The 144,179-nt window shown below is 34.2% G+C and overlaps 4 protein-coding genes and 1 non-coding gene across 6 annotated transcripts; 4 read left to right on the forward strand and 1 right to left on the reverse strand.

Moving 5' to 3' along the window:
• The first annotated feature begins 29,473 nt into the window (after nucleotides 1-29,473).
• LOC117792265 (extracellular serine/threonine protein CG31145) lies at nucleotides 29,474-77,898 on the forward strand. Of its 2 annotated transcripts, XM_034632326.1 has the most exons (12): nucleotides 29,474-29,545; nucleotides 39,441-40,262; nucleotides 55,424-55,678; nucleotides 64,811-64,935; nucleotides 66,171-66,249; nucleotides 66,908-67,000; nucleotides 69,220-69,463; nucleotides 72,502-72,510; nucleotides 73,652-73,732; nucleotides 74,084-74,196; nucleotides 74,698-74,838; nucleotides 76,545-77,898. In XM_034632326.1, the coding sequence occupies exons 2-12, from the start codon at nucleotides 39,991-39,993 to the stop codon at nucleotides 76,741-76,743; spliced, it is 1,611 nt and encodes a 536-aa protein (XP_034488217.1). In that variant the 5' UTR covers nucleotides 29,474-29,545; nucleotides 39,441-39,990; the 3' UTR covers nucleotides 76,744-77,898. The 2 variants fall into 2 exon arrangements, with proteins under 2 accessions (XP_034488217.1, XP_034488218.1); XM_034632327.1 differs by lacking the exon at nucleotides 72,502-72,510 and having other exon boundaries at nucleotides 29,476-29,545.
• Nucleotides 77,899-78,951: 1,053 nt separating this feature from the next.
• LOC117792266 (probable low-specificity L-threonine aldolase 2) lies at nucleotides 78,952-83,177 on the forward strand. Its single transcript, XM_034632328.1, has 6 exons — nucleotides 78,952-79,028; nucleotides 79,582-79,799; nucleotides 80,906-80,980; nucleotides 81,058-81,463; nucleotides 82,632-82,768; nucleotides 82,820-83,177. The coding sequence occupies exons 2-6, from the start codon at nucleotides 79,592-79,594 to the stop codon at nucleotides 83,131-83,133; spliced, it is 1,140 nt and encodes a 379-aa protein (XP_034488219.1). The 5' UTR covers nucleotides 78,952-79,028; nucleotides 79,582-79,591; the 3' UTR covers nucleotides 83,134-83,177.
• A 1,802-nt stretch (nucleotides 83,178-84,979) lies between these two features.
• Nucleotides 84,980-85,102, forward strand: Trnal-caa. Its single transcript has 2 exons — nucleotides 84,980-85,017; nucleotides 85,058-85,102. It is a non-coding gene; the product is annotated as a tRNA-Leu (tRNA).
• A 13,541-nt stretch (nucleotides 85,103-98,643) lies between these two features.
• Nucleotides 98,644-116,080, reverse strand: LOC117791030. The gene is made up of 6 exons (XM_034630657.1): nucleotides 115,936-116,080; nucleotides 106,886-107,598; nucleotides 106,135-106,270; nucleotides 103,329-103,462; nucleotides 100,196-100,424; nucleotides 98,644-99,567 (listed from the first exon to the last, which is right to left on the reverse strand). Exons 1-6 carry the CDS (start codon nucleotides 115,988-115,990, stop codon nucleotides 99,461-99,463), a joined length of 1,374 nt encoding a protein of 457 aa, XP_034486548.1. The 5' UTR covers nucleotides 115,991-116,080; the 3' UTR covers nucleotides 98,644-99,460.
• Nucleotides 116,081-130,429: 14,349 nt separating this feature from the next.
• On the forward strand, nucleotides 130,430-133,604 carry LOC117790436. Its single transcript, XM_034629889.1, has 2 exons — nucleotides 130,430-131,209; nucleotides 132,240-133,604. Exon 2 carries the CDS (start codon nucleotides 132,248-132,250, stop codon nucleotides 133,463-133,465), a length of 1,218 nt encoding a protein of 405 aa, XP_034485780.1. The 5' UTR covers nucleotides 130,430-131,209; nucleotides 132,240-132,247; the 3' UTR covers nucleotides 133,466-133,604.
• The last annotated feature ends 10,575 nt before the right edge of the window (nucleotides 133,605-144,179 follow it).

Raw genomic sequence — 144,179 nt, forward strand, 5'->3', positions numbered from 1 at the left:
CTTTACAGACAAACGTCAGCTCGTGGATAAGAAGGTGGAGTGGAAGTGGAAGTACAAGTGAAGTGGGTAAGTAAAAGCCAGGAAAACAGTTTACACAGACAATTTTGCAATGCTTATCAAGTGGGCGCCAGAGAAAGAGACAGAGACAGCGACAGAGAAATACAGATAGAAACAGAAAGTTGACGTCAGTTATTTGTTGTCAGACTTATCATACAAATACGAGTAGTAGCTAAAAGTACTCATACTCATACTCGTACTCGTACTCGTATTTGTAAGTCGCAGTTTGGTTTGTTTCCCACATTTGTTGTGTTATCTAGTAACTTGTATCTGATTCTACGATACAAAAGGCTCAAAATGTGGCAAGTGTGGTGTTGTGCGGTAGTTCTCTGAATTTTGTGGCCTTATCTAACTACTCAAGTGCCGGCTTTTGTTGTCACTACCACGAGTATTTGCCCCCTGGTTCACACTCTTTATTAAATAAGCAGCCAGCTGATAATTATCATTAGATAGCAGACACAACAATGCGACTATCAAAATAGAATTGCATTGTACTATTAGTCATGTGCTACTTTTGATTTGCATGTCAGCTAGAAAAGCTTTTGAATACCCTTACAAAGGGTATGATAGTTTTTTTTATGAAATTTGTAGCTTGGTAAGGTAAACATATATATACATTCTATAAATGATTCTATTACCTGTGTTTACTCCCCAAATCCATCTTATTCACCTATATACGTCATTATACATCCATATTTGCAATATCTACCTTCGCGAATCGATATAGCTATGCCTATCTGTCTCTATTTTCTTATTTCCGTCTATTTATATGAAATCTAATCTATTCATTTTCACATTATCTTCATAAAAGTTGGCGTAGGTACGTCTTGTTGCTGCATAGAGTACATATGTCGGAACCGATCGGATCGGATCACTTTATCATATAGCTGCCATAGGAAAAATAGATCGGAAATTAACACCTAGTATGAAATACTTTTTTTGTTTTTAAAGATATGACAACCAAACTCACAAAATAATCATTGAAGTTGCTATTATACATCCAGACAAAATTTGCTTTAAATCGGTTTACTATATCATATAGCTGCCATAGGAAAGATCGTTCGAAAATAAATCTCTAGCATGAAATACTTTTTTGTTCTTCAAGATATCTCAACCAATCTCACAGAATATGTGTTATATGATGTCTTATACATTCTAACCAAAATTGGTTCAAATCGGTCTACTATAACATATAGCTGCCATATGGACGGTCAGTCAAAAATCAAGTTTAAGTACGAATAACTTTTTTGTATTTTGAGATATCTTAATCAATCTGCCAGCATCTGCATCTGGGTTGATCTTATACATGCTGACCGAATTTGGTTTAAATTGGACTACTATATCATACAGCTGTCATAGGAACGATCGGTTGAAAATCAACTCTTAGTATAAAAACTTTTTTGTTTCTTTAGATAATTCAACGAAACTCGCAGATTATATATTCAGTATTCCCCTGAACATCCTGTGTAAATTTTGTCCAAATCGGAGTACTATATCATAGGAATGATTATATATAGGGCACTTGCAAGAGCATAAAATGTTCGGCGTGCCAAAAATCAACTTTCTTTCTGGTTTTTATCATCTGCTTGTATTTGTCCCGGCTTGAAGTCTGGGTCCGAGGTTCAGTAATCGCTAGGTCTTTGCTGCGTATCAACTGAGGCATTAGCATGTCAGGGACAGATAAAAAATGGCGCATGGACAGTGGATGGAATAGGAAAAAACATACACAGAATACAAATACATTTTTGGCTGCATTTGTGTACATCTGTGTATGCCAAATAAATACTATACATGTACAAATACCTTGCCTCAATATTTGTTCGCCTTAAATTTGTTTGTCTGAGTCAACAAATTAGATTGTTATTCCCAATAGCCTCGAAAACTGCGACCCTGTAGAAAGTTTGTAGGAAATGTTATTCACAATGCAAAATATTCTACATTCCAATTGTGTAAATAAACAAGAATTGTAGGTATCAATATGTTAAGTATTGCTAAACGACATAAGTTAAACACACTATGTAATTATTTATTTGCCATACGATACAGATGTTTTTAGCTAACTGATCCTAATGCAAATACGTTTGGATTGCAATATTTACTTTGATAAATTCCAAATAGGGTGGCCAATCTAATAATGTTTCCATCAATGGATTAGTTTGATAAATATTTTGCTTCTTATCTTTGGCAACTTTGCTTATCATATTTAGCGAAAATTATATTTATTTTCTTAAAAATTAATTTATAATTAGTTTCCTGTAGATAAGTAACTTTAATAGTTCGATAGTTTTGAATGTCATCGATTTGAAAACACATTTGCCAGGCTTAATTCAAAAAGCCACGATAAATGCTGTTAGCTTTAACATGCAATAATTAAATGGTACATTTAATACCTTTAATTAGCCAAAATGCATTAGCATTGAGTAAAACTTATTTTAATTTTATTTAAATGCATTACAATCAATTGCGTCATTGAAATTGCATAGTAATGGAAATCAATGGCACACAACAACAAATTGTCTGTTTGTCTATGCATCCGTCAGTCTCTCAGTTTGTCACTTTGTCAGCTTATCAGTTTTTCTCACTTTTGTCAGTTTGTCAACTTTGTCAGCTTTGTGAGTTTGTCGTTTGGCGGCAGCTTGGGTAAATATGTAAATATTTGCACATATTTGCACAGACACAACCAAATATTGCACATACGCAACGTGGGCCCAACTAATCGGATATTCATGAGTCCACTGTGTATTGTAAGTGAAATTTGTGTCTTACTTGTGTAATTGCAAATACTTTCAGCAAGCTCTCTTTGTTACTAATATGCACATTAAATAAATTAAATGTCAATTGAAAATTGTGTATTTTTGTTTAGAGTTACACAGTTTATATATATTTAAATTTAAATTGTGTTTGCTTTCAATGGGTAATTGACCCACTTTTTGTGCTGTCTGCTTCAATCCACTCAAGTTATAATAGCAGTCGGCTTCTGGCCTATTTTCCAGCTCAACTTGTTGCCAACAAAGTTTTGCAGTGCCGAAAAATTGAAAACGTGTGCGAGAAAACTAATTTGATGCTCAAATATCGCCGTAAAAACTTCTCACAAATTTGTTTTTGCTCATCTCTTGACATGTTGTTGTTGTTGTTGTTCGGTTGTTGTAATACAACTAATATTTGTTTTAATGTTGCCAAAAGTTTCGCTGATTTCGTGCACTTTGTGTGGAATATGTTATTTTGGAAATAATGCTGATTTTTGTTGATGAAATTTTCTTTATGTAAATGTTACGTGAAAATTGGCACGGAAAATGTAGAAAAATTAAAACGACGCGAATTATGCAAATGAAATTGAAACACGCCTCGTCAAAAGGTCAACTCCAAACACAACAACAAAAACATTGTAATTAAGCCGTTGCAATTAGCAGCGTCTATTTTATTTGTTGTTTTTTTGCTGTTTTTGTTTTTTTTTGCCTCCCCTGAAAAAAAAGGTGTCAACGTATTTGCCATGTCGAATATTTGAAAACATGAAAAGCAGCAAGAAGTGTGGAAAAATATGCTAATTTTATAGGGTTGGCATTGAGACGGTGCCACAATTAAGCCAAGAGCTCAAGATTGAGGTTTGAGCTGCGTCTTCTTAACATTGGGATAGAAAGAAGTCATTAGGTTCTTGTTTTTTTTTCAACTTCTTTGTTAGCGCATAATTAGCGTGAGAATTTGCTGGAATTTTCGTCATTATTAATACTATTCATGTTTTCAAAACAAGATAATTCACTCAAGATTGTGAACTGTAATGGAAATAAAGTTAGCTTCAATCAAATTTAATTTCTGACCATGTTTCAATAAGCTGCACTTGAAATCTAAATAAATTGTTTATCCCTTGGAGACAATTTACATTCTTGTATCTACACATGTATCGCATATGACAACTCTCTTTGTGTTCTTATCCTTTTCGAACCCTCATAAAGCAGCAATAATAATCCTTGAGCCAATGTCGACAGAGGCTTACTGAATTTTTATTGACTTGCCTGGGCCACTTGGCCAACAGGACAATGCCTGTCCGTCTCATAAAAGTCCTCATCATAATTTTGTTTGACTTGACACATTAGAGAAAGAGATAGGACGGAGAAATGTTGTAAGTAGACAGAAAAGAGAAGAAATTTAGGGGGATGAAATGGTTCGTAAATGCCCATTGTCCATGCACATTATTCGCACATTTTGGCACGGCTAATGGGCGTGGCACTGCCCATTATCTCTCTCTCTCTCTCTCTCTCTCTCTCTCTCTTGGCTATCAGTCGAGCGTATGCCTAATCATTATTTGGCCAGAGGCTTTAAGCCGCCAACTGACAACAGACAACAGACAACACACAACTGCCAACTGTCGGCACTATTCAAGCCTCGCCAAGTGTTGATTTTTATTGTTAGCGGGAATAATTTTTTAATTAAATTTTTACGACACGCGCGCCCACAAAAAAAGTGAAGGAAACAAAACAAAAACAATTGAAAAAAGGTACCGACAGTAGGAATACCCGTTACATATTTTTAGGAGCTTCAATTCGTAATGTAAAAAACGAAAATGAAAAGAATCGAGTTATCGATAAATTCGCATATTGGCATCGATTTACAAATATCGTGCTTACCCACAACATATTTATTTGAATAGTAAAACAAGGGGAAAGGGAAAATTTTAATGCAGAACTCAATAAGAAGCCAAATAATTAACAAATTGACATTCCGCAAGAAAATCGGTTAAGATTTGAAAAAGTTATGGCAGTTTGAAGTTATTGAAAAAATGCACTCTGATCGAAAAAAAAATTGATTTGATGATGTGGATCATAAATAATAATATATTCCTTATAGGGTCGGAGATGCCTCCTTTTCCCTGTAACATACATTTCGACGAATACAATATACCCAATTAATTATTTTTTAAGCAACGGGTATAACAAACCAGAAACACTCAATGGTCGATGGTCGTTGGTTGAAAGTGAAGCTTGTGACTTGCCTTTTTGCGGCGAGGACAAACTTATTTGTGATTGGGTAGGGCCAACAGGGACAACTGGACAACAGGGACAACAAGGACAACAGGACAACAAGGACAACATCGTTGCCTTACCCACAAGACTGGCGACTGCTTTGCGTGTTTTCTACATTTCTCAAGAAAAAATAAAAAAAGCTGCGCCAAAAAAAAAACCAACGACAAAGAGAACTGTAAATACATTTTACCCTTTTTCTTTTTGAAAGGACATGGCACGTGGGCGTGTAAAATGCACAAAAAGAACACGCATATTCTCAACTAAATCGTGAATCAAAAAGGGTATGCACGACACTACAAATAAATGTACAACTTGCTTTATAAAGCTAATAAATTTACAAAAATAGTTATAACAGGGTATTTTTTCAATAAAAGTATCTGAATTAATAAATAGTTGTTACGGGGTATTTTGCATTTTCAACATTAGTTTTTCACAAACAAAAAAGGAAACGAAGCATTGCGAGAATTTCATTGCCAGGCTTTTTATTGCTTTTCCTGCCATGCCACAACATTCCCTCTTTGCCTTCTTCGTCCTCTCCCTGAGTTCCCAGTCCCGCTGCATTCGAGAAGAATTCACATTTTGTTAGCATTTTATTCGTTTTTGAGTCAAACCCAATGCTTTTGGGGTCACTTCGTCCCTGGCCCACATAAAATACATACACTGAAAAAAAAAAACATTTTTCTCAAACACTTTGTTACTTAGAATCAGGGAATCCGAAATAAATTCTCTGTCAAGAACCGAATACCGAACCGAACCGAATTTACCGGTACGGTTGTGGTAAAGTTGCAAGGTCAAAGTGTTGTCCAACTTCCAACTTTCATAGCTCTATCAAAACTAAACCGATTTTCAAGTGGAATGTCATCTTGATCATGATTTGGCCTCTAAATTAATTCTGCATTTAAATTTGTTTCATCTAGAAAATTTGATATTTTTTCGGTTCTAAGCCATCTTACATCCAATTTTTCATACCTACCCCTTGACATTTTTTCAAAAATTTTGATCTCTCATAACTTCATAAAAAATTAACCGATTTTTAAGCGGAATGTCATTTTGATCATGATTTGACCTCTAAATTAATGCTGCATTTCAATTTTTATGATCTAGAAAATTTGATATTTTTTCGATTCTAAGTTATCTTACATCCAATTTTCCATACCTACCCCTTGACATTTTTTCAAAAATTTTGATCTCTCATAACTTTATAAAAAATTAACCGATTTTTAAGCGGAATGCCATTTTGATCATGATTTGGACTCTAAATTTACTCTGCATTTACATTTTTATCATCTAGAAAATTTGATATTTTTTCGATTCTAAGCCATCTTACATCCAATTTTCCATACCTACCCCTTGGCATTTTTTCAAAAATTTTGATCTCTCATAACTTTATAAAAAATTAACCGATTTTCAAGCGGAATGTCATTTTGATCATGATTTGGCCTCTAAATTAACTCTGCATTTAAATTTTTATCATCTAGAAAATTTTATATTTTTTCGATTCTAAGCCATCTTACATCCAATTTTCCATACCTACCCCTTGACATTTTTTCAAAAACTTTGTTCTCTCATAACTTCATCAAAAATTAACCGATTTGCAAGCGGAATGTCATTTTGATCATGATTTGGCCTCTTAATGAACTCTGCATTTAAATTTTATCATCTAGAAAATTTGATATTTTTTCGATTCTAAGCCATCTACATCCAATTTTCCATACCTAACCCTTGACATTTTTTCAAAACTTTGATCTCTCATAACTTCATCAAAAATTAACGATTTTCAAGCGGAATGTCATTTTGATCATGATTTGGCCTCTAAATTAATTCTGCATTTAAATTTTATCATCTAGAAAATTTGATATTTTTTCGATTCTAAGCCATCTACATCCAATTTTCCATACCTACCTTGACATTTTTTTCAAAACTTTGATCCTCATAACTTCATAAAATTAACCGATTTTCAAGCGGAATGTCATTTTGATCATGATTTAGCCTCTAAATTAATTCTGCATTTAAATTTTATCATCTAGAAAATTTATTTTTTTCGATTCTAAGCCATCTACATCCAATTTTCCATACCTACCCTTGACATTTTTTCAAAACTTTGATCTCTCATAACTTCATCAAAAATTAACCGATTTGCAAGCGGAATGTCATTTTGATCATGATTTGGCCTCTTAATGAACTCTGCATTTAAATTTTTATCATCTAGAAAATTTGATATTTTTTCGATTCTAAGCCATCTTACATCCAATTTTCCATACCTACCCCTTGACATTTTTTCAAAAACTTTGATCTCTCATAACTTCATCAAAAATTAACCGATTTGCAAGCGGAATGTCATTTTGATCATGATTTGGCCTCTAAATTAACTCTGCATTTACATTTTTATCATCTAGAAAATTTGATATTTTTTCGATTCTAAGCCATCTTACATCCAATTTTCCATACCTACCCCTCGGCATTTTTTCAAAAATTTTGATCTCTCATAACTTTATAAAAAATTAACCGATTTTCAAGCGGAATGTCATTTTGATCATGATTTGGCCTCTAAATTAACTCTGCATTTAAATTTTTATCATCTAGAAAATTTTATATTTTTTCGATTCTAAGCCATCTTACATCCAATTTTCCATACCTACCCCTTGACATTTTTTCAAAAACTTTGTTCTCTCATAACTTCATCAAAAATTAACCGATTTGCAAGCGGAATGTCATTTTGATCATGATTTGGCCTCTTAATGAACTCTGCATTTAAATTTTTATCATCTAGAAAATTTGATATTTTTTCGATTCTAAGCCATCTTACATCCAATTTTCCATACCTAACCCTTGACATTTTTTCAAAAACTTTGATCTCTCATAACTTCATCAAAAATTAACCGATTTTCAAGCGGAATGTCATTTTGATCATGATTTGGCCTCTAAATTAACTCTGCATTTACATTTTTATCATCTAGAAAATTTGATATTTTTTCGATTCTAAGCCATCTTACATCCAATTTTCCATACCTACCCCTTGACATTTTTTCAAAAACTTTGATCCCTCATAACTTCATAAAAAATTAACCGATTTTCAAGTGGAATGTCATTTTGATCATGTTTTGGCCTCTTTATTAACTCTGCATTTAAATTTTTAATATTTAGAAAATTTGATATTTTTTCGATTCTAAGCCATCTTACATCCAATTTTCCATACCTACCCCTTGACATTTTTTCAAAAACTTTGATCCCTCATAACTTCATAAAAAATTAACCGATTTTCAAGCAGAATGTCATTTTGATCATGATTTGGCCTCTAAATTAACTCTGCATTTAAATTTTTATCATCTAGAAAATTAGATATATTATTTTTATAATAAGAAATTGCTCTGATTTGAAATGTTCTCAAAAAGATTTTATGTTATCGATGAATTTTTACACCAAAATTCTTAGTTGTGAGATCAAAATCTTGATATCAGAACATTTTTTTTTTCAGTGTATAAAAACACAAACATATAATAGTGAAAAAATGTTGGTTCTGTGTATGACACACCCAATGTTAACCCTTGTGCCATGTGTGTGTGTGTGTTTGTGTGTGTGTGTATAAAACTGTAGCTGAATGATTTGTCCTTTGTCCACTTGTGAGTCCACTTTCAATGTCTCCAGCTCAGTTCAATGGAAAATAATCGAATTTCATACATATGCACATTACGTTGACATTCTGCAAATTATGCAAATTGAAGTTCAATTGATTGGAAAATACTAGAACCCACCCACAGTTATGCCCTTGCTATAACTAACTTTGCTTTTGTTGTGCATTCAATATGCCTTTCATAATACACTTACCCTTTTCCCTTCCCTCGATTTTCTCCCGCATGACAAACCATATGAATTTGAACTCGATTTCGACTGTGATTCTCATTTTGTATAGCATTTAATTCCCTGTAAGTATACGCTAAAATCTGTGTGTTGCCGCCTGGATTTATTCATTATTCATTATTATGCGGGCCATAAATGTAATGACCACGTTAAGTTCGCTCTTTGGGCCAGGCCAACACGGCAATACCAATTTCATTTGATGCCACAGTCTATTTGCTTTTTACACCCAAAGAGCTTAGCGTTTTCCCCATTTGTTGAAGAGCTCAGCTTTTGCCTTATTCAATCATTTAAATGAGTCAAATATTTGACTACTCAAAATCCCTGATTACTGTTGTCTTCCCTTCTTCCCTTTTCTCCCTTTTACCAACATAAAACCATTCTGTGGGAATGTATGTAATTCATTAATTTTTCAGCGTCTAAATGTGACACTCGTTATGTCTGAAAGGTCCTGAAAAGGCGCATGTCCTCTCAAGGACAAAATAGTTTGTTTATGCGTAGACTCGTTTTAATTAATTATATCAAAGACTGCATAAAGTAATAAAGTACAGTTGTCTTGGAGAATAATAGCATTGAGTTGCCTAACAATTTCTAAAAATAAAATAATTTTTAAGAAACAATTTTTTTTCAATTTTGTTTCTTTTGTTAAATTAAAATTATACATAATTGTATTTAGTTTTTAATTTTACTTTAATGTTAAGTAGTGTTTAATAGATGACTGCTTTTAATCGCCGTTAAACATTTTAATAATAACAAAAACAAATAAATAAATTCAATTTTTTTCGGATACTTTTATTGGGATCATTTATTCATGAACATCTGAAATTTAAATGTTTTAAATATTAATTGCCATAATGTGCACTTTATTTATTTAGGTTTTTGGATATTTCTTTTTTTTCCTTACTTATTTATTTATTTCTGTGAATTTAACTTTAAAAACCGCATAAGATAACTATTTTTTATTTTAATATAAATCAAATTCATTCAACTCTCATTCTAGCAATATAAACCTTTAAAAGCTTTCGTTGTATGTTTACTTCTTATAAGTGTAATTTACAGAGGCTTTCAAGGGATTACCGTTAGAGTAAGCCAAAATATTTAGTAGACCAAAAAGGCTACGCCACAGGATATGCCAGAAATGATTCTTTTTGGCCATAATGGAGTGGAGGTGTCCATCGTACCTAATCCTTGTACAATGGTTAATACACGCACTTCAAACACTTTTGTGTTTTTGGCCTTAAGTACTCGCAATTACGTAAACGCCGTTTGAAAGGCAACACTTGAACAGTGAGTGCTAGCCGTAGACGCACAAAAGGTACATCATCAATTTCAATTAATTTGATTAATGGCCAAGTGTGAACGCAGTTTGATAAATATTCAGATTGTTTGTTTTTTTTTATTTTGTTGCTTGATTTTCGAGTGCTTTATTAATCGTTGGCATTTTGGGAATATTAAATCGGTAGTTAACTTGACTGGCAGATGTCAATCCGAGCTTTGTCCCAGGAGTTTTGTTTGTTAACTAATTGCGGCAAGTGAGCCACATTTTGTATTCTAATTAGGCTAAAACCGGGATTGCAACTCGGCCCTTGCATAATAAAAGAGCAAATGACAAGTCGATAAATTGTTTGTTCGCACAAAATCCACATAAATGGCAAATGTCAAGCAAAAGAGTTAATCTACTCAAAGGGCATACTGAGCTGTGGTATACCCTGTTAAGAGTTGAAAAGTTTACTTAATTATAAATTGGCTATAGTTGAGCAAACTCTAAAATTCCTGTACTTATTCTGTAAATAAAGCAAATATAAATATTATTTAACATATAACATATTGAGTTTTTCTAATTTATAGCTATACAAAAATTAGTTAGTAACAGTAAAAGGAATCCAAATTAAAAGTGAGAGATCTTAGCTTAAATTTGAAACAAACTCCAACGAATTTGAAGTCTGTAGATGAAAGTTTGGTATCTCTATCCCTTATAGTCTCTGAGATCTAGACATTCACACAGACAGACGGACGGACAGACAGACAGACGGACAGACGGATATGGCTATATCGACTCGGCTGTTGATATATACACCTTATAGGTTTTTAAGTAACGGGTAAAATTATAATAAAATGGCAAATGTATCACATAAATATTTCAAGATAAATTTGAAGTTACTAGTAGGAAGTTGGAAGCACTAAGTTGTGCCCTATAAATATTTAATGAGTTTACATAAAGAGTTAAATAACATAATTATAATAAAATCGGAAAACAATCTTCTAATTATTTTTAGAGAAAGCTATAATTATTGTGTTCATTTTAATGAAAGAGTGAATATACCCTTTAGGTACTTGTTTAATGGGTATGGCAAATGTCGAATTGAGTGAATGTGTTGACTCTGGAGTTGACCAGCTCGCGTGGCCAATTACGTGGCAGGGAAAGCAGCTTAAACAAATAATTTGTTTACACAAGCGACAACGAACTTTTGAACTTTTGCGCGACTTGAGACGGCAACTGTCATGCAGTCAGTCAGTCAGTTTGTCAGTCCATCAGTCTGTCAGTTTGTCCCTCTGGGAGTCTGTCAGTTTGTCAGTTCGTCAGTCTGTTTGTTGGGCTACTGCCTCCATTTTGTTGCCTTGTCTCTCAATTCTTGCATTGCAATTTCGTTGCAAGTTGCGCGTCAAATTAAAAGTGTTTTGTGTTTTGGCATGTTTACCTTTGCAACTGCCACCCACTCACCCCCACCCCCCAGCCACAAGCCCCTCCCTTGACAGCTGTCGTGTTGCAGCCAGACAACAAACAAATTGACAGATGACCTGACAATTGATTTCGTTTGCTTTTACTTTTGGGAGAGGGCAACCTGACAGCTAAACGACTCCAACTTGTGGACAATCAACTCAACTTGGCTTGGATTCAGTGCAGATACAGATACAAATACAAATACTCAGATACAGATACAAATATAGCTTGTAAAATGAAGACAATTAAAATGCAGCTGCTGGAAATACTATCAGCATGCAAATTGCATTGGCCAAAGTCAATTACTGCCAGTGTAAAAACAACAACAACAACAAAATGAAATGTGCCCTAAAATATATATTGGAAGACAAAAATTTGTATATTGCATATCCAAAGATTGCTTGTAGGAATTTTAAAGCTGCCTCAGGCAACAAAAAACCACAAACTTTTTAATACCCTTGCAGAGAGTATTATAATTATATAGCTAAATGTGTCACTGAGCCCTGCAAGTATATATATTCTTGATCAGAGCGATAAGATAAGTCATTATATTCATATTATTATAACCTCTCTTTCTGTCTAGTTTTAAAACCATCTTAATAAAACTTGGTATAGATTTGTCCTTTTGCTGCAGATAAAACATAAATCAAATCGGCCAAATCGGATCACTATATCATATAGCTGATATACAAAATATCGCTGGAAATTCAGCCTTTACTATAAAAAACTTTTTTTTTTTAAGATATCTTAAGCAATCTCATAGAAAATCTATCATTTAGCTGCCATAGGAACGATCAGTCAAAAATCAACTTTAAGTAAGTAAAACTTTGTTTTTTATAGAGATATTTAAACCAAACTAACAGATAATTAATTTGATATTAAATTATACATGCTGTCAAAATTTGGTTCAAATCGGAACTCTATTTCATATAGCTGCCATAGAAACAGTCTTTCAAAAATCTTTAAAAATCTTTTATTATAATGAACAGCTTTGTTGTTTTTTGAGATATTGCAACAAATCTGACAGTTTGTGTATTTGTTATGGTCTATTGCATTGTGAGCAAATTTAGTTAAAATCGGAGCACTATATCATATAGCTGTCATATAAACTATAAGTTGAAAGTCGAAATTTGATTTGATAATTTGTGTTTTTTATTCAAATATCTTAAGCAAAACTTACAAATTGTGCAGTTCTTATTGCTCTTTATATTCTAAGCCAATTTGACTAAAATAAGTCTACTATATCAGCTGAAATTTCAGCACAAGGGTATCACATCTTCAGTTTGTCGAATATCAACTTTTTTTTCTTGTTTTATATTTTATACCCGGTTGTTATTTGGCCCTGCTGCTTGCCTCAACAAATAACAATTTCAATTTCGCGAATCGAGCATCGCGTAAATTCAAATTTTGTACTCGTAACTGGCAGCCCTGAGGGGCCCTGGCCAGGGGTGGATACTATTTTCACACGTGCCGCGTTTGCGTTGAATTGAGTTGAGTTTGGGAGTTTTTTGTTGTGTGCCTCTAGGCGGAGCAACTCGTGGCGCTCGTAAAGGAAAACTGCTGTCCCCTCCTGCCCCTTCCTATCACTTCCCTCATCGTCCAACGCCTTGCCACAAAAACTAACAATAATGACAGCAAATCAATATCATCGCCAAGGCCCAAGGGTGTTGCAAAGTAAAAGTACCGATTGTAATTCAACGCGGCGCATAGAAACAGATAAAGAGGGATATAGAGTGGTAGAAAGAGAGAGAGAGGAAGAGCTCTGTGATTTGCATTCGTCGCCTGTCAGTCTGACAGCCATTGGAGATTGTATGCTGCGGTTGTTGTTGTCATTTGTTCGGTCAGTTGTAGTTTTTATGGCTTGAATCCTTTACTTGTGGTGCTGGCAACACTCACAGCAGCACACGCATTCATTCACTCATTCACTCACCAGCCACCATTCACTCACTCATGCAATGCATTTGAAACTCTTTTTTTGCAGCTATTTATTACCCTTAGGGTCAGGGAAAGAGTCAGGGAAAGGGTCAGGCAAAGAGTCAGGGAAAGAGTCAGGGAAAGAGTCAGGGAAAGAGTTAGGGAAAAAGTCAGGGAAAGAGTCAGGGGTTGTGCCTCTACTCACATACGAGATGGGAACACGCAATGTGCTGTTATTCAGTCAAGCATTCATGTGGCACAAGATGCAATTGATTGCAGTTGTTGTTTGTTTGTTTGTTTGCTTGTTGTTGCTGCCCTCAAAGTGTGATAAGGCAGAAAGAAAAAAAAAAAAAAAGAGAGAGTGAGAGTAGAATGGCAATTAAATTTGATATCATTCGATATAAACAACTTTAGTTCAAATAGTGCTTTAATATATTTTTTCATTGGTCAGAGCGTAATTCGAACCCGCAATTGTTTTTCATAAAAAACATAAAAGCTTGTAGCTTTCAGCAACTTTAAGCCTTTATTTAATTAGTAACAAGTTTGCATTTAATTGTTTACCAATTAGCTGTTTTATTTCCTCATACTTTTGCCTTTGACATTTCTTATTTCTCATTTCGCAATTAAGCTCATCTTCAATACGTTGCGAGTTGCACGTTGCACGTTGCAAGTTGCGCGTTGCACGTTTGTGTCGTAGTTTTTATCGTTGTTGTTGGAACAATAAGTTGTCGTTGCTGTTGTTGTTGTTGCCATTGTTGCAGTTTTGACAAACTTTGTTGCAACATTAAGTGGACAGACTGTGTCGCATGCACTTCTCTCTCAACTCTTTCTTTCTTAATAACCAAGAGTTTTACGAGGTTGGACTGATAAGTCATTGGACTAAGTTTGATAGTACTATCCTGTGAAAGTGCTACTGTAACTTATCAACTGTACAACAAATCACTTTTGTAATATTCTAAATTGATAAAGTGTTATTAATAGTTGGCAAGCACTTATTGCCGATGTTCTGTGTGCTGAAGATTTGAAGAACATTTTTTTTTTACGAAATTTATCATATTTAAATGCAGAATATTTAAAGAGAGCAAACCTTGTTTAAAATGACATTACGCTGGAAAATCGATTCAGATTTGACAATGTTATGTATATTTAAAGTTTGTCAGACCTTGGATTTAGCAATTTTACAAGTCAAAAGTTTTGTACAATTTTCCATGATTTTTTACAAAAAATTGAAAGGACTCAGAATCAAGTTTAAAGTGTTGTTTTATGCTAATAACGATATAAGGAGTTGATTAAAAGTGAAAACGAGAGATTTAAAATTTTCAATTTTCAAAATTTTAAAGGGGGGACCCTTAGCATTGAATTCAGAGATTCAGAGAGCAATTAGACCGAAACATGATCAAAATGACATTCCGTTTAAAAATCGTTTTAGTTTAAACAAAGTTATGACAGTTTGAAGTTGGTCAAATTTTTGACTTTGCAGCTTTACTAGTCAGAATTATTAGCAGGGACACAAGATCCAGACGTCAATTAACTTGATTAATTAATTAAATTTTAGAATTCTTAGTTAACATAATTTTTATTGTTACTACACTGATAAAAAAAATGTTCTAAAATCAAGATTTTGGTGTCAGAATTAAGGTGTTTGTGCTAAAAAAATGCGTTGAGAACATAAAATTCTTAAATTAAGAGAACGCATCTTGATTTTAAGAACATTTTAAATAAGACCAAGTTGTTATTTTAGGAATAAATGTTCTTAAAATTAAAATAAAAAAACAAAATATGTAAAAATAATTTTTTTTTATTTTAATTTTTTGTTTTGAAATTTTGCTTTATTTAAATTTTATTCTGTCTTGTTAGTTTTCTAAATGTGATTTTAATTTGTTACGAGTGGGTTTCGAACCGCCGCCTACTGCTTCACAACTGAAGCGATTTCTCTAACCAGAGCGCCACGGTGCCAACATTTGTTTGATACGAAATAGTACCAGTTTATAATTTCCTAACAATTTAAGATTTTAATTCTTATATTAAGACTTTAAGATTTTTTAGATTAATAATATTTGTTTTAGTAATTTGGTCTTAAAATAATCTTATTTTGAATGTTCTTCATTTTAAAAGTTGCTTTTTTTTTTAGTGTATTTATTTACTTATTTATTTCTTAATGACTTTATTTATTGCTTTGCCTAAATACTTGATGTCTGCTTAAGCCAATGACTTGTTGGCCTACCCTCGCATGACAGCATCCTCGTCGTCGCTGTCACATAATAGCTGTACTCTTACTCATACCCCTGCTCCAACCCTGGCTCAACTCAACTCATATGGAGTTAAGACTATGCTGCATGGTAACATGAGATTTGTTGTCTTTGCTGTTGCTGCCCCCGCGTTGCATTGTGGATACAACACTCATTGTTGTCGTTGTCGTTGTCGCTGTTGCTGTCGTTGTTGTTGTTGTTGTTGCTGTTGTTGTATCTAACTATGTCGCGCGTTGTTGTCCAACTTGTAGATAAAGTCAAGAGTTGAAAGTGAAATTTTCGCATGCGTTGTCGTCGTCGTTGCTTCCGGCTCGACAATGTTGAGCAGCTGCATCTTTTGAGTTGGAGATTTACGTTTAATGTTTACCTTTGCAATGATGCCACGATGCCACCAGGCGACTGTCATTTGTCATTCAGTCAGTCAGTCATTCAGTCATTCAGTCAGTCATTCAGTCAGTCATTCGGTCTGTCGTCCATCTTTGCCACTCGTGTTGCCACTCGTCGCCGCTAGTTGCTGTTGTTGCTGTTGTTGCCGTTGTTGCCACTGCAGTGAAAAGTGAAATTGCTGTCAGCAACGAGAAAAGTAGCAATTGCTTCTAATTGTTATGGCTTTGGGCTTCTCCAACTGCCATTTTGTGGCAGCATTTAAATTAAACTTTGTGCAGCACTTGAGTGCAATGCAATTATGCGATAAGCCTTAAATGGAGACTGAAAGAGGGGGAATGAAAATGGAAATGGGAAAATGCTTGACAAGCGCACACATTGAATATGACAAATATATTTCGAGGCACTGTTGTGCCATAAAAATAATGTAAATGTAAATTGGCATATTAACAGGGCGAGAGAAATGATCGCGATAAATGCAAATAAAGCATTGACAACGCACAACAGCGCACCCTGTACATTAGGGTGCATCGTTTTTTTTTTTAACAAAAAATTGTTACTACAAATTTTTAATTATTAGTCAATTTTAAGATGTTTTCAACCAGAAATCATAGTTCTAAAATCAATTTATAGTTTCCGCTTTTCAAGTTGAAAATTTTTGTGATGTTAGGTTGTGCTTGAAAAAAAATTATGTTTTAAAAACAATTTGTCCTTTGATTCTGCGAAATTTTGAAAGTGCTGGTCCTAACAAAAGTTTTTATAACAATTTTATTTGAAACGGACTAAAAATATTTTAGATATGCTAGTAAAAAAATGAAAAAAATTCAAAAAATTAATACATTTTTCAACTTAAAAGGAGCGGACCAGGAATTGATTTTAGAACAATGATTTTTGGGTGTAAACAGCCTAGAATTGAACGTACTTTGGCTTACCATTTTTTCAATTTTTTTGGGCCCAGACAAATCGATGCACCCTACTACACACACACACCCTGTACACACACAAACACAATCACACACTTGAGTAGGATAACAGTTTGAGTCGGCTAAGCTCTCTATGGAGAACAATTACGCTTAACGGCAAGGACGAACGGAATGTGTCCTTTTTGTGGCCCATGTTCACATCTCTCTCTCTCTCTCTCACACACACACCCTCCCTTTCTCGCTCACACTCTCGCTCTCTCTCTCGCGCTCACTATCTGTCCCTTTATTTTTGCTTTATTTTCATTTAATGCTGCATTTCCGTATCCGCTTTGCGTCGTTTCATCGCATTGCGTATACGCAACGTGTGTTTTAATAACTGCCGCTGGTTGGGCTGCCCGTCAGTTGCTGCTGTCAGTTGGCCTGTCAATTACATTTTAAATTTCTTGTCGTTAATTTTGATGCCTCGTTTCGCTCGCTGGGCTTTTAAACAGATTAAGAACGCTTTTTCAGCCTCGTCAACGCAACGTCCTCTGGCTTGGTCATTTAATTCACCTGGTTTCATGCTTTCTCACACATTTTTTTGTTGTTTGTTTGTTTGTTTTTTTCGTCTGTTATCTGTGGGTTTTTCGCCGCTTGGCAGTGTCATTAAATTTTGCTGCTGTAAATGTCCTTTCGGTCATTGTTAAATTGGGTTTTTATGTAGCGAACGCGACACACGCTTCCACTCAGTCAGTCAGTCAGGGAGTCAGTGAGTCCACTACAGTCCAGTCAGCATTTTGGCCTTATTTCACAGTCATTTCTCAGCAGCCGAATTCATTTTGCTCGCAATCAGCGACAACAACAAATGTTTGCATATACATAAATATAAATTGGTTCTCTACAAGCGACAAGCTAGAGAGACTTGTAGCATCCTGCCCCACTCCTGACCCTCTTCCTGCCTCTTCCTGCTGCTTCAGGTGTAGCTGCATCATCAGAAACCTTCTCTTTTCATTTTTATCAGATGACTCGCTCTGGCGCAGTTTTATTTACTTGTGCAAACTTTTTCTCCCTTTTTTTTTTTTATTATTTTTTTTTCGTTTGTTAATTTGATTTTTATCTGCTTTTTATTTTTTTTACTGGCGCCAGTTGGCGTTCTCGTTTGCACATCGCGTATACGCCCCGCTGTCGACGCTGCTGATTTTATTAGCGGCTATTTTCTGTATTTAAAGTTGCTGCCTTGTCGCTGACTTATAGCCAAGCAGCTTCCCGCTGCTTTTCACTCACTTGAGGCAATTAACGTTACCTGTTTTGCCAACAGCTAACTGGCTAAATCGCAGCTCCCTTTCATGGCCATCAAGGAGTTTAACGGTCTTCGCAAATAATTTACCAATTATGTGCACTGCTCTAATTACTTCCTGGCCCCAGAGAGCGTCCGCTCTCTCTCGCTCTCGCTCTCCCTCTCTCTCTTTGTGTGTATTTTTCGTGTTCCTTTAGCACTGGCACATTCTTATAATAATGATTCCGGATATTTGAGTAGTTTCGAGCATAAGCTGCCAACAGCCAACAACAACTAGCAACAACAATAACAATAATGCCTCTAGTGGCACAAGTTGCCTTTTCTCCTTTGTGCGAGGAGCAAACGAAAATATCTGGACGGAACAAAGAACATCGTAGAGCAGAAATGCACAGTGGAAAGAAATGTTTTATATTATGACATATATATTTAAATAATAAAACATTGATACTTATTTTATGTTATGCGTTTTGTTAGCAATAAATATCTAAATTACACTTATCACAATTTCTTCAATATCCAGTTAAGTTTTTAGTAAAAAAGAAAATGATTTTAAGCGTATGTATTAAATGATATTTATTTATTAACTATTAAATAAATTATACGTTCAGGTAAATTTTGATATTCAAGCCTTATCTAAAAATACTAGCATTTCAATATTAAAATTAAAATAATATTTGATAATTATTTATATTTAATAAGTTCTTATAAAGATTAACTATATTATTTATTATTTAAATTTTTTTAAAAATGTCATCAATATTTATACTTTTAAATATATGAATATGAACACATATAAATTACCAGAGTGTGCAACAAATCCTCCTCAAAATATACATTTCAAAATGTTAACAAATGAATATCTAAATCATATAAAATTATAAACATTTGATGTTCAAATTTGACATCATAATTAGTGTCATTATTCCATTTTTTCCCATGGTACACAAATGTGCTCAAGGCAACAACAGTAAAAGCAGAAGCACTTCGAGTCATTTGTGCAGGGTCTAATGATTTCCGTTAGTTTCCGGCCGGCATCGTCGTCATCTCCATCTCCATTTTTATATCCGCCGTACTCAGCGTTGACAACATGGCGTATACTCAATGCGACGTGCCAAAAAAAAGTTTATTTGCCCTGTGAACTTCAAGTCGTTATACTGTTGAATATTGTTACTGTGCTATTGTTGTTGCTCCATATGTATGATACAGAAAAAAAAACTGCAAAATATAAATATAAATGCAATGCATTTGCAAAAGAGTCAGAGAAGTTGTTAATGAAATTGTTTGGCCGACGGAATATACTATGTTAACTTATTACTTAACCAGCGGCAATTGTTGCTAATGAAATTGTCTGACAAAATGCGTGTCTGCGGTTGACGTGTGACTTTATCTGGCTTTGAAATTATATAATTGCTTTTAATTTACCAATTTACAGTTATAATAATAACAAAAAAAAAAAAATACACGAGTGAATCCGCAACAAAGCTCAATGTAAACAAATTCAATTAGTTCCTGTACAAAACGAACAGCTGCTGATGAGCAAAGAAAAACGACTAACAAATGCCCTACAAATAGTTTCATAATTATATTTATTTGTTAGAGCCAGAAGGAGACGCTAGTATATTTAATTTGAGTATAACCTACATATTTATTATATTTATTTAAAAGCTGTCTTATTATTTATTTTATTTAGTTATTTTATGCCAAAATTGCAGCTTCCTTGGTCTTACAGTTTGGATTGCACAAATATCAGTCAGTCAGTCAGGACAAACAGCTTAATATGTATAGATATATAAGTACGATGAAAATTTTAAAATATATTTATTTTTTAGTAAAATAATTATTTATTATTTAAAAAAATTTTTTTGTACTTAATATATTTCTTATTTGTTTCTCATATAAATATATTTATTTTTTGTCAAAATTGCAGCTTTCTTGGTCTTACAGTTTGGGTTGCACAAATATCAGTCAGTCAGTCAGTCAGGACAAACAGCTTAATATGTATAGATATATAAGTATTATGGAAATTTTAATTTTTTAATAAAATAATTATTAATTGTATATTTTCTGCACTTAACATATTTCTTAATTTTTTCTCATTTAAATATATTTATTTTGTGTCAAAATTGAAGCTTCCTTGGTCTTACAGTTTAGGTTGCACAAATATCAGTCAGTCAGTCAGTCAGGACAAACAGCTTAACATGTATAGATATATAAGTGCTGTGAAAATTTTAAAGTTTATTTATTTTTTAATAAAATAATTATTTATTATATAAATCAATTTGCTGCACTTAACATATTTCTTATTTTTTTATCATTAAAATATATTTATTTTGTGTCAAAATTGCAGCTTCCTTACTCATACAGTATGGGTTGCACAAACATCAGTCAGTCAGTCAGACAGGACAAACAATTTTATATGTATAGATATATAAGTATTTTGAAAATTTTTAAATATATTTATTTTTTAAAAAAATAATTAATAATAATTTTCTGCACTTAACATATTTGTAATCTCTTTCTCATTTAAATATATTTATTTTAATACATTATCAGTTTTTGTTTTTAATTTTAATTTGTATTATTTGTGTAATATAATTTATCTATTATTTTTTCTTAGGAGTGCCTTTAATCTTTCATTTAATTTGTGTACTTTATGATTGTATATTCAGCATATATGCAAACGAATAGTTCAAACAATGCAGCTCACTTGCAACAGACAAATTACGACAACGGCAACAACAACTACAATAATAACAATCAAACTCGTTTTGAGTGGTTCCTATAATCAAGAAAAAAAAAAAACAATAACAACAAAAACAACAAAAACAACAACTACGGCGACATCGTGTGAATTTTGTGGGAAAACGATCTGCCTCAACTTTTGGAAAGATTTCTTGTTGCCGCAATTGCAGTGCACTTAAAACTGAGAGTACGAGTAGGAGTAGGAGTAGGAGATGTTGTTGTTGTTGCTGTTGCTGTTGTCGAGTGTTGACTGTAGCTACTGTTGGAGTGCGAGTATTTTCACAATATTTCACGGATACGTGCCCATCGCTTTTGTTGCTTTTCCTTGGTTCGGTTCGGTTTGGTTTGGTGTGGCAAAACGCGCTCTGCCGTTAAATTGTGCACAATTTTGCCTTTTGGCTTAACAAACTGAACGCTCAATTGTCGACAATGTTGTTCTCGTTGTTGCTGTTGTTGTTGTTTGCATTTGCAGTAAGCTGATGGCAAGTGCAACACAGCAGAAAATTATGAGTTAATGGATTTTTGTATTATTCTCAACATACTCAACACACTTGCCATGCCGTCAATTAAAACCATTTGGCAAAAGTGTTAATTTTCGTTGACAACAACAACAACAATGTGAGTAATTCACGAGCTTGCCACCAATTGACAGAGCATGAAACTGTTGCCACTTGCCACTTGCCACCACCCACCACAGACAAAATGGCAAATAATTGTAGCAATTTGCAACTGTTTCAAGTTCAATGCGGCATAAAAGGATAGATTCTGATGTGATAGTGTGGCATGTCCTAATGGCATCTAAATCCTTGTCCATAATTAACGTAATTAAATGCGGAAATTGTTTGCTGCATTGCAAAACTCATTTGTCAAGCTGAACAATAAAACTGTACAATACACACAGAGAAAAATAATTAGAATACTTAAAATTTACACTTTGATTTAACTACAAAATTTTAGTCTATGATTTAGCGTGAAATAAAAAAATAAATATAAGCTTTAAATATAAATTAAATGTATATATATATATATAAATGTGCCTAATTTATAAAGATTTATTACGAGTATATTATTCTAATATTTCTAATTTACATTATTTATTCAAATAAAATATGTTCAATGTTTATCTAAATAAACTGTTAAAATATCGAATTTTAATACGTATAAAATAAATAAAATCAGATAAAATATAAAGTATTTGCTTGCAGAAACTTTTGCGCAATTTAAAATAAATATTACTTAACTAATTAATAAAAATCCAAAAAAAATTTTTTGTTTGGTTTACTTTAATAATATTTACTTTGATCTAATTATATAATAGTACCAAATATGACTGCATTTATTTGTACTATAAGTATGTAAAAATAACTTAAGAATATATACATTAATAAAAGTCTTTTAAAACCATAAAAAAATACATTTTATTTGCTTACAATTATGTATTATTTACACTGTGTATAACCTATAGACCAAATGTCTGGGTTAGTTAATCGCAGACACTGTTGAGGTACTCTTCTGTACTTTAAATTGGCAACACACACATTCACACACACACACACACACTCGCAATTATTTGCTATAATTGCTTTCAATATGCGAGCTGGAAAATGAGGCAACCGCATGCGTAATTTGAAAATTGCTAAATAAATGCATTCCACAAATTGCTGTGCAACTCGAGAGATAGAAAATTGTGGGAGATGAAATTTCCATTTAAATTGTGAGTGATACCGCGATCCTCTGACTTTCTATAAATACAGAATTTGTGGTCCTAAAAAGAAATGCAATCTAATGCAATTTGAATTCAAAGTAAATCCTTTTTAATCTATAATAATCATAATCGAATTAGTGCACAATGAGCGGAAAATGTATGAAAAATGCATGAATATCCGTGCATTCAATTAATCATAATTTATGCATAAATTAATTTCATTATATTTCTAATATTTACTGCATCATTTGCTGTCGATTCGATGCGATTTAAATATGGCTCTGATGCTGGCATTTTGTCATTTTAAATATTTGTGCGTTGTGTTTGCATTTCTAATGAGGTGTAATTACCACAATACCCTGTTCAATTATATATTTAAATCAAATGTCATGTTGTGGTGTAAATTGTGGCACAGACTGAATGATACCTCTATTTTAGATGTTAATAAATAATGCGATTTTGACACACTATATAATTATTTTAAATTGAAAACATTGCTTACCCATTTCAAATAATTATTAAGAGTCAAAATCAGATTAATGTGAGTTAAATGCAATATATTAAGACTGACTCTATAAGAGGATTGTAAACATTAAAAGCATAATACACAAGTATGACAACTGCAGTTTTTTATAAGCTGATTAAGTGCTCTGTTTCACTGTCTCTTTCTCTGATTGAGTTTCACTTTGAGTTCAGTTTGAATGCCATTAAGATACGAGTGCTGTCACATTAACACTCGGTCTATAATCAAATGCCTATTTGACACGTCGTTTCGTTTATCCTCTCACCTTTTGTCAAGTTGTCTATTTTTAAGCTCCTAGTTCAAACGAGTTTCTGCAGTTTGCTTCCTCTTTGTATTTGTGTTTTTTTTTTCTTTTAGAAAAAAAGTGAAATTGCATATTTGCTTTTATTATAATAAATGCCAATTTAGCTGCCTGCAATTCAATTACGTGAGCACTGCGAAAATTTCCCTTTTTTCGCTTTTTTTCCACTGTGCACAAAACGTGCAATTCCCGAGACTTCAGACTCATAATCATCTGAGAGCCGTGATCACGTCGAGGCAAAAACGTGAGTATCGTGAATCAATACCTGCATCTTAAACTGTATCTTATGCCTTAGCAGACTCACAATCTATTACCACAGTAAAGCATAATTAGGCGCAGCCATTGGGCATTTGTGTTTATAGAAAAATGCCGAGGAATATGACAGACCGATCAACGTTGACGACAATTGGATAATTGAACATACTTTCAATTGCCTGGCCAAGACATACTAACATATAGTTAAAGCCCTGGTCTGCAGTTTCCTGCATTGTTGTTGTTGCTGATATCTTACGTGATATTGCTTTTAAAAGGCAATGTTAATGTCTGTGCCATTAAATTGGCATCTCCACATCTCGTATCTGCCATATATTCTTGCCAAACAACTGTTGTGCATTAAGGGGTAAAAGGGAATAACTGTCTCTTACCTGTGTTAACAGAACTCCACAAATCTGTAGAAAGTGGAGAACCGGAGTAACTGAAAACTGATTCTACTGCAATGTTAGTCAGGTCAAGACATAGACAATTACAATTCATTTCAAATGATAGCTGACAACTTATTGACATTTGTTAAACTAATTTGCGTATTTATTAAATTAGCTAGTTGAGTTGAATTACAACTGGAATATTGATTTTAATAAAATTAAAATTATTAAAACAATATATGACTTTATATGTATTATCCAATTAGGATTACGGCTGCTTGGTTTACAACTTGATTATATTGAAAATAAAGCTGAAATTTAAAATTATTATGATTTTTTTTTAAATTTTGATTTAGATTTTGAGTTCAATCGAACTTAAATTCATAAAAATATTAATAAATTTTGAATAAGAGAGCAAAATTCTATATCTGATTAATAATTGAGTTTAAGACTGCAAAGCTTTAAAATACTTGACTTTCTTTTTGTTAAACATGGTTTTATTGAATTGAAAATTTGGTATATATTTTTTTTTTGTAATCAGATTTGAATTTTTTATTATTTTTTATGACAAGTAGTTTTCCATGTCTTATCGTAATTTGATTTAAAAACCAATTTCAGCATAATTTCGACTTAGAATTAAACCTAAATTATTTAAAAATTTATTTATGTTGAATGCGGGAACAAGAGATTATTCTCAATGGCCAATTATGATAAAGAGTGAATAGCTCTTAAATTGTTGAGCCTGACTAAATTGTTAACTTTAACTTTAACTTGTAATTTAATTTACGAAACATTTTTATTTTCTTAACTGATTACAATTTTCCAAAAAAATTTATGATATTTGCAATTTTTAAATAGAAATACAATATTATTATATTTTTATTTATTAAAGTCGTCAGCTAGAAATTATTTACCATTTATTTACAATTTTTTGTAGAATTGTTTGATAAAAAAATGTAATTATTTATTTACTTATTTGAAATTACTTAAAATACAATAATTAGCAAATATGCATTTTCAATTTAGAACTGTATTTAAATATTAGCTGATAATTCCTTTGCATTCATTGGCATTATTGTAAAGTTGAGTTAATTAAATATTGATTTCAATCAAATGAGTATTATTCAATCACATTATGTTGAATTGAATACACATACAGTGGAGATTATTACTTAATAATTATGATAGACTTAACCTACTCAGCTTTGGTTAATTGAAATGCTAATTGAAAATATCCTTGCACTATTTACAGTTGATGACTTGGCCTATTTGTGCAACGGGAACCGTGTGGCATCAACAAATTGACAGCTTTTGTGGCTGAATTGGTAAGTGCTTGTTGCCAGTTTGTGTTGATGTTTACCATATTCTTTTTTCTTTTTTTTTTGTGTTTCGTTATTCCGCTTGTTATCGCAAACTGTTTAAAGCGCAAGCCCTGGAAAATACACGTATCATAGTTGTACATGGATTAGGAATTGTTATTTTGGGTAGGGGAGGCATGTGGCAAGAGGGTGTCTGTTCATTTGTCCGCTTCAAGCTGTCAGCGGCATGCAACATTTACAGGGTTGCCATTTTGCATGTGACACCCGCAATGAAGTGCGGTGTGGAGTTGGGAAAGAGGGAGAGGAGGGAGAGAGAGAGAGGTGAATGTTGAATGCTGAATGCGAATGTTGAATGCGTCATGCAAAGTGTTGCATGTTGCATTTTAAATGAATATTTTATGGTCGACATCAGCAGCAATGCTGCAAACTGGCAACTGGCAACTCCAAATAACGCTGCCAGCCTCGACTTGTTCCCTGATTGTTTCAGTTGACTGCGTGCGCGAACGCCTTAAATTATGCAACGCGTCGCATGCGTGTTGCATTTTAATGGCCGTCCACGCCCACTCACACCCGCTCAACGCCCACACACATACCCACAAAAAATACACACACACACACAAACACACACCCTTACTCGTCGCTTTTTTATGGCACATTCAATGAAGTGCACAATAAAATATTTATAGACCTCGCACAGTTCAATAGCTCGACATCTTAAAGCCCAACACACAATCGCACATATATATTCCAATCAAAGTGCCAATAATGGTATTTCGTATATAACTCTATGATTTACAAAAATAATTTTTTAAATATAACAAATTCTTGTACACTTCTTGTAATACGTATACATATTTTTGTTAATTTTGTATTTCTTAATCACAAGTTTTCTAGTATTGTGATCTTTATTTTATTTAATTTAAATAGTTCGCTGGGCATCTTATGGCCTAACATACATACATATATTCCAATCAAAGTGCCAGAAATAGTATGCCAAATATTTCTGTATGATTATAAAAAAAAATCGATTTAAACAAAATTATATTTTAATAAAAATGTAGAATTAATAGCAAATTCAAGAAAATAAATTTTTTTTATTAAAGTCCGAATAATTGGTAAAGTCAAGTCAAAGTATCCTGACAGTAAAGTCAGAAAAATAATATTCTATGCATTTTTCGTCAAAATACGTTTCAAAAAAAAAAAAAAAAAAAAAAAATTCCTTAAGGTACAAAATTCTGTTGTTTTTTGCTCTAATTTAGAAGTTTCTTAGATTTTGGCTTCCCATATTTGTGTTACATTACATTTAAAATGTAATTACATTTTATCAAATTTTTATTTTCTTGCTTTTCCTGGTATTAAGTTTCATATTTACAAACTCTGTATTTTTTTTTTTTGCTTAATTTTTGTTAAACTTATTTGTATAGTGAATAATTTTTATCCGTCGCACTGTTTTATAGCTATACATCTTAAAGCCGAAAATTTCAATCGAAGTGCCAGAAATGTTTATCCTGGAGCCTGGCTCAATGCAGAATAGACAGCTAGATAGACAGCGAGCAGGCAAATCTACTCGAACTCTATTCACATTGCAATCTATACGGAAGAGATGAATGCTCCACAGGGGAGATAGAGAGAGCGAGAGAGAGAGAGAGAAGCTCTAGAGAAACTGTCAGACATTCATCTCAATTTATCGTTCTTAGCCGCATATCCGAGCAGATCGAAGTGTCGTCTGCGTATATCACAGTCACATCCCAGGCTCAGCTGTCTGTGTGTGTGTGTGTGTGTGTGTGTGTGTGTGTGTGTGTGTGTGTGTGTGTATCTGTGTGTGGCGTAGGTGTATGTGCATGTGTAGTTTAAGCTGCTGCATCCTTTAGTTACCCCCCCCATCATCCCTTAACCATTTGTTGCCACAGCAAACGAGTAATTTCACTTGACATGCAGTTTTTTGTCTGCCCTTCTCTCTTTCTCTCCCTCTGCTACTCTCTCTCTCTCTCTCGCTAACAAACAAACAGATGTAACGTTGCATCAGATAGAGCATGTTCCATCCCATTTCGAATTTTATCTCCCAGTGCGTGTGTGTGTGTTTTTTAGTATGTGTCCCACTTTTGATTATTTTGCTGGCGAACCCAAAAAAAAAAAAAAAAAAAAAAAAAAAAAAATCGAAAGTACTCGTATTTCACAACAGAAGCATGTGAAAAATACCAAAACTAGAAATGGAATAAGTGAGAACATGTCAGGGATAAATAAACAATCATTGGCACACTGAAACTTAAGATAAACTTTCCCACAGATTGAACATAAAAATTGCAAGGGAATCAGTGAGAAATTCGTTGGAAATAAAGCACTTCTGTAACTGAAAGATTAACCGACAATCGGTACATAACTCATATACAAATTGAATATTGATTTGCTGAACAACTTAAGACGCATTTTATAGTATAAAAAAATACGAAAAAAATTCGAGCAGCTATTCTAAATGTGAAGCTTAATAAAAGATGGTTTATTTTAGTTCAGTTTATTATAAATTTTGACTAATTTTGAGTGGTTGAGTGTTACTTTTATACTCGCATAACATCTCTTAATAAATTGTTAATTCGGACTCGAATTTCAGCTCGAAAATTAATTTGATGCATGCTGTATTTGTAAGTTGACTATAATGATTGATTGTTCGGCTTTTGGGATATAGCTTCATACTTTTGTGGTGCAAAACAAATACGTTTATTTCTTTTAGTAGATTTGCAGCAAAACAGGAAAATTGTTAGCCCTGTACCTAAAGGTTACAGAGGCTTATGAATTTGTGACAATGTCTCTGCGTCCATATGCAAATTTTAGATCCTAGAAACTATAGGTACATGTATATAATTTAGAGCAACAGAAAATTGGTTTTCAAATAATAAGATGGTTAGTCCCAATTATTAAACTACAGCCTTGAAATTGGGTACACGAAATTTGTAATTTTTATCGGAATTTTTCTTTAAAATTTATTTTTATCGATAAGCAAAGAAACCTGTTGAGATATTAGTATGTCTAGTTTAATTTTCGAACTAGCCGAGTTCGAATATTTATATTTAAAAGGGTTCTTTTCATAACTTTCTAAGCTAACATTAGTTTTATTTAACTTTTATTCAATTTATGGGTACTGGGCAATTTGACAGTCGAGCATTTAACTGTTGCAAAACTATTCAGTTATTTTCTTGAAAGTTGTTGTTATTATGCGCTTTGCAACTCAAGTAGTTTAAGTAGAAAGAGAATTGGAATTCAAGAATCCGCACAGCTGCTTGGCAAGAAGAAGAATCCATCCAATTGTGGCATTGTCTTTTCTATCTATCTATCTTCTAATTTTTTTTTTTTTTTTTTTTTTTGGCTGTAGTCGCCTTTTAGCCTTTCTCTTTCAGCTGTGCTTTCTGCAGCTTTGTTTGTTATGCATTTGAGAATTACTTTGCAACAGCACTTGAATGTTTCACACATGACACACATTTGGTCTGTCCACTCAAATGCCGAGTACAGTGTATACCGAGTACAGAGAACATTTCAAATTGTGTTGATGTTGCTGTTCTGTTGTTACCATTTCATTGCTGCTGCTGCGAGAATTATCCGCTTATGCTAATCTGTCTTACGTTTCGCATTTTCTCTCTCTCTTATTTTTCATCTATCTAATTCTGTTTTTTTGGTCCTTTACTGATATTTCTCCTTGTGTGTGTGTGTGTGTGTTTCACGGATGAACAGATTGAGCCGGCTTTGAGAGTACACACTCACACACACACTCACACACACACTCACACACTCACACACACTCAAAGAGGTCTGCTTCCATTCTCAAGAATCCATCTATTGTAGGAGTTCGAGTACTTGATGACCCTCTGAATTGTTGTCAGCTCCTTCGATGTCACTTGCTTCAAGGATATCGCTGGCAAGCACTGTAAGTACTTCCGCTTCCGCATCCGTTTCGTTCCGTTTCGTTCCGTTTCGTTTCTTAAACTGTTCCACAAATAACTCATCCGATTATGTCTGCCCATTGAGTTGACCAAAGTTGGCTTATCTTTATCACGTGTCCTCTCTTCCTTCCTTCTTGCTTTCTTTTTAGCTGTCAGCTTGTTTATAACAATTGTTATCGTTATCGTTATCGTTCTCCTCATACACAGAAATAAACTATTAGTTCTAAAATTCAATTGTAATATATTAAATATTTATTAAGCAAAATATACACTGATAAAAAATCTCGGTTCTTAAAACCAACAAAATATTCGTAACATTTATTTTAATTGACATTTTTATGAGAGAATAAAAAGATCATAATCTTTCAATTGTCTTAAGTAATTAATATGTTAATTACAAAATTAAAAATTTTTTAGCATCACATATTTTTTTCAGTGTAATAATTAAATTATATCATTTTATTAGGCAGATAAGAGCAGAAATTATTTATTTAGGTACATAATTGCTATGAGAATCCCAATGGTTAAAAATATTTGTTGAGAGCGATATGAAAAACCGTATTAAAAAATAGTCTTTCGTTCTGGGCTTTAAAAATTTGAGATAACCAAACTTTTGATACCATTTGGACATTTTTTGTATGGCTAAAAGTGGAAATTTTTTTCTGTGTAAAGCTGCGTTTTTTCTACTAACCCCAACAAATTGTTGCTGTTCCTCTTGTTGCTGTTGTTGCTGCTGTTGCGACTGCTGAACTTTCTTAAAGCATGAATTTGCCTTGAGCGTCATGGTGTTTTTTCCTAGACCCAATCCAATTAACAATGTTAAACGGCCAAGAACAAAAGCCGCTTCCAGCTAAAACAAAAAAACAGAAAAAGCAGCTATGAAAACCCCAATTGCAAACATTTCAAAATTATTCAGGTTAAGCAGAGCAGCGACGCTGGCAGAGGCAGCGGCAGAGGCAGCGGCAGAGGCAGCGGCAGTTGCAGCGAAATTAATGTGAGTCAACGCAATGAAAACATACGGAATCTGTTTGCTCCGTCGCCGGCAACACTGGCAAAGCGGAAAGCAGAGAGACAACGAAGTCAGAGTAGCGTCTGCCTGGAGCGGAAACCGTTCAAGTCGGAGCAGGAGCAGGAGCTGGAGCAGGAACAGGAGCAGGAGCAGATTCAAAAACATGGCCAAATGTTGCGACGCTCCATGGAACAAATTGGCAGCTACAATGGGAATAAAATGACAGGGAACAATGTGGATTACCACAGGGAGAGGGAGAGGGAGAGCATACGCCTGAAGAGCGACAGAGCAAGCATAAATCAATTGACAATGACTAGGAATCAATCAGCAGCAATGAAACAATACAATGGCGTTAACAGCAATTCAATGGATCGGAACAACAACAATGAGTTGGATTTTACCAACAATGGCTGGCATCAAAGCCCAATTCAATTGGCTACTGGGCAGCTGCAGCAGAGCAGCGTCAATGCCACGCCTCCACGCCCATCGGGGAATTGGCAAGGAGCAAGCAGTCAGCTGGAAAATTCTATTAGCAGCATGGAGAAACGGCAGCAGCTTAAGTTGCCTGGATTCTGGCACAGCAACAACAACTACAACAACAACAACTACACTGCTGACTATGGTAATGAAATGACCTGGAGCAATGCAACAGAGAAATCTCAGACACTGAATCACCTGGAAATTCTCCGCGATTCGCAGTCATTGCAGCCAGGCAAAGTCAAAGCAGACAAAAAGCAAGGAATTTATTCTTCAGCTCCAGCTCCAGCTTACAATTACTACGAGCAGGAGGATGAGGAGGAAGAACAGCTGCAGGAGCAGGCTAATGGGCAAGCGGAAGCGGCTGAGGTTGATAAGTTGCAGCTACAACAACAGCAACAGCAGAAACAACAACAATTGCAAAGCGCAAGGTAAATTGACAAAGCTCAAAGGCAAATGCAAAATCAAAAGCAAAAGCAAAAGCAAATGCCAAGTCAAAGGCAAAGCACCAAATGCTACAAAATGTATCTATGTTTTACAAAAAAAAACTTTCAATTAAATTCCTTCAATGAATAACATGTTATGTAGAACAAGAAGCTTTTATTTATTTGGCTAATTCAAATGTAGTGACCAATAAACTAACTAGACAAAAATAAAACGAAAACTTTGAGGAATTTGATTCCCCAGAATAAATCTGATTCAACTCAGTATCGATAAAAATCTTTAATCTTTTTAGAATGCCAAGGCATTAATTTTGAGCCACATGCATCTCTACATAAATATAATAAGCAAAGCTGTTGGACTTTAAGGTTTTGAAAAAGTTTCCACTCCAGAGTTCGATTAAATACATTAATAAAAGATCTCAGAATCATATTTAAAATTACAATAAAAGGAGTTTAATTAAAGTAAAAACTTGAGATTAAAATTTTACAATATTCAAAATTCCCTTAGCATCAAAATCGAATACAAGATCCAGGAGACAAAATTTTTTTAAACGATATTAATAAATTTTGAATACAGAATGAATTAAGAGGGCAAACCATGACTAAAATGACAGCCCGCTTGAAAATCGGTTCATTTTTGATGAAGTTATGAAAGATCAAAGTTTTTGAAAAAATGTCAAGGGGTAGGTATGGAAAATTGGATGTAAGATGGCTTAGAAACGAAAAAATATCAAATTTTTTAGATAATAAAAATTTAAATGCAGAGTTAATTTAGAGGCCAAATCATGATCAAAATGACATTTCGCTTGAAAATCGGTTAATTTTTGATGAAGTTATGAGAGATCAAAGTTTTTGAAAAAATGTAAAGGGGTAGGTATGGAAAATTGGATGTAAGATGGCATAGAATCGAAAAAATATCAAATTTTCTAAATAATAAAAATTTAAATGCAGAGTTAATTTAGAGGCCAAATCATGATCAAAATGACATTTTGCTTGAAAATCGGTTCATTTTTGATGAAGTTATGAGAGATCAAAGTTTTTGAAAAAATGTCAAGGGGTAGGTATGGAAAATTGGATGTAAGATGGCATAGAATCGAAAAAATATCAAATTTTCTAAATAATAAAAATTTAAATGCAGAGTTAATTTAGAGGCCAAATCATGATCAAAATGACAGTCCGCTTGAAAATCGGTTAATTTTTGATGAAGTTATGAGAGATCAAAGTTTTTGAAAAAATGTCAAGGGGTAGGTATGGAAAATTGGATGTAAGATGGCTTAGAATCGAAAAAAATCAAATTTTGTAGATGATAAAAATTTAAATGCAGAGTTAATTTAGAGGCCAAATCATGATCATAATGACATTCCGTTTGAAAATTGGTTTAGTTTTGACAAAGTTATGGAAGTTTGAATTTGGTCAAACCTTTGTCTTAGCAACTTTACAAGTCAAAATTTTTGTTGAATTTGACATGATTTTTTACAGAAAAATGAAAGGTCTCAGAATCAAGTTTAAAGTGTTGTTTTATACTAATTATGATATAAGGAGTTAAATAAAAGTGAAAATACGAGATTAAAAATTTTCAATTTTCAAAATTCCAAAGGGGGGACCCTTAGCATGGAAATCGAAACCGAGGATTAGAGGTCAAAATATTTTTTTTAACAAAATTGTTATTATTTAAATGCAGAATAAATAATGAGGTCAGACTATGTTCAAAATGGTATTTAGTTTGAAAATCGGTTGGGTTTTTATAAAGTTATGTCAGTTTGAAGTTGGTCAGTCTCTTGATATAGCCGCTTTACAAGTCAAAATACTAATTGATTAAAAGTGAATACTTGTGATTTAAAATTTAAAATTTTTAAAATTCCAAAGGGGGACCCTTATCATCGAGATCGGATGATCCAAAGGCAAAAATATTTTTTATAAGTTAATAATATTTGAATATAGACTTAATTAAGAGGGCATACCATGTTTAAGACATTTCACTTGAAAATTGTTTGAGTTTCACTGAAGTTATGACAGTTTAAAGTTGATCAGACTTTGGATATAGCAACTTAACAAGTAATAAATATTTTCACCTCATTTATTAAATATTAACGACAAATTAAAACTTAGAAATAGTCCAGGCTTAAACGCAAAGTGAAAGTTTTTAACTAGAAATTGTCAAGAACTTTCAACTTTATGCAAGCAAAAGTTTAAAGAGTAACCCATAATTTGATTGTTGTTTTCAAATAAAAGAATTATAAAAGCGAAATGTAACCTTGACCCTGTTGGCTATTCAAATTGCAACTGCAACAGTTTGTCTGACATTTGCATATCGGATTGCAATGGGTTTGATTTGTTCGCTCGATTGGTTGTTGACGGTAAGGCAAATTTGCAGTTGTTGTTGTGTGACTTGTTGTTGTTGTTGTTGTTGTTGTAAGCAGCTCAAGTGCAACTGCTGACAACAATCGCAATAAAATCGATAAGTCTCTCTCGATATGTTTAGCATATCGACAACAGCACAATTGAACGACATTCTTCAATCGCATTGATGCGTGGCAATCAACAACAACAACAGCAACAATAGAAACAAATGGGGGCAAGTGACTAGAAGAAGGGGGCGTGTCACTGAATGCATTAAGCGTGTCATTTTAAGCAGTAGCTGTTGCAGTTGCAGTTGCACAATCGCCAATGATTTGATTTGAGTCTCCTTTTTTTTTTCATCCATTTTTTGCTGATTTGCGAGTGTGCGGGTTACGCGTTCACTTAAACACAGCAACTTTTATATACAGTGGGTGCCAGTTAATTTCACTCACTTCTCTAATATAAAACAGATTTTAAATTCATAGAATTTAAGCGCAGATTTGTTAAATAATTTTAAAACTTGAGCAGAATAGTTGTATTTTCTTTAACATATATATTTTATATTATTTGTATATATTTTTTTGTATATATTTTTTTTTCTCAGCTATGTTGTGTGAAAATTTCAGCCTTCTACGTCTTATGGTTTGGTCAGTGAGTAAGTCAGAAGGAAGAGTTTTATATTATAGATTTATATTAATCAATAAAAATTATAAATTTGAAAATGTAGTGGGTCAAATAAGTTGTGAGTCACTGTATATAGAGCATGTGCTTTGAGGATGAGGACGGAAGATGATAAGAGGGATAGTAACCAAAAAAATCAATCATGCGTAGCTGTGTGCAGAGGGAACTGGAACAAGGAAGGGGAATTAACAGCGCAGATTCATTCAAGTGAGAGAGAGAGAGAGGGAGTGAGTAAGGGAGATGGCAAATGCATAATCTTGTTGTCGACGCTGGCAAGTTCAGTGACTGCGGCTAATTGAGCAGGAGAAAGGTAGCGGAAAGCAATTTGTCATTTGATTGAAAGTGAGTTTGATTTACACTGTAAGCTCAATAACGATTCCAAGTCAAAGTCAAGCAAATTGAATGAGAATCGAATGAAATTGTCTTAAATATCGAGTATTTGTGAGAGAAACAATTCTACAATTAGCTTGGTTATTTGACTCAAATTATTGACTGAGATTGAGACTGAAGGTTGCTTTTAATTGATCCCTCTGCAATCGCATCTTATATTTGGTCTAATTGGGATAATTTCTTAAATAATCTTTGTCAGATTATTCCGTAATTATCTAAATTTTATTTGGAATATTTAACTTTTGATTCTAAATTTTTATTCCTATTTTAATTTTAGGCTTTTGATTTATAAAAATATTTTATTATTTACCTAAGTATTTATGAAGTTTAATTCTAAAATGTGGCGTCATAAGTAAAACATCAAACAAATATATACATAAACAAATCTTAATTTAAAGTAATAATTTTATGTTCATTATTTTTTTATTCACATTTTATTTATATAATTATTTCTACTTATGAAATTTCAATTTCAGAGTAAGTAAATTTTTAGCAAAATCAATAAATAAGTAAACAAGCAAATAAATTAACATATGAATCGATCAAATTATTTTAAATACTTTTTTTAATTCTCTCATTTTACAATCATAATAAATATTTAAGTATATGATTAACATAAATTTAATTATTATTTGCACCTCTTTTTGTATAATTTTTATTTGAATTCTTCTGTCAACAGTTCATAGTTGGCCATAAATTATTAAAAAAATAAATAAATACATAAACAAGCAAATAAATCAATGAATTAATTTCGAATTAAACAAGCATTTAATAAAATAATAAATAATCAAAAAATAGTAAATAATAATGAAAAAAAAGATATTGAACTCTGTTGCCCTTAACTCTATTTTCGTTGTTGTCCTTTTTTTTTTGAGCTGTTGTTTTCTCTTTTCTTTTTTTCTGAAGTGCGAGTAATAAAAGCAGATCGCAAATTGGAAGGGAAATTGCTGTCACTCACTTAAGTTGCTCTTGTTGTTGTTGTTGTTGTTGCTGTTGTTGTTGTTGCTGCGTTGTCGGCAATTGTATTAAAGCGTAGCCATCACTTGTTGTTGTTGACGTTCCCTGGGCTGCAATGTTCCATCATTAATACACCGCATCAGTTTAATTTAATGCAACGCAGCAATTTTATCAAACAGCAGCAACAACAACGGCAACAGCAACAGCAACAACAACAACATGCAGCGATAGCAATTGCTATTAACACTGCCCCCTATCAAACATCGCACAGCAATCAATGGCAGTGCCATTGTTGTTGCTGTTGCTGTTGCTGTCGCTTATCACACGTCGTCTTCGTCAACCGATAAATATATATACATATATGTCTGCGATATATACTCCTACTTGCCCTTACCTAACGTTGTTTGCAATTTCTGACTGACGTTGCAGTTGCAGTCGAAGTTGCTGTTGCAATGTTGTCGATGTCTGCAATTGATTTGATTGTTGCAGCCAGATATTTGCGCCAGCCCTGGCAGTTGCTTCCTGTCTGAATGTGCCTGTCAATTTCTCATCGCGCTTCATGATATGCAACTTTGATAGGCTGCATCGGCAATTGCCAATTGCCAATTGGCACAATGTTTGATTTGTTGTCTGACATGACTTCTTATTCCCTGTCTCCTCTCTTCTCTCCACTCCTCGGCTCAGTTCACTTGCTTCTGCTGTGGATTTAACTGACGGCTCCTTTGTCCTGTTATCTGTCATCCATCGCCTCTAATCGGCAATTTTTGATGGCAATGAACAGCCGTCAAATTTGCATGACGATTACAATTGGAACTACAACTTGAAAGCGTCTATCTCTCAGTCTCCCCCTCTCTCTCTCTCTCTCTCTCTCTCTCTCTTTCGCTATCAGCTCATGTCTGAGCCAGGCCAAGTTATGTCTTGTCAGCAATATATATATACACATGCGGGCTTTACGTAAGTTTCCCCCAAGCAACAAGAAACTGAGCATGCTTAAAATTGTGCATTGTCTGCAATTTGCACTCACTGTGAAAGCTGTACCTTTATACACTGGAAAAAAATATATACATGATTCTGGCTTAAAATCAATTCCAAACATTGTCTAGAATTTTGAGATCTTGGAATTTCTGAAGCCGACTTGAAAAATCTACATATATTTAAATACGGTTTTTTATTTAAATTATTTTTTTTATTTTTATTCCAAGTTTTGGGATCACTGAAGTTCTCAAAATAACTTTGTCTTTAATTAAATATTCCACATGTTTTCTCAATTAACTATTATAAATTGATATTTACTTTACAAAAAAAAGTTAATTAAAACTTAAATTATAAACTAGAATTCAAAATTATTTATTTTTGGATATGCACTTCCAGCCTGTTTATATATTTTAAATTTTAACGATTCTTCTGGTTAACGATCTACAAGGGAATTTAATCTTCGAATTCACTAAGCAAAATTAACAAAAATTTTTTTTAGTTACGATTTTTCAAGACTTCAAGTATTTTTTTCTCTATAATATTTAGTGCTTATAATAACATAATTGTTAATTTACAGTTTTTGCTTATATTTTAATTTTACTACCTATTTTTATTTTTTTTTTTGATTAATTTTAGACGTTGTGTGTTAAAATATTAAATAGCAATTTTGAAAAAGGCAAACTCTTATCTAAAGTAACAGTTACAAAGAGTATTAAGTTCTTGGCTTCACTCAGCCAACATGTTGTTTCAATTAAACGTTAAAACAGAGTTACAACCCTGACAACAGTGTTGCTATCAAAGCGACTTCTAAAACAACAAATGTTGGCTTCTAATATGGACGAGAAACAAGCTTCGTTAACTTTGCCCTGGCTATCACTAGCAACAGCAACATGAGTAACAACTGCAACAACAGCAACAACAACAACAGCAGCAATTACAACAACAAATAAAGCCCCGAGACGAGCCTGTTGAACTCATCGTAGTTATAGTTCAAAATCCGACTATCTGGCTACCATAAAGACAAATGAAAAAATATGCTTGATGTAAGGAAACAAAAAAAAAATGAAAATTGTGGGCCAGACAATGGAAAACAACGACGACTGCAAAGTTGCTGGCACAAAAAATGGACTCTGGCGCATTTCCGGCAGCAGTCAACATGGCGTATGGTCGTGACGCCGTTATATGCGCAGCAAAAAATACAAAATCCAAATATAAAAGGACAAAACCAAAGCCCACTCTTAGCCTGTTCATATTTTGACTCTTGTTGCAGTTGTTGTTGTTGTTGTTGTATTGCCCAACAAAAGGGAGTTTAGCAACTTTGTCAAGGTGTTTATGGAGCATATATGTTGTTTTGATGGGATTATGACAGAGAAAATTGCCCTTATTCTATTTAATCGCATTGCTGGCAAACTTCTATTGTAATTCTCTATTTTGTTGTTGCCATAGAGTGACTTTTGGAATGGGTATCGGCTTAAAAATATTGTTACTAATAGGAGGGGAAATACTGCAAAATATCATATTCGCAAAGGTTAAACAATTTCGATATTTTAGACATAAAATCGAAATGTAAATTAGACTAATATAATTTCAAATTATTTTATTTTTTTTGCTTAGATGACTCCTTAATTCGATTGTTTCTATGGCAGCTATATGATTAAGTAATTAAGTAATTTTGACCAAAATTGGTTAGGATGTAACTTATGGTAAAAAAGACACAATCTGTGAGTTTGGTTGAGACAGATCAAAAAAACAAAAAAAGTTTTTAATTTTAAGCAATTCGTTCCAAGTGTGTACTTTGAAACCAAATTTGACCGACTTGCAGGTCGAATTTTGCAAAAAACCGTCATATTGCGCGATCAAATTGCTTCAACTATGTTGTGTAAAAATTTAAGTTTCTAGGTCTTACAGTTTCGTCTTTACAATGATTAGTCAGTGAGTCAGTGAGGACAAATAGCTATACATTTATATAGATAGATTGATAAAAAAAAGGGTATTCGAGAGTCGATTGATTTGGATGTGCCTTGAACTGTTGCTAATGTTATTAGCGAGACATTGAATATCATATTGAACTATTGAACACTCTATATTCTCATATTTATTCGCTATGGGAGTTATGTGTTCACAGTTTGATTTTATAGACCGAGTTTGATAGCAGTCTGATATTGACTGAACATTTAGATATGCTTTGTTAATAAAATTGTCCCCTCTCTCTCTCTCTGTCTTTTTCTCTCCCAACTATGTTGTGTAAAATGTTTAGCTTTGTAGATCTTACGGTTTGGTCTTTACAATGATTAGTCAGTGAGTCAGTGAGGACAAAGAGTTATACATATATATATAGATAGATTGATAAAAAAAAGAGTAACCGAGAGTCGATTGATTTGGATGTGCCTTGAACTGTTGCTAATGTTATTAGCGAGACATTGAATATCATATTGAACTATTGAACACTCTATATTCTCATATTTATTCGTTATGGGAGTTATGTGTTCACAGTTTGATTTTATAGACCGAGTTTGATAGCAGTCTGATATGGACTGAACATTTAGATATGCTTTTTTAATGAAACTCTCCCCTCTCTCTCTCTGTCTTTTGCTCTCCCTTTTGCAGCTGTGCGCAGTCAGCGCCGCTAGCGGAGCGCCTGCAGCGATTCCGGGAGCGACAGCAGCGTTACAACAGCAGCGTTGATATCAACGACAACGACAACGACTTGTTATCAGCTGAACAAATAGACGTAACCGTTGCCAATTTGCATGGGCAGAGCAGCAATTACAATTGCCAAGCCGCAGTTGCTGCCGTTGATGTTGCAGTTGCAGTTGATGCCATCACACGTGGTTCGAGCGACGTTTTAGAGCAATCCCAGGTCCAGTCACAGTTTGGTGACCCAGACGAGAAGCAGGAGGCTGGCGTTGCCACACGACGACGTGTGCTCATCAAGCGTCGCATTGTCCGCTCCAAACGCCTACGTTCACCAGCTCCTGAACCCGTCAGCAGAAAGTTGGTCAGCCCAGAGCAGAAAACTCAGCTTGGTTGGCTGTCAAGACTGCGGAATTTCAGTAGCAACACACAAAGTCCAATAGAGACGCTCATTGCGAGCAATAGGAAAGTCAATTCCCAGCCCAATTCCCTGCCCAATTCGGATTCCAGTCGTAATCCCATTATGGCCGTCCTGCGTACTATGAAGCTTAAGGAGCGCCTGGCTATTAGCCTCGGTGCAACTCTCGTCCTGCTCACCCTGCTGCTCATTGTCGATGTGCAAATGGATTTCGGTGTTGCCAATCGACATCTGTTGCAGCAACAGCAACAGCAGCAGCAACATCAAAAGCTGCGATTCGCTGGCAACAGCAACAACGATTACAACGATGTTGGCACAGCAGGTGGAAATGGAGGTGGATTGTTGCACGAATTCAAGCGCAAGTTCCTACAGAAGAGGTGAGTACCCAACGTGGCTTTCAAGCAAGTGTAAATTGTATTTAATTGCCAAAGTTTGATACCCTGTAATCACTATTAAACTTTTAAAGTAATTTTTAAGCGACTGAGAAATACTTAACTGACAGATATTGACTAAGCAATATAATGCTGATAAGAAAATTAACTCATATTGATTGACTGACCTAAAAATACCCTGTAATCAAGTTTAAAGCTAGCTTAAAGCGACTACACATTATTTGATTGTCAGAGATTGAGTAGCTTGATAAGGGAATAAACATATTTGAATTGATTGACTACAAAATACCCTGTAATCAATTATAAAATCAAGTTTTAAGCGAGTTAGAATTACTAAACCGACATAAATAGACTATGCATTAGAAATATGATAAGCAAATAAACTTATCTGGATTGACTGATCAAAACCTACCCTGTAATCATGTATTAAAGTAACTTTTAAGGATAAAGAGAATTATTTGATGGACCGAAATTAAGTAAGACGATAAGGAAATGAGCTGCTCCTAATTAACTGACTAAATAATACCCTGTACTCAAATATGAGTTTAAATGGAAAATGGATTCAGTGACTTAAAAATATTCTTTAAACTTGAAAGTGTCATAACTTTGTCAAATCGTAAGCGATTTCCTTTCGAAATATCACATTTTTCAATATTTTTGGCACTTAATTTGATTCTGCAATTGAAAAATACAATTTATTTTTTCACTGTCCATTTTTTTAATACATGATGAATTTATTAAGTTTATCATACCCATTTTACCAGTCGAATGGGTATAAAAAGTGAGTGTGATGAATTAAATCTTATGCTGTTTACAAAAAACCGCTTGTAAAGAATTAAAGTCAGATAAGCTTCAACGGCATTGTGAAAAGTACTCTTATAGCAAAAAAAAGAAATATACATTTCAATAAAATTCCTTTACAGTCAAGCATAAAAAGAGTGAACCACTTGAAAATATTATAAATAATACAAATGTTACAAAATAAGAGCTCTCAATGGAATCCACTCTCGTTTAAAAAGTCAAGAGCTCACTTTTGTGCACTCGAGTTTAATTTCCAATACTGAAATATTTGATAGCATACTTTTGGGCAGCTGGTTTAGTAGAAGCTAACCGCAAGTCAGGGCCAAATGCCTCCCAGGAGCTTCAATCTCGCATTGTGTATAATTCAATTTAGCAAATGCAACAAAAGTGGCAATAGAAATTGTTTGGTCTGGCATTAAAACGCAATTTGCTACTAAGCAGAAAGAAGTTAGGGGAGCTTAAGATATTGCACGGCCAGTGCAACACAGTAGGAAAATCCAAGTACAGTGACACCTGCCTAAAGTGCAGTCAAATTTAAATTTATATATTGTTTTTTTTTTCATATCAAAATGGTATTCCAATGGTTCAAAAATAATAATGGGTACAGTTTCTACGAGCATAGTGAAAAAATGTTTATGAAGAGAAAGTTCGCTATAGATAATTTTTACTCTATTTTAACTAGTAACAGTAGATCGAATTTTTTAAAAAATGCAAGAAAGCTAAGTTAATTATATACTTATCAAATATTTAATAGATTTTGACCCATTTAAAAGAAGAAATCTGGGTTCTTCTATATAAGAAGCAGATCTTTAATGCTTTCAAGTTATAAATCTAAAATTAAATTTTAACGATAGAGTTTAGTACCTAAAACTTTTGAGTACTTTTTCGTATTTAATCGTGAGACAGACAAGTTTATTTTAGAAAACTTCATTATAGTGGAGCTTTACTGTATGTAGCAACAACATGGAATGCACAGCACACCTTTTACATACTACTTTACAAGCCTTTAGGCCAACCTAGGGTTGCATTTGCGCTTTTTACGATGACGTCGACCTGCTCCACCTGCGTTCTCTTAATACCTACATAATCGCATAGTGTGTGTGTGTGTGTGTGTGTGCCACCATGTTGCTGGTGGTTGGCGGAAGTTATGTAATAAAGCATAAAAAGTGACGCAGCAAGACGCAAAATACGCTTGCCAAGACACAAGACTTTCCGGCTGAGCCCACTAACCAAGGAGCAGGAGCAAGCAGGAAAGGGGACGAGGGAGTGAGCTGGTGAGGGGGTGAAAGGGTGAGGCAGTCAACCAGGCAGGAAGGCAGTCAGCCAGTCACCCAGTCAGGCAGTCAGTTAGGCCAGGAGGGAATTCAGCTGGCAAGGGAACATAAAACGCCAATATTTTGCTAGTAAATATTTAATTAATTCATAAGTCGCTTGGTGTTGCCTGTAAAATGGTTTCCATATTTCCGGGTCTGGGTCCGGGTCCGGGTCTCAGTTCCCGTCGCGCCGTCGGAAACTTTGCATCCATCCATCTAAGTATTATGCCGTGGCAAATGCAAAATTATGATACCTTTTGCTAAGTCCGTGCAGTGCAGTGTAATAAATTCTCTTAAAGCATCCAGAATTTGCGGGACACATTTCCTTTTTCCCGCCTAGTTTCTTCAGTTCATGCAATTTGATTTCAATTATTAATTATTTCATTAAGAATTTCATCATCATCATGCAGATGCTATAAATATTTTTGGTTATCTATGAAAAGCGTAGAATATATAAAAATATATTTATTCGAATGAAATGTGTACACATCTCTAACCTTAAGAGCTGTGCTTACTGCCAATGGCATAACCCCAAGCAGCAGAATGAGTTTCGATTTCTGGCTTTTAGAGAGCATAAACAAGACTAGACGCTGCTGTCTGGCATTCAGATTATAGAAGGAAATATTGTAAAACTCGTACATGATATCGTCATTCTGAAAGGAGGTCAGTTTAATTGACAGCTTAGTATAAGTTCAATGGGTCACATACACAGTTCTCGAGCAAAGTACCCAGTATGCAGTAGATATACATATTCGGAATCAGCACAAGTACATAACAGTAGCCTCCGGGCCACTCACTGGTGACCAGGACAAAAAGGGTCATCACAATGCAGACGGCAGAGGTGGCTATCTGTACCGAGACAATTGAATAGAAAACCTCATTACATTGACTAATGAACCTGCAACGAATTTCAAACATTTTTACAAGAATTACAAAAATTAAACTTAATGAACACAAAATATGAATAAAGGAAAGTCAAATAAAAAAACAATCAGAGCCCAAAAATTTGAAGAAATCTACTGGTGCTTTAAAATATAATGCTAATTCCTTTTTTAAAGTAGAGTCGCCGAGCTATCACATAACTAGAACTACAGTTTGGAGAATAACTGGGTTCGAACCCTGCCATGTTTAAAAATCTGTAATCTACCTGTACTGCTTTTAATTCTTGAAATAGCACTAAAAATGCTTTAAATAGCATGTAGCGTACTCATAATATTAATAAAAGGTAAAAAAAAAAAATATATATATATATATAATGCTAAGATGTTAGAGTAGCTAACTGGGTTCGAACCCTGCCATGTCTAAAAATCTGAAATCTACCTATTCTGCTGTTAATTCTTGAAATTTCACTGAAAATGCTTTAAGTAGCATGTAGCGTGCTCATAATATTAATAAAACGTAAAAAAAAAAAATATAATGCTAATTCCATTTTTAAAGTATTATATTAAGTTAAGCAAAAGATAAACCATGTTTGAAAAAAATGAAATAGCAGAAAACAAAAATATATTTTACTAAAAATCGTTCGATATTTGATATAAAATATCTAATTGCGATTTATTTTTCAAATATTGCCTAAAGTGTTGCCTAAAGTGTTTAAAGTGTTTGGCATTGAATATCTTAGGAGTATTCTGAGCTCACCTTAAGTATCTCTGATGAAACTGTGCGATATCGATGAGCATTTTAACTTCATACGATTCTGATTTATTGTCCGCTGCGTCCTCCACATATTTGTTAAATATATCGACCTTTAAACGCAGCACATCCGCAAACACAAATGACTGCAATAAGTGTACGATGATGGCCAGATCCCCAGCATACAATCCAATTCCACCGATGATTAGAGTCGGCACATGTGCTCCTTGAGTCACCCATGCACCCACTTCAGTGTCCGAATCGACGCCCGGAAGATGAAAGTGCATTACGAAATTCACTTTGCCACTCAATTTGGTTGCCACCAAAGGGGTGACAACCATACCAGTGACTCCAATTAGATAATTCACTCCCACCCAGCGGAGACAACGTCGTAATCTGTGGCAACTCTGCAATAAAACTTCGGTAAATCGGGGATCGGGCTGCTGCTCGTATTCCTCGTAGATCTCAAATATATGATGATTCAATTCGTAAACCTTGCGAGGGTTGCAGATGCCGACAAACAACTTGTTACAACCCTGTACGACACTTCCACTCATCACAATTGCCTGCAGCGTGAACATCCAATTATTTTCAGTGATCACCGTGATCAATGTGCAGATTGTATAGGTGACAATGGCCATAACGGTCACAGCCGTGATTTTGTTGAAACGATAGTTCTTATCGTAGACATCGACACCAACACAATTCGTTATGAAGCGCACAAAGCGCATAATTTCCGTAAAATTCTCAGTTGGTCGCGACGACATCCCGGCAACTTTTGATGGACTCTATTACCTAGTCTAGGGATTTATAAGGTCTCTTTCTGGGATCCAAAACGGCTGCAATTGACATTGTCCTCGTCATTGCGTTAATTGCTTTATTAATCAGATTATTCCTGAGAGTTGATAAAGCAATGTCACCTGCTTTGTAATGATGTTCTATCGATTAAATATGGCATTTAAATGCAAGTTACGTTCATAGAAGTACACAAGAAAGCGTGATAAAAAAAAATACACACTCAGGCAAAGGAGCAGAGCAAAAATGTATGTTACTGTAAGAAGAAGGCACCTCCGACCCTATAAAGTATATATATTCTTGATCAGCATTAACATTCGAGTCGATATAGCCTTGTCCGTCTGTCTGTGCGTCTGTCCGTCTGTGTGAGCGCCTAGATCTCAGACACCATAAGAGATAAAGCAATCAAATTTGGCACGCGAAAAGTCACAATACTCATATTTCAATATATTTCAATATTAACTAATATTACACTTAATCGCAGCAAGGTCGAACAAGTAGATCGGCAGTAATAGCTAACTAAATTTATTTAAAATTTAAGCAATTCAAGCTCCCAAAAGTATGCAGTAGTTTTTATTATGTAGTAATTTCTATAAAGAGCTTTCCGGCTTGTTTTTTATTAAAGCTGTTCAAATAAAATGATTATTATTATTGTTATTATTTTATATTTAACTTTAATTTTAATAGCATTTTTTACTTAATTAAAATTTAAAAATGTATAAAAGCAAAGAGTGAAGTGCGGTTCGTAACTAATCTAATAAGAACTCCATCATCATCATAGAAATGCTATAGATAGTCTTGCTTATCTGTGAAGAGCATGAAATATTTAATAATTTATATTTGTTTTAATCTCTCAATCTCTTACCTCGTAAGCTGTGCCCACTGTCAAAGGCATCACTCCAAGCAGTAAAATTAAATCCGATGTCTGGCTCCTGCATAGCATAATGAGAACTAGACGTTGTAGTCTAACATTCAGATTGTAGAAGGAGATATTGTAGAACTCGTACATGATTTTTTCATTCTGAAGAGAGATAACTGTTAATGGAAGTTTCTCAGAGTCTTGGAAGCCTTACACATTTCTCGACTAAAGTACCGAGTATGCAATAGATATACATATTCGGAATGAGAACAATTACAAAGCAGTATCCACCGGGCCAATCAGTGGTGAGTAGGACAAAAACAGTCATCACAATGCAGACGGCAGAGGTCGATATCTGAACCGAGACAACTGAGTAGAATATCTCATTACATTGACCGACGAACCTGAAAAGATATGAACATTAAATCGAAAATAGACACTAGATTTTCCCCTTACTTTAAGTAGATCTGGTGAAACTTTGCAATATCGATGAGCATTTGTACCGAATTGGACTCAGATTGATCTTCTGTGTCCTTCACATATTTATTGAATATATCGATCTTTAAACGCAGCACATCCGCAAAAACATAGGATTGCAATAGATGAACGACGATTACAAGATCTCCTCCATACAATCCAATTCCTCCAATGATCAGAGTTGCGATCTGAACTCCTTGGGTAATCCAGACACCCATTTCTGTATCTGCATCGACGATCGGAATGTGTGCATAATGCATTATGAAATTCACTTTGCCAGTTAATTTGGTTGCCACTAAAGGTGTAACTACCATACCAGTGACTCCAATTAGATAATTCACTCCCACCCATCGAAGACAACGTCATAATCTGTGGCAACTCTGCAATAGAGCCTCGGCAAATCGAGGATCGGGTTGCTGCTCATATTCCTCATAGATCTCATATACATGAAGGTTCAGCTCGTAAATTTTTTGAGAGTAGTAGACGCCAACAAACAACTTGTTAACACCCTGTAGTACACTTCCACTCATCACAACTGCCTGCACTGTGAACATCCAACTACTCTCAATGATCACCGTGATCAATGTGCACGATGCATAGATGAGAACGGCTAATACAATCACAGCCGTAATTTTATTGAATCGATAATTCTTATCGTAGGCATCGACTCCAACACAAGCCGTTATGAAGCGCACAAAGCGCATAATTTCCGTAAAGTTTTCTGTGGGTCGCGACGACATTCCGGCGGTTTTTGATGAATTCTTGAGCCTGGTCTAGGGACTATATAGACTCTTTCTGAGATCCTTGACAGCTGCAATTGACATTTTCCTCGGCATTGCGTTAATTGCTTTATTAATCGCCTTGATCCTGAGAGTTTATGAGTAAATGTCACCTGCTTGACGTATCTCATGTGACTTAGGGCCGTTTTCTCATCTTGATTCCAAAGCTTCACAGGGCACTTAACCTTAAAAGCGGATTTTTGATGTAGCTTTTTAATTTTTGACAACAATATCTCACGGACTTTAACCAAATTCGACAGACAGACTTCCATTATAGTGGAGTAATTCAGCAGTACTTTAAAAACCTCTTTACGAGGTAAAAGTCTAGTGTTGAAAGTATTTCCATGTCCCAAAGTTTTTAATATCCAATTTTGAGACGAACAACATTCAATTTAATATATAAATTTAAAACAAAAATATATAAGTTAAAAAAAATATCAGAAATTTTTGTAAAATTTTACCTGAGTACTTTAAAAAAGGTACGCCTAAAAGCCGGCAAACACACTTTTTCAACGATATATCGGAAGGAAAGGTTCGTAAGAAAACGGTCTTAGTTCAATGGGTAAAGTTGGATAAGAGAATTGCTTAATATAAAAAATTCATTAAATTCGTAACAAAAAATGTTTATTAACATATATTTTATTTTAAATGTCGCATACAATTGCAATTTGTGGTAAGCCTTCTTCGTTTGTGTATTTGTTATCTGTGTTACGAGATTCCACTTTAATAATCACTTTTTCAGCGCCAAGAATTTACGGTTCTTAATTATTCTAATAAGAATTCCATCATCATCATACAAATGCTATAAATGCTCTTGCTTATCTATGAAGTCCGTGAATTATAGAAATATACATTATTCTGAAAAATATCTGGTATTTTGTCAATCTCTAACCTCGTAAGCTGTGCCCACTGTCAAAGGCATTACTCCAAGCAGTAAAATTAAATCCGATGTCTGGCTCCTGCATAGCATAATGAGAACTAGACGTTGTAGTCTAACATTCAGATTGTAGAAGGAAATATTGTAGAACTCGTACATAATATCTTCATTCTGAAAGGAGTTCAGTTTTATTAAAAGCTTTAAATAATTTCAATGGGTCACATACGCAGTTCTCTAAAAATGTTCCCATTATACAATAGGTATACATATTTGGAATAAGGGCAACTGCAAAGGTGTAACCTCCGGGCCAATTAGTGGTGAGTAGGACAAACACGGTCAAAACAAAACAGACGGCAGAGGTCGATATCTGAACCGAGACAACTGAATAGAATATCTCATTACATTGACTAATGAACCTGCTAGGATAAGAATATTTAATTGAGATAAATCATTAAATCATACGTTTACTTTAGGTAGATCTGGTGAAACTTCGTTATATCAATAAGCATTTCTAAGGCATTCGATTCTGTGTATCCATTTTCTTTCTCCGTGTCCTCCACATATTTATTGAATATATCGATCTTTAAACGCAGGATATCCGCAAAAACATAGGATTGCAATAGATGAACGACGATTACAAGATCTCCTCCATACAATCCAATTCCTCCAATGATCAGAGTTGCGATCTGAACTCCTTGGGTAATCCAGACACCCATTTCTGTATCTGCATCGACGATCGGAATGTGTGCATAATGCATTATGAAATTCACTTTGCCAGTCAATTTAGTTGCAACTAAAGGGGTGACCAACATCCCAGTAACTCCAATTAAATAATTCGTTCCCAACCAGCGAAGACAACGTCGTAATCTGTGGCAACTCTGCAATAGAGCCTCGGCAAATCGAGGATCGGGTTGCTGTTCGTATTCCTCATAGATCTCATATACATGATGGTTCAGCTCGTAAATTTTTTGAGAGTAGTAGACGGCAACAAACAACTTGTTAACACCCTGTAGTACACTTCCGCTCATCACAACTGCCTGCACTGTGAACATCCAACTACTCTCAATGATCACCGTGATCAATGTGCACGAAGCATAGATGAGAATGGCTATTACAATCATGGCCGTAATTTTATTGAAACGATAATTCTTATCATAGATATCTATCCCGACAAAAAAACTTAAAAGACGCACAAAACGCATAATTTCCGTAAAGTTTTCTGTGGGTCGCAACGACATTCCGGAGGTTTTTGATGAATTCTTGAGCCTGGTCTAGGGACTATATAGACTCTTTATGGGATCCTTGACAGCTGCAATTGACATTTTCCTCGGCATTGCGTTAATTGCTTAATTAATCGCCTTGATCCTGAGAGTTTATGAGTAAATGTCACCTGCTTGACGTATCTCATGCTTCCAAAGTCTACTATACCCTGTGGAACGGCAAGTGGTGAGACATCACCCAGTTCACCCGTGGTTCATCACTAGTAGCTAACTAAGTCGTTAGGTTCAACTAATGCAGAGGCGCTAGGCAAATTCTGTTCCCGTGATGCATCACTGGTAGTTAGCTAAGCGCATTTTATCTCCGTTTTATCAAAATATATTTCAATGGTGGTCCGTGGCGCACTAGTTAGAGTTGCCTCTTCAGTTTAAAAAAATGGGAGTTCGAATACCCACAAGGCCAGATTAGTATATTTAATTTAAAAATGAAAAACTAACAGTTCAAGCATTTTCAGACGCGTACCCCACCCTATCTCATGATACAAATATATAAAGTAGCGATAGCAGCAGATGTATGACATCGAAAGCAACTGTGATAGTAAAAAATTGTGTGCGTGAGAGCGAGACAAAACATTTCATTGCCTGCTGGTCTGAATTTGCAAGATTTTTTTTTTTTTTTTTTTTTTTTTAAATTATTTACTAAAAGCAGTCGGCAAGAAACAAAAAAGTCCAAGTAAAAAAATTAAGTTAAAGATTAAAAATAAAAATAAAATTATATATAAATTATGAACTGTAAAGAAAAAATTTAAATTAGAATTAGAATTAGATCTGGGGTATGCATAAATTGCAAGGATTGGGGAAAACCTTGAAAAGCCCAATCAGATCGAAAAAGACTAGTGCTGTTATAAGTAATTGTATGAATGTTTAACTAGTATAATGTAATAAACCAAGTTATTAGTATTAGTAAGGTCAGGGATTCAACGAAAGGTAATGAAAAAGTGCGGACTTTAGGGAAGGAAGAGAGACAGAGAGTTCTGAGGAGAAAACGTGAAAAAGGCTATTATGGGTAGTGGATAAAACACGAAACGAATCGTGTGAGGCGTAATCAGTTGTGCATGTACATAAAAATAAAGGCTTGTAATTCCTAGTAGAGCTGCGGGGGACTGAAAAGGTGAGGCGGGCCAAAAGAGAACTAAAATCGATCTAGCCAGTAATCGATTTGTGAAGAAAAACAACACCAAGAGTTTTCCTACGGTTTACGCCGGCCCCTTGTACTGCAGGGTATCTTAAAAGCATCTTGGTTTTCCTGTGTTTCAAAATTTAAGAAAGACAGACTTCCATTACAGTGGAGTAATTCAGGAGTACTTTATTCTTATATATTATTCTATTATCATATGAGTGTACTATAATTAATACTTTTACAGCGTTTAGCAACTAGGGTTGGTAATTATTCAGATAAGAATTCCATCATCATCATACAAATGCTATAAATGCTCTTGCTTATCTATGAAGTATAATAAATAAACATTATTCTTAAAAATATCTGGTATTTTGTCAATATCTTACCTCGTAGGCTGTGCCCACTGTCAAAGGCATCACTCCAAGCAGTAAAATTAAATCCGATGTCTGGCTCCTGCATAGCATAATGAGAACTAGACGTTGTAGTTTAACATTCAGTTTGTAGAATGAAATATTGTAGAACTCGTACATAATATTTTCATTCTGAAAAAAAAGTTCAGGAGTTCAGCTTATTTAAGGTTTGGTATAAGTTACTTGGGTCACATACACAGTTCTCTAAAAATGTTCCCATTATACAATAGATATACATATTTGGAATAAGGGCAACTGCAAAGGTGTAACCTCCTGGCCAATCAGTGGTGAGTAGGACGAACACGGTTAAAACAAAACAGATGGCATTGGTCGATATCTGAACCGAGACAACTGAGTAGAATATCTCATTACATTGACTGACGAACCTGAAAAGGAATGATTATTACATTGAAAGCGACAGGTGACCCTCTTACTTCAGGTAGATCTGGTGAAACTTGGCTATATCGATAAGCATTCTTAAGGCATTAGATTCTGTGTATCCATTTTCTTTTTCCGTGTCCTCCACATATTTATTGAATATATCGATCTTTAAGCGCAGGATATCCGCAAAAACATAGGATTGCAATAGATGAACGACGATTACAAGATCTCCTCCATACAATCCAATTCCTCCAATGATCAGAGTTGCGATCTGAACTCCTTGGGTAATCCAGACACCCATTTCTGTATTGACGTCGACGATCGGAATGTGTGCATAATGCATTATGAAATTCACTTTGCCAGTCAATTTAGTTGCCACTAAAGGGGTGACCAGCATGCCAGTAACTCCAAAAGTATAATTCATTCCCACCCAGCGAAAACAACGTCGCAATTTGTGGCAATTCTGCAATAGAGCCTCGGCAAATCGAGGATCGGGTTGCTGTTCGTATTCCTCATAGATCTCATATACATGAAGGTTCAGCTCGTAAATTTTTTGAGAGTAGCAGAGGACAACAAATAACTTGTTGATACCCTGTATAACACTTCCGCTCATCACAATTGCCTGCACCGTGAACATCCAACTACTCTCAATGATCACCGTGATCAATGTACAGGATGTATAGACGAGAACGGCCATAACGGTCAGGGCCGTGACTTTATTGAAACGATAATCCCTTACGTAGACATCGGCTCCAACACAACTACTTAGAAAGCGCACAAAGCGCATAATTTCCGTAAAGTTTTCTGTTGGTCGCGACGACATTCCGGCAACATTTGATGTATTTTCCGACCTACAGTAGGGATTTATAAGGAGTTTTGATGGGATCCTTGAAGGCTGCACTTGACATGGCCTAATTAATTGCATTGCGTGTCCAAATCCAAGGTGCAACATCTGGGAGTCGATACAGTAATGTCACCTGCTTTACGCATGTCATGTGTCAGTTTAATGAGTAAATTTGCAACCCCTTAAGCGGTACATCGATCCAAATCTTGCCACAAATGCCACAAGCGAATTTGTTGCCACGTTGCATCACATATTGAGGTTGTTGTCACAGAGCACAAACTAAGCTTGTCACGTGGTCACGTTGTTTGCCATCATATAATCTGTCGATGTCCACAAAATCAAATTGGCATATTGCATAAATATCTCAATTCGGCACGAGACATATATACATATACATACATAGGTGACACCGTTGGGTGTTTTTTTTTAAACCCTATAAGAATTTATAAAAATTGCACTTAGAATACAAAAATGCTACAACAAAAATTAGGACAGTAAATATTGAAAGCAAAAATAATAAATTTAAACACCGAATTAATAAGCAATAGTACTAGAAAAAAATTAAAAACTTAGGTGGGGAAATCCAACACTTCTTAATACTTTTCAAAAACTTCAAGCGAGCATAACTTTGCCAAAACTTAACCGATTTTTTCGTGGAATTTAAAATTTTTTACTTTTTGGTCTCTAATTTGATTCTCTATCAAAATATTAGCCACTTTACCCATGCCTTGATAGTTTCACAGAAACTTCAACCTGTCATAACTTTGTCAAAACTAAACCGATTTCTTCGCAGAAGATCAATATTATCCCTATTTGGCCTCTTATTTGATTCTGCATCAAAATTTGTATTAATTTTTTTGACACTTAAACCGAAATTTTAAATTAGCATAACTTTGTGAAAACAGATCCGAATTTCTCGCTGAATATCTAGTTTTTCATTATTTTGCCTCTAATATGATTCTGTATCAAAAGTAAAATAATAAAATTTTTTTTCCATTACTGTCAAAATTTTTCATACTTTTCCTTTGTAGAAAAACTAAAGGTACTTTTCTTAACATTAGGTCATTAAATAAATTTATTCTAATTTATGAGCCCCGAAATTTAAATTTATTTTAATTCATAATTTTGTAATAACCTTATTTTGGTTACTTTAAATTTAATTCTTAGTTTTTCTAAGTTTTTGAGGCTTTTAAAACAATATTCGAAATTTGTATGAGGTACTGATCCATTGATTATATGCTCTTTCAAACAAAAGTAAGCTCTTAATTCATTTAATTCATAAAATGTCAATATGTGGCATGCTTCATGTCACTTTTCATGCTTCTTCTGTGTGTGCGAGTGTGTGTGTGTGTGAGTGTGTTTGTTGTGATGGCATTAAAAGCGTTAAATCTGCTGAAGCTCGTTATGAGATATTCGTAATAAGCCTTGCGGCAAAGATAACTGCAGGAGGGAGGCAGAGAAGTTGCTGTTGTGGCTGTAAAGTTTAAAGCTTGCTGGTAACTGTTAATTGAAAAAGTTTCGCACTTTACCTGGGCACCTGCACATGTGCACACCTTTTGAGTGACAGGCAGAGACAGGCGCATAACAGAGACATTCTCCCTCAGGGATGAGCAGAGATAAAAAGAAGGAAGAAGCTCACGCATCTGAAATTGTTGCTGCTGTTGCAACAATTAAAAATTTCAACGAGAATGTAGAAAGTTTTGTGGCCAAGGCAAAACAATTTGCACGTCTTGATTCGAGTCTCAACTCTTGACTCAACTCATCCTGCAAATCCTTCGCTTAATGATGCAACACTCGCCTAATGCCTTATGCCTTATGGTTTTTGCCTTTTTGTATGCAACAACTTGTCGCATAGGCATATTTGAGATTCATTTTAATGGCCAAAGACGACAGCACTCAAATTACGATAGAGCTGAGGGAATTCGCTCCTGAAATTGTGCTAACGAGCATCTACAAATTGCAGAGCAACAATTTGGCCAAGGTTAAGGTAACAACAACCACAACATGAAGTGCAACATCAATGAGATAAGTTTTACTCAAAATCTAAAAGTTTCAAATCCCTAATTTTAAAAACAGTTTGGCCAGCTGAGTATCATATTATGGGAGCACAAAGTGCAGTAATTTTTTTTTAATATCAGATTTAAATACCACAAAATTGTTGTTGATTACTTGACTGCATACAATGACAAAAACTTAAGGTACACAAATGTATTACTCAATTTAAATAATTATAATATCAATTTAATTAATATAATAATAATTATATATAGTTAATTATAATATTTCCATTAATGGCTATAAATTGTTTTTATAAATTTACTTCAACTTATTTTAGACAATCGCTATTTTAATCTGCTAAATTAAAAACTGCTCTATAAGTCCTCTTTATGATCTAAGTGTTCTATATTGTATCATTATATGATCTTTGTGTGTCCTTAGCCTCCTTCTTCAGACAGTATGACCTTCTCAAACAACAGTAATGTATCAAACTATATAATAGTAAATAATAGAATGAAGTCTTAATAAATCTAAAGTACAATGTTATATTTTCCTTAAAATAAAACGTTAATGTTCAAATAAACCAAGGATATTAAATATTTCCTTTGAGTTCAGAATATTTTTTTTTTTTTTTTTTTATAAAGGCGGTTTATTTATTGAATCAAAATTTATAAAAAGTTTTAACAATATATGTAACTGTTTTGTGTGTCGCCAAGGTCTGATTTGATCAGACGTGTGATAGTTCAGGATATTGAATAAAAAAAAAAAAAAAAAAATTCAATTCGAAATTTTATAAGGTATCTGGGAAAAAATAAATTACTATTTTAATTTTATTTGAATAAATTAATTTTGTAAAAGAACTTTTTGAGTCCGTAGGCTTCAATTAAATACATAACATTTTTTGTTTTCCATGTTTAAAAAATACTTTTTTTAAAAAAACTTTTGAATAAATATAAATTGAAATATATTTAATTTTTTTTTTTAAATTTAGATAGCAGCTGGTTTTTATTAAAAGTTTTTTTTGAAAATATTAAGAAACAATACTTCCAAAATTATAGTTATACTTCAAAAATTACAATTAAAATTCTTTAAAAATTATAATCATTACGATACTTGATGAGCACTTGTTTTGTACAGTATTATTCCAGTTAATTCCACTGTTTCGTAAATGAAAAAGAGTTCAGTCTCGACTTACGGAATGCAATTTTCCAGGAAAAGAATTTTGTTTAATGGCAATCAAGTGTGTGTGTTGGTGTGTGTGTGTGTGTGTGTATGACAGTGTGTGTGGGTCTTAGATACATAGCTAAGCTAAGCAATAGTCATGGTTTCAACTTATCTTGAGTAGCATGTCCTTAAATGTGAAGCTTGAGCCACTCGGCTTTTAATTCTCGGTCTCGGTCGCTTTTCATTTAGCATTTAGCATTTTCCATTTTCCATTTGCCATTTTGTGAACTATATAAACTGCCACTTGTAAGTTGCAATTAAGATTAAGTGGCTGTTGCATTGTCAAGTGTGCCTCAAAGTCAAACTAATTATGTGCTTTCACTAAATGCTTTTTCTCTTTCTTTTTTTTCGGATTGCAGCAACTCTTCTGGTTCCAAGGAGGCGTCCACTCAGGCTCAGGCATCGGGTGGACAAAATGGTGGCACCACCAGCGGCCAAGATGCTGTGGTTGCGGGTGCCACACTCTCCACACGAAAGCCAACACCACATGATCGTTATGTGGATCTGCAGAAGCTGCTGCTCAGCGATGAATATCTTCATGTCATCATGGATAATGCTCCAGATGTGTCCGTGAATAATCCAACTCTTGGCGAGATGCTGCATCGACAAGTCGGGTGAGTAACATAGTTAAGTGCGAATTGTGATTTGTGATTTCGGATTTGGAATTGTTAATGTCAGCTGTATAGATGAACGGAAGCTGGACGAAAAATTCAATTTCCCTTAAGCGGATGGCATAATGCTTAGTGTTTTAACTTCCTGCATTTTACCTTTGCTTTGCTTTGGCTACAGTTTCACTTACATTTGCCCAGGCACGCGCAGCAAACGATTGTAATTGTGGGGAATCTATATAAGCAACCAAAACCAGCCAACCAGCCAGCCACCCAATTGAAGTCAAGCAAAGCACCTAAATTCCCAGACAGGCTGTGTGTGTACGATTGAAGCAGTTACGGGTCCTTTTGGCTTTGCTGAAATTGAAATGATTTTTATTGAAATTTACGCTCCATTTACGTGACACATTTACGTTTTAGATATTTGCTCAAACGATAACGTCGTCTCTCACTTTCTCTCGCTCTCTCTCTCTCTCTCTCTCTCTCTCTCTCTCTGTCTCTTTTCCCATTTCTATGTGCTACTTGTTGTGATTGTTGTTGCTGATAACGCTGATGAGAGTTTAGCGCAATGTTACAGCTTGCTTGTCTCCACATTGCGTATACGTAATTTCATATGAGCGCAATCAAATAAAACTGCAATAAAGAAATCAATGCGAATTGCGTATCGCGCTGCTTCTCAGCTCTCAGTTCTCCATTCTCTATTCTCAGTTGTCAGTTCTCATTTAATGCAGCAATGAAATTTATTTCGCTGCAAATTCATTTGATTTCCTTGCACAGTAATCAGCTTAGGTATCTTTTATCCCTACTCTTCTTCCCTTTCTCACACAACTGAAGTGAGCTAAGAAACACACAAACACACTTTATTGCTACTGCTAGATTATTTTGACTGCCTTTATCAAAATTGAAAACGTGGCGTATGAGTGATTTCATTTGCTCCAAAAGAATAAAAAGTCTCGTGCTCGTAATGATTATAAACGGCAACTGGCGAAAATGTGAAGCGCTTAAAACTTGTCAAACTAAAAGTATGCATGTTGTTTTAGGCATTGCCAGGAGGCTCCAGAATCTAGAATGTTGGTTGTTGGCTTTCGGTTGTTGGCATTAGCATAAAGTGCTTGATTTTCTAATTTATCGCACATCACTGAAAAGAAGCCAAAATGCTTCTTCGTTTTTTTTTTGCGCTGCACGTAGCACAAATGCAAATTTCATTAACAAGCGAAATTGCCAGCAGTAAATGTGTGCAAAGAAAAAAGCGATGAAAACTAGCAGGAGAAAGAGAGCAGAGAATATGCGTCATAAAGAAGATAAAATACACTTTTGAGCAGAAGATAGGCCCAAAATTCTTTACAAAAATCGGCTTAAAAATGTGCCGAGTAAATTCTATATGAAAGAAATAAAAATTTCTATGAGATATTTAAGTTATGTGATGCTAAGGAAACAGTCAAAGTTAAAGCAGAAGAAACATAGAAGAGAACTTGTGTCATAAAAAAGAAAAATATTATTTCTAGATTTAAGATCAGCTTTAAAATGTGATGAGATTTTTTTTTTAGTATATATTGATTAGCAAAAAATAATTGAGAGGAATCCCAAAAATACAAACCAACCATAAACCCATTCTTTTTTGGTTGTTTTACATTTCTTGAACACAACTGAATATAATAATTTTTGCTTATATGAACTTGTCTTGCATTTTTTTCGTATTTGAAAATAGTTTCTAGAACCGCTTGTAATAAATGATATAGATTTGGTTTAAGTAATATTTTTTCTACTTTATTTTAGTTGCAAGTTGACAACTTAAATATAAAATCTTTGCTTCAAAAATTAAAAATACTTAAATGTTGTTCTGAGACAACGAAAATGAAACTTTGATAAGTTTGGATATAATTTGTTTTTATGTTGAGTGAGATCACCTTGCTAATAACATAATGCCAGCAAAGGAAGCGTCAAAGTTGATAACAATGCAAAGATACCTGAAGACGGCAAGCCGAGGATATAGCCTAAATTGGATCCATGCTTCTACTGCCGTCATCAGAGATATCTCATTAAAATTCTGTCAACTCGCTGCCTGCCGCTTTTGTTGCCTGCCACAGTGGCAGACGCGTGCCGAGCTCGCAGCTTGCAGCTTGTGTGGTTTAGGCCGCCTTTTGTCTTGTCTCCTTGGCCCAAGGATATGAGAGAGTGTAAGAGTGTGCGAGTGTGTGAGAGTGTGTAAGAGTGTGCGGCTGTGGGTGTGGCATGTGGCAGCTTTGTCAGCAGTTTTACAGCATGCAACTAAGCTCAGGTAATGTACAAAAATGCAGCCAACAGAAAAAATGCAAATTTCTCTAAAATTACAATATGAAATATGAGCTGGGTCGCCTGGATTCCTATTAGCTGAAATATAATTACGTAAATTTGTGCTTGTCACGAGTACGAATAAAAGTACGAGTACGAGTACATAAGCGCTTTGAAGTTGCCACTGCCACAGCCACAGGCACAACTGCGAGTGTCACTGCCACTGATTTACCATAAGCCACAGTGTCCTGTCCTTCCTGTCCTCCTGTCTTCCTATCGTCCTATCGTCCTATCGTCCTGCTGTCGTCCTGTCGTTCTTCCGTCACGTCGACTCGCTGGCGTGCGTTTAATTAGTATGACAAATTTTTAATTAGCCTGCAATTGCGACCGCGTTGAGCTGGGACAGCAATCTTATTTCGAGCGAATTACAAACCAAGTTACATTACACGAAATTAAAAAAAAAGAGCAAAAAAGCTACAGTCAATGTGCTCGGCACTTAGATGCCCAGTACTCGCATATTAGCAGTCGTGTTATTCAATTATTAATTAAAGAAATTACAAAATATTATTTTATTAATTACAAAAAGAAAATTATAAACTTTTGTTTGAAATTGAAATATTTTTCTCACATTTTTGTTATATTTTCAAATAAAAAATACATAAAAAATTTAAAAATTAATGTTTACTATATTTTCAAAAATTCAACACATAAAAAATTGAAGTTTTGTAAACAATAAATATTTAAAAATGCATATAAAATGTGAAAAAATTATAAGCTTTTGTTTGAAATTGAAATATTTTGCATATATTTTTCTCACATATTTGTTATATTTGCAAATAAAAAATACATAACAAATTCAAATATTAATGTTTACCATATTTTCCAAAATACAACACATAAAAAATTGAAGTTTTGTAAACAAAAAATATTTAAAAATGTGAAAAAATTAGAAACAGCTATTGATACATAAATAGCACAAAGCAAATGAGCAAGAGAAGAACGTTTTAAATGATAAAAATAAAATTAAAAAAAAATATATTTAGATTGTTAAGTGCAATTTGAATATTTTGTATTTATATATTTTTTTTTTGTATTTTGCTATATTTGCAAACATTTAAAAATTAATTTTCGCTTATTTTACATGTAAACAATACATAAATAAATAATTCAATTTAACAGATAATAAATATATAAAAAATTCTAAAAAAACAAGATAAATAAAAAAATGTAAACAATACATAAATAAAAAATTCAGTTAAGCAGAAAATAAATATATAAAAAATTCTAAAAATACAAGACAAATAAAAAATGATATGATAGTCAGAATTAAAACATTTATAAATATATATCAACTATATTCGCTGTACAGCTGTAAAATCCAGCTGTTCATTAAGACAGACAGACATTGTCACAAACCTATAAGCCTATTTATACTCTTGGGTACTGGTCTAATAAAAAAAGAGAAGCTAAACAGAACGAAGAATTAAGCCCGAACTGCAAGTTAAGCAGCTGCTCTTGGCCCAGAGCCGAGAGTTGAGAGTTGAGAGCCGTCGTGTCGCATTCTGGCCCGGATCTGGATGCGGTTTATACAGACGCGTCCTAATAAAAGACTATGCTCAATGTCGGCGAGTGTGTAAAACTAAAGTGTGCTGACATTTTGCCTGGCTGCGAGTTGCGAGTTGCAAGTTACGAGGATGTGGATGTTGCCAGCTGCTGCAGCTGCTCCTTCTGCTCCCTCTGCTCCTTTCCTTCTCCGTTCCTTTTGCTGTTGCTCCTGTCAGCGGTTTTAATGTGCGCGTTCGCTGTTGAAGTTTATCCTTGTAGACCGGCAAACGCAACAATATAAGTTTAATTTCATTCTCCTTGTTCTTGTAACTCACTTCAAAGTGTCCGACAGTCGCCAGTCGACAGTCGCCAGTCGCCAGTTGACTGTCGTCGCGTCTGTGGATTCTTGGCCGCGGTTGCCTTGTTGGCCCATTCTTTGGTTTAACCCACGCCTTGCCACAATTTCACACGCACAAAGTTTTTCACTTTCTAAGCACACGGCGAAGCTCTAAAAGTGGCTGTGGTTGTGGCAACGGCTTTAGCTCTGCTCTGCTCTCTTCTTCTCTCTCCTCACTCCTCTAATCTCTCTACTCTCCTCCTCTAAAGCAGCAGCTGCAAAGAAAATCGGCGTTGGCAAAGTTTACTGACATTTTCTTATGCTGAAACAATTATGGGGCGGAGCTTGAAGCTAAGACTAGGATAGGGCTTAGGACAGACAGACAGACAGACAGACCGACTGACAGCTGTTATTATATCTGCTTGGGCCACAGAGAAAACATTTGCAATCACAAAAATAAAAAAAATAATGGAAAATAAGAGAAAACTCAAACGATAAGAACTGAAACTTCAAGTGAAAGTTTCATGGCTTGGACAACATTTTGTTGCCTGAAATGTTTGTTTAAAAGTTAAAGGTTTGCAACGCACACGGACTCTGGGGAAAATCTATCAATAATGCTCTTGATTAGATTTAAAATAATTTCAATACACTTTTTTTTATAAATTTAAGAAATTTATTATGAAATTTTAGAAATTTATTATGAAATTTTAGAAATTTAAAATATTTAATGCAATAAATTGACACTAATTTATTAAAAATGCATGCCAAAATTTAAAAATATTAAAACTTCATGGGAAAATCTCAATAAATTACGTTAAAAAATTATGTTACATATTATAATCTATTAATTTAATACATTTGCAAACTATATTTGCCATAAATTAAAAAGATTACATTTCAAATAAATGGCATTTTAATTGAAAATAATAATAGGAAAAATCAATCAAAAATATTCAATTTGATATCATTTCATTAGCTAATAAATAAATTAAAATAACTAAAAAAATTTGTTTGCAATATATTAAAATCATTTTTTTTTATTAAAATAAACACACGTATTAATGATATGGTAATAAATTAAATGGATTTTGTATTTTTTAATGAGATTGTATTCATTTTTTTTTTTTTTTAAACCACTTAATATTTAATCGTTTATGCTATAAATAATAACTAGAATTTAGTTATTTATTTATATGTTTGCTTTTAGCCAGATCTCTTTTCACTGAACGCAATTAGTTTAATTAGTTGACATTGCTTAAAAGTGCTTTTCATTTTCATTTTCATTTGCAATTTATTTTCCGCTGAAAGCAACTGAGCTGAGCTCATCCGCATCAGGTTACCGGGCAACTAAACTGCGTTTGAAAAACTTGCATAAAAACTTGTGTCAGTTCTTGGTTTACTTTGAGAGAATGTCACAGTCAGACTGGTGAATTGAACTGTGACTGTCACTGTGACTGTGACTGTGACTTGTCAACGTGTTGCATAAGAAGAGAAATGCTGAAGAGCAGTGAGAAAGTTAGAGGAGAATTGTTATAGTGACTATGTTTTGTTTATGTGCCACATGCAGTTGTTTTAATTCCATGCTCTGCATAATTGTTGCAAGACAGCAGGTGTAGCATTGGAATCTAATAATAGTCAGTGCCTTGATCAACCTATCAGCCTGTTTGATTAATGGTGGCTTGCAAATGATTTTGCAGAAGCAAGCTGCCAACTCTAAATATACTGGCCAGTTGGACATTTCGACAGGTTGACAGAGACAGTGCTTTTATCAGTCAGTCCAAACGAGCTTTGATAAATTACGCAACTCTAGAAGTTGTTTCTTTCCTTCTGAAAGCTACCTTACTCCTACTAATTTTACTGATCAACTGTGTGCCCAGTGACAAATGAAAACTGCGCAGAAATTATTCAACCGAATAAATGAAGTAGTTTGATGCTCATGCCTCGGCCCAGTTCGTGGTAGAAAATTGAGCTGTTTTACAGCTGTTTAAAACCTGCAGAAAAAAATATAGAAAACGAATTGCCAATTTCGACAGTTCGTTGACGCCATGTCTTACATGCCAAGAGTTTCAAGCAAGCCATTCGAGCTGAGCTTAATTGTGCAGCCCCAACCTCTGCCCTTTACCTCGGAAACGAATGAAAATGAAAACAGAGTTTAAAAGAAAATATCCAGACTGTTTTTCAAAAATAAAAAATATTCAAATGAAGAATGAATAAAGAGATCAAAACCATTATGAATTCTTTTTCAGCTTTTTTAATCAGTGAAGTTCTCCTTTATAATGAGGCATAGTTAAAGCATTTCAGCTTGTGACATGAAAAAACAAATTAGATCTGAAGGTGCCGAACCAAAACGGCACAAGAAATCAGATTCGCATAAAATTTGCAGATTATAAAATTGAATTTTTATTTTAAAGACCTGCTTACCATCAAAATCGAGTTTTGGTAAATTCATTAAATTTTTTTTGAACAAAATGAATGCAGAACAAATCAAGAGGCCAATACTCTGAAAAAAAAAATTCCGCTTAAAAATCGGTTCAGTTTTGATCAAGTTATGAAGTTTAGTTGGTCAATTTGATTTCCACTTTTTACAAGTCAAAATTTTGCATTCCACATGTTATAAAAAAATGCCCAAATAGTTAAAAACTAAAAACAATGTTAATATAAAATGAAAAAATGGAGATTTCAAAATTTTTAATTTTCAATTTCAAGGAACCATAAGCTTGAACTATGGCTATGATGGTGATAATAATTTTTCTAAAAAAAAATTTAAATGCAGTATGAATTAGAGAACAATATCCGAAAATGGTTTTTAAAATCAATTTTTCAGTTTATCAGTTGGTCAACTCTTTGACCTAGCAACTTTAACACAACAAGAAGCGGTTCGTGTTTCTGGTCTTGAAAGAGAATTAATTTTACCAGCCTGTCGTTAAGAGTAAGTTTATGATATAAGAGTTTTCAAAATTAGTCTTTAACATTTCATTTAGTTTGTAGGTGCACAAAAATGAAATTGTAATTAGATGCTTTCAAAACAATTTCTCGAGAATTGTTTGAGCCACAGCATCATAACAGAGCTCATGCTTTCCAGTCTATTTCAAAAGTTGAGAAGATAAATTTGTCATTTAGTTGGCTAAAAATGGAAGTTGTTGTAAATTGAGTCAGCAATGATAACAGTGTTGTTCTCGCACAAGGTCTGAAGGAATCAGGTTTAAAGTTGAAGCCCTCAGTTGATTGAAAGCTGCAAGTTGGAAAAAGCCATTCCGGCTGCGAAAATCAGAATTGCATTGCCAGTTGATGGTGTCGCTGGGGCAGCGAAGAACTGGGCCTGTAAAGAAAGCAGCAGCAACAATCATTGTAGTGGCAGTAATGACAATGACAACGGCCAAGAGGAACGTGAAAAAGGACACTGAGGAATACGAGCAAGGCAATGGGAGTTACGTGAGTTCAGCCGAGCGTTGAGTTAGAGTTAAGTTGGAAGAGTTAGTTGAGTTGGTTGAGTTGGGTGACTACATTATCTTGTGATAAACATGCCGCAAACATTTGTCCATTTTTCATGCTGTTAGCTGTCAAACCTTTTGGCCAGATTTACAACACTGTTGTTGCAACTTGACGGACCAGCTGCAACAGCAACAGCAAATTGCAACAATTCAATTTGTCATTCGCACATTTTCTCTCCCTCTTTTTGCTATTTATTTAAGTTCGCTTTTGCTCGTTGCAAACTGTCAGCAATTTCAGTTCGATTCCAACTGCAGCCAAAAAGTATGCAACAACGTGGCAAAGCCACTTAAACCGTTTGTGGCGCATTTAAACTGCAATTTTCAATCGGATTTAATGCTTTGCTAGCAAAACTAAATGCAAACTCTGCAAAAATATGCTTAAATAAACCAAAGAAGTTAGAAGACAAAAAGCAAAGCATTTAGCAGAAAGGGAGAGTGCAAGACATGTAGAAGATACAGATGGAAGGGAGACTGCAACATTAAAGTCAAGTCCATGCCACATTGCTCACTAACTATATAAGAAGGAATCGCAAATGAGAGATTTTAAAACTCGAATAACAGAAATGAAATTGTTTGAAGGAAACGGAACTAACTTTTATTTTTCATTTTTAATATACAAATTAATTTTATGATTTGTTATAGTAATAATAAATATTAATTTTACATTTGCATTTTAAACATATAGTTTTAATATTAATTTTCAACTTAATAAAGGACCAAATTGTGAAATTATTAAATTATAATTTTTATTTAAGAATCGTTATATAACTCCTAATGTAGGTACTTTCCAAAAATTTTTTTTTAATTAACATAAAAGTTTAATTATTCAAATACATATTGTACATTAAATTGTACATAAAATTGACATAAAATAAGAGATATTATTCCAAAATTTAAAATATATTATATTCAAGTACAAATTGAATATTATTTTTTCTTTCAAATTTTTTTATTTTGTTAAAAATAAGTGTTATTTTCTTTAGATTTGTAAATCATTTTAATTTCATAATTAAAACTTTAAAATTTATAATCATTTTTTGAAAGGCTTAAAATATTACGAAAAAAAATACGTGTCTATCCCTCTCTCTCTCTCTCTCTTTCCCTTCCAATGTGTGCAAGTCGAGGAAGCTTAAGCAGAGGCAAAATCAGATAAATGCATTTGTAAGCCAAATTGGCATAGAAAAAACTACAAAGAAGAAGATGAAGAAGAAGATTTGCTGTACCAGCTGCCGTCAAGCGATTTCCGACTGCTTTGACAAATCAATGTGACAATCATTAGGGAAACTTGATACCTATCCCTACTATATAGCACAGTGTAGTACGTGTATGTGTGTGTATAGCCCAAAGCATTTCCGTAGCATACTTATAAGCGCAGTCGATTGCCTGATTGTCTATGCGTCTATCCGTCTGTCTGTCTATCCGTCTGTCCGTCTGTCCGTCTGTCTGTCTGTTTGAGCGAACTAAAGTTTCTTTTATTTTACGCTTCTTTTGCAGAGTAAACGCCAGCAATTTGGAGCGCTTCCAACTGCGCATTACGAAGAAGGAGCTGTATGGCGAACAGGATACACTGGTCGATGCGGTGCTACGTGACATGATCAAGCTGCCAATCGAGCATGTGGGTATGTATTACTTTCTAGCAATACCAACACACAAATTGCACATATTGTAAAGCCATAAATACTGCAAGTCCTTGTCATGCCTTGAATCAAGTTGAAGTCATAGCCATGTCTTCTATGTTATATATTGTATTCTGTCTCCTTGCTGATATTCGAGAACTTATTCGCCCTTTGGCTGCCTGCACATTTAACTCAATTATGCAAAGGAGCTGCACAAAAAGTTGCCGGGATTATTGAGACCCGCCAAGGTGGCAGCCAAAACTATTTTCATTTAAAACTTTACTCTGCCCGTAATTTATTAATAATAAACTTTTTGCAAGAGGCGCAAAAATTACGCAACAACATTTAAAATGTTCAAGACAAAGTCTAAACTTATTCTCGGTGCCAAGAGCAACGGCAACGGCAACAATGACACTTAAACGACGCAAGTCTTATTTGTTGGCCATTGTGCACATTTATCACGCATACGCCATGTGAGCTAGCTAGCTTACAAGGCGAAAACATATTTTTTTAAATAGTTAAAATTGCTGTACAATTATTTTTTAATAAATGTAAAGTCAGTGGACAAAAAAATTAATAAAAATATAAAAAAGAATCTATTAAATAACAAAATGAGAAATTAATATTTAAAAGAAATATATACCAAAAAATAGAGAGATACAGAGAGCCAGGAATTTATCGAATTATTTAAAAGTATTCTCTTGGTTTTTTTTTAAATTCTTCGAATATTATTTAAGAAGAATGGTCTTAGGTTTTGCTCTTGTTGTGTTTGTCGGACAGTGCTGCTTTTAATTATATTTACAGCTAGCTAAAAAATATGCTTTTGATATGTCTTGTATTGAGGCATTTTAACAATGCTCAGTTGACTGCACAGGCCGAACATAAACGTCAGCAATTCTTGCTGCCTTTGTGAGGTCACTTTGCGTATACGCAATATTTTTGTGAGCCTTATGCATTGCAGTTTAATTGCAATTTAGTCAAGTGCAATTTGTGCATGCACTTTTACTTAATGGAATTTCAATGATTACAAAATCTGAAGCAGCACTCTCCTTACCCTTTCTCCCTTCTCTCGACTATGCCACAGTATTTTCTTGTGGCCCAAAATATTTGTGCAACGAAGTGTAAATTTTGCACTGAAAGAATCTCGTAATTGAAAGGCATAAGGTTGAGAGCTGTATTTTTACTTGATATCATATTTTTTAATAATTCTCAATCTTGCACTTATTTTACTTACACAGTGCAAAAAGAAGGTGGAACGCAGTTGAAGCTGATTATTGAGTATCCCAATGACGTGAAGGCTCTAATGAAGCCAATGCGGTAAGTTGAAGTGGCGAGGATTTAAGAAATACGACGATAATGAAATGAAATAATTGATAAAACTCGACTGCAGCTTGTCCGCATTGAGTAAATATAATTTATTCGTGGCAATGCTGACTTCTCTCTGTGGCAAGCAAGCAAATGAACAATCCGTTGAGTTGCATCAACTGAAATGCATTGCAATGTCACTTGAAGCAGCTCGCAATTTAAATTATTTATACGCGTTTTTTAATGAGATTTAAACGCGCTGCTTGGACATTTATTTCATGAGGCAAGGACACGTTACTCACACCACAATCCACAGTCCACAATTCACAGTCCACAGTTCATAGCCGAGTAACCGCAGCAGCTGCCAAAGTGTAAAGTGTCCTTTTAATGTTCTTCATTTGCAATTTAAATGAAACGTTTTTTGAATTGCACTGCGGTGTCGCCGTGTAAGTAATTAAGCTGGCAGATAGCTGAGAATTCCACCTGCCACCTGCCACTTGCCACTTGCCACCCGCCTTCTGGCACGCCTTCAACTAGCTGTTAATGCAAATGCATTCAATTGGCAGACGCACTTTAAATTCAATTTATTACATTACACTTCGTTCGTCTCTTCTGTTATTTTATCGCCTCATCATTTTATTTTTAATCATCATGCGCATCTGTTTCTCAGGTTTCCGAGGGACCAGCAAACGTTGCCCAATCATTTCTACTTCACGGACTATGAGCGTCACAATGCCGAGATTGCAGCCTTCCATTTGGACAGGTGAGTGTCCCTTCAACTCCTTTCCCCCCTCTCTCTTCTGCTCTTCTCTCTTTCCCTTGACAATGGCAATATCCTTTTGCAAATGCCATTGGAAATGTGCAGTGAACTGTAATTCAGTTGCAATTTATGCAATCAAATTTATTGGTTCGCTCTCATTTCTGCATGCGAAATTAATACATATTTATTTTAAATTTACTTTTTAATTACATTTCGCCCAACGAACGTAAATATTTATGCAAATTTATAGCAAAGGAAATAGCGGTATTCAATTAGAAAAAGAAAAACCTAAACTATTTAAAATACAAATAAATATTTCTTAAAATTTGTTTTTATTTTTAAGCAGAGCAATTTTAAAATAAATTAAAAAAAATATATATAATATATAATAATCATAATATTTTAAGCAAAATAAATTTTTTTATTATATTTATAAAAATCTAGTTTTTTTAGCTTAGAATTATATAAAAAAAAAATGTGTGTGTTTAAAGCAATTTGATTTGCAATATTCATCGCAAATCCGAGTTGCCGTTTTGGCTTTTAAGCAATCAAATTAGCTAATGCCAATTTCTACACTCTTGGCCATGTTTTATGAGTTTACAGCCTGGTTGTGTGCGATTATAAAGGTTATGGTAATCCGCAAATAGGGGAACCCCAAAGGAAAAGGTGCCATCAATTTATGTTTATTATTTATGATGGTCATGGCAATAAAATAATTTATGACACACACATACTCTATATGATATTTAGGAATGATTTTTATATGAAAATAAATTGCAGTCTCATGCAAATAATAAGATTACCCACAGGACTACAGCTAGTTCTAGTTGTGTGCAACTTGAATCCTTGGGGCAAAAGACCTTTTTAATGACTAATTAACTTGCACAAACACACTAGCTGCGTCTCGACCAACTTTGTCTGACATGTTTAGCCTTAATTTAGATTCAAATTGTCTGCATAGTTGGCCAGCCAACTGGCTTTTGGCCATTATGGTCAGGCAGACTTTCAGGATTGAGGACTTTTTGGTTTAGATAAACATCAGAACTTGTGTAATTGTTGCTGCTACTCTTTGTTGTCCAGTCTCACGCACATACAATCAAAACTCACTGCCAAGAGTCTGCAATTTGTTAAAAGGGACCAACTTGTTGTTGACCCTTACAACAGTACAAGAACAAAAACAAAAACAGAAACACATTTAAATAAAATTATGACATTTCACTGATAACCTCAGGCGACACTCACCGCACACGCAATGAACATTTTTCATTGTTGCCAAAATAATTTCTGTTCATGGGAATTTTTTCTCCCTCGCTTTCTTCTTTTGACCTGTTGCTTTTGTACATACAGTTATCATGTATTTTTTTTGACAGAATGAAGAATTCATACATTTGTTTTTAATTGCTATTATTTTATGTTTGTTTTTTATTTAGTTAGTGTAATTCAATGAATCCCAATATTTTGTTATTTAAACATATTTTATTTTTCAAAAGAATTTATTATTTCAATAAATATATTTTATATTTTTAGAAAAGAAATTAACTCCAAATTTCATATTATTTTAAAGCTAAAACAACTAAGACTATGTAGCTAATTGTCAAAAGAATTATTTGAGCAACTATAGGCATGTCTTTTATTTTAGAGATTAATTTACATGCAATAAAAAGAATTTTTTAAAAACGAGAATGTATAAAAATTTATTATTAATTAGAATACAAATATTTAAATGAATTATTTGACCAACTATAGGCATGTCTTGTATTTAACAGATTAATTTACATGCAATAAAAAGGATTTTTTTTTTAATTATATAAAAATATTTATTATTAATTAGAATACAAATATTCAAAAGAATTATTTGAACAACTATAGGCATGTTTGTATTTAACAGATCTATTTACATGCAATATAAAGCATTTTTTAAAAACAATAATGTATAAATATTTAGTATTAATTAAAATACCAATATATTTATTTTTTTAAGAAAAAAATAAGAATACTCTGATCGATAAAACGAATAGTATGTTTTTATATTAGATTTAACTTATCTACTTAAAATATACTTTAATGCCAAAGTTAATATGAATACAGTAAAAACCAGACAAAATCCTACCTATCCTAAGAAGTGCTAATTTTATCTTAGTCTTTTTTGTTGACCATTTATTTAGCGCTTAATTAATACTCAGCAACTGATTGTATACACTGTTTATATTTTTTTGTTGCAGAGTGTTGGGCTTTCGACGGGCAATGCCTGTGGCAGGTCGCACGCTGAACATAACGACGGAAATATATCAAAAGGCCGACGAAAATTTATTGAAGACATTCTTTGTTTCGCCATCGCTTAATTTATGTTTCCATGGCAAGTGCTCGTACTATTGTGACACCTCGCATGCCATTTGTGGCAACCCTGACCTGCTCGAGGGTTCATTTGCCGCCTTTCTGCCCAGTCTGGACTCATCGAATCGCAAGGTATGTAACACACACACAACATATATACAAAGATAGCTTCATGGTGGTTCAGGACTCACATACTCCTATAAATCTAAAGTTGCTCTCAAGTGGTATTTGATTAATGCATGGCAACTCTGTCTCAACTCTCAACGCAGAGTCAGATTACAATTTATATACTCGACCCTCGCTTTCATTACTAATTTTGTACGCCTGGCCAAACTAAATAACAAATCACATTATTTACTTAGCATGCGTGTAGTTTTGTGGCATGTGGCATGTGCGTAGGAATTTGGGGCAGCAACAGGTATATAAGCTGACCCCTGGGAAAATGAAAGCACTTCATTTGCCAGAGTTCACAGCAAACTCAGAGAATTTTAACTAGTTATTTTGGGCTTGAAACTTGACTTTATCGCTTCATTGCCGCTGCTTTTAATTTGCATAATTTTTTATTTTATTTTTGCTACTTTTTTTTGTTGTATTTTGTGTATCTTTTGTTTGGCTCGGCACTCGGCACACGGCTCTCAGAGCTCGGCAATTTCATTTCATTCATTTTGCCGCCTGCTGCTTGAATTAAAAACAAAAATATTGTATCAGTTCTTCAGCAACTCGCAAAGCGTAAAATGAAATATAAATGCAAGCGTCCCGGACAAACGGACACAAGGACAGACGGACAAACGGACAGACGGACAGACGGACGTTAATAAATTCTAGAGTCCACTCCATCAAACGGGGACAGAGGCAACGGACCACAGACCAGGGACAACATCTTTTAAATGCAAATAACTGAAAATTTAAACCAAAAACCCAACTCCATATCTATCTCCCTCCATCAGCCATCAGTTTGCAACAGGCCAACTCAGCCACCTCAGTTCTGGCTTAGAGAAAAAAGGGTTTATCCCTTTGACCATGTCCCCTAGCATTTTGCAGACAGATTTGCCGTAGCTAAAACATTTTTCTCTTCCCTACGTTTTTGTATTTTTTTTTTTCTGTCGGGCTTTTGGCTCAAAGGAATAATTCTTTTTATTTTTTTCTGCATACCCTGTAAACCAAAGGGGACATGTAAGCTAAGCTAAAGTCGATATGCAGACAAAAGACAGAAGAAAATTTAAAATTTGTAATAAACAATTTCGCATTCGTGCTAAATGATTTTAAAAATATTTAAATATAGTATTATATTTCCTTTATAAATGTTTAAAGAGCCATAAACTAATATACAGTTATTTATAGAACAAATTGAAAGATAGTTTAATTTTTTATTTTTAGTATACGAGTTTATACTTGTAATATATTTAAATAAGGGACTCATTGAAGTAATATTATCTATAGAATATGAATAAAATATTTCATTTAGATGCATAACTAAATATTTTTATAAATTAAATATACTCAGCTATATATCTTCTATTTTTAGCTCCGTTACAAGACATATTTATTTAAGATATTTTTTTTTTAGTGTACAGGGTATCTGTCCGTCGACACTCTTTGCCGCGGTACTCCTTTGTTTTTGCTGGGCTTTTTGCTCGCTCTCTCTTGCAGTTAACAAGTAGAAAATGGTTAAGTGTATGCTTGAGATTTAGCGTAAGGCAAAACTGTAAATTATGCACAGGAGATCATTTTTCTTTAGTACCGTTTTCAGAGAAAAAATGCAGAGGTGTTGTTACTGTTACTGTTGTTGTTGTTGTTGTTGTTGTTGCTCTTATTGTTTTCTGCCTTTGGTTTTATTCACTTTAACTATTATATTTTCCAGTTGCTTTTAGGGTGCAACTGTGTTAAGAAAATGCCAAACAATGTTCTAACTGTGCGGAATTTTAATTAAGTTGCAAATTTGATTTGCACGCTTGTTAATTTCTAAAGCGGATTAAAAAGCCAACGAGAATAGGGGAGAATAGTGTTAAAAGATATAAAGGCGTATCAGAGAGCATGCATATAAGAATTTAATCTGTTTAGAAACTACTCAATTGATATTTATTAATCGATTTTTATAGCTCTGTCGGGAATTTTAAAAAGACGTGTCCGACCGCAAATACTTTTTAGAAAATAATATAGTAATTTGAATTAATTTAAAATATAGTTTATCGTTGTTGTTTGTCAAACTGCAACTTATTTATTGATATTGTATTTTATATCGGTGCCCTATAATATATAGCTAATATATGCCACATATTCTGAGTAATATTCATTAAATTAAGACGACTAAACATAACAATTAGAGTAAAATTCGCTTAAATTATGAAGTTTTATATGAAAAACATATTATTTAGAGGTGTTCTAGAAATACAAATCAACCAAAAATGTCTAGGAACACCCCTAATTATCACCAAATCTAGTATCTATTAATTAAGCAAAATAAAGTTGGTAGATATAAGCTAAATATTTTCATGTTTCATAGCTAATTTCATTGTGATAATGAAATCTTTAACATTTTTGGGCTCAAACTCATTTGCTAAACATATTTTTACATCATTTTAATGCATTTGATAATCTTTAATGCGATTTTTGTGAGGATTAAACGTGCTGCAAAATGCTTGCCTCACTCTAACTAGTTGTATGCCACATTGTGGCGCTTGTCTTTCAGCCTGAATTTAATTTTGCTTGATTTATGCAGTTTATGGGGGCGTGGTTCCGCCTTTTTATGCAAACAATCTCTTTTTTTATACTTCCATCGTCGCCTTGTTACCTTTACCGTTACTGTAACTGTTACCGTTAACTTGCCTCGGTTTTTTATGCGCTGGCTTTGTGTTTGCTTTTTGCTGCCGCTTCCTCTGCTGCTGCCAGAGTTACCAATTTTTTTTTTCTCGCTTGCCGCTTTCTATTTGCTTTGCTTGCGCCTCCTGCTGCATTTTGTGGCAAGTGTGGCAAGTGTGGCAAGTGCGGGCTTCTGGTCATTACACAAACTTGCCAGCGCTTTTATTATTATGATTATTTTTTTTGTTCTTTGTTCTCAACGTTTTTTCTGTTTAACTTTTTTTTTACATATTTTTGGTTACTGTTCTTGTTGTTGTCCTTGCGATTTCCCCATCCAAAAAATGCGCTTTACCCATTTGCCAAATGCATAGGGACGAAAGGTAAGTTGCGAGGGACGTTTGAGGAGTAAAGAAGAAGAAAGGGAGGCGAGGTTAAATGCCAGATAGAAAGTTTTATTGCTTCTCTTGGAAGCACCGCAAATAATTTCATTTAGGCAAAATTAATTTCGCTTGTAGTGCTGCCTTCTACTCACGAGAGAAAAACGAGTGAAAACTGAATTCAAATAAAAAATAATACTGTCGAATGGCGAGCTAAGGAATACAGTATGTCAAGTAGTAGTTTTGACAAAGAAAATATTAAGTATTCTTAAATTTTAAAATTTCTCTATTTATTTAACGTCAACTAGAGAGGAAAAAATTAATATTGATAAATTAAAACTTAAATATATTATCATAAAACTTATATTCTTAACTGACAAAATTAAGTTTTATTTTCATTTTGCAAAAAAATATATGTTGCTGTTTTTAAATTAATTTTCTACTTTTAATTAAGTGTCCTATAATTTGTGAAAATTAAAAAAAAAAATTTACTATGTTGCATTACATTTTACAATTTAACCAATATTGATATAAAATTAAATTATATTATCATAAAACTTATATTCTTAACTGGAAAAATTAAGTTTTATTTTCATTTTGCAAAAAAAATATATTTTGCTGCTTTTAAATTAGTTTTCTACTTTTAATAAAGTGTCCTATAATTTGTGAAAATTAAAAAAAAAATTTTACTATGTTGCGTTACATTTTACAATATAACCAATATTATTTAGTTAAAATTTAATTATATTATCATAAAACTTATATTCTTAACTGGAAAAATTCTTAACTGGAAAAATTAAGTTTTATTTTCATTTTGCAATAAAAAATCATTTTGCAAAACCAAAATATTTGTAGCTGTTTTTAAATTAGTTTTCTACTTTTAACAAAGTGTCCTATAATTTGGTAAAATTTAAATATTATGTTGCATTACATTTTACAATTTAGGCATTTTTTTTTTTTTGGTCTAAATAATTTTTGGATGTAGTGTTAATGTTTTAGCTGCACGGCCGCTCTTTATGCCATACTTGTGTGGCATTTTAATGCCACTCAGTATTTTTGTATTTTTTTTTTTTTGAATTTTGCATCATTTTAAATTGATATTGATTTTGTTTGCTCTCTCTCTCTCTGTCTCTCTTACACTCAGCTCTGGCGACATCCTTGGCGACGCTCCTATCACAAGCGAAAGAAGGCTCAATGGGAGACAGATGCCAATTATTGTGCTCTGGTAAGTAAACGAGTAGTTCAACCCCTCGATTTATATTTCAGGGGAGTTAATCCGAATTTTTGTGTGCCATTTTCATTTGCACTTCCGGTTGTCCTGGCTGTCCTGCTTGCTTTGTCTGCAACGCTTCCTGCTGCGGTTACTTTTACTTACTTGTAATTTGCATTTCAGCTGGAATGGAATGCAAATGTTTTTATTATTTGTTACTTCAGCTCGAGTTGCTGCCTTTGACTTAATTAAGTTCTTATTTTTTGCCACCAGCATCCTTTCTTTCGTTTCGCTTCGTTTCGCTTCGTTTCCTTTTCTTTGAGTCCATTCTGTTATTTAATTTTGCATTCTGATTTCCATTTCTAGGTACGCGATATTCCGCCCTACGATGAGGGCCGTCGTTTACTGGACCTTATGGACATGGCTGTATTTGATTTTCTTACCGGCAACATGGATCGTCATCATTATGAGACATTCAAGTGAGTATTGACCCGGTTTGGTTGGATTCTCTCTTGGCAAGAGACACATAATGCGATTGGCTTATTTCCGCATAAATGGCGTCGTTGGCTTCATGCCTACCATCTGGCAAGTGGCTGCACATTACGTATACGCTCCGTGTGCGCTTGACTAGCACCTGCATTTGGCAAGGATGCGACACAGCATGTTAAGCGTCAGAAGCCAATGCTTCGGAAAGATATTCTCATGCAGCAGGCAGCAGGCATAAGGCTAAAACCAGAAACTGTCTAGACTACAGAGCTACAGAAGAAGAAGAAGCAGAATCAGACGTTGCCACATTGTTTGCTATGCAAAATGCGTTTGTTGTTGCCAACGTTTTTGGAGGGGGGGCTGTTGGCTTACACCTGACATGGCCCAAAGTCAATCCCTCTAATCACATTTGCTTGCAATTATGCTTATGCCAGACTGATTACGGGGCGTATGCGCAATTCACAAACAAAACACACTTGTTCTCACCATTACAGAATCTACGGCAATGAGACATTTCCCCTACACTTGGACCATGGGCGTGGCTTTGGGCGTCCCTATCACGATGAGCTCTCCATATTGGCGCCAGTGCTGCAATGCTGCCTGATACGCAAGACGACGCTCATCAAGCTGCTGGAGTGAGTAGACATTGTACTTAAGATTTAATTTCTTACTTAATTTATGTTTAGGGATTGCCCAATAATAATTCCAGTTTATTCAAATTTTATTTAAATTCATTGCGCATCACTGATAAGCAATTGATTAAAAGTGTATACTTGAGATTTACATTATCTTAAGTTTTAAATTCTATTCAAAAAGGAATCGATATCCAGGGGAGGAAATTTTTTTTTTCCGATATTCATTAAATTTAAAAGCAAAATGAATTAAGAGGCCAAACCATGATCAAAATGACATTCCGATTGAAAATCGGTTGAGTTTTGACAAAGTTATGGACGTGTGAATTTGGTCAAACCCTTGACTTATCAACTTTACAAGTCAAAAACTTTGTCAGATTTGACATGATTTTTTACAGAAAAATGAAATGTCTCAGAATCAAGTTTAAAGTGTTGTTTTATACTAATTACGATATAAGGAGTTGATTAAAAGTGAAAACTTGAGATTTAAAATTTTTAATTTTCGAAAATCCAAAGGGGGGACCCTTAGCATTGAAATCGAGATCTAGAGGGCAATAATTTTTTTTTACGGAATACATCAAATTTGAATACAAAATGAATTAAGAGACTAAACCATGATCAAAATGACATTCTGTTTGAAAATCGGTTAAGTTTTAATAAAGTTATGGAAGTTTGAAGTTGGTCAGTCTCTTGATCTAGCCGCATTACTTGTCAAAATTTTTGTCAGATTTGACAAGTTTTTTTACAAAAATATGAAACGTGTCAAAATTAAATTTAAAGTGTTGTTTTATACTAATTACGATATAAGGAGTTAATTAAAAGTGAAAATAAGAAATTAAAAATTTTCAATTTTCGAAAATCCAAAGGGGGGACCCTTAGCTTTGAAATCGAAACCGAGGGCTAGAGGGCAAAATATTTTTTTTAACAACATTGTTGTAATTTAAATGCAGAATAAATAAAGAGGTCAAACCATGCTCAAAACGGTATTTAGTTTGAAAATCGGTTGGGTTTTTATAAAGTTATGTCAGTTTGAAGTTGGTCAGTCTCTTGATCTAGTCGCATTACATGTCAAAATTTTTGTCAGATTTGAGATGATTTTATACAGAAAAATGAAACTCCTTAGAATCAAGTTTAAAGGGTTGTTTTATACTAATTACGATATAAGGAGTTGATTAAATGTGAAAATACGAGATTTAAAATTTTGAATTTTCGAAAATCCAAAGGGGGGACCCTTAGCATTGAAATCGAAACCGAGGGCTAGAGGGCAAAATATTTTTTTTAACAATATTGTTATTTAATTGCAGAATAAATAAAGAGGTCAAACCATGTTCAAAATGGTATTTAGTTTGAAAATCGGTTGGGTTTTGATAAAGTTATGTCAGTTTGAAGTTGGTCAGTCTCTTGATCTAGCCGCATTACATGTCAAAATTTTTGTCAGATTTGAGATGATTTTTTATAAGAATATGAAACGTCTCAGAATTAAATTTAAAGTGTTGTTTTATACTAATTACTATATATAACTAATATTAAAAGAGAAAACATGAAATTTGAAATTTTAAAAATTGCAAAGGGGGGACCCTTAGCATTGAAATCGTAGCAGACTTCCAGAGGGCAAGAGTTTTATTTAAGTAATTGTTTTGGTCGCTTCCAATTATTTATAAACAATGATTTGCATGCTAAATGTGCTTTTGAACTTTCTTTTTATTTAGATTCCACAATGGACCCAAGCCGCTGTCACAGGTGATGGGCGAGTCCTTGAGCAATGATCCCGTCAGTCCGGTGCTGTGGCAGCCTCATCTGGAGGCGCTCGATCGTCGAGTCGGCATCATTCTGCAGAGTATACGGGATTGCATTAAACGGAATCCACCCGGCGAACTGGACGCATCCGAGGCGGACATGTCGTCATAGCGCTAGGCCACAAATGAAGTGAAATACACAACATAGAGTTAGAGTCTAAAGTTAGCAATTAATTGAGTGTGTCTTGTGGACTGTCTAGAAGTAAGCGTTGAAATCGTTACAGGGACCTTTGAAAAAGGTCACTCTGCCCAGCGATATCCTTGCAGCTCTGTCTGCGCATACCAAAAACAAAGCAAAAGAAGGAAAGAATGAAAGGAAGAGGAGAAACCAAAACAGAACAACAAATAAGACAAAACTAGCAAACAAATCATTGTTGTATGTATATTGTGTGCATTTCTTGGTTCATTTTCTGATTCAATGTTAAATACCTTTACACACACAAACACACACATATTCCTGAGCAGCTAAATTGTGTAATACTTATACTACACACACACACGACAGTGGGTGCCAAAAGCACAGTTACATACATACATACATACTTACTTGAATTGATACAAAGTATAAACGAAATTATGCATTGCATTCGAGTGAAACTTCTTCAAAAGACTATAAGTAACAACAACTATTTGCTAAATATTTATTTATAATTGTTTCATTTTACAACATTTTACAACAACAAACATGTGTATTTATAATATGTAAATTTAATGCAAAATGCAAAACAAAAACTCCCCCAATAACAAACAAACAACAATTGTTGCAAATTTAGTTGATAAGCGATACACAACTATATCGATCGATATCAGACGTAGCTTTATCAGAGTGCATACCACTGTGCCCACCCCCTTAACCCATTCCCTCTACGAGTGTTATTGGGTTAAGGTTATTGGGGGTTGGTCACATGTTGTGTTTTTTTTTGTTTGTCTTATTTAGTTAGTCGAATTAGTTCCAACGTGAAAAAAACGATGTACTTCAAAGGTTATCAAACTACTGTTAACAATTACAACTAATTACTATAATTATTATTATTATTATTGACCATAAATATAGTTAATTTCGTTTGTTTTTACGAGTAATGTATTGTACATTTTTGAATCGTACCTAATGTAGTTGAATCGGACAATTGTTTGTTAATCAATTCAAAAGAGCAACAAGAAATGTAACAAAAGCAAAAACAAGATGAAAAACAAATTATGTTAGAAGTAGCAACAATTTTAGTGAAAATTTCTGAAACATTGAATAAAAAATACCAAAGAAATGTAACCACAAATCTTTTATTTATCGCTTAAGATTTATTTCAGAGTAAACAACGAAAAATACACTCTACAATTTGAATTTAAATCGAAACTTGCTAAAATCCTTGCTCAGGACTAAAGCATTCAGTTCGTTAAATCTGACAGGAGCCTTTTTATGGATTGACATCAAAATATTAAGGGATCATCTAAGGATCATCGACTTGCAAAATATCAGTCGAACTTCGCTCAGAAATAGGCCGGAAACACAAAATCCTTAATAACTTGAAAACGAACAGGACGACCATAATGTCCCTTGGTCAGTTGATAGTCCTTGTAGAGACGCGTTGTTTGAGACAGGACTCATCAGGATACGTAAGGATATAGCCGAATTAGAGCTTATTTTTGTTTCACAAAAAAGTTCTTCTATCTTCGATCCTGCAAAGTCTTTGGTCCTTTTGATAATATAAGCGTAGTGCACATGACATGGACTACTTGTGTGCAAAAGGACATCAAGACAGTTCTTAAAATGAGGGAATTACAGCCGATTTTCTGATTTTGGGCCACTTTTTGCATGCCTAACACTATGAAAATTTTCGGCATAATTTTTTTAGAGATATTGAATATGCTAGAATGCAGATCGAAAGTTCTACTTTCCCTTAGATTAAAAATGCATATGCATTTCAAAATTTGTAAGAGTTTTAATACACTGATAAAAAAAAATACGTTCTAAAAGCAAAAATATTTTTGTAAACATATATTTTATTTTTAATACAAGATATTAGTTGGAGAGAATAAAAAAAATTAATTATATAAGAGATTTTGAAGAGAAAATACAAAACACATATATTTTTTTTAATTAATAATATTAGAGATTTTTAGGAGAAAAATACAACAAGTTCTCCTAACATAATTAAGTTATTTTTTAAATTGTTTGGTACTTGAAGCATTTTTACAAAAACCGATAGCGTTGCCCCACTGTGCACAGCTGTGATCGCCGCTCTCACCTAACTGAGAGAGTAACCGTGTCTCTTGTGCTCTGCTGGAGACTCGGCTGAAGACTTCTATCTGCTGTTGGATTCAGTTATTTTCTGACGCTGCTCAGAGCAAGTTGTATTTTGTACACTCTCTCTTCCTCTTCTTTAATTAGTATCTTCTTCTGTGAGTTGTTGTTGTTTCAAACGAATTTGATATTATTGAATAATTCTTGAGTTAAGTGCAAATTGTCTGGTTTGTTTGTTGTCATTGGAATGTGCTGAGGGGTTATTTATATAAATACCGAAAGCACGTGTTCTTGTACAGAAATAAAAGATAATGCAGATAAGAAATTAAAGTGTATAGCAAAAAATAAATAAAAGATGTGTTTGTTTTGAAGATTAATCGTCTAGTGTTTTTGTTTAGAATTGTCATTGTAATCAATAAATAAAGTGAATTGCACTCGTGCTGTATTTATCTGTATTATTGGTTTACGTGGTCTTAGAACTTTTCATGGCAACAACATTCATATTTACACTTGAGCTTATCAGTTTCATGAATGATAATGCTAATGAATTGTATATTTAATCATACTTTAATTGGCATTTGCCATATAAAGAGCATGTCGACTGTCAAACAGTCCAAACAGTGAATGCAACAACGAGTACTCGCATTATTTATGTTAATTCGAAAGCAACAGTTCTCAGTTCTCAGTACTAACTTCCGCCATCCATAACAGTGAGTGCAGAATGTCTACAACCGTTGTTGACCTACGCTCGGACACTGTGAGTCAGCCCACAGCAGAGATGAGGACTCGCATGGCCCAGGCTGTGGTGGGTGACGATGTCTACGGCGAGGATCCGACCATCAAGGAACTGGAGACGCGGACGGCGGCCATTTTCGGCAAGGAGGCGGGGCTATTTGTGCCCAGCGGCACCATGGGAAATCTACTGGCGGGTAAGTGGCACGACGTGCACATAAATAACATTGTTCAACCTCGATTTTGGGCTCTGAATCTTTAATAAGACAGCCGACAGAGGGAGCCACACGCGTGGACTTTGTTTAAACTGAGTTTGCTCCAGATCTTTCCAACTCGCTAATGTTTATTGACCAAACAAGAGAGGAAAACGTTAAAAAATGCGAGAAAATGAAGAGCAAAAAGAATGAGAGTCCTTATTCGTATCATGCATCAGGCTCATAATCGTAAAGGTTAAGGACACACCATATACATAACATTAATTTTTATTTTTATATACTTAAATATTGAACGTGCTTGGCCCGAGAGCTCAACAGAGTCCATTGTGAAGTCAACATTGTGACAATTTATGCGCCCACTCAAATTAATATTTCTAATGGAATTTTCATTTTATGAAAAGCGAAAATGCACCAAGTACTCGCACAAGTCATAACTCCAACAGCAACTTGTTTTACCTGTTACTCTTATTACACAAAGGGTATATTGTATGTTTAAAAAATAGATGAATCGATTTACAATTTTATATCTTTCTTTTCAATTATTCATTCGTTCATTGATGAAACCGATCAATTTATTCAATTGACACGCGTTCGATTCAAATTAAATGTGATATACATGCATAATTGGATCTGGTTTCTGTTTTCAAGGCAACCTAATAATGCATATAAATAATTTTTATAAACAAACCTAATAAAGAACCATTGACTACTTCCGCAGTTCCATTGAAACCTTGAGCACGAGCTAGAGAAACCAAATTTGGCATAAATATTGCTAAGAAAAAATTTATCACAAATTTAAAATCTTTCCCACCTCCACAGATCTAAAGTTATATTAAAATTTTTGATGATGAATACTTTAATTTATTATTTACAATCATTCCACTAAATTTCGTCTAGATCGGTTAACGAAAATGCTAGTTATGACTGTTTTAAGTTTTGAAACGAGCGCCTCAAAGTATGCAACATGTTTAACAATTTGTAGATATCATAAATATTTATATATTACAATTGAATAAGGGGTACGAGTAACTTATAGTCGGGTTATTCACAAACGTTTTCTTACCTGTTACTTTTGAACCTGTTTTCAGTTATGGTTCATTGCCATCGACGCGGTGCGGAGGCCATTGTGGGGGATTTATCGCACATCTTTCTGTACGAACAAGGTAAACACTTGCCAATAATACAGTCAAGTAGCAAGCAGTTGGAGTACATGCTTATCCCTGCCACGAATCTCTTTTAGGTGGCGCCTCCCACTTGGCTGGCGTCCAATTAGCCACGATTAGAAATCAGCCGGACGGCACTTTTAGTCTAAAGGAGCTGCGCCACAAGATACGGAACTACAGGGACTGCCACGAGCCGGTCACCGCCATGGTTGCCGTGGAGAACACCCACAACATCTGCGGCGGCAAGGTGATTCCCCTCGCCTTCCTGGACGAGCTGGCGACTCTGGTGCGCGAACCAGGGGTGGGCATCTCCCGCATCGCCCTGCACATGGATGGCGCCAGGATCTTCAATGCGGCCGCTGCTCTGGGCGTCAGTGTCGAGCGCATCACTCGGGACTTCGACTCCGTGTCCGTCTGTCTCAGTAAGGGCTTGTCAGCGCCCGTGGGTTCGGTTCTGGTCGGTTCAAAGGTCTTTATTGCTGAGTGAGTAATCGATGCTAGGTATGGGTAACGATATTGTGACGATGAAGGGAAACGTTATTTCAAAAAACCATACATGAATACCATATTGAATTTTATAACGATATTTCGGAAAATATTTTAATAACATCATTCACTTTTTCTTTTTTTGGGAATAATAATCAAATTGAGTCATATTATTATTCATATTGAGTCTATCGATGCAGGGAAGCGATATTTTTATTTAAGTAAAAGTTGATGTATGTAGTGTATATTGATTTTTAATACGATATATCGGGAAATATTTGAACATTTTCAGTCACATTTCCATTTCTGAAGAATAATTATCAAATTAATCGCATATTGAGTCTATCGATATTTTATCGATGCAGGGAAGCGATATTTTTATTTAAGTAAAAGTTGATGTATGTAGTGTATATTGATTTTTAATATGATATATCTGGAAATATTTGAATATTTTCAGTCACTTTTCCATTTTTGGGGAGTAATTATCAAATTAATCGCATATTGAGTCTATCGATATATTATCAATGCAGTAAAGCGATATTTTAATTTAAGTAAAAGTTGATGTATGAAGTGTATATTGATTTTTAATACGATATATTGGAAAATATTTGAATATTTTCAGTCACTTTTCCATTTTTGGGAAATAATTATCAAATTAATCGCATATTGAGTCTATCGATATATTATCGATGCAGTAAAGCGATATTTTAATTTAAGTAAAAGTCGATGTATGCAGAAAATATCGAATTTCAATACGATATTTCTTAAGTAATATTTTTTGGATAGATTATTATTACGAAATATCCGAAAATATTTGCATATCATAAGTCACATATATTAAGTCCATATGTATGTAAATTTTAGCTGCTTGTTAATTTTTTTCCAAGCTAACTTTGTTTTTATATTTTTATACTTTTTTAAACTCGTTTTGCCATTATTTGTTGGATGTAATTAATTAATTAGGTTGATTACTTTCTATTTTTCAACTTTACTGATCTTATTAATACTAATGCTATATTAATTACGATATGATATTTTCAATGTGATATAATATTTGATGATGATGTAATATTTCTTACCGATATCGATTCTTTTTTGCCGATACCCATCTCTAATTGATGCTTACCTGCCACTCACCTGAATTGTCATTTCATCTGCTTTTTAGAGCTCATCGTCTGCGCAAGGCACTCGGAGGGGGCATGAGGCAAGCGGGAATTCTGGCTGCCGCTGGTCTGGTGGCCCTGGAGCAGGTGGTGCCGCTGCTGGGGAAGGACCATGAGCACACTAAGCGCATTGCAGAAGGTAAATAGCTTGCCTAACTTGTTATCAATTCATCAGCTTAATTTCCGACAGCCGTTGATAAGCTACGCAGTCCGAATATTGTCGTGGACCTGTCCACAGTGCATAGCAACATTCTGTTGCTGGAGATCAAGCAAGCCAAACTGACTGCCGATAAGTTTGCCGAGCGTCTGGCCATCGTCGAGCCGGAGGAGATCGCAGCGGGGGTAACCGACGCGAAGGGAGCGGGAATTGTGCTCAAAGCCAGCGCCAGGGATTGGGAATTCATGCGTCTGGTTCTCTATCACCAGGTGACTGACGAACTCGTGGAACTGGCCATCAAGAAGCTTACCTATGTCATCAAGCAGTACGATGCTCGCTGGTCCTAAGAAACCTCCAACAAACCTGAGAATTAAATATAATAACAAATCGAAAGGCATGAACTAGAAAATTGAAAACAGAAAAATATTTACATAACATATATTAATATTAAACAAAACATTTTTTTTTATTAAAATATTAATATTAAAAAAAATACATTTTTAAATCCTTTTAATTACGTTTATATACATCATTTTTACTCTTTTGACAATACAACAATCCACATATTCAATTCATGTATATAATTCGAAATAAATAAATTAACGACATAATAAAACAATACACAATTTTTTTAATTTTTTTTGGTTAATATTTTTGTCACCTAAACTTAATATTAAAAAGTTAAGTAATGTAGTTATAAAAGTTGCGAATCCTTTTTTTGAAAGTTGAAAATGGCGTTAGCTTTTCTAAATTATTTTAAACTTTGGATTTCATTTGATTTGTTATCTCAATCTCTTCCCAATTTTTATTACGTAATTAAATTTTTTAAAATTTTGTTTGTTGTGTTTTAATTTTGTGCTCCTTTTGTTATTCTAAGCATTGTTTGTTGAAATTACAGCCAGTCTATCAGCAGATAAAATAACTTTAATTAAAGCCAAAACAACAAAAGTAGAGATAAAAAGAAAAATAATTATAATTATAAGAGTTTTTGTTTTGTGTTATTTAATTAAAAGTCAAAGTGAAAACAGGCATAATTTGTATTAGTGCTTCTTGAGTGGATCAAAGCAGCGTTTACATTCGCGCTTGAATGCATCCAATCACAGGACAAGCACAGGACTCGAGTCTCCACTGTACAGTCTGGCAATGCTGATGGACTGTCTGTCTGTCTGTCAGCCAGAGCTGTCTGCATGAGTGCCCCACTGAATGAAGTAATAAAATTATTTTTAAAAAATCATTGTCAATTTTGCGATGCTCATCGATTTCAAAGCTGGAAGCTGGAATTCTCAGTTAGCTTCATCTTCTTTTGCCGTTAGCCGATTGTGATTTATAAGCAAACTTATCGCGTTGATGTGGCAGGGAATCTGCAGAACGTGATTGCAAAGAGAAGTAAAAGGGGGCAGGCGGGGAGGAGGGGAGGACAACAGTGAAGCAAATCGAGCAACATATAATAGATTTGAGTACTCGGATTTGGGCGGACTGAACTGTATCGATGAGGGGCAAAATGCCTTTTGTGCTGCATTGAAATGTTATATTTTGTGAATTATGCCGAGATGGAATTCAATTAGAGAAGTTGCTGAAGCATTTGATAAATTGAAATTGAATTGACTGCATGAAGGTCGACTGTCCACATTAATGTAGATATCGATGTTGATGTCGACGTCGATTAATGTGGCCATAATAAAAGCTTCATTTGGCAAACTTTTCATTTTGATTAAAAACTTTAAATGCTTAACAAAATTAAGTGCAAACAATTCCCATTTGCCGTAATTGCTTGAATATATAATGAGCTCAGCCTAAAAGTATGCTTTCAATTCCAACTTTCAAACAACATTCTGACACAAACAAATGCAGCTGAAAAGTATGCAATAATTAACATTTACATCGCACACACGCTAGCACTGGCAGAGAGTGTGAAAGAGAACGCTGTAATGAGCATGAGAACAAGAATGAGAAACGAGAACGAGAACGAGAGCAGAGCGCGTCTAAAAATAGCTCACAGACATGCGACGCTGACGCTGTCGCAGACGCTGACGCAGTCGCTGACTTCGCTGTCGACGCTGTGGTGTGAAAACGTGTGTTTGTTGTTGCTGTTATTGCTCTCTCTCAATCATTCTACCAATAATTTAAACTTCTATTCGCTGTCACATCACACATTTAGTTGATTAAAGCACTTTGGCATCATTGCTTCAACATGTCAGGATGGCCGAGCGGTCTAAGGCGCCAGACTCAAGATAGTAACAGTCTTGCCTTTCATAGAAAGGCTGATGAGCGTTCTGGTCCTCTCTGAGGGCGTGGGTTCGAATCCCACTTCTGACAAATACTTTTTTTTTTTTTTTCTTTGAATAAACATTTTTTAATTACGTGGGTTCAAATCCCACTTCTGACAATTGTTTTTTTTTTCTTTTAATTAACATTTTTTAATTATATATGTTTAAAATAAATCTAGGGTTCCACTTCTGATAGAGCTTAAATTTATTTTTAACTATTTTAAAATTGTACATTATATTTAATTGTAAAACAAATTTATTATTTAGCACGACTTGCGCTGTAATTGCGTGTTATAAACAGTTAATAGCATTGCTAATTAACATAATTATAAAAATAGCTTGGCGTTATTTATTTATGCCACACGCACTTAGGCCGACTTTTTAACTAAATTAATTCGTTGCAATCAATTATGTAAGTGCGATTGCATTCGATGTAGTTAAAGTTCAAGTAATTTAATTATAAATTTACACGCCTGACTCATTCAATTAAACAAAATTACGTGTACTGAAAGTTCAAGAGGGGTATTCAGTTGTGAAAAGAATATTATTAGTGGTATAGTTAACTGAGACAATATGGTTCGGTTAGTCTCTTAGTGAAGTTTTATTACTCCGCGAGGGTATTAAATATTCGGCACTTTGGAAGATAGTTATTCTTTCTATTTTCTTACTTGTTTTAATGCAAATTTACTCTGTTTAATGGGCTTTCGGTCGCATATTTAGTGTTTTACCTTTGTGCTATTTATATGAGGGGCTTTAAGTTTATTGGCAACGCCATTTGGTGGCACGTGCCACAACCTGACAGACCTAATGTGTTTCATATTATAGAAAATACATGATGTATAGGCCGAACTAAAACGCAATACCGTCATTATGGTAAAACTGGCGTGTTACACTTAAATGACAAAAAGTCATGAAATAAAGTCGTAAACTTGGGAGCTCGGAAATATCTGAAAGTCTGGCTGGATGTCTGGCTGTCTGGATGTCTGCCAAGGACTCGTTAGTTGGCAAACTACTCGCATTTTGGCGCTGCATAAATTGAAATTTGCATTAAGTGGCGCGTCAAATGATAATTCAATATCCGCAAATCAAAAGCATGCCACGATTTTCCATATTCTTTGTTCTATTTGAATTTTGGCTTTGAGCGCTTTTTATGTGCGAGTAAAATTTGATTTGGCAAACTGATGATGGGTTTTTTTTTCTTTTGGTCTGTTCTGGTTTGGTTTGCTTTGGTCTGCTGTAATTAATTTAATTGCATGCGCGTAAATAAAGTCAAACAATTTTGGTATTTAATCAACGAGAAAGGATATAAATGGGTCACAGAGCTAGAGAGTCAAAGACCAAAAGAAAAAGAAAACCAACGGAGAAAATGGAGGAAAAGGAGTGCGACTGACGGCAACAAGGGGCGAGTTACTTCAATAAGTCATACAAACGAAACTCACTTTGAAAATTACACAAATCTACAATACATATATATATATATGTGTCTGTGTGTGTGTGTGTGTGAGTGTGAGTATGGGTGTGTCTGAATGAACATAACGTGATTGCTGCCAATTTCAGAAAGCAACAAATTGATGATGAGCTAATGCCTACAAAGTTATTGGCCAATAATTTAGGGAGTGGTCGCAAAAGTGAGAAAAAGAAATAAAGAGAGGCGTGTTTAATTATAAAAAATAATAATATGGCCTCTATAAAACTTACTAAATTAGTATTTTAATTGGTTATAGCATTAAAAATTCACAAAAGTTCAACAATGAAAACTAATTTCATACAAATACACTATAAGCAAAGTTAAGTACAAGAACTAAATTTGGTAAAAAACACTAACTTAATTATTACTGAAATTAAAAACAGAGTAGGGAATGTATAAAAATTATTTGAATATTAGTTGAAGTCACTTTTAGCATATTTCTACAAGAATAAAAATAAACTTTCAATATTTTCTGTGGGTAATGGAAAAATCAAAGATAAGTACAGTCTCCAATATATTTATTTATTAAAGAAAATTTATTTTATAAAGAGAAGAAAATATACCAATAAATATGGTCTTACTTGATTTTTTCCATATTAGATTTAATATCTGTCCTTGTGGTATAATTATGAAGTTGTGAGTCTGTATTTTATATATTCAGAAATGCTATTATTGGCTTTATTTTTATGGTGTAGGAATCGAACCCAATTATTTTTTAAACTGAAAGTCCTAACTGTGACAGATCGCAACTTTTAACAGAAAGCAATGGACCAGCCTTAATTAATATGAATAAGAAATTTTAATAAAATAGATTTAATATAAAATGTGGCAATCAGGCGAATGCAGAAAATATAAAGTAAACTGAAGAAATTGTTGATTTAATGGGGTTTTTTTTCAATTTAATTTAATAACTTTAAAGCTTTATCTAAGTATCACTACAAGCAGAAGTAGAAGTAACTTGAAGTGTAACTGTTGGCAGGCACTGTTGTGGCAGGAAATGCAAACACATTTTGGCTAATGTACAAGAATGTATCTCAAGCTACGATGCACTTACACACAAGTGTGTGTGCGATGTGTGTGTGTGTGTGTGTGTGTGTGTGTGTGAGGAAGAATGAACTGTGAGCTGCTTAAAGCTGCCACTTGCAACCTAAGTAAGACATTAATATACTAGGCTGAGCTTCCGTCTGTCTGTTTGTCCGTCCGTCTATCCGTCTGTCTGTCCGTACGTTTGTCCGTCTGTCCGTCCTTTAGTCGTACGCTCCCGCATCCATCAGTCAAGTCAAGAGCTGCCGTTGCGTGTTGTGTGTAAATTTGAAGCGCAAAACAAATGAAAACTTCATGACTCGAATCGACTTTGTACTTGCCACAGTGCCATTAAATACACGTGCCACACTGCAACTTGCAACTGCTCCAAAGCCAAGTGCCAACTGCTCGCTCTGCGCATATTTTATTGCGACTTAAAGGGGGCACGGGGGAAAGGGAGTACATGCAACGGATGGGGCAACTTAATTAGCTGCTGGCTACGACTTCGATTGCAAGTGCAACTGCAACTGCAACAGAGGCAGCAACAGAGGCAGCAGCAACTGCAGTGCACCTGACATTTAACATTATTACAAGAAGCGTTGCGACGCCTGCAACTGCGACCAGTCGAATGTATTACACTCAGAGAAAAATTTTGAGCACTTATTGCACTTTAAATAAATTTATTTGCTCTATGATTAAGCGTTATGTATGGTAAAAGTCAATCTAAAGCATAAGATAAATATGAACAAAGTAAATATAAGTTAGGTACAAGTTAATTAAATAAGTATATTTTATATTACATAAAAAATTCTTAAATATTATAAAAATTGTAAATGTATATTTTTATTATAGTTAATGAAATGTTAAAAATATGAAACTTAAAACTACAAATATATTTAAATTAAAGTTGAAATAAAAACTTGAAAATAAAATAAATTAATGAATAATGAGCTTTTGCGAGTTTTCAAAATGAAAATTTAAATAAAATCTAATTTTAAACTACTGTAAGTATGTCTTTATTAATTTTAAGAACACTTTTATTTTATTAAAATTCATATTAACTGTGTTTAAGCATTTTTTTAGCATTTCCGAGTGCCTTTAAATTAATTGTAATACGATTTCTATTTAAAGTAATTTTTTTCAACTACTTGTTTTTTGTTTGGGTGCACGAGAACGATTCTCTATTCTCAATACTCGATTCTCATTGCAGCAACACACACACACACACGCACACACACACACAAACACTTATATATATATATAAATATATATATAGTCATTGCATGCCGCAATAAACTTGCGCTTTTAGGTTCTGCTACTTGCCGCTACTCGCTGTGCGGCGTTTTAAGCGGCACGGCGTTAACCGTAATGTGCACAACATTCGACGCCATTTGCAGAGCTGCACCCAAAATGGCGGACTATAAGCCGCGACACCATCCAAGCCAACAGAAAACAGCCAACAGAAAACAGCCAACAGCCACCATCCGGTTAAAAGCGAGCCTCAATAAAAATAAATGCCGGCAACATTTGTGTCTTTGGGTCTCTGGGCAAAAAGTTGGCGTGTTTCATTGCACTTCTATGTAGCGTAGTGTAAAAGGGGGCAGGGGGGTGCCAAGGGGTTGCAATCGTGCTAAAGTTGAACATTCTACGGGTGCAGCTGACTTACGATCCAAACAAGTGCAAAAAAGTTGCAGACTTTAAGCTCTTGTCCCAGTTCTAAAATCGCATAATGAATGTCGAACTATTTATTTAAATTGCCAAATGTAAAAGTATTTACTTAACAAACTTAATGTTAAACTGTGTTTTGAAATGCTTTAATAACCCAATTAAATATGCTTGCTTTTTAAAGTCAAAATATTATTAGAGAGATTTGATAATATTTTAAATTGTGTTTGATTTAAATACATTTTAAATTTAATTTGATATTACAAAATGCATTTTGAATTTATATATTTATTGTACGAAATACTCGTGTTTCAAAAATTGGTTGTAATTAAATAATCTTTAGTGATTTGTAATGTGTGTTCTCATGCTAAACAACAATACATAACAGTCATAATTACTTTTTAGAAACATTAATCGAAATATCAGATTTTATTCATTTCAGCTAATATAAACTGTTAGATAATTCATATGAAAATCTTTCAGTTAAAAAATTAAAAATATAAGTATGTTTGCTAAGAAACAGTTCACACAAGTTAGTAATTTAATTTTAATTTACAATTTAAAGAAAAAAAAAAATATACAAAAATGTGTAAATCGTATATTTGATTTTTGCACAAGTAAATTAAAAGTTTTATGATGTTCTGGTGGTATTTAAATTGTAAACACAATAAATATTCCTAATTACTCTGTTTACTCATTTACATTGGAGTTAGGGTATTAAAATCATATCATAGGTGTATTTCTGTAAATCCAACGATTTCTCGGCAGGTTGAAAAGAAGTTTCATGCACATTTATGTTTATTATTGTATAAATCACATACAAACTGCAAAGGCTGCAAGTTTTGGTGTTGTTGTTGTTGTTGTTGTTGTTAGTCGGCCTGGTTAACCTGAGCAGTTAAAGAAGTAAGCGAGCGAGCACACAGCTTGCCACATAAATTCATAGGTGAAATTGTTGTGATGCATGCTACTGGCACTATAAAATATATCTGACCAACAGCAGCAACAGCAACAATGAGTATAACTACAACAAATACAACAGCAATAACTATAACAAAAGGAAAAGGAAAAGCTATGGCGCAACTTTTTCTTTTTATTTTTTTACCCAATTCAAAGTTGCACATTGCATACAACTGAAATGTGTGTGAGTTGGAGTGTGTGTGTGTGCAAGGGTGTGTGTAGTTTTATATTGTAGTTGTTGTTGCTGCTGCATTTCAATGGCAAACTTCACCGGACATGCTTCATAGCTCTAATTATACATGCGCCTTCCTAGAATCAACTTCCTCTAGGGAGCTGAACTAGAAGCAACAACAACAGCAACAACAACAACAACAGCAACAACAACAGCAGCTAAACAATTGCAGTTTTTGTTGTTGTTGTATATGACCAAGTGTATGATTCTACACTCGTTTGTTGCTGTGTTTGTTTACTGCCAGCAATTCTGCATTGGCGTTGGTACAACACGTCGTATGCGCAACTTGGCTCATATGTATTTTTCTAGCCCACAGCACAGACACATGTAAATACGTGTATATACATATGTTAGTGTGTGTATTTATGTACATGTGTAGGCAATGTGATGTGCAAGTTTTTCTTTAGTTTTAACTCCTGAGGTGGTCGAAAAAACTTTGCATGTCTGCTTACTAATTCATGGATTGCTGCTCGCTCTTTTGCTGCTTTCCCCCTCTCTCTCTCTCTCTCTCTCTCGCTTTCTCCCTCTCGTCTCGCTCTTTGTGCTGTCTCACTTTTGATTTGATTAGCCACAACAACAAGAACCACAGCACAGCTCGGCCAACTCGACTCGACCAGTGAATAAATTTATGTACATTTTGCTAGCATAAAATATGGCATTAAAACTTAATGTGCGACTCTGCGCACGCAAAGGGAATAAAGCAAAAAGAATAAAAATAAAAGCAGAGTCTAGAAGGAGCATACATAAATCCTTTTTATTCTTAAAATGCCGAAAATGCAATACTCTTGCACATTTTATATTATTTTAGAGTAATGTAATAGTTACATAATAAAGTGGTTTTATTCTAATGAAACTTGCCCAAAATAATACTCTTTTTAATTTTTAATTCAAATTTATTGTGTTTTTGGTAGTATATAAATACTTATCCCTTGTAAATAAATAAAACTTGACAGAAAAAACTGGTTTATATACGTACTTAGACTTATTTTAAAAAGATTCATACAATAATATGTAAAAATTTCTGAAAGTATAGTTTATAAAACTTGTTCAACATATTACAGGGTAACCAGAATAAACCGAGACATACTTTTATGTGTTCTAAAACAAAACTGTGAATTTAATGAAATGTTTTTTAATTTGGTTTACTCCAAATATAAATTCTTTTTTTACCACTTGATAAATTTATAGGATCTCTTGAAAGGGTATTATACCAAATGCAATGGGCAGTATGAAGACATTATTGGAATGTGAAATACAAATTGCTGGCCTGCTTGCTGAGCCAAATAACAGGCTGGCTAATAAGTTGGCCAGCCCAGTTGATCACGCCTTCAACCCTGATTAACCGTGCCCCATTTGCATATTTGCCCATTCCCGAAATCATTTTTATAAATCACTTTATTGACATTTTTTATGAGGCGGCGAATTGTGGCTTGGACATTTTAAAAAAGCAAAAGGAAAATAAAAATATGTTTGCAGTCCAAGTGAAATGTGAGAAATGTGTGTTTGGGAGGCGTTTCTGGGATCTCAGAGAATTGACGCGGCGTTTACGTGCCACAGAAACATTTGTCTTGCCGCCGCTTTTTGCGTGTCTTAATTAGCGCCACCCCATCTCTCCCCCTGCCACCAATTCCCCCCTCACACAGAAGTTGAACCACAAGAAAGTTTGCCGACACAAGTCTAGGCAGGAATTTATGTATTCTAGATAAGGGCTGCCAGATAATGCGAAGAGTCGATGCCGATGCCAGCTAAAGATGCCAGCCTAGGATAACCTGCTGCCAGGTGGTAAGGGCAGCAGGGGAATAGGAGGGCAGGAAAACATGCTAATGAACTGCGATGTGGCAGGGAATATACCCAAAGTTATTTGACGCTAAAAACAATGCCACGAAACCAGCAAAGAAATGCAAAAGTTGCCACGAAAAACAAACTTATCGGTTTTATGCCACATTTGGAGCAATCGAACTTTTCAAAGGTTAATGGCCTAAAATGCTGCAAAGTTGGCCAAATTTAAGAAATATCCAAGACACTTTTGCCAACACACATTCGTGTAAGAATCAACTGAAAAAAGTCCAAGTACTCGCTGGCAATCAATATTAATTAGGAGTATTAAAAAGACTTAAAGCTAAACTTGCAACTTTTATTTAATGAATGGCTCAAGAAAATTAAAATATTTAAATGAGAAGAAGAGAAGAGAAATGCAGAGTTTAATTAGACATGTTTCTGAAAAAAAGTGAAATTAAAATAAAAATAGGTCAAAAAAACAATTTCTTATAATTTTTTAAAATTATTTTATAAAGAATTTATTTCATTAATTACAAAAGATTATTTTGATAATATTATTAATGTTAAAAGTGTTTTTCCCTTATACTTATTGTTAAAAATAGCGTCGCCAATGAAAATGTATATATATAATTGTTCAGAGATAAATCAGATTCTGTGTGATTGAAAACCGATCATCATTTTGTTTGTGTGGGAAAAAAAAATCTTTATTTGCGGCTGAATTATTAAATCGCATTTCTCTAAGCCCCCAAACGAAAAAAAAATAGACAATTATATTTCAAATAAAATAATATAAACGAATTTTCAATAACTTTATTTTGTTAAATTCATAAATTAAAATAAATAGTATAAAAATTGTAAAAACATAAATTTAATTATAATTATTGAGCTCCACTTGAAAGCAAAGCTTTTAGAGCTGCTTTCATGCAACGAAAATTTAGCAAATTGCAGTTCTTAGTTCATAATAACTGTATTGGCAAGCCAATTCAGATATTATAAGTTATTTGGCAATAACGTTAAAGCCAAGATTGAGTGAGCAACAAGCCAAATAACCTTTTCAAGTGCACATGAGAAAGTCATTCAAAAATTGTTGGTCAGTTTGACAAAAGAGTTTTCTATTTCAGCCAGCAATTTGTTGATGACATATTTTAACAAGTTGTTGTTACAGCCATTGTTGTTGTTGTGTGGCATGTGCATTCTTGGCTCCGATTTGTTACCCTCTCTTCCTGTCTTCCTCTCTCTCTCTGTCTCTTTGTTGGCCTTGTCAACATGTGGCATAACTGCTTTATGGATTTCTGCTGTTGGCCAGCTAGTCCGTTAACAAGAATTGGCCCTGTTAATTGCGAGACTTAATTTCGCCACCACAATTGATTTACAAAGTGGGTCAACTCAGTGAAATGTTAGCTGCCACTTGGTGGTGCTGTTTGGGGCATCTCATCAGGCTAAACTGAACCACTTAATATCCGCGCATGAAAATTAAGCACTACCAAAAGTGGCAGCTGCAACAACTGCATCATTTGTCCAACCATTTTGGCCCTGTCTCTGACTCTGTCTCCGACTGTGGCTGCTACTCTTCACTCTTGGTATTCATAACGTAACGAGCTTGTTCTCTATGCAAATTTCGGCCAAAATACAGCCCACAGCAGCAGCGGCCATACCAATTTCATTATGGCAATGACACAACAGCTAAGCGACCTACCGTTTTTTGAATTCACAGACAGACGGACAGACAGACGGACGGACAGACGGACGATGGACAGACTGAAGCATCAGAATCAGCAGATAGGCATGCAAAATGTTATTCCCAACAATTTTTGGTGGCAGGCAGATAGACTAACCAGGCATCGCAGGCCACTTGCAACTTGCTACTTGCAACTTGCAACATGCCGCAGCCCACATTCAACATCATTATGCAGCCAGAGGCGCAGTTGCGGCACAAACTCATTGAAATGCAGTTTCACTCACTCTTTCAGCCCAGTTAACAAAATATACACTGGCTTTCGGTTTTGTGACAATCAGCAATGTTCCAGGAATAAAAACCAAGCGAAAACTAAACAAAAGCCCGTACATTTTTGGTTGCTTTTCGTTTGTTTTACATTTCTGGAACAGCCCTGAATAACTTTCTATCTGTTCGTATGAAGAAATAAATCTTATAAGAAAACTTTCCCTAAATTTATTAAGGGCCGGTTTTTCAATGTCTCCCTAAATTGTATTAACTAGATAAATTAAATTTAAACATTAATGTCTATAGATTTTACGTCCAAATATATGTGATATAGTATTTATCAGTTAAAGTTAAAATTTAAAAAAAAGTCGTTTTAAATTTGAGAAAGTTTTCTATTGAATTAAAATTCCTTTTACAGTTTCAGACGAAACACGAAACACGAAACTGAAAATGTTTTGCGAACAATAGGAATAAAATTTTATTATATCATCTAAAGAATGCAGAAAATAAAAAATTTTTTTTTTATCTAATGAAATTGCTGGATGGCTGGATTAAAAAAAAAATAAGTACATATATTTTTTGTCTTTCTATTCTTGGAAATATTTGAAACATTTTTATTTTCTATTTAATTTGAAATATATTGAAACTTTTGAAGAAAAAAATGCCTACAATTTTGTAATAGTGATTTTAAATTTATTTAAACAGCTGTGGTTGCCTTTTCTATTTTTAATGCCATTTTATTTATTTATATTTAATTTTTCCTGGGCAACAAGCGGACGCTTATAAATCATGGCACTAGTAACTGAATTTTTTTTAAATATTTAAATATTTTTATAAAATATTAGAGCAGCTGCTGGGCATTTAATAGTCGAGCAACTCGACATTGGCCTTTCTGCTTGTTCATTTTTGCATTTATCGTTTAGCTGCACACGATTCTTCTAATTAGCAAAAGCGATGAGAAGATGCGTCGTTTAATGCAGATTTCTGACAAAGTTGCCTTGGGCCAATTGCTATTCGAGTTCAACTGAAGTGCTTTTCCGAATGAAATTGGCTTTAAATATGAATACATTTTCAACAGCAACGAATTTGATTAATGCCAATAATGATGAATGTCCTTCAAGAGGACATTACGTGCTCGAACGTTATGCAAATGGAAAAGGTAAAGTACAAGTACAATCTCCTCTGCAGTTTGCCAGTTTATGGCTTCTGTCTTCCGTCTTCCATCTTCAGCATTCTTCCTCATGTGTCGTTGCATTTCATATTTTCAATTGTCATCATCATATTATTATTATTATTATGCTGCTTCTCTCTCCGTCATACAATGCAAAAGCATTTTGATTTGCCCCTAATGGAATCTGAATCGAATGCAGACTCATAAATTATGCATGTGATTGCATGGTCAGATTTTAAAGCAACATATAAAATATAAACGAGAATTCCAATAAGTGCTTTAAATTTATATTTCAATTTTATTTGAGAAACTCTTGTGCTAGACTCAAGTATATTAACAAGAAGAAAACGCTACACGCTCAATTTTAAGCTCTATTAACTTGAAAAATATTGCATTCCTTAAACTTAAAACAGGCATGAGGTTAAGTAGGATGATTAAAAATAATATAAGCTATTGATTGTCCTAAAAAAAGAGTGGCTTATCGTATACAATATACCCTTTACCTCTTTAATTAAGTGGTATAATAAATAGAAGTTTGGCAAATTCAAGCAAAGTTTTGGCGTTTCATTTAAGTGTCAGAATCTTGCGTTGTTCATTAATCAAAGCTGTTAAAAACTAATTCCAAGCAACTTAAATCAAAAGCAATTGTTGTTTCAGAGCTGCAATTTAGTCAGGCACTTCCGCACACTCACACACTGCAACTTGGACACTTTCCACTTTCCAACACTGCTATGGTGGCACGTCATAATTAGCAGTAGCCAACACTGAGGGCTGGTCAGTGTGCAAACTGAATTTATCAGCTATGCAATCATTGGCAATAAATTTGTGCCCACTTCCTGGTAGCAGGTTAAGCCTCAAAGACCGATTAAGTCGGACTCCCAAAGGAGTCCTGGAAAGGGGTCTGTGATCCGGGTATAGGCATTTAAATGGCGCCGCTTATGCAATGCAAGGCAGGCATAAATCTTGGCCAGGCTAAGGCAAAAGGTGCAGGAACAGATTACGAATGGACTTGCCCCATTCAAAAGAAAAGGTGCAAAAGGCGTTCAAAGGCGGCGACTAGACGTAACTTGGCAGACGCACGCACTCTCCACGTTTATTCTCTTTTCATCCTCTTTTTCGCCCCATTTCTCCCTTTGCTCCCTCAGGGCGTGTATTTCGACGCGTTTGCGTGTCTTCCTCTTTGCCGCTTTCCACTTTGCGTGCATTTCTATTTATGTGCAGGGCATAAAGTTTAGTGCGCCATCAAAATGTAGGGAAGCCGCAATGGCATTGGGAATGGGAATGGGAAATAAACAGAACAGAAGTTCACTTTGTTTCCATGTTCCTTTTGTAATTTTTACGCGTGCCTAAAAGTATGCACGCAATTTTTTATTTCGACTGAGAGTGTAGTGTGTGTGTGTGTGTGTGTCTGTGTGTGAGTGTGTCTGAGTACCGCGAGTTGCTGTTTATTTGCATACAAACAGTTGACGTTGCGCGTTTTAGACCCTGCAGTTAAAATATATAAAGGGTCGACTAAGTTTGTCAATACAGAAAACTAGTAACGGAACTGAAACCGTAACCGAATAAAAATCCTCTGTCAAGAACCGAATACCGAAACGTTTGTTCCTGTACGGTTGTAGAAAAGTTGCTAGATCAAAGAGTTGTCCAACTTCCAACTGTCATAACTTGATCAAAACTGAATAGATTTTTAAACGGAATGTCATTTTGTTCATAATTTGTCCTCTAAATTCATTCTGCATTCAAGTATTTTTAAATTCGTTCAAAAAATATTTTTGCTCTAGGTCTAGCTATTGATTTCGATACCAAGGGTCCCCCCTCAGGATTTTCGAAAATTCAAAATTTTAAATTTCAAGTTTTCACTTTTAATCAACTCCTTATATCGTAATTAGTATAAAACAACACTTTAAACTTGATTCTGAGACATTTCATTTTTTTATAAAAAATCATGTGAAATTGAACATAAATTTTGACTTGTAATGTGGTTAAGTCCGCAGACTTACCAACTTCAAACTATCATAACTTGATCAAAAGTGAATCGATTTTCAAGCGGAATGTCATTTTGATCATGATTTGGCATTTTAATTCCTTCTGCATTTAAATTTAATTAAATTCTTAAAAAAAAATATTTTTTTCTAGATTCTACTAGATATTGATTTCGATGCTAAGGGTCCCCCCTTTGAAATTTGGAAAATTCAAAATTTTAAATTTCAAGTTTTCACTTTTAATCAACTCCTTATATCGTAATTAGTATGAAACAACACTTTAAACTTGATTCTGAGACCTTTCATTTTTTTGTTAAAAATCATGCGAAATTGAACATAAATTTTGACTTGTAATGTGGTTAAATCCGCAGTCTTACCAACTTCAAACTATCATAACTTGATCAAAAGTGATTCGATTTTCAAGCGGAATGTCATTTTTATCATGATTTGGCCCCTTAATACATTCTGCATTCAAATATTTTTAAATTAGTTCAAAAAAAATAAAATATAATAAAACGGTTGCTTTACAGACCAAGTACAGGGTCTCTTAAAGTTGAGTTTTCCTGTCTTTACTAATTCTGACCTACATACAATCGTAGTCGCCTCGCATATAATTCTTGTATCTTTTATTTTGTTGCAGCAGCCACATCGAGCTCGACACCTGTGCAACAACTTTGCTGCGGTTTTACAGGTGTTAATGTTTGTTATTTAGCCACTGTATGCGTGTCTGCAGTAGATAAAAGTAAATACAAATTAAAATGCACGGCAGAGAAGCGACCCCAACCTACAGCAATGAAATAAAAAATACACCATGACACATTTTCACATTTATATATATATATTTATTTTTTTTAAACACTTACGATAGTGGGAGAGAGGGAGACAGAGTTTATGAATGTATGTTTATGTGTGTGTGTGTGTTTGTGCGTGACGTCAGATCTTTTATACTATTATTATTTATACTATAGCTTAACTTATGCACTACAAACAAGTCAATTGATTTTTGTATATCGAATAAATCAACACTACAAATCAAATCACTTACAATTTAATGTACATGATTTATTCATAACATATTCGTATATACTCGTAAGTATTCAGATGCACTCAAAATGCTTAAGTTATATGCTTATAGGTTGAGGGAAAAAGGTACAAAATTAAATGTAGCATCTAACATTAATTAACATCACATTATTTTCGATTTCCCAAAAAAAAAAAAGAAAAACAATAAAAAATGGAAACAGAATTTCAATTTAATTTTATTTATGATAAATTTTTAATTAAGAATAAATCAATATATACAAAGCAATATACTCGTATGTAGAATCTAATTATGATCAACCTTACCTTACATTTATTTTTTGCAATATAAAAGAAACTGAATTTCAATTTGGGTTTGTTTATAATTAAATTCTTATTGCAAATTGTTGCCAAACATTGCGACACCCTAGACTAAATCAACTTATTTATATAGTAAATATCCAAATTGAAATTGACTCAAAGGACAAAACAGCATGTCTGTGTGTGTGTGTGTGTGTTTGTCAGTGTGGTACATTTGAGGTTTTAGATTTGCACTATGCTTTGCTATCATTTGAATTATTTACACAGAAACTACGCTCAACTTTTCTTTAACTGTATGCATGGTGATGGGGTTGAAAAGGGATATAAGGGGTGGAAATGGGGTATGATGTTTTTGTCACGCAACATGCTAGATTGTTGCTAATTGGATTTCGTTTTTCGTATCTCATACACATTTAATTATACTTATTCCTTGCTCTCTTTCCCTCTCTTTGTCTAGAAGTAAACAGTTAATGATAGATATGAATGTTTGTGTGTGTGTGTGTGAGGGAGATGACATGTTATTTGCACTAGATTTACCACATTTTTCTGTATTTTGTTTTAGTTTTTCTAAAGTTGCTGCAATTTGTTAAGTTTTTCATTTTTATCTTTCGGTTTGCCTGGGGAATCTCCTGCTTCCGTATATCCGTTATCGATTATCAGTAATCGGCAATCGGTAATCGGCAATCGGTAATCGTCTATCGCTTAGAAACTAAAGATATTACACTTAAAGTATACAAAATCACCATTTATGCTCTGCAATTGCAATTGAATTGAATTGAAAATCATTTAACTGCCACGAAGTCCATTCGCTGCTGCTTCTTCTTCTTCTTCTTCGCGATAAGTATCCTTAGGTCAACTCCGGACTGAGCAGCCACTGTCCGATGCGTGCCAGGATAATGGTAATGGTCAGCAGTCGCAGTAGATTGCTCTCAACTTGGCCAGCTGCACTGCGCACTGTGGGGCAAAAAGACAACAGAGTTGCAGTCCAGTGATGTGCATAAAAATCGATGCATATTGCATTATTATTATAATAGATATCGAAATCATAGATATCGAAATTATACAAACATGTATTAATATATAAAAATATGCATAAATTTATAGAAATTTTTTTAATGTATTGAATAATTAAATGAAATTTACGTGAAAGAAAGCAAATATAATAATTTCAGTAAGATATTTTTCAGAGCAGAGCTCTGCTTTTGTTCTTAAAAATATAAAAAATAAAAATAAATTACAACATTTAATTTATCAAGTTGCATTTAGGCTTAGCATTTATAAATCATAGTTTTCCTATTTATGGGTCATAAATTTGCTAACCCAAAATGAGAAATGCAAAAAATCATGAAGAATATTTGAGATATAGATGCATTTGGCATTTATAGACACAGTTACATCAACAACATATTTTGAGAAAATTTTCATTTACAATATTTTCGATTATAACATGCAGAAAACCAAAAGAAATTAGGTAAAACTACAACTTAAATGTAACAGAAAAATGTGATGGTTGTCCAAAAATAATTTTAATATCAATATCGATAATTTCTCATCGATATTTTGTAAGCTACCGAGCACATACCCAAGAGCATGGTCTCGCGATTGTCAATGATGCCAGGACGACGCTGTAGGACGCTCTCCTTGCCGCCCTTCCACAGCACGGGCGAAATGCTGGCCAGACACTTGACGCGCATGTCGCCATCGTGAAAATGCCGTGGCTCCAGCTCCAGCTGCAGACCGAGCGTCGAGGTGATTAGTCCGTGTTTGTGCACGATATCGTTGTATTTGTGCAGGAAGTGCTCATCCAGTATCTGCAAGTTAAGCCCAGACATGCACATTGTTCATTTCTATGGTAATATGTTGCCTTTTTATCTCTCTTTCACACACACACACACACACACACACTCTCAACCTCTCTCTCTCTTTCAGCTTGGCTGAAAGCTAAACGATGTTGTGCATTTTATTATTAAACACACGGTTGACACACACGGCGTATGAGTAACGACAACAAAGATGCGCTTAGGGGTGTGTCAGACATGTCTGGCAAGCGCTGCAGGGCTGCAAATGCTTCTTTTGTATGCCACGCAGCCCTGACCCACACACTCACACACACACACACAAACACACACACACACACACAGAGGAAGGTAACTGAAGGTTACAGTTAACAGTTGAGTTCTGTTCAGTTCAGACGCTTTATAATTTCTTCCTTTTCATTTTGCTGCTGTCAGCGAATTGTAGGCGGGGCAGCAAGTGGCAAGCAAGTGGGGCACTTGCCTTGGGAATGCCCCACACCAAGTGACAGGCGTTATGAGGGTGCAACAAAATGAAAACAAGACAGAAAGGTCGAAGGTTGAAGATTTGATACCCTTGCATTGATATATCTTTAAATTTTGAATAATTTGAATTAAATTTGAGAAATTTTTATAAGACAGTATCAGATACACTATCTATGAGTTTTGTTGTCAAATCTTAAGAAACCAGAAAGGATTTGAATACTAAATTTTAATTTTCGACCAATCTTTTCTACGGCAGCTATATGATATAGTGTTTCGAATTGAACTATATTATTTAGAAATGTATGAGGCTACAACATAGACAAATTCTGTGAGTTTGGATAAGATATTTTTAGAAACAATAAAGTTTTTCAAACTAAATGTTGATTTTCGATCTGATCACTCCTATGGCAGCCATAAGATATAGTGATCTGATTTGAACCAAATTTTGATATGCATATATCATTCAATATAAAGTACATTTTCCGTAAGATTGGTTAAAATATAACAAAAAAATATAAAAGTATTTTAATCTTAATGTAAATTTTGCACCGATCGTTTCTTTGACTGCTATATAATAAAGTGAACCGATTTGAATTAAATTTGGTGGGGATGCATACGACAACATAGAATTTACATTGTGTAAAATTGGTTGAGATATTATTAAAAATAAAAATGTTTTTCCTACTTTAGATTCATTATCAAAAGACGGTCCAAACCTGATCTTAAATATATATTTTTTCAAAGTTCTATACATTTAATGACAAAATTAAAATACTCTCTGTAAGGGTATAGAAAAAATGAACTCATTTGTGCCGAGCCCGACGCAATAAATAAGAGAAATACGGTGAGCAGATACAAAATGTGAAATGCTCAAATAAATAGCTTGAACTTTTTTGCAGCTATATTGGATTTGAATTGAGTGTGGATGGAAAAAAGGGGGCGGGGGTGTGGCAGCTATGCCACTTTCGCCACTTCGCCACTTTAGCCAGCGGAATTGTTGCCATTTGTTATGCGATTGGTTCGCCAATTCTTTATGGCGTCCATAAAAATTACAAAGCTCTTGAATTCCAAAGTTGCAAGGCAAGTTTAAAGGCATAAATTAAACGTGCTGACTGCCTGTCTCACTTTCTGACTCCCACACTCTCTGTCCTCTGACAGCATAAACATGCTGCAAATGCCAGGAGCTGTCCTGCATGTCCTGACACAAAAGCACACAGAATAGAAAGGAAGGAAGGAAGGAAGGCAGGCTCTGTAAAATTGAGGGCATTTAAAATGCCTATCGCATACCAAGTAAAAAAAAAAATAGATCGAGTACGAATGTTAAATAAAAATACAAATACTCGTATCCTAGACATTTTGTGGCCTGGGCCAAAAACAATGCTCAAATTATAAGTTTTTTATTTTCACAAAATTTCTAAATATTCCTTTGGTCCGATGGGAATTCATTATAAATAACTGCAGTCTGCAATTGAGAAAAGCAGCAGGAAAACTAAATATATAAGCAATGTTGACAGTGAAAAGCAGCCAGACAAATTGTACAAGTATTTTATTTATTATTTTCTTAGTCAGAAAAGTTGAGACGAGACGAGACAATATGAGTTGGGAATAAGAGTTGAATATCTATTGTCGTAGGGCAAATAGAAACCGGAAAAACGTGCCTAATCGCACTTATTGATTTTTGTCTCTTGTACGCTTGCACGAATATTTAAACAAAGTGGTCACAGGACAACGAAGCAACGGAGTAACGAAGGCTCGACAGGAATACGAGTATGGTAGAGTGAACTAACTTGTACCTTAACGGCTCGATTCACACAATTTGAGTACCATGTAGTCATTGACTATAAAATGCAGTAAGGGACCAGAGTCCCAAAACTTCCCATCCCTTTTCCATCACTCTTCATTCCGTTCCTCCTTTGCTCTTGGTCAGATCGTGTTCCGGCTACACAGTAGACGTGTAACGAGCTTTCAGCCAGATGGATGGTTCCAGCTACACCTACAGACAACTAACAACATGGCCATAAACCATGCCCAGGCTTGGCCTACAGCTTGGTGGTGGTAAAGGGGGAATACCGGGGGTATAGGGGGATTCTGTAAAGCCAGAAGCCTGCTCGGTTACATGATTTTTGCTCATGAAATAATTTCTACCACCTACATTGGCAGCTGTGCCAGGGATTCGGACATTTTAGCCTCAACATCCTTCCATTCTAAACTCCCTTCAACTGACGCGGTTCATTGTTTGCTGCGTTGTTAGGAGCTTAAATATTTACTGTATGCATAATTTCAACATTTTTTTTTTTGTTGGGGCCAACTTCAGTGGGGCCTCCCTTCCCCTTACCAGCTGATTAGTGTAGACGCGTTTGAGCGCAAAAAGGCATTAAATGAACACACACCAAATATATATATATAAAAAAAGGTAACAGGTAAAAAGAGACTTACAGGTTGCTCATTGACGAACCATTGCAGATGAGAAGCGGGATGTGATTTCCCTGATGTGCAATTTAAGCTTAGATATTCACCGATTTGATACTGATACTGTTGTCCCCTTATATGAGGACCGTCACGTGGTAAAACTGCAAAAGAATCGAAAGCGAATCATACCATCTGCTTAAAAGATTTTAGATATTTGTTGTATAGGGTAAAATTATTCTAATGAAATAATAATAAATGATAAAAATAATGCTTATGGTAATAATTTAATATTTTAAAAATAATAAAAAAGAATACCTGTTTTGAAAATGTTTATATTAATTATGATTTTGATAATCATATTGGATAACAATAATAATAATGATAATGAAAATTGACATTGGTATAATTTTATTTATAACGAACGTTATTCAATGAAAGCCATGTATTTCTAATAATGATATTAATTATACTAAAATAGTAATAATAATTATAATTGATAATGATACGAATTAATTTCATTGCTTATTATAATAATGATACTGAAAATTATATTAATTGTGTTGTTAAAAAATATAATAAATGAAATTAAACATTTAAAGAAAAGCTGTTTTGAAAAAGTTTATATTAATTATGATTTTGATAATCATGTTGGATAACAATAATAATAATGATAATAATAATGGATATTGGTTCTGATATATATCAATAATTATAATTATAACGAACGTTAATTAATGAAAGCCATGTATTTCTAACAATGACATAAATTATACAAAAATAGTAATAATAATTATAATTGATAATGATACGAATTAATCTCATTGCTTATTATAATAATGATAATGAAAATTATATTTATTCTGTTGGTAAAAAAATATAGTAAATGAATTGGATAACAATAATAAGAATGATAATAATAATGGATATAGGTATTGATATATATCAATAATTATAACGAACGTTAATTAATGAAAACCATGTATTTCTATTAATTATATTAATTGTACTAAAACAGTAATAATAATTATTATTGATAATGATACGAATTAATTTCAATACTCATTATAATAATGATACTTAAAATTATACTAATTCTATAGGTAAAAAAAAAAATGTATTCAATGAAGTAAAACATTTCTAAATGAATGTTGTGTTGAAATTCAATATGCTTTTTCAATTAATTTGCTCTAAATGTTTTGTGCTGGCAGCAGGAAGATAAAAGCATTTGGAAAGTCCTGTTAAACAAATACAGACGACCCGCTTCCATTTTCAATATTCAGTGAAATTTTACATGCATACATATTCATTTTTTGGGGCCTTCAAATAGTGAAAATCTCCCTTACCTTGCCCCGCATAAAATCAACAGCAAAATGCCATCAGAGTGGGTCGAAAGTGCACAAAATGAAAATGAAAATATATATAAATAATAAAAAATAACACTAATACTACTACACAAAATATGCTGTGCATGGCGAGGCAGCGGAAATATCCATTAAAATGGCATTTCAACTTATAAATCGCTGGCTTGGACCAATGGCCATAAACGTTGCCATGGCCCAAAAAATAGAGAAAAAAAAGGAAATGGAAAAATGTTGATATAGTCAAGGCCCACATTCCAGCCCGACCAGCAAATTTACGTATTCCCTTTGTAAACTGCAGATGTACATTTGGTTTTATCAACAAATATGTACACACATATATATGTATATATGTTTGGTTAAAAACTGAAAACGATAAATGATAAAAATACACAGTCGTGGAATTACGAGCACTGTACAAATTCTGCTATACAACTAAAGCTTATAAATGGCCTTTTAAAAGCATTTCAAACGCAATACAAACAGCTCAGAAAACGGCATTAAAAGAGGGAAAAGTGTGGTTTAATTTAAGGTGTAGTTGTGTGTGAGTGTGTGTGTGATCATATGTGTGAAGAGCAGTCGCAGTCTTCCCTCTTTCCATCATAAAAATGATGTGTGTATGTTTCGCATTTTAAAACATTCTGCGTTTACAACATTAAAAAAAGAAGTTTAAATTTGTTGCGAATAAACTAAAATAAAACAAAACTATTGTTGTGAAAAGTAGTCATAAATATTATTTTGAATATTATTATTATTTCTCATGGAATCCTGCAATCCTTAATTATTTTGAAGATAAACAAATAAATCGTATAATATAATTTTATGCATTCCATAACGGTTTTAACTATATTTTTAGAATATTAATGGAGTGAAGCAAGTGAGTCAATTGTCTTATTATCCTAGACATCTTAAAAAAGGAATTTGACGTAAGTCAAACTTGCTCCTAAATAATTTTCTGATTTCTACTTGCCAGCAGAGTTCAAACTTCATAATTTATGCCATAAATTTATGTCATTTATTTCAACAGAGAGATCGGATATAAAACTACTATACAAATTGTTAATAACTTTTTAATAGCGCAACACACAATAAATAAAATATTTCTGCTTGCAATTTTGTAAACAAATTCAAGTTGAACAAAAAACTAAAATGGGTGAAAAGAAATAAACAGAAAAACATTGAAGCAAAAAAATATACAAATAAACATGGCTAACCGATGTGATACAAAAGAACACACTCAAAATGTTATAGTAAATACATATGTATATTTACAATGAACACATACATAACATATGTAGTTGTGAGTAAATACATGTATTGTATTTGTTTGCCAATTCAATATTTGTCAGTAATTGCAGTGGATATTTTTTGTGCAAATATTTGGACCTTATTGTTCAGTGAGTTGGTTAGGTCACTTTTTATAAAGTAGGGAGTGGAGGATCAAAAGCGGGGAGGGAAAGAGGACTATTACTTACATACAATATCCATGCGACCCTCGCCTTGAACAGATGAGAAGTTTGGCGCCTCGGCGGAGATTTCACAGCGATAGAGACCAGTCGAGTTGAGGGTGAGGCCACGAAGCAGCACACGACTGGCATCCGAAAGCTCCTCCTGTAATGAGAGGGGGAGAAAGTGTATATTGTCAGTTTCAGGGGAAGGCTTACGTAGTGGTACTAATGAGCCTCATAGCACGGATAAAGTTATATTTGAAACTATATTGTTATTTCAATCATCAATAAATTAGTAGATTTGTTTTGGCATTATTTTTGTCAGATATATATAAATATAAAAATCTTTGAGGTCAGTGAGTCAACCTAGGGAGCTGAAATGTTTACACAATGTAGCTGAGATGATTTGTTAGTGCAACAAAGCGACTTTTTGGGAAATTCGACCTGCAAGTAGGTATTAAAATATTTCAAACTAACTCAGAGATTGTAAATTTGGGACTGTATGTTGCACCCTGACCAAATTTGGTCAAAATTGGGTTATTATAGTAGTATTCTATGAAATTGTGAGCTCACGGCTTGCTCACACTGTTTTCTATACTACAAATTAAATAATTTATAAAGTACTCATAAAAAAATTTGTGAACGCAAGGATTGCTAACACTGCTTTTAAGTTTTGAATGAATCCGCCCTAGGAACTTTATTGGCACCACTGTGGGTGGGAGGGAGAAATCGTACTCGTTTTCGTATTCGTATTCGTATTCGATAGGCGTTTACTTACAATCACGCGGACGCCATCGACGCGATAGCTGGTTTTGGGTGGGCGTGTCTTTGGCACATAGCGATAGAATTCCTCATTGTCCTTGTACCATTTGATGGCATACAATGCCTCGCCCTCCTCCTGTGGCTGCTCCTCCTCCTCGTCGCTCTCCCCGTACCTATCCTCGCGCTCAAATTCGGGCACATAGGAGATGGAGGCACCGCTGGAGGCGCCACCGTTAGTCACTGAATGCTGGCCGCCATTGTGAATGCTGGCGCCAACACGACCGCCCAAATATCCGGATGCCGCACTGCCCCGATAGACGCTGTGTCCGTACGGCGACTGTTGTGGCAAGGGGGGCATGTGCCCCTCTGTCTGACTCTGACTCTGACTTTGAGTCTGACTCTGGTATTGTTTCAATGCCTGCGGCAGATGCTGCTGTCGTCGCTGCTGATGTTGTCGCTGATTTTGGTGCATGCGTCGATGTGACAGACGGTCAACATCCCCATCCACATCCATGTCCACATAATCTCCTCCTCCCGCATGTGGATACCGATCTCGATCACGTTCCCGGTCCCGATCCCGTTCCCGCTCCCGCTCTCGATGCCCCTCGCTGGAGATGTGTGGTCCGTGGGTGCGATTCAACTCATATTGGCACTCGAGGAAGGCCGATTCACCCCTCATCTTGTAGGCGGGAATGGAGACCTTGATCATGCGCAGCCCCAAAGCGAAACCTGTGAAGGATAAAGAATAATCATAACTTTTAGTCGGGCTTTAATATTATAGTTAATTTCGGAAAGATCCGACCATAGAATACCCGTTAAATATTTCAATGTATATATATAAAAAAATTTATAGAACTTACTATCTAATAAAAACTACTGCATACTTTTGGGTGCTTGTATTTTCTTAATTATTAATAGCTTTGGTTAGTTATTACTGCTGTTCTACTTGTCCGATCTGGCTGCGATTCAGCGGAATAATACCTTATATTAATAGATAACGTAAATTCGACTTTGATGTTGACTCTGATCAAGAATATACACACTTTATAGGGTCTGCGTTGCCTCCTTCTCCCTGTTACAGTCATGTGAACGAACACAATACACCCTTTTACTTATTCTATAAACAATAATAATACAGCAAAATATAAGCATGTTCCACAATTGTTCAGGTCAGCTTCAATAATGTATGTGTTTACAGAACATACTGCCACCATATGCATATCCTTGTTTTTGGACAAAAAAAAAAACATAAAGGATTGCTGTGCTGCATGCAAATATTTAGATAATTTATGTGCAACGAGCAGGAAATCGACTGTAAAAGACCCTGTACTAATTATGTAAAATAGCTGCATTCAAGACTAAAGAATATTCCTCAAAAATATTTTATTTTAACAATAAGAGAATATTAAAAAAAGTATAACTCAAAAATGCGATCTTAAAATAATGATTTTGTTAGGAATTTTAGGTTCTCAACGAACAAATATTCTTTTTTTTAATATGAATGAACTTTTAAACTTATGGAACTGCATTTTTTTATTTTTTTCAGTTATAATACAAAATTTAACATTAATTAGTATACAATATTTATGTGCAGACTTAATTCAAAAAAATGTTCCCAAATTGATGTTCTTTCAATTTTAAATTACTTTTGGTCAACTGCATTTAATTGCCGATATAAATAAATAAATAAGTAAGTTAGACAATTGATCTTAAAAATATGATTTTTCTGGAATTAAATAATGTTAATGAAGCATTAAATTTTTTGTAAACACATTTTCAACTTTTAACAACAGTGCTTAAAATTGTTGGCAATTTTTAAATCAGCCAACGGACTTCCCATGCTTTATTATCCAATAGCTGTGCAGCTCGTAAACATTCATAAATGAGTGCGTAATCGGGCTTAATCCTTTGTAAAATTATGACGCCGGTTGCCACATCGCATATCCTGGCCACAAATTACGCAGAAAGTGAGGAAGAGAAGGGAACGGGAGACAAACAGGATATTGGCTCACATTCCCCCCCATTTCGCATTCCCACATCTAACCTTTATTTTAGCGGCTTATTCCTGTTTTTGTGGTGAGGGACGTGCTCATATAGCGTTAAATTAGAAAACCAGCTCAACATTTTGCTCTTTAATATAAATATTTTAATAGCCAAACACACACAAAACTGAATGGTGGCTATTAAAAGCAGCATTACGTTAAAGCCAACTTCATTTCATTGGCATAAACTGCGGCAATTTCCAGAGTGGCCAACAGAATTTGGTTAAATGCCAGGGCCAAGTTTAGACATTTAAGCAGCGAAATTCATTTGGATTAATTAGATTGGACATTAATAAGCCACGTGCATATTTTATGACAACAATTAACATTATTTGGCATGATGAGCAGCAGGAGAAGGGGGCGTCTTTATGACCAAATATGTAATTAAATTGATAATTTGAATAGGCCTAAAAATGAGCTGTAGAATTTCTCCAGCGACTTCAAAGTCGCCTGCGTAATTTGAATAAAATTATTCAACTCGTCCGTGAGCCACAAAACTGAAGGACTGAAACAAGACTGAAGGAAGATGGCAAGCAGCAGCTGTCTTTGTCTGTACATTTGTATATACACAGTATAGACACGGTATAAGGAACACAAAGCAGCAGCGCTGACAATGCAAACACATGTCATTTCGGCTACATTACAAAGTGTCTTAATATTAATTAAAAGCAGCAAGACTTGCACGCAACCAGCAAAAACAAACAACAAACAACAACAAAACCATAAAAACAAAAATACAACAGACTACGTGAAGAACAATAGCAATGCCAGCGAAAACGACAAGAACAGTAAGCTATAAGAAACAAGTACAGTGGGCAAAATGAAGTAAGAGTGGAAGGTGATCGAAAAAAATGAAATTTTTTCAGTATATTAAATTTTGATGCAGAATCAAACAAGAGTACAAACCATACAAAAATTGACATTCCTCGAGGAAATCGCTTCAGTTTTGACAAAGTTATGCTACTTTAAAGTTCCCGAAAAAGTGTCAAGGCAATGGTATGGAAAAATTAGACAGTGATCGAAAAAAATGAAATTTTTTAAGTTAGTAAAATTTTTATGCAGAATCAAATTAGACGCCAAATTATAAAAAAATCGACATTTCGCTCGAAAATCGGTTTAGTTTTGACAAAGTTATGCTACTTTGAAGTTCCCGAAAAAGTGTCAAGGCAAAGGTATGGAAAAATTAGACAGTGATCGAAAAAAATGAAATTTTTTAAGTGAATAAAATTTTGATGCAGAATCAATTTAGAGGCCATAAGATGATAAAATCGACATTCCGCGGGAAAATCGGTTTAGTTTTGACTAAGTTATGCTACTTTGAAGTTCCCGAAAAAGTGTCAAGGCAAAGGTATGGAAAAATTAGACAGTGATCGAAAAAAATGAAATTTTTTAAGTTAGTAAAATTTTGATGCAGAATCAAATTAGACGCCAAATTATAATAAAATCGACATTCCGCGGGAAAATCGGTTTAGTTTTGACTAAGTTATGCTACTTTGAAGTTCCCGAAAAAGTGTCAAGGCAAAGGTATGGAAAAATTAGACAGTGATCGAAAAAAATGAAATTTTTTAAGTGAATAAAATTTTGATGCAGAATCAATTTAGAGGCCAAAAGATGATAAAGTCGACATTCCGCGCGAAAATCGGTTTAGTTTTGACTAAGTTATGCTACTTTGAAGTTCCCGAAAAAGTGTCAAGGCAAAGGTATGGAAAAATTAGACAGTGATCGAAAAAAATGAAATTTTTTAAGTGAATAAAATTTTGATGTAGAATCAAATTAGACGCCAAATTATAAAAAAATCGACATTTCGCTCGAAAATCGGTTTAGTTTTGACAAAGTTATGCTACTTTGAAGTTCCCGAAAAAGTGTCAAGGCAAAGGTATGGAAAAATTAGACAGTGATCGAAAAAATGAAATTTTTAAGTGAATAAAATTTTGATGCAGAATCAATTTAGAGGCCATAAGATGATAAAATCGACATTCCGCGGGAAAATCGGTTTAGTTTTGACTAAGTTATGCTACTTTGAAGTTCCCGAAAAGTGTCAAGGCAAAGGTATGGAAAATTAGACAGTGATCGAAAAAATGAAATTTTTAATGAATAAAATTTTGATGCAGAATCAATTTAGAGGCCATAAGATGATAAAATCGACATTCCGCGGGAAAATCGGTTTAGTTTTGACTAAGTTATGCTACTTTGAAGTTCCCGAAAAAGTGTCAAGGCAAAGGTATGGAAAAATTAGACAGTGATCGAAAAAAATGAAATTTTTTAAGTGAATAAAATTTTGATGTAGAATCAAATTAGACGCCAAATTATAAAAAAATCGACATTTCGCTCGAAAATCGGTTTAGTTTTGACAAAGTTATGCTACTTTGAAGTTCCCGAAAAAGTGTCAAGGCAAAGGTATGGAAAAATTAGACAGTGATCGAAAAAAATGAAATTTTTTAAGTGAATAAAATTTTGATGCAGAATCAATTTAGAGGCCAAAAGATGATAAAGTCGACATTCCGCGCGAAAATCGGTTTAGTTTTGACAAAGTTATGATAGTTTCAATTTTTGATATAAGTGCTAAACTATGGAAGCGAATAAAAATTTGATGCAGAATCAATTAAGAGGCCAAATGATGATTAAATTCACATTTCGCGAGGAATTCGATTCAGTTTTTACAAAGTTATGCTAGGTTGAAGTTTTTGGATAAGTTTGAGCTGCGTTTAGCTGCTTCTGGGCGAATTGGTTCCACTGTACGCTAAATTTGTGCTGCTCAAGGAAAGACTGTGATAAATATAAAAGTGTTCCACATATAGTTTGGTAATATCGCATGTCTGTTTTTGGCACAGCTGCAACACAATTGATTATTTTCCTTCTTCTGTTGCCATTTTTCCACTCAGAAATTTATGGAAATCGTAAATTGAATATGCATAAACAGCAGAAGCAGCAGTGGGTGTAAGAAGAGGAATGAAGACAAGCTGGAGAGAGGAAGGAAGTAACATCATTAAGTATGCATGATAATTTCTTTCATTAACGCATATTTAAGCAAGCTACTCTCGAGAGAGACGCCCTCTTCTGGGAGAGACTGTGGCTTCCCCACCTGCTTATACTACCTGCTTTTCTCGTGGTTTCGCTTTAAACTGAACGCTTAGCATAATTCGATAAAATTGGCAAACAAAGCGAAGCGTACAATAGACAAAGTGGAGAAGTGGAAAGGTGGAAAGTAGAAAAGCAAACAAAAGCAAGCGAAGGGAAGAGGAAAATAGATTACCAGCAGAACGTGAAATAGGTCAAATCGGGGAGGAGTTTCCATTTTACCGGATGTGAACTGTAGTGCATAATGAAGCACATCATTAGAAGATAAAAACCAAGCCTAAAAATCTATCGAAGCGGCTTTACTCGACCATCCTTGTTGACCGTCCGAATCAGGCTCTTCGACAAGGACGCCCTGAAAGGGATTCAACATTACACCGCTAATGAGTTCCTCTGCCTCTGCAGCAATTATGCGGCATCCAAAGCGACAGACCGACAGACGGACAGACAGACAGACGGACAGACAGACAGACAGATGGGCAGGGGAAAAACTTTGTTATCTGAGAAAACGTTTAGCGTGGAAATTCTGGTACAATGGACTTTGCACCCCGAAAACTGTCAAACTGTTGAAAATACGTAAAAACAAACGCTGTCAGGCAATTGAAGGAGCAGCTCATTAAGGATATTCCCTCTGGCTGTTGTTGTTGTTGTTGTGGCATTTCAAGTGTCTAGACTTCATTAAAATGTGTATCTATCATGACATTACCCATGCATAATTATGAGCAATTGACATTTTTACATTGTGTTCAAAAAACAATTATGGAAAAGTTGTAAAGTTTTTTAGAATTGAAAGTGAAATTAATTAAACAGAATCTTTGGTCTTGTGTTAAGAAAGCAAACAGTTTTAAAATTAAATACAAGTGCATTCATAATATTTTTTTATTATTCAATATGCTTGAATTGTTTTTAAATTTATATATATTTCATTTATTCTTTATTATCCAGCAAATATTTATTTCAAAAATTCAGTTTAGGTATTAGCTTGTTGATATTTTTAAGAGTATTTCTTGTCCCAAAAGGAAAAGAATAAAGTTTTCTAGAATTAAAAAGATATTGTTGAATTTAAGTGTTGAATTTTAACAAGATTATTTAAGAAAAAAAAAACGAGTGCAATTAAACATTTAAAAATTAAATTTATTTTTATCAAAAAAAATGATATTTATAAATCTATAATTTTTTATTTTATTTCTATAAGTTTAAAATTTCAATTTGCCTTTTTTTTTGGTTTAAGTATTAAATTTAATATTTTTACTTGTACTAATTTTTATTATATTCCTCTCAAGCATTATTATTTTCAAGCGTGTTTATAAAACAATTACTGATGCCCGAAAGGGGAAAAGTTGAAAAGTTTTCTAGAACTAAAAGTGAACTTCATCAAGCGTCTTGTTTGACCTTGTGCTAAATAAGCAAACAATTTTATTAAAAAAAAAAAAAAAATACGAGAGCAAGGTTCGAGCTAGAGAGCTAAAGAAAAATAAATGGGAAAACCAAGCGAAATTGTAATGAAAAAGCCTTTGGGTTAGTTTGCATTAAGCGAGCAACAACAAAGGCGTTGCAAGAGAGACCGCGTATATTCCACAGAGAGACTGTGCCACAGCGGCAACACAACAAAAAAGTGTGCAACAGTTATGGTAAGGCTCAAAGGCAACACATACACAATACACACGGAATACACACACACATTGAGAGACGTTACTCATACGCCCCGTTGCGGCGCGATTGCGTGTGCATTTTTGTTTAGAGCCACCACAAGCAACAACAGCGAAAGCAACAAAAACAACAACAACAAACAAACAAATCTGTGCAAGCGCTTCTGATGTATTCAAGTTGACACAAATCTGGCGCAAATCCGCACACAAACAAAAAGCGACAGCGACAATGCAACTTTAAGTGAGTCTGACATGACGAGCGTTGTAACGTTGCAACGCTGCAAGTGCAACGCTTACGTCACTGAGCATGTGTGGGTGGCTGTGAGTGTATGTGTTGCAACACTGAGAAAAAGTACTCATGACTGTTGAGCACAAACAATTTATGAATAAAATAGCAAGCATGACAGCTGAAACACAAGCGACTGACGAGCAACGAAATTAAATGCGAAATATAACACAAATATTAAATACAACAACAGAAAATGTGTATATACACATATATATGTGTGTGTGTGTGTGTGTTGAAAACTTTCATTGTTGTTTTAAGCTGACTCGTAATTGAAAAAGTAATAACAATAACAGAGGCAGCAGCAACTAAGATGAGCTCAGCAGAAAACATATGCTCATGGCCAGCGGGGCGTATGTGTAATATTTTATATGCACTTGCAATTTCCGCACTTTAAGGCAAACGATCAGTTGGCAACCATTTGGAATTAAATAATTCTCTAATGTGCAGCCAGCAGCATGCAGCATGCAACCTGTGAATTGAGTAACAGCTGGAAAGTGAAATACATTCAAGCAAACTCAACTGACCAACTGAGGCAACAGCAACTGAACGTGCCACACGGTTGCACGTTCGACAAACAATTTGCTGACGCAGCACAAAACTTGCTAACGCTCTTGTTACTCTATAGATTGGTGGCCTGGTGGTGCAGCATCTGTTGCACAGTGGTCAAAATTGTCAATCTAGCGGAGATTAATTCAAAGCTTATCGACATTTTTAATTTGCCTTTAAATAAATCAAATATTAAAGCGGATATTAAATCAAATGTCGAAATTTAAATTAAGCCCGTAAATGGAAAGTTTAACGACATCTTTGATTTACCTATAAATAAATCAAATATTAAAAAAAAGAACGATTTAAAATATGTATTATAATTTGTTTTCTTATTGCCTCTATAATTAAATAAAAACAATTTAAAGCGCTCAGTAGTTTTGTTCAACAGTAATTACACAAAATATTAATAAAAATATTTAATTAATTTAGTTTTACTTATTAAGGCAGTAGTTACAATTTTAAAGTATCATAGTTCTATAATTCTTAATTTTTTGTTTTTTCTTTTGTAATAAAATTACTTTTAAAATTGTAATGAAATTGTAATCGTGACTACTTAAATACTTTATATATTAGCTTAACAGATTGTGTTACTTTTCCACCATAATAATTTAATTTTAAGCTCTTTTAGAGGTTATTCCAATTCAAATTATGAATTTAATTTCATGAAATCAAAGAATTCTCCCACTGTGCGCTCACTTGACTGATTTGTGTTGCGTGTGAGTTTTGTTTGCACTTTAAGTACGATTACATATTTGCAAAATGAAATGGAACTTTATGGCAATTGCAACTGCAACTGCAACAGCAGCAGCAGCAGCTGCAACTCCCTCAGCTATGCCACATATCGATTGATTTCTTTAGGGAGCACAACGCATGCCACAAATGTCAACTGAAGCGGCGAGAGGAGGCATGTGGCATGTGTGTGTCGTTAATTTAGAAGCATCGACTTTCAATTGGGCCAACCTGAAATCCAAACTGACAGCTCGCTCAACAGGCGGTCTAAAAAAATTCTATTAAAATTTAACATGTTTTATTTAAAATCAACCGAAAATGCACGACACACAGACAGAGAGAGAGTGGGAGCAGGGAGAGAGAGAGGGAGGGAGAGACAGAATACCGAATTCCTGCCTGGCTTATTTGTATGCGCACTGCGTGTGGCAAGAACAGGAAAAATAACCGAAATAAGCGAAACTGGCAAAGTTTTTGGGGTGGGAGGGCAGGTTAAAGGAGTAGGGGAAGGAGCAGAGACATGTGTGTGTGTGTGATAGTATGTGTGTGTGTGTGTGTGTATTGAGGTGTTAAAACGCCACAAGTGACTTTGTTCAGCAGTTACAATTTGCTTTTTATTGACTTGAAAGGTGTCGACTCCCGCGTCGTGTCTGTTTCCCCATCTTTGCACCCTTCTGCCTTCTCTTTACTCTCTTTTTCTTTCCCTCTCCCTTCTCTATCAATTTTTCACACTCACCTTGTAGCAAACAGCAAATGAGCACAATAATGCATATATCGTTTATGTGTTTCATATTTATGGCATAATAATCCCATACACGTTTCTAATGATATGACGCCCACTTTTGTTGCTGGGCGTGGCAGTTTTGGATTACGTTCACAAGTTGCAAGTTCAAGTTAAAGTTGTATTTTCTTTGTGAGCTGTTTTTCTGCTTTTCCTGCCAATTTAAGTGATTTTCTCAACTCTCTTTTTTTTTGTTGTTTTCTTTCTTTTAGTTTTTGTTGGATTTAGTTTTGGTGCCTTTTGTTTATAGCTTTTGTTGGCATTGCTGTTTACTTTACTTTAGTTTAGTTTTGTTTTCCTCTGTTTTTCTTCGTCTCCGGCCTTTTGTTTGTTCTTATGCTGCTTATTACTTTGCACAAGTTTTCGCATAAATTTCGGCCTGTTGCCGTTTACAGTTGGCTTAGTTGAGAGTCTCGAAGTGGAATTGGATTCCAGGTCCCATGTGTGGGCATCTGCATCGGCCTCATTAAATGCTAGTTGAAGTCTGTAAAAGAGAAATAAATCATATGAATTTAAACATAACTCAAAGTTGTATAATTTATGCAAATACTGATACTGCATTGCCAGCTGATGCACAAAAAGAAATACTTCAAAAAGATTTTACAATTATTAATACACAAATTGAGTTATCTAAAATTCAATCCAATCAGTTGAAATGCTGATTATTTGAATTTTAAGAAATTATGCTTTTTATTTTTGGCAATAAAAGGTATTATATTTTTGTAAAAATTAAGTGGGAAAGAGCAATTTTTAAAGTTTCAATTCATTTCATACTTTAAAAAGTTTTTAACAATATTTATTGATACTAATATCAAGGAATCAAATATTCAACAAATCAATTGACATGCTGATTACATTTTCTTACAATTTTAACAGTTTAACTTCAATTTTCAAAATATTTTATCCTTAAAAAATACTTCAATAATACAAAATTCAAGTAATCGAATATTCAATAAATCAATTGAAATGCTAATTAATTTTTTTTATAAATTATAATGATTAAAAGTGTTAAACAAAGATATTCTTTTTTTGTGATATGTAATTTGAGAGTTTCAGTTGAGTTTATATTAAACAATCTTTGATAAAAAAATCGAGTAATCAAAAATGGAAATTGATACCATAGTATATTATATTTCAGTTAAGTTCTCTTTCAATTTTCAAGAGCAACTTTTAGTCGAGCACTGTCTTATGTAACAAGTTTATAGAAGAAAAGATAAGAGAATTAAAGAAGCATAAAGGACAGATGTCTCACAATACAATCAAATAATTTTTTTGTCCACAAACCAAAACGAACAACTGTTATTGATTTTCATGAGCAGTTCAAGGACTCTTTCGGGAATTGTTTCCTTGTCGACAGAAGGAGCTAAACAAACTTTGGCGTGACGTTTTCAAGAGCGGCAAGAACTCAATTCAAGTCAAGTATTCATTTATATGACCATAGATGATGTGTAATTATAAGGCATTTATATATTTTGTGTATTTGTGTGTTGGGGTTCGTCACTGATTCAATCCAAATAAACTTGATTGAAGGCGATTTGTCTATAAATAAATGGGTAAATATCAAAGTCAAAGTTGCCTACTCGTAAATGGCACAAAACACGCAACAAATTGTGGCATTTCGTGTGGCATTTGAATTTTAATATTTCACATGCAAATTAATCGATGGAAACTTGTAGTTTTTAAATGAAATCAAAGCAAAGTCACAAATCGCCTTAGAATAAATAACAAGAAAAGCAAGCAACATATTTAAATATATCTGTTTCTTGTCTTATTTTTTATTTATGTGTATGCTCCCTGGCCTTTTCCAGGGACTCGTGAAATGTGCATAAATCCTTGGAGGCCAGGAAACATTTGGTGGCGGCTTTCTGCGGCCTTTAATGAAATACGAATCTGAATCAGAATCAGAAATAATCATAAAAAACGTGGCGCAGCAGAGCAAATGTAAATGCCAAGTAAACTGCGATGATGTCGCCGTCAACGAAGTCCTTGCTCCCTTCTTCCTTACTCCTTGTTTTCTCGTTTGCCTTCGTCTCATTCTTTTCGCATTTCGCGTTTCGCAACCGAAACTTTTTTGATACTTTTTGTCCACAGTCGCAGATGAATTTGCCTGTTTCTGTTCCTGCCCCGACTCGACATTATGCGCAGCTCCAGAAAAGTTTCTCGAGTCCCTTTCTATACACTTACTAAGGGTACTACACATTTGTCGTTTATCGTATGCAGTTTCAACGTCGATATTAATAATAACAGATATTTTTCAAAATTGTTGACACAAAAATTTTAAGGTTTTTGACATAAAAATTTAACCTATATCTTTTTTTTTGACTAAGAAAAAGTTTAAATATTTGTAGAAGTATATATTCTAAAAAATAGTTGAGCCAAATAAATATCACTATTTTATTTTTGCAAAATAACAAAATAACAAATTAAAAAATACATTTAATACTTAAGTAAATTTTAATATGTTATCTGTTATATGTTAATATGTTAATATGTTAAGAACCATATGCTACTATATAATAAAAAACAAATACACGTTTTGCTTATTAAAATAAAAATCTGTGCTCTTTTATATAATAAGTACAATTATTTGACTAACATTAACTTTAAGATTGGCTTACCAAAAATGTTAATAATAATATAAATAATAAATGAATAAATATTAAATAAATAAATAATAATTTATAAATATCTATCGGCTGTCACAGATTTTTTTAGTTCTGGATTAAATCACTGTAATATCCTATTTCTCTGTCAATATTTTTCCTAAATTTTATTTTATATAACTATGGTACATTTATTTAAATAATAAAACATATTTTAAACATAATTTATTTTATCTTTAAATTAATGTAGTCCAAATTTGTCAAATTTTATATTATGTGAAAATAAATGTTATTTAATTTAAAACCTATAAATTTTTTTTAAAAATAAAATTACTTTGGCGAGTTATATATTGTATAATTTCTATAGTTACAATATAAAAGCGTATTTGCTGTTGGGCAACTCGAAGTTTGCAATATATTTTCGTGTTTTTTATGCTGTTTCCACGGCATTCGCCATTGTTTTCGTTGTTGTTGTTATCTGTGCTGAGCTGAAAGCGCTGCGCCTGCGATTATGCAGCAAAAACTTTGCCAGCGCCGTCATTTTGAATTGCAAAGCGCGGGCAACTCAAATTGGGTTGCTCGACTGGCGAAAGTTTCTGAATTGACGGCATGACTGAATACATGAGGGGCCAACGTGATAGCTCGAGAGAAAGCGACAGAGACAGAGAGAGAGATAGAAAAAGAGAGAAAGTGGAATAGAAAATGCTGGTACTATAAATCTGAGCTAATGCAGCTGGCAGCATTTTTCCGCTGCATTTTCCCGCAAAGTTGGCTAATTTTTAAGTTGTTTAAATATGTGCAAACATCGCACGACAAATGTAATTCGTCTTTGGTATTCTGCTTGGGTTCAACTTTGGATTTGTGTTTCAGTTTGAATTTCAGTTTGAGTTGGAGTTTGAGTTGGAGTTTGGATTTGGTAAATTTCTGCTAACCAACATCGGATTCCCTAGCTCGACAAAACTTTGCCAGTTTTATCTGTCGTTGGGCCTGACAATGATATTTGAATGCAATTCCATTGCCACAAACAACTGCAGTGTTTGCTTTTTGCCCTTTCTCTGCAATTCTCCTTCTTTGTTTTTTTTTCCTACTCTTTTTGTGCACATTTCTATCTCGGTCTTTGTCTCTATTAGCAAGTTTGTTGTGGTTGTTGCAAAAAGTTATTAAAGCTGCAGCCACACTTTATGATTGTGAAACAACAACAAAAACAACTCGATCAACTTGTCCCTTTGGCCTGAAATACTCCGAGTTGTTTATCTTTCAGTTTTGTTGTTCAAACTTTTTGGGGTCATGTGTTTTCACAGAGCGAATTCCGGACTCTCATTGATGGCACGGCAATTGTTGTCTGGGTGTAGCCAAAGATGGCAATTAATACTTGCTTAGATCAAGTATACGCAGCGTTGGCTGTACATGAATTATTCACAATTTGGTTGCAAAAACAACTAATGGGTTGATAAATTACATTTATACCCACGAAATGCCATTTAATCGACTCCCTCTGAATCTGACCAGATGTCAAGCTGCTGTCTATTTGCGTACACTGATAAAAAAATGTTCTCAAATCAAGATTTTGGTCTCAGACCTAAGATTTTTGGTCTAAAAAATGCGTCGAGCACATAAAATTCTTAAATTAAGAGAACACAACTTGGTTTTAAGAACATTTTAAAGAAGACCAAGTTCTTATTTTAAGGAAAAATATTCTTAATTTTAAAATTAAAAAATAAAATATATAAAAATTATTTTTTATATATATAATTTTTTTTTATTTCGATTTATTTAAATTTTATTATGTTTTAGTGTTTTAGTAATTTTATAAATGTTATTTTTATTTGTTACGAGTGGGATTCGAACCGCCGCCTACTGATTCACAACTATACTTTCCTAACAATTTAAGATTTTTCTTCTTCTATTAAGATTATACGATTTTTATACCCTGAGCCCATTGAAAATGGGCAAAAAAGGGTATAATGTGTTTGGCAGAATGTATGTAACAGGCAGAAGGAGGGGTGGCAGACCCCATAAAGTATATATATTCTTGATCAGGATCAACAGCCGAGTCGATCTAGCCCTGTCCGTCTGTCTGTCCGTCTGTCCGTCTGTCCTTCTGTCCGTCTGTCCGTCTGTCCGTCTGTCTGTCCGTCTGTTTGAACGCGTCGATCTCAGATACTATAAGTGCTAGAGACTTCAAATTTGGAGTGCAGGTTTGTGAATACCATACGCAGGTCAAGTTTGTTTCCAATTTTTGATGCCACGCCCCCTTCGCCCACAAATTGTAAAAAAGCGATTTACAGTTGCAATTTTTGACATAGCACTCCCTAACTGAACAATCAGTTGAGAAGTATGCGTATTAAACGACCCTGAAAATTTCAAAGCGATTGACCCATAAATAAAGAAGTTATTTCGGAATTTAGATTTAGTTGAATAATTACATTTGCATGGCAAATCAAACGTGCGAGCGAGACAGCATGTTCACGTTTGTATGCAAGGCGCGCACAAACACAGTAAGAATGACTTAAAAATAGTACCAATTTTCTTTTGGGCTTCGATTTCAAGTACTTTATGACCTAGAGACTTCAAATTTGTTATATAGGTTCCTGGATACCATACGCAGGTCAAGTTTGTTTCCAATTTTAGGTGCCACGCCCCCTTCGCCCACAAATTGCACAAAGCGATTTACAGTTGCAATTTTTGACATAGCACTCCCTAACTGAACAATCAGTTGAGAAGTATGCGTATTAAACGACCCTGAAAATTTCAAAGCGATTGACCCATAAATAAAGAAGTTATTTCGGAACTTAGATTTAGTTGAATAATTACATTTGGATGGCAAATCAAACGTGTGAGCGAGACAGCATGTTCACGTTTGTATGCAAGGCGCGCACAAAGACAGAACGAATTAGTACCAATTTTTTTTTGGTACCAAATAAGAATTAAGCGATAAGCAAAAATATTATCGATATCATGTAATGAAAATGTTAATGTATAATTTATGTATATACAAATATACAATTTGATTAAAATATAATTGTGTTAATATATAAATATGTATTTTTGCATGCCAAAAATCAGCAGAAGCTGATAGCTATGTATGAAATTGCATGAGAGAAATAGCGATCATTTTGCAGCACTACTCTTGCATCTTTGCCGAGCACTGAAAGCTGCAAAATAATAATTTTAATTATTAATATTTTCGATTGCTTACACATATATATAATAAGTATCTGCTTATTATCGTTGTAAAAAAAAACTTAGCATTTTCCCTTTAAGAATCTCATAAAATTAGACATTGACTTTATTTCAAATTTCGCGCACTGCAGCAGCCTTTGGCAGGCTCGAATCTGTTGCGTAAGAGGGAGAGAGTGAGAGAGGAAAATGGGTGCTGCCAGATTGCAGGCTGAGCAAAGTTGTTGTTTGTGGCTACTCTTGACATACGCTACATCGATTGCAAGCGATTACGATTACGACTTGCGATTCACCAATTTATCAATATCTAATTAATTTTAAATAAGTTTATTATATTAAAGTTTATTATATTAAACTTATTTAAAATTAATTAGAAATTGATAAATTGGTAAATCGCAAGTCGTAATCGTAATCGAGTGATGTATTAGTTCAGTGAGGCATTAATAACGTAGTCTGCAGTGATAAGCACAGTGACTTCAGAAAACCGAAAGTTGTTCATAGTTTCGCGTGTGTAATTTTTGATACCCTGAGCGCATTGAAAATGGGCAACAATCAACTTTTATAAAAGAGTACATGGGCTCAGGGTATCCTACTGTCGAGCGTGCTCGACTGTAGCCGCACCTCACCGCGAGCGAAGCGAGCCGGGGGTAGGCGAGCGAAGCGAGCAGGGGGCGGAGCCCCCTTGTTTAGATTAATAATCTTAATTTTAGTAATTTGGTCTTGAAATTATCTTATTTTAAGAACAAAATATTTAAGATGAATGTTGTTGATTTTAGAACTTGGTCTTTTTTTCAGTGTATATATATAAATATTATTGATTTTTGACTTGACATACGTCTGGGGACCCACATCAAAATTAACAAATTGACACACTTACGCAGACACACACACACATGTTTATGTGTGTGCATTACAGCAAGCAATAGAGCGTGAGTGTTGTTTGAACTTGCCACTTGCCACTGCCACTTGCCTCTGCATCCACTGTTGCACCAGCGGCTGTGGCATTGCCCAAAAACCACATTAAAATTCAGCGCGCTGCAACGGCAAAATTGCTGCTGGCACAAGTCAAAATGTTTGACACATAATCCAATTTAAAAATAAATTTTACATTAGCACTCAAAGCCCAATTAAAGAGATTACAGCGCCCCCAAAAAATATTAAACTGTCAGCTGTCGTATATGTTAAAATACATTTTGTAACTACGAGTATATGATATGAAGAGGGTCTGTGCATAAATAAGTAGTTATTGATTATTACGTATACGCACGGTGTAACCAAATATAATATAATCTAATAAAAAGCAAGCGTGCTCGATTACGAAATATGCTAACATTTAATATAAGTATATTTATTAAGTTTGCTGCCTCCATTTCTTGTAGATTTACATTTAAAAGTAATTTAAAAAAATGCTTTAAAATTTAACAACATTTATTTTATTGAAATTCCATTAAAACGGACTATTTCTATTTTTTATATATACCTCATTCTATTTTTAATTGGTAAAAGGTATAGGAATAATATTATCCTTGTCAAAAATATGTCAATCATTTATTTACATTATTCACATTAATTATTCAAAACGGTTTTAATGCCTGGAATTATCAGTGTAAAAATGTTTGATAGTTAGCAAAAGGCAGTGTTATTTTACAGTACCTTATTTCTGAGAAGCAATTAATTTTGAATCAATTAAATACGTTACCATATAACTTCCTAGTTTCAATATTTAGTACGTTGCAATGGCTTAATGTTATTTGAATGAATGTTAGACTCAGAATAGAAATATCAATTGACCATTAGCGGGTATTCTTGATTGAGTGCTATCTTTTATTGAATTCATATGCTAATATTTGTATTTTTTCAAGTTTCGGCATCCAAAACTGAAAGGTTTTCCATGAAAAATTCATGGCAATTGGAGAGCAGCTGTTGGAAATAAGTCCGCAGTGTGTAAAATATTTGATTGCCTATCGAAATTTTATTGACAGTGCAAATTCAAACAAATGCGAATAAAAACCTACATATTTTTTAGGGTATATTTCATTTTATAGTTGAGAATTCTGAGAACTGTGAACCATAACGTTCTTTGAATTGAGTGGCAAAACTCATAAAAGAAACAAACACTCAGTGTGAGTGTGTGTGAGTGTGTGAAATGAGTGTCACAGCAGCGACGGAAATAAACATGAATGTGCATACAAGTATGTGCACATTTTTAGTTTCGTTTCAGTTGATAAATATCACGCTTGGAAAATAAAACCAGTTTATGAGAATATTAAATAAAAAATAAAAAAGAGGAAAAGGCAGAGTGTTTATTGCCTTTTTCAGAGAGAGAGAGAGAGAGAGAAAATTAGCTAAGCCTAAACTAACCATTATAAATATATTATGATTGCACGTGGATAGAGAGCAAACAGCCCCAAACTCATTTACCTGTTTATTATGTTTGCCTATTTAAAATTTAATAGTTTTTCATTTCATTTAAGTGCTCGCTGGCAGAAGAGCTCAAAATTTAAAAAAGGCATATATACAAAAATTAAATCAACGTCAAAATGAAAAGACCTGGCCAAATATATTATATTATTTGGTATATATACTTAAGAACAACAACGACATTCATTGACAAGAAAAAAACTTCAATTTTTAATGCCAGCGTCGTCATATGAGTTTTTCCTGCTCTTTGTGTGTTTCTGTGCTGTTTTCTCAGGTGCAAGACACATAAAAAATAAATGAGCACAAGGCAGAAGCTCGAGAACAACAACAACAACAGCAACAAAAAGAAAGCCACAACAAATCGCAAAACCAGAGAGGGGCAACAACAAAAGCAACGACAACGACAACGACAAAAAATCAACTCGACAAAGTTACGTTTGGGGCAGAAGCACGTTGAATGCCACAACCTGCTCGCATTTTTTTGTGTGTGAGTGTGATGAAAAACAGGCGTTACAATCATCCCTATTTAGTCAGCCAGCCGTGTAACTTCTCACAGTTTTTTATGGTAAACAAGATACTCTGTTGGTTTTACGCATGAAAATAACAGATAATACGACTTCAAGTTGAGCATCAAAATGATATCAGATCAAACAAAAATTATCTTAGCAATAATTATATATACAAATAATATATTGCCATTAAATTTAATTTAAAATAATTTATGTGCCTAAATTTATTTATTTAATATAGGTAATAATTATTTTGTAATTTAAATGAATCTGACAATGATATACTATAATATTATTAAAATATAATAAAACATAAACCGCTCATTTTGTATACTTTATAATAATTACGTTTAATCTCTATTAATACATAAATGTGGCTAATAGCTGTCGTATTAACTAAAGTAAAATTTTCATTTATATTTTAATGATCTAAAAAAGAAATAATTAACTGTCATTTACTGAAATCAAGTAAACAATTTTAACAAAATTAATATTCCCAACAATTTATGTAACTTTAAATATATTATAATTTAATCAATGTCAAAAAATGTTATCAGCTTAATAAAAATCATTTCTGCAACAATATATTTATACTAAAATAATAATTTGATATTAAAAGCCGCATAAAAATGCCACAAAATATTTCACAACAACATAAAGGAGATTTGAGGCAAAGAGAACAGGTCTTAAAATAAACGTATTGACAGTGTCTATAAATAGTTTCTTCAGCACATCAGACACACTCAAAGGACAACACATTCACACCAACTCACACACACCCACTCACCCACACACACACCCTTACACACACAGAGAAAGAAGCATATTCTGGCATTGCAATGTCAACATTTTGCGGCTGCTTCATGCTTCCCAGGTGCCATGACAACCGCAGGCATATTTTAGCACACAGTCAAAGCCAAAGCCACCGTCGAAGTCAAGGTAACAAGGACGAATTTGAAAGGAAGACAGAGAGAGAAAGAAAGAGAGAGAGGGAAGAAGAAGCGTCGTTGTCACGTGAAGCCAGAAAATTAACTGTTATTCGGAAGATTTGTTGGTTATGAAAAGCAACGAAAAAAGTTGTAAAATAAACAAGCTGGCACCTTTTAAACGATGACATTTCAGCATACTGTGCGTATGAGTAATATCGGCGATTATTTTACTTGATATTATTATTTTTACATAAGCACATAAGCATATAACTTAGGCGCATATAAAACGCACATTTGTTTTCGTAAATTAAAAGCAATCCATCCACGTTCCACACTCCACACACCACATTCCACATTCCACTTGTGGCTTCATTCATTTCCTCCCAATGGGAAAGCTTTACAGCTGACGTGACATTTTCATATTTAATGAAAGACAAAAGAAACGATATGGAAAACACAATTGTCGCCCTTGCAGAGCAACGGAAAATTGTCTAAGCCGGAAATTAAGCGCACAATCAAAAGGAAGTTTCCTTTAATGTACTAAAGTGAAATAACGTGTAGGAAGCCTAAATGATTAAATAAATATTTATCAATTAAATTGGTTCTTTAAATTCACGAAATACATATAGTAATTTTATTTAGAATAACAAAAATGTATTCAAAATAATAGTAACAAAATAAAATATATTTCCATTTCTATATTTATTTTTAGCAGCTGGCAATATTATTTTTAAATTTATTTTCTGACGTCATACTTAACCCTTCGCTTTGACATTTCAGGCTTAAATTGAGTCGCCTTAGGGGCTAGTAGAAACGAACCTACTTCATAAGGTTTCGCCTTTTCTTACGATAATAATTTTGTGGCAAAACTTTCTGGCAAGGCTCAAATCATATGAGGCAGCCGCATGTCCGCATAATTTGGAGCGATAAAAACTTTTGCAAGCCGCCAAAGGATGGCAACAAAAATAGATAGAAAATAAAATAATATAAAAAAAAATAAGCGAATCCTTTCAAGGCAAAAAAGGGTGACACATAATTTGAAAAGTTTCGGTAAAAGCAAAAGAAGGAAAGTGTGAACAAATATTAAAGTTTCGCGCAAAGTGATGTCAACTCTATTGAAAGAGAACAGCAGAAACTTGAATATTTATAATAATAATCAACATAATAAACTGAATAGAAACGGGGAAAATGAAAAGCGTAGCAAAGCTTTGTTGTAATAATTTGTTTGACAGTGTGTAGCAATCGATAAATACCGAATACATGTATACAATTTAAGGACAGACACTGCGGCATTGTTTATAATATACACACACACACACACACACACACACACACATAGACAGACAGTTATGGGAAGCACAGCCCCATGATTTATGCCATTGTTTAATTTGCATATATTTTCGATTGAATTTTAATTGAATTTATGACGAAGCGCTTAACTGTTTGACTTTCTGCTGCCGGCCATCTATCGGCCATTGTTTGCCCTCCAGGGAAGGGGGGAACGGGGCAAGGGGACACCACTTTCGGAGAGAATGTACCTAATAATTTGCCTACTACTCTTACAACTCGTTCAATATGCATTGTTTGTCCCCATAGCCTGTTCTGTCCACCCCTAGTTGACTCCTGGGAGTTAAGGGTTGCGGGTTTGTAAAAATGTTTGTTAATTGCCTGGGGGCAATGTTCTAGCCATCTCCCTCTCTCTCTCTCCCTTTCTGCCCCTCTCCCACTCCCACCACTCTTTTTGTCACTTCCTTCTGCTATTGTTTTACTTTACGATATACTCTTTGCTGATAAGCTGCTCTTATGATACCATACCTATCTTTTACAGAACTGAAAATATATACTCAACTCTTTAGTTCGCTTCAGTGACATGGAAAAAATATCTGAATGAATTTAAGAATCTCAGATATACTATTACTATAGATATTAAAAAACCAAAAAAAAACAAACAAAAATTATTTGCAAAATTCCACTTGATGTCAGTTCATATTTCAACTTGGCTTTCCATTTCGCTTTCAGCTATAGTCTGCACTTGCCATAATTAAAGTTGCTTTTCTGCCTGCGAATGTTATCACTTTAAGTAAAATCACTAAAATAAACAACTAAATCTTTTTATAAAACCACAAAAGCAATTAAATAAGTCAGGTTTATTTTTCTACTTCATTTGAAAACTTATTGCACATTAATTGTAAAGTTATTGCTTGGCTTATTATAATTTGACCTTAATTACAAACTTAAGCATATTACAGAATAATGTATACATATGTATAGAAATTTTGAAATGATTTGTCTGATTAGTTCTGAAAAAAATCATGTATATATATTTTTATGCTTTTGTGATCTGCTTGTCTCGATAAACGTCGATAAACGCCCCTATATCAGAAGTCCGTTATGTGGTTTGGGTTCAGTTGCAATTAACACTAACCTGAAGATGAAATACTTGGCACTGTTAATCTTGGTTCTCATTGGACTCAGAAATTTTAAATAAACAGAAGCAGAAAAATATAAAACATATTTATACAAAAAATTAATTTTTGATCGACAGTTCTATGAAATATTTTTGCCGATTTGCAAACCCTGTGGTCTGTAAAATAGTATACATGGTTTTTAAGTGCTGAGTTTTATGGAGCATATGAGAGAGAGACAAGAGACAAAATTTTCGAAAAGTTTGGCTTGGATTTTGGACAGATCTTTTCTACAACAGCTACACGATATGGTTATCCTATTCGGACCGGATTTTACAAATATTCCTACATCCTGCAGTAAAAAGTCGGATCGAAACCACGTTTCATCATTTATCATTGTCATCATTTATATCGATTTAGCATATATTATTGATAAGGAACATATACACATTGTTTTAGGTGAAGGACAAAAGATAATAATGTTTACAGGATATAATAATAGGGGTGAAATAGGGGTAAATAGAAATTTTAAATAAAAGGGGGGAAACTTTGTGAGTAGTTGTAAATATAATTATTTGAAAAATATAAAAATGATTTATAAAAATGCATAACCAAATAATAACAAGGCGACCTGACCCCCTGCTCGTTTTGCTCGCGGTAAGCTGCGTGCTCAAAAATTGATATAGAACTATTTTTAAATTTGTATAATCAGTATTGAAAATAAAATCATTTTATGTTCATTAAATAACAATTAAAATATTAATTTACTATAAAAATACTTTATTTAATTAGATAAAAAAAAGACATTTAAAAATTGCTTTTTCAAGTCAACTTCCAATCAGAGATAGCTATATTTATAGTTCATTGATTGTAATTATGTGTAGACTATAATCCTTTGGTTGTCTGTGGAATACTTGCCTGTTTTTGGTTGTTGCTCTGATTGTTATTGTCCTTATTGTTATGGTTTAATTCCACAATGGGCAGTGAGTTTGGTTATTTGCATATTTAACACCTCTTGGCATTTTGTGCACTCTCACTCATGATTTGTGTGTGTGCGTGTTTTGTGTCATGTAACAACCGCGACATGCAATTTACGCTCTGACTTGCAACTTGCCACTTGCAACGTGCCACATACAGTGGAACTTGCAGCATGAAGGCCAATCAGCCATCAGGCATCCATCAGGCGTCAGGCGTCAGGCGTCAACCGTCAACCGTCAAATGTGCTCAGAGTCTGAAACTTTAATTGCCCGCGCACTTTGAAAACAATTTGATACTAATAACTTTCACACCTGACTCTGACCACTGCTACAATAAACAGTTGCACACACACACACACGATTCGATTCGAATTGAACTTACGAATGTTATTCACTTGATATCGTTAACCGCTCGAATTGCTTTACCAACATTTGTTGCCACATTCACTGCCGCTGTGACGTCCGTGCCACAGACCCAAACGAATTCGACTGAACGGTTTTTGGCATGGGCACAATTTGCCTAGCCAGTAACAAACTGTGGCAATCGGCAACAGCTTCGTGTCCTGCTCGTGCTCGGCTCTTCTCGGCCTGACAGGACTATGAACTAAACTCAACTGCGGAGCTTTTTTTTTTAGCACAAAGAGCACATGTTGCACAACTTTCAAATATCGTAAGCATTTTAAGAGAGTTAAAAACAAAGAGAAATGTACGATTTAATTTGGTTAAGAGGACTCGACTTTAAACGAGATTTAAGTAAACAATACCTGTCGGAAAAATGTCACTAAGTGAGGTCATTTTTTAAACACTGTGGTATAACAGATGTTGCGGGACTGAGATGAAGTTCAGACTGAAAATAATGGTAAAGAATTCTGTTTGCATTCCCCCATAACAACATCAAGAACAATACGAGGGTTTCGAAGTTGATGTTTTGGCCAGCATATATACCAGGAAAATGGGTAAGCCTAGATCAAAGTGTGCAACAAAGTGCTCTCTTTGTATACCCTGTACTTATTGAAAATGACTGAGAAGGTAAGCTCTGTTTTTGTTAATAAAAGAGATAGATCATTCACAAACAACTCTGTATATATCTTTGTTTTTCTACAAGAACAAAATGATTTTTGAGACTTATTCAGCTCATAAGTCGAAAAGAAAAGCTTACAACTAATTTTTAAAAAAATGTAAAAAATGTCAATTTTTATGTTCTCATATTATTTTAAACGGAAAAAAAATTTATGATTAGAAAAACTTGTTGGAATATTTTAAGAGGGTATCTCACAGTCGAACAGCATTTATATTAATTTGATATATTTTTCTGAGTACTTTGAGAATTTTGTCAATTGAAATTTGTCGTTTTATGAACTTATGGAGCATAGTATAGTATATTCGGTATATATATACATACATATACATATACATATAAATATTTGTTGTGATAGGTATTCTTTTTGATTTTTTACTTGGCTAAATTCAACTGAGCACGCTTTTCCTAATGTAGCAGTCAGCAAATAAAAGAAATCAAATAAAACACACAAAGAACCACAGAGAGAGACACACACACATATATAAGCGAAAGACTGTGTGTGTGCGTGTGTGTGTGTCACGAGTATGTGTGTGTGCGTGTTTTGATGGGGCGCTTCTAACGTTGTGGTTTCATTTGGCAAAGCACAAAATTCTTCTATATAAAATAACGGAAACAACTAAACTAAACTGAACTGAACTAAACTAAAATAAACTGATCTGAACGGAACTCAAAGCGAAAATCCAACCCAAAAACCCAATTCCAAATTTAAGCCAAAATAAAAAAAGCAAAAAAAATAGGAAAAAAAAGAAACCAGCAGCTGAAATTGTTAACCTTTTGGGGATATCAACTAACCAAACAGGGAAACAAACCTGGCGGACAGCCAGCGGCAACAGCAGCAACATTTAAGTTTTTATCAGAGCAAGAACAAAATAAAGTTTTCTTTCCAGCCAGTACAGTGCCAACCGAAAAAAGACGAACCACAACAGCAGCAGCAACAACAACAACAGAAGCCACAAGTGCGCGCAGTGCCCAAAGGACATTCAAGGAGGACTTTAAGCACAATTTCTACTTCTTCATTTTCATCACTTCTTAGTTATCTTTTTTTTTCTGCTCCTTCGCGTGGACAAAGTTTTATATCCCTTTCAATTTGATTTCTGTCGGAGTACTTTCAAAGGATTTAACAGGTGAGATACGCCATTCTCCCCCCCAGGATGAATACGTCTAGAGTCTAGACACGTGTCAAATCATTTCCGGTAGCAATTAAATGCAAATCAAATACGCCAACTAAATGACAGCTGACTTAGAAGCCATAAACGATTCGTCATGTGTGTCGAATTTGATTTGCATTTAGCAGACAGCCAAAGAGGAAATCGATTAATCCTTTTCCCATCCTCCTACACATATGTATATTCCCTCGCGAAGCGTTTAATTTATTTGTAACAAAAACTCTTGGTTAGGAATTATCTTAACAATAAGATTTTATTGCTCTAATAATTATAACTTATATTATAATATTTTCATAAATAGAAAAAACATTCTGATTATAAAACTATCCAATTTATTAAGAATGCTAAGAAATTATTGCTCTAATAATTATAGCGAACTTATATTATGATATTTTCATAAATAGAAAAAACATTCTGTTTATAAAACTATAGAATTTATTAAAAAGGCATCTTTCTGTATTTTTCAAGATAAAGGAAAATAAAAATGTATGATTTTAGAAACTAATCTCTCAAATCTTCATGAACCTTAGCATCATATCAATCTATTAAATGCGGAAAGTACATATATAGAAACTGGTTTGATCGATTTACTATACCATATAGGCTTCATACAAAGGATCGATTCAAAATCTGTACTAAGTATGAAAATAATATATATTTTTTTATTTTTTCTCTAGTAATCTCTCCTATTATGCATTTGCTATGGTCCGACCAAAATTAATTGAAATCGGTCTATTATAACATTTAGCTGCCGTAATAAGTATCGATCGAAAATTAAACTTTAGTATGAATAAATTTTATTTAGTGAGATAAACCAACGAGTCTCACAAAATATGAACTTAGTGCTGTTTAGGATCCTGAACAAATTAATTTGAAATCTATAAACTATATCATATAGCTGCCAAAGGAAAAAAATAAAATAAAATATACTTTAATTTTTTTTCTCTCTCTCTCTCTCTGTCTCTCTCTCTCTCTCTCTATCTGTCAGCTGTCACAATGAGCAATAGGAAAAATCGTATTGACGCCTCGACTTTGTCCCCAAGGGGATCCAAGCCCAAGAATCTGAGCAAATCCAAGACCAGTAATAATAATACATCTCAAGCTGGCTCCACTCGACTGCCTGGCATTGAGGAGAATGCGCAGAGTGAGAGCGGAAATGCGCCCTTTGTACTGGTCGACGGTATGAGTACAAAGAGTCGTCAGCAGCTCCACCTGGCGTTGTCCAAGTGCGAGAAGAGACGCATGAAGTGGATCCAGAGGCAGTGCTGTGTGCTGCCCTTGCTCAAATATATGAAGCCATCGATAAGAGTTGAGGCCACAACGGCTGTGGAAATGGAAGCACAGGCTGAACTGGACTTTCAGGAGGATCTCAAGCAACTTTGCATTGCCGAGCTGACCGTGGGAGATGTCTGGGAGAGAGCTGGAGCAGTGACACCCATTGCACACACTTCCAGTGTTGAGAATCTGTTGCAGAATAAGCCAAGACTGGAGGAAATCCGTTCACAGTTGGAGCAACTGCGTAAAAGTCAAGAGGAGACTGACAGGAACTTGTCAATCCGAGCTAAAAAGGACTCGACAACGAAACAACCCAGACTATTGCGACAAGGCACATTTGATGTGAAGCGGGATGATCAGCTCTTAACATCATCTTCACGCTGCTCCATAGGCAGCTCCAAAATCATGAGCATGGCCAATAGATCGCATCCATCATCGCAATGTTCGCTGATGAGAGGCGTCACACCAAGACCAACAAACAGCACGACTTGTTTATTTCAAAACAAGTCCTATACTCTAGTTACGGACTCCAAAAAGGTCAGCAGAGTGCCGAGTTTGCATGCATCCAGGACAATTGAGTTGCCCAAGATTATTAATAAAATTGGCGATCTGCTGTTGCAGCTGCCGCTGGAGCAGCAGCAGAAATATAAGCTGGAAAATAAGGAATCCTACGCGTACGTGGTAACCATTACACCCAACACGGATACTGAGACCTCGGATGTGGAGTCGATTGCGACATCCTCAATCCATCCCAATACATCCCGATCTGCCATCTGTAATTCGACTACGCCCAGTGTCAGCAACTCTTCCCTTTTGGACACTGATCCTGCAGCCCATTTAGGATCACAACGAATCAAGACCCAACCGCCTCCCATTCAACCCAAGTCGCGCTCATTCCTCAAGATGTCCTCCAGAATATTAAAGAAAATAAAGAATTGACTTAATGACGTTGTTGGAGAGTTCCAGCTTTTCAAGGCATTCGAATCAAAGGCGCCATCGCTCAAAACTTTATACAGTTATTTGATCCATATATTTCTAAATAAAAAGAGAAGTGACTATTTAAGATAGGAAAAATGTATTTCAGTGTCTTCCAAATTTATTATATAATTATCTGCGCCAAAACTTAGTCAAAGTCCTATTTTAAAAAAATATTCTAAATGAACAAAATTTGAATACAAAATGAATTAAGAGGCCAAACCATGATTAAAATGAAATTCCGCTTGAAAATCGGTTAAGATTTAAAAAAGTTATGCAGGTTTGAAGTTGGTCAAAACCTTTAACTTATCAACTTTACAAGTCAAAATTTTTGTACCATTTTCCATGATTTTTTACAGAAAAATGAAAGATGTCAGAAACAAATTTAAAGTGTTGTTTTATACTAATTTTGATAAAAGAAGTTGATTAAAAGTGAAAACATGAGATTTAAAATTTTCAATTTTCAAAATATCAAAGGGGGGACCCTATGCTTAAAAATCAAAACCAATATCTAGAGGGTAAAATATTTTTTTTTTTAGTTAAATTAAATATTAATGCAGAATAAATTTAGAGGCCAAATCATGACTAAAATGACATTCCGCTTAAAAATCGGTTAAGATTTAAAAAAGTTATGCAGGTTTGAAGTTGGTCAAACCTTCAACTTAGCAACTTTACAAGTCAAAATTTTTGTACAATTTTACATGATTTTTTACAGAAAAATGAAAGATGTCAGAAACAAATTTAAAGTGTTGTTTTATACTAATTACGATATAATAAGTTGATTAAAAGTGAAAACTTGAGATTTAAAATTTTAAAATTTCAATATTCCAAAGGGGGGACCCTAAGCATAGAAATCAGAACCGAGATACAGAGGTAAAATTTTTTTTCTTTCAAAATTAATAAAATTCGAATGTAGAATGCATTTAGAGGCCAAATCATGACTAAAATGACATTCCGCTTGAAAATCGGTTAAGATTTAAGAAAGTTATGCAGGTTTGAATTTGGTCAAACATTTAACTTGGTAACTTTACAAGTCAAAATTTAAGTCATATTAATATATTACATTTTTTTAAAAAATACTTTCGCTGTTTCTGTACACTCCAAATAAATCCCATGCTAGAACAAACTGGATGAGGTGCACTTTCGTCAAGTTTGGTTGTGGCTGAAGGGGCTTACTTAATTGGTAGCCTAATTGCTACTTGCGCTTTACCTGCCACGCAACAGTCGCACTTTCAGTGCTTATTTTCGTGGCAACGTTTGGATAATTGTGGCAAAAGTGCTTTAAACTTTCTCTCAGTACTCTTTTGCCTTGAGCTCGAAATTAAAGTGCGTTCGGAGTGGAGGAGTAGCTCAGCCGGATAACTGGGAATGCAGCTACTCCCACTTCCGGAGCGGTTCTGTCCGTTTCGGCCCAAAAGAGCCTTGTATCAAGTTTTTGCCAGATTTGAGAAAATGTCAGCCAATTGGTTGCCATGTCTGTTGCTGTTGTTCTTTCTCTCAGCTCAGCTCTGGCTGAAAAATCATTTGTGGGTCCAGCTTCGTTGGGACTCTCAAATTGCAAGATTGACTCGAGGCAGCGACAGAGACAGAGGCAGCGACAGCGACAGAGACAGCGACAGAGGCAGCGACAGCGACAGAGACAAAAGTTTCAATTAGATTTAATGAAATCACAAACAAAATTTCTCAACGGAGACTCGGCGTTCTTTGAGGCTTTGTCAATGAGTTTGGCCAACAAAACCAAATTATAAACAACATCTAAATTAATGCCTTGGGGGCGCAAGTGGGCAGGAGGCGTGGCAGCGGTCACTCAAAGCTCAGCTCACAAACACAACAACATTTTGCAAATTGTTTGACCAATTTTTTTGTCCTTCTCAGTCTGTCATTTTAGCATTTTCGTTGCCAAATACATTTCATGATTTACTGCGAACCAAAACAGGAAGCTCTGGGCAAGTGGAGGATGAAAACAGTGGCTGCCACATGGTGCATGCCCCCGAGTCGAGTGGGCGTTACATAAAATTTGCAATTAGATTTGGTAAAAAGCAGCCGCAGCATCCGCGAGGCGCCTCAAACCAATGCCACAAGCGAGTTGTACACTGATAAAAAATATGTTCTAAAATCAAGAGTTTGGTCTCAAAACTACGATTTTTGGTCTAAAAAATGCGTCGAGAAAATTCTTAAATTAAGAGCACGCATCTTGATATTAAGAACATTTTAAATAAGACCAAGTTCTTATTTTTAGAATAAATGTTCTTAAAATTAAAATCAAAAAATTAAATAAATAAAAACTATTTTTTATATTTATAATTTTTTTTATTTGTAAATTTCGATTAATTTACATTTTATTATGTTTTAGTGTTTTAGTAATTTTATAAATGTTATTTTAATTTGTTACGAATGGGATTCGAACCGCCGCCTTGTTACTTTCCTAACAATTTAAGATTTTTATTCTTATATTAAGATTTTAAGATTTTTTAGATTAATAATCTTACTTTTAGTAATTTGGTCTTAAAATAATCTTATTTTAAGAACAAAATATTTAAGATCAATGTTCTAGATTTTAGAAGTTGGTCTTTTTTTCAGTGTAGCCACGTTAGTTGGCCCTACCAATTTTTAATGCAGAAAGTTTAATCGCAACGGCGACGACGACGACGACAACGACAACGTCGCATTTCCGCCGTTTGTTGGATTTCGACTGCATTTCCTGCAGCAACAACATCTGCTCTCGGCAGCATCATCAAATTTGCTGCTTAATATTAGCCAAGGTTGGAGAATAGCGGGAGTGGCAGAGCGAGAATAGGGAATTGGGAATAGAGAATGTAGAATGCAGAATGCAGGAAGCAGGACAACGACCACAGGCCGCAAAGCGTCAACGACAGTGACTGCAAATCCGTTTCCCTCGGGCTTTAATTGCTGCCACATTTCTCGGGAATTCTGTTTGACCCCCAACAGGGAAAACAGGCTGCACTTTCACTTTGCCAGCCTTTGACTGCAGCCGACAGATTAAATACATTTTTTATTAGCTCATTTCGTAGATGATTTTGCGGCTAAATCTTGCTAAAAGCCAGAACAGTCAAGTAACTCATCGTAGATGATTTTTGGCATTTCCTTAAGCAGAAATTGCAGGAGAGTCTCTGTGAAACTAGCTTCCAACGAACTAAACTACATATAAAGTAAAAATATTAAACTTAAAATTTTAAATCGCATTAACATAACATAGTTAATATATAATTATTGGAGAATAATTATCACATAAATGTGATTTAAAGTTCTTCTAAATACATCACATTTTTCAAATATCCGTTGTTTAAAATAAACAATCATATATAAAATAAAGATGAGCTTAATTTTTCAATAAGTGTTGGGTAATCGCATCAATATATAAATGGAGCAAATTTTATAACGTCTCTTTACCAGAATGATTTGGCGTATTTCTTTATGTTTTCACACATTTAATCTATTTCAAAAAATTTTTCTTTTTTTTATTTTATTAACAACAAATATAAATTTTATATTATAGAAGAAAAGAAAATTGAGTATCATAGAAAAATGTAGATCAACCTTTAAAAAAAAGAAGACTAAAATAATTTATTTTTTGCCTTATTAACTTTTGTGGGGATACTAAAATTAATTTTCGTATTTTATGTTTTACGTTAATTTAAAAAAAACACAAAGGTCAGAAATAATGTTATTTTTAATGCTTTTTACCGCGAACGTAGTAAGTTAGTATTAAAAATATGTATTTTTATAAAAATGTAAATTATACCCATTTTAAATATTTTGATGCTACATAAATGGTTAATTCTCATATTAATTGAACACTTATTTTCAAAAATCGATGGCATAATTATATCAGAAAATTAAAAAACTTACGTAAGGTTAAATTACTTATTTTTAAATTTATATTTACATAGCGTATTGTAATTTTCCTTTTGTTTTTTGATAGCCTATCGAAATTAATGGGTTAAATAATTTAAGTTCAGTTTATCCAAGCTGTCAAATCATTTTTCCAATGGCTATAAATCCGATGTAACTTGTCACTTTCTCTAAGCAGGCAATTTTTGTACACTTTGGTTTCATTGCAAATAAATAAGTCACGCAATTAGAATGAACTATAATAATTACACAATAAATATTGCCAGACCGCTGGCTGCGCTGGGATGTTGCCTCATGTTGCAGCTGCAAAATGAAAATAAATTGCAAGTTGGTCGCGTGCTGGGTTTTTGGGCTTCCGTCCTTCGTCCGATGTCGGTCGTCGCTAATGGCGGATCTGGGCTCTGGGCCACGTTTACATATTTGAGTAGTTAGTTGAGCACTTGATCAGCGAGTCAGACATTTGTTTTCCAATGCATGTGTGTGGGTGTGTATGTGTGTTTGTGTGGGTGTTACAGCCAGATTAATAAAATTTATTATCATTGCGATAGTGCAGGCAAATAAACAAACAAGCATACAAACTCGCAAACTCACAAACAAACAAACAAAGCAGCAAATACATCTACATAGTACGTGGTGTAAGTATGTGAACGGGCACTAAAACCCAGCTGGGAAAACATATCAAAATGAAGTAAAATTCATTTTACAACAGACAGAGATGGAGATGGAGATGGAAATGGAGACAGAGTGAAACCAAAATTGCACTGCTGCAGGATTTGCCTTGAGATCCACAAACTGCTGGCGAAAACGGAAGTTCGACGCCCAAGTGGCAGTCGCGATAATAGTGCTTGGCATGTGTGCTGAAATATTAGCATATAAACATAGACACACACACACACACACACACACACACACACTCATACACACTTACATGCTGCTAGTGTGAAGGAAGAAGTTTTGACTAGAGCGTCGGCGCTATCTGGAGACACATAAATATGAAAATGCAGGCGGCAACTCGAGAGCGCACTGAGCACACGGTTCTAGCAGCTCGACAAAAAAAGTGAGCACCTAGCCTCGCTGAGTGCTGACTGAAAGGGCGTTGTGCCACGCCCACACACACACATTACACGCACACATGCAAGCAAACAGAAACTAGCAAGACGAGCGAACTCGACTCTGATAGAGCTCGCATTTTCTATATTTATGTATGCAAGAAAAAACATACATACAAAAAGAAAGAACGCTTTCTAAAATCAACAATCTTCCTTTTATATCTCTTATTTATTTATTAAGTTTTAAATAGATCAAGTGAAAAGTATAACTAACACCAAAATACATAAATAAATGGTATTTCAATAATGATATTTTCTTGATTTTCGTTAAGATTTTTTTGGTTTTCATGCAGATTTGAGACGAACGGTCTGAAACTGTGGACTCTAACTACACGCTATACAATTTTTTTCCCCTCACATTTGATAGGAAAATACACATTTTTGGCATCCCTGGTCAAAAAAAAAGATTTTGGAGTTTTTATCTTAAAAATGCAACAAAAAATTTAAATAATATAGAAAACATCTTGGCTAATAGATTTTTGCATTTAAAGTTTTCTTTAATTTTAATAAAAATTTAATAAAAAAATTATTATTACAAAATCAATTACGTGCAAAACTTTATTGTTTATTTTTTTCTAGTTCTTCCTTTCATTCGACACCGTGTTGAATTGTGTTTTGAATAACGTTCTAGTTTATTGTAGTATTAACTATACTTAAATTTCATTTTAAAATTGTTTTAAAATGCAAAGAAATTAAAAAAATGTATATCTTTTTGAGAGCATTTAAACTTAAGCCTTTTCTTAGCACATTGTTTTCTATTTCTACTTTTAAACGTGTATTCACATATATTTCTTTGATTTTCATTGTGTACACCGCCTGCTGGGGATATTTACTTGCTTTTGTGACAAACCCAATAGAACCTTAATATATTTTGTATACAGGGTGTTAAAAAAAAAGTGCAACAGTGTCGAGTCGTATGCTGTAGTATTTGAATATTATTGTCGCGCACATACGACGAGCTCTGAAGCTTAGGTCCTGGACATTTCCAGGCCCCCAACCTAGGGACAGTAACAACAATAAACACATTAGATGCGGCACTCAGTATTTAATGGTGTTTGTGCGAAATAATAGCCAGAGTAGGACTCATGGCAGCTGCAGTGGCAACAGCAGGACCCAGAAGGACCCACTCCGCTCCTCATGGCGCCGTAAATTCAAATTAAGTCGCCCAACTTGCTGACAGTTAAAATCTTCGTAGCAAAAATGTGGAGCACAGCCAGAAAGCCGAGGAACAGGAGCAGCTGAAGAAGAAGGAGGAGCGAGGAGCAGGAAGAAGCAGCAAAAGATCAGCTGCAGTCTGTGTGTGTGTGTGTGCGTGTGTGTGTGTGTGTGTCATTGTGTGAATTTGTTGGTAAATGCCCAAGTGTTAGTTAGAAGTAGTTTGTTTGAAGAGTGAACACAGTTGGCTTTCAATTTATTGCCCCAAAGTGCAGACAGAGGGAGCAACTCATTTCTCCTGTATTTCCCCTCATTTTACCGCCTGCTCACAAACTCACAACTGCAGATGGATTAAGTGCGATTTGTGAGTGAGGCAAATCATTTCGTTTTAATTAAATGTACCCAAAAAAAACAACAAAATGTTCCAATTCACATTTTCGGGTGCCACAAGTTGGCCAGAACATACATCGATAGTCGATTGGTATTGCAGCTGTTTAAGCTTATTATTGAAATCGATAAAGCTACTAGCAACATTAATAGTTTTAATTTTGAATTTTACGAATATATGTAATATAACCTGTTGCCAATATCAAATATAGTTGGTGTAATTACTTATGGGGGCCTTTACGAGTATGTAGTAAATAAAAGAGGACGTTCTTTTTTATGAAGCAGTGAAAGTGTGTTTAATTTATAGAAGTAAGTAACACTGGCTCACTAAAGTTGATAGAACACCAAGAAAATAAGCACGGAGAAAGCAAATGTGTCTGCATAAATTTGTATGCTTGATTAAAAAAATGAAATATTAAATAATTATGAGACATTGCTTCATTAAAAAGATAAGTACACTCACGTATAAAATGTATATATAATATTTTTATTTATTTTATTTAATATGCATTTATTCCAAATGCTTCAACTACATGAATTATTGCATAAGTTACTAAAATTAAATCATGAAAAAAATGCTAAATATAAATATAAAAAATGAAATAAAATAAATTCCACAATATAATTCTAAATTCCGACGCACATTTGATTTTCTCAATAATACATTTTGTATTATTTTATATGAAATCAAATTTCTTAATATCATTTTAAATTCTTTAAGTACTTTTGTTCAACGTTTTTAAATAAATATAGAAATAAATTAAATATGCCGTGACCTCCATCGTTATAGTTTTCCTGAGTTTCATAAACATTTTATATTGTACTACAACACAAGCCAAACATAGATATCGATTTTTATAAAATTTTTATTAGACAGTTTTGACGCATTGTGAATTTTATGCTATGTCGCAGATAGACAGGTTTTTAAAAAATGAAAAACAGCAATAAAAATGTTATTCAACGCTTGTTTGAAAACAAAATTGAAATGCTTTGCTTGAGCTCTCAGTTTTGTCTTGGCACGGCCGGAAATTTGAAGCCAATTAAAAATGCATTCAACGCCAGAGACAGGAAATAAGTGAAAAAATGAAAAGACAAATTGACAGCTGAGCGCAGGCATCAAATCGCTGGAGAAATAAGAAAAAAGTACAAGACTGACAAGAAGAGAGACTAGAGAGAGAGAAAGAGAGAGAGAGAATGATTCTCAGGCAGCGAATAACAAACTTGAAAATGGAAAACATTGGATTGTACTAAGTTGGTGGAATTTGCATAGAAATAAATAGGATTGCTAGGCAAACAATGAATCTGTTCAATCAAATAAATGGCAAAAGCGCAAAAAGGTAAACAAACAAACAAACAAAAAAGTCGGAAAGGCTGTAGTCGAGATCCCGACCAAAGAATACCCGTTAATTATTTTAATATATATTTAAATAACTTAAAGAGTTTTGACAGAATAAAAACTACTGCATACTTTTGGGTGCTTGTATTGTCTTAATTATTAATAGCTTTAGTTAGCTATTATTGCCGTTCTACTTGTCTGATCTGGCTGCGATTCAGTGGAATAATACATAATATTAATAGATAACGTAAATTGCCTTAAAAACCAAATTATCTTAAATACTGTGGATGTGGTGGTTTTTCCCAATTTAAAGCAAACTTGACCTGCGTGGGTTCTATAAAAGTCTGTGTGCTCACACGGCTGTTGATGCTGAGCAAGAATATATATATTGCATTGCCTATTACATACATTTGAACGAACACAATACACCCTTTTACATATTTTTTAAGTAACGGGTATAAAAATAAGAAAGTTGTAGGTAACGAATCATCGGTTAACGTTGTGACAAAGCCAAACACTTGACAGGACATGGAAAAAGGCTTGCCAACTCAAAGTGTATGTGTGTTTCACTGTACAGGTGAATGCAAACAAAAGCCCTAGAGGCTTTTAAAAGCATACAACCTACAACTAAACGGTGCTGAAGAGAAGGCGAAAAATGAAAGGCGGAAAAGCGCACAAGAAACGCCACTTTACATACCAAAATCGTAAATATTTTGCCATAAAACTGTAGACGGTTTTACCTGTTTGTCAACCCCGTTTCTCCCCATTTTTTTTTCCTGCTGCAACGCATAGAGTGTGAATGAAGTGAGCACTTGGACGTTTTGCGGCATTTTGGAGTTGACATAAAAAAAAAAAAACGAAGAACGAGCGCTGAAAAAAAATCAAACAACAAAACAAACACGAATGTCACTCGAAATGTTTTTACATTTCACTGTGACACTTTGTGGCAAGCATGTGATGGTCGTCATTCTCAACCTCATCCTCATCCCCATCGTCTGCTGTTTGCATGTGGCAGTTGCAGTTGCAGTTGCAGCTACCTCATAACTCTTGCCACTGCCTAATGGCAACTCATAATTATGTTATGCTATTTTTAGCAGCTAAATGGCAAGTCTCGATGCTGCTCTCGTTTTTTGTGGTTGTTTTTGTTGTTGTTGTTGTTGTTGTTGTTTGGTGGCACTTGTCGCTAGCACGTCAAGTGCAGTTGCATGCAACAAATTTTCAAGGCAAGCACTAAAGCCGCAGCTGCAACAAACTTCAAGTGCCGCTTGCCGTTTGTGTTGTGCCGTTGTGGCAGCTCCAGAAATGCTTAGGCTTTAGCGCATTTAAAACTTTACCCAACCTGGGCCAACTTGGCTTCCTACAATATATATACTGGTACTTTATATACATTATATATATATAGACCCTGTTGAAAGCCACTCACAGAACGGTGACATTAAAAGTCTTCAGCTTGGATTTTCTTTGTTATTCTTTTCCAACTTTTGTTTACCTGTGCAAAACCAACTCACCTCCCTTTTCTTACTCTCTCTCTCTTTGTCAAACTATAGAAAAGGGCATGCTAGACAATAGGGTTAAACAGCTCTAAATACCAGTGTCAAAACTTGTATCTACGAGAAAGCCACAAGCCGCCTAATTCTATTATATTTATAGGTATTTATATCAAATTCAGTTTATTTGTTAAACTATAAATAACAGTGTCAAAATTGGTCTCTGTTGAAAGTGAATAAAATTGACTAATTCTTTCTTATTTCCAAATATTTATATTACATTCAGTCTTTTGTTAAGCCTTAAATAAAATACGTCTCTTTTTTTCAGGTTTAAATATAAATTTTAATATAATTATACATTGTTGATAATCTGACCAAGGGATTATGCCTTTAGTTGACGTTAAATAAATAAATAAATATTTCTTTTATATTTATATGTATTTCTACTATATTGTTAAGCTATAAATAAGAGTGTCTAAAATTAGTCGTAGTCTCTAAATAAAGCTTTATATTGTCTTTATTTTCTTTCCGCTTTAATTTGATATCAAATATTAGTAATTAATTTAATAAATAAATTTTAATATTATAAGTTTAATGATAATATTTTTCTCAAATAGAATAAAATAAATAAATGAATATTTTTGTTTATATTTATTAGTATTTGTAACACTTTCAATCTTTTGTAAAGCTATAAATAACAGTGTCAAAATGCATCTAAAGCCATAAAGCCGCTTAACTCTTTTATATCTTTAAGTATTTATTTCACATTCAATCTATTCAATCTATTGTTAAGATATAGAGCCTACTTTCACAACTAATCCGATTGTTGCTACATTGCAAATGGCCTAAACAAATAATCTGTATCGTTTTAAGACATATTAGATTTCGCAATAATATTAAGTATACGCCAGGTGAACTGTCGGCCAAGTGGCTGGCTTTTTGCTAAACTTTTAAGGCAGCCAATAGCTTGGCAGTGCTCATAATCAATTTAGATGATTCCTAACCGCTACAACAACTACAACAACAATGGCCACAACAGCAGCCTTTACAATTATGTGAAGTGTGTGTGCGTTGCACATTTTCCCATTTCCCACTTCCCATTTCACATTTATGTTTTGCTGTAGAATAACACACAAACAGGCTGTTGCCAGTATTTTCTTGGAACAAAGAGCACAACATGCTAGCTGGCCAACCGCCTGGGGACTGCATCTGGGCCAGCTGTATTCAGCCCTGTTCTGGGTCTGGGCCTGAGTTTAAGTTTGAGTTTGAGTCTGGCCAGCTATTTCATGTTGTCCACTTCTGAGGCAAACATTATGATGCATTCGGTTCAG

Source organism: Drosophila innubila, assembly GCF_004354385.1.
Source record: "Drosophila innubila isolate TH190305 chromosome 3R unlocalized genomic scaffold, UK_Dinn_1.0 2_E_3R, whole genome shotgun sequence".
Taxonomy (NCBI): domain Eukaryota; kingdom Metazoa; phylum Arthropoda; class Insecta; order Diptera; family Drosophilidae; genus Drosophila; species Drosophila innubila.

What these genes read in the sequence shown, in the direction of transcription:
- LOC117791030 (XM_034630657.1), bottom strand. Translation starts at nt 115,990, where the DNA reads ATGAAACACATAAACGATATATGCATTATTGTGCTCATTTGCTGTTTG. An exon ending in CATTTGCTGTTTGCTACAAG is followed by an intron (nt 107,599 to 115,935) that starts GTGAGTGTGAAA and finishes TATCCTTCACAG; the next exon opens with GTTTCGCTTTGGGGCTGCGC. An exon ending in GGTTCGTCAATGAGCAACCT is followed by an intron (nt 100,425 to 103,328) that starts GTAAGTCTCTTT and finishes CTTAACTTGCAG; the next exon opens with ATACTGGATGAGCACTTCCT.
- LOC117792266 (XM_034632328.1), top strand. Translation starts at nt 79,592, where the DNA reads ATGTCTACAACCGTTGTTGACCTACGCTCGGACACTGTGAGTCAGCCC. An exon ending in CATGGGAAATCTACTGGCGG is followed by an intron (nt 79,800 to 80,905) that starts GTAAGTGGCACG and finishes ACCTGTTTTCAG; the next exon opens with TTATGGTTCATTGCCATCGA. An exon ending in CACTAAGCGCATTGCAGAAG is followed by an intron (nt 82,769 to 82,819) that starts GTAAATAGCTTG and finishes AATTTCCGACAG; the next exon opens with CCGTTGATAAGCTACGCAGT.
- LOC117790436 (XM_034629889.1), top strand. Translation starts at nt 132,248, where the DNA reads ATGAGCAATAGGAAAAATCGTATTGACGCCTCGACTTTGTCCCCAAGG.
- LOC117792265 (XM_034632326.1), top strand. Translation starts at nt 39,991, where the DNA reads ATGGCCGTCCTGCGTACTATGAAGCTTAAGGAGCGCCTGGCTATTAGC. An exon ending in GCAGCCTTCCATTTGGACAG is followed by an intron (nt 67,001 to 69,219) that starts GTGAGTGTCCCT and finishes TTTTTGTTGCAG; the next exon opens with AGTGTTGGGCTTTCGACGGG. An exon ending in ATGCCAATTATTGTGCTCTG is followed by an intron (nt 73,733 to 74,083) that starts GTAAGTAAACGA and finishes TTCCATTTCTAG; the next exon opens with GTACGCGATATTCCGCCCTA.